This window comes from Rattus rattus, chromosome 5 (assembly GCF_011064425.1).
Source record: "Rattus rattus isolate New Zealand chromosome 5, Rrattus_CSIRO_v1, whole genome shotgun sequence".
Lineage (NCBI taxonomy): Eukaryota > Metazoa > Chordata > Mammalia > Rodentia > Muridae > Rattus > Rattus rattus.
This window is the reverse complement of record NC_046158.1, coordinates 36,212,814-36,356,992: the sequence shown is the minus strand read 5'-3', so window position 1 is coordinate 36,356,992 and position 144,179 is coordinate 36,212,814. Positions and strand designations below refer to the sequence as shown.

General features: G+C 44.1%; 1 protein-coding gene across 1 annotated transcript; it reads left to right on the top strand.

Annotated features, from left to right (window-relative positions):
- The first annotated feature begins 52,350 nt into the window (after nt 1-52,350).
- Nucleotides 52,351-121,918, top strand: Acvr1 (activin A receptor type 1). The gene is made up of 10 exons (XM_032903323.1): nt 52,351-52,699; nt 69,659-69,732; nt 89,574-89,837; nt 91,605-91,816; nt 95,149-95,248; nt 100,916-101,062; nt 105,896-106,171; nt 109,895-110,092; nt 119,805-119,935; nt 120,628-121,918. Exons 2-10 carry the CDS (start codon nt 69,666-69,668, stop codon nt 120,760-120,762), a joined length of 1,530 nt encoding a protein of 509 aa, XP_032759214.1. The 5' UTR covers nt 52,351-52,699; nt 69,659-69,665; the 3' UTR covers nt 120,763-121,918.
- Nucleotides 121,919-144,179: the final 22,261 nt, after the last annotated feature.

Here is a 144,179-nt window from a genome sequence, read left to right as displayed (position 1 = left end):
GGATGGAGGGGGAGATTAAGTCTTGCAGTGAGCCAGCCACAGTAAGAGCAGACCTATGACAGGGGCAGCCCAAAGCAGGTGGAGCTTCCTCCAGCCACCTAGCCACCTTTCTGGAAGTCTTTATTAAACATTCACACACACACACACACACACACACACACACACACACACACGACACTACACTGCTAGGCATGATGATATATGACAAACACAATCAAGCCTGACCTGACTTCACCATCATGCCTGACCTCATGGAAAATTGTAACATTTGGAGGATTAGAAGCACACAGCAGCATGAAGAGGTTGGTGGCTGCACTATGTTCAAAGTGTGCCCAAGGTCAAAACAGTGAGCAGCAAAGGCTGACACTTTAGCCAAGTGTCACCGAGGGATCTGCTGTATTGTTTCAACGAGTAGGGCTACATACAGATCAGTGATCTGGCCTTGATCTGACCTGAAGTTTCCTTGCCTGATCTCCACCAAACATAACCGCAAGGACCCTCTAAGGAATGATCCAAACACAAAAGAACCAACAACCTTCTCTGCCTCTTTTGCTTACACAACACCTGAAGGCTCTTTTCTAGCTGCTCCTTGTACATATATGCCTGTGTTGCTAGCTTGCTTGCAACTCTTGGAAAGGCCGATCTTCCACTTCCTTTGCAACCTTCTGCAGTGCTGCAGCCAGCGACCCAATAAATGCCCTCTACATGAAAGGACCTGTAAGGATAAAAAATACGTTATGGTTTTCACATTTATTGGTGTCAGATTTTATTCTGCTTTGTGATAGCACTGTGCAATATAATAAGCTTGTAGAGGGCAGAAAAAATGGCTTGGTGCTTCCAAACACTAAGCGGGCACCATGCAAAATTTGATCCTTGCACGCCTTTTTGATGCTCCAGATAATATTAGAACACTGGGGTGTTTTTGTGTTTCTAAGGACCAAAGTTGTCAGCCTCTCTGCGGCGGAGAATGTTCCTTCCTTCCTACTGTAAGCTCCCATGGCGCCTAGGACAGGGCGGGATTATTGCAGAAGCCCCCTCCCCCGCGACTTGCTTATTTTTATTACCAAGGAAGCCGGCTGCGAAAATGGCAAACGCTTGCATAACCCTAGACCCTGCGAGGAAATGAGCAGAGTGGAAGGGGATCAGAAGACAAGGCAGCGATGGCCTGGCTGAGGCGGAGCATTGAACATCCACCCCTGTGCCTGACACGCAGGGCTGGAGATGAGTGCAGGAGCCCCCGCAGTTCCCGGCTCGGTTGCTTGCCGCCCGCCTGCCCGCCCCGCGCCCCGGGAGCTGTCCAGACGGCCCCGCCCGCGCCTACCTGGCCGCTCCCCGCGCCGCGCCGCACACCTCCCCCGCGTCCCGCCAGACCGGCTTGCAGCAGCCCGCAGCCGGGGCGGTCGGAGGGGTTGGGGGTCGGGGCGGCAGGCGAGCAAACTAGGCGGGAGGGCTCCCTGGGGCCGGCGCCTGCAGGGGCGCGAGGAGCGCCCCTGCCCCGCCGCCGGCCCTCTCCTCCCGGCTCCCTGGATCCGCGCCGGGAGGAAATGATGTTTGCTGCCTGGTTAATCACAGCTCCAGACACTCATTGGCCGAGCGTTCCGCAGCCACTTCCTCCTCCTCCTCCTCCCGCTCCTCCCGCTCCAGCTCCCGGTCGCCGCCGCCGCCGCCGCCCCGCCCCCAAGCGCTGGGGGAACTTTGCTGCCGCCGGCTCCCCGCCGCCCCCAGCCGAGCCCCGCGCCGCCGCAAGTTTCCTCCGCCCTCCTCCCCGCCCTCCGCCTCCCGCCCCGCGTCAGCCGTCTCCCCGGCTCCAGCCCGGTGCCTGCTGCCAGCCTGCGCCCCGGCCCCGTGGCCGCCAGCCTCCCGCCCCGCGCCGCGCCGCGCGCTCCAGGCCGCCGCCGCCCAGGCCACCGGCCCGCGGCCCCGCGGAGTTCCGGCTCCACGCCGGCTGCAGCGCCCCGCCCTGCCCGCGCCTCCCGCGCGCCCTGCAGCTCCCGGCCGCCTCGCGCTCTCCGCCTCCCCAGGGTTCAGCACCCGGCCGCCGCTGGACCAGAGGTGAGGGCAGGTCGCCGACCGCTCCGGCGGAGCCGAGGACCGAGGGAGGAGGGAGCCTAGCTGGAGGCGAGGCCGGGATCGGAGGTGGAGGGTGGGCGTCTCGGTGCCTCCCCCTCGCTTTCATTCTTTCTCCGGCAAGCTGCATGCCCTCTCGACGTGGGGGGAAGCCACGGCGGAACGAAACCGTCTTGCTTAGGGCCTCTGCTGCCAGTGGGATCCGGGGAGGACAGAGGCTTGGAGTAGGGGGTTCGGGTGTGCGTAGGGTGAACTCCTGCAGGGTGTGCGCCTCGGACTTATAAATCGATCTGGCCTCACGGCCCCGGGCTCACCTTCCAAGCTGAGCTTGGCAGACTAAAGAGATTGGCCAGTCACCCCCACCCACAAAATATCCATCCCTTCCAAGAGGAATTTTCTGCTGGAGAGACAGCCAATAAACTCTGTTCAACTCCCTCCCTCCCTCTGTCCTTCCTAGCTGCAGTTTCAAAAAGCTTCAAAGCCAGGAATGTGGGATTCATCTTCCGATCCCCAGAAGGCAGATGTGGTTACAGATGTTGCACAGTACTTTGCCAAGTTTAAAACCCTTCCTTCAACACTAACCAAAACAGCGAGGCTAGAACCTTGGGCGCTCTGGGGGAGAATTGTGGGCCTGTGGGGCCACTGCGTGCATGGACTTCTGTCTGGTTCAGAGACTGGCTTGGCTCTGTCCAGTTTGTGCCAGATATGTCTCCCACCCTTCCCGACCTCCCTCTTCCCCTGGAGCTCTTGCCCCTTGCCCGGCAGAAGAGCTATGGAGGAAGCTACTTGGGAAAGAAAACACCCATTTTGTTGCAGAAGAAAAGTGTTGGTTAAAAAGTTGTCATTAATTTGGTGTTTGGAGAGAGGCGGACGGTAATGCATTGGATCTGCTCCCTTTATTGGCTTTTCTTCTTTGCGGTTTGTGTGATTGGTGTGAGATGATGGGAAACATCTCTGGTCCCATACATGTTTAATGTGATTGCATATATATGTTTTTATGTTTGCATAGATATATAATTTCTGGGAAAAAAAAATCCCTCAAATAGAAACATAACCCAGTGGTTTTAAAGACTCCTGTTCCTGAGAGGCAGACCGCTCTGACAGCCCAAGGGAAGGCGGTGGCAAAAAATAGACACCACCTCCCTTTTCCCCAAAAAATTCTTCCTGGAAAGGTGGTGTTAAGAAACTTCAGAGATGGGCTCATCCAAGTGGCAGGCCTTAAATGGAAACACTATAGTATGTCCTGGCACTAGTCTCGGAGGTGGGTTGCTGGCCAAGGGCCCAGGCTTGGGCAGGCGGCAGACACTAGACTTGTGCTGACCTCAGACACTGCCTTACCATGCAGTTCTACAGTTGGCACACTGCTTAAGTATGAAACCCAGGCCTCACCCATGTCTCTCGTGGGGACCGTGCGGTCACAAGGTTATTTTAAGTCTGCATGGGATCTGGATTACCATCCTAAGATCAAATCCCTCCTGTCGTGATTTGGTTACTTTTGTTTTCTGTCCTGGGGTTGATGGACGGAAATGTTCCCAAGCTGTGCCGCGTGCCTTGGGTTGCTGTCACTTTGTAATGGGACGCAGCATCTCTGCTGCCACTGTACATGGGACTCCTCAAAGGTGATGAGCGAGGCTGAGATAGACCTTAGCTAGACGGCAGAGAGCAAGGGCCGGCGTGGGCATGTGCTGGATTCGCGGTCCCTCTTCAACTGTGTGGCTGAGGTCTGCTTCAAGCAGAGAGTGGTTTTAGATCAAACTTGATTGAGATAATAGTCTTACAACTTTTGCACGTTGGACTGGAGCGATCACTTGAATCTGAATAAATTTCTTGTAATTGGTAAGTAATTACAGAGAATATTAAGGATGCAGAGTTAAAATGCCATATTCAGGAGTGTAATGCGTTTCGGGAGTGAGGAGGAACTTAATTTGATTAATAGCATTGTAATGAGTGCCCTCCCCTCCAGACTGATAATTTACCAAGTTTTCTTCCTGCATTCATGCAACGGGTGACAGTCACTGAGATTGAAATGGGCGGCATCTTACCCGAGCTTCGTGTCTTCTCAAGGTTGGACTGTGTTGATTACACTAGGCAGCGGGGTGTTTCTTAAGGTCGGATGGAGTAGTCTGCACAGCAGAGGGAGACACTGGACAGAAATGGATTTGAAAGATGATCTTGTTCTCCAAGGTCACAAGGTAATGAAGGAATCGATGCTGGGACCTGACCGCCCCTCTGTGGCTTGCTTGGCCATTTGGATCTTTCTATCGTGATTCATTTCGTCTGATCAAATCTCGTGTCCGGCTTATTGGGACCATTACGGAGAAATAAGGCCCTAGTGGGGGCCAAAGCCTTTGACTTGTTCAGGTAGAGTTAAGGGCAGGGTGGTTAGAGGCACCGAGTATGAGGCAAGCAGTGTGCCCAGCTCCGTGCAAGCATTTTGCACACCTTAGCACTCCTTCTCCAGGGGGAAACTGAGGCTCGGCAGATTTAGGTTGTGGAGTTAGGATCTGACTTAGGATTCGGTGCAGCTCAGAACACACGTCCCGGGCCGTTGTTGACAGCGACTGCCGAGGTTTTTGGCTGCAGCTAAGACTCACTGATCTTTAATTATCTAATACTGTGTCTCTTTTGTTTTAGATGTACTTATTTTTATTTTATGTTTATGGGTGTTTTTGCCTGAATGTGTGACTGTGTACCACATGCAGTGCCTGTGAAGGCCAGAAGAGGGTGTCGGGTCCCCTGGAACTGGAGTTACAGACCCTTGCTAGCTGCTGTGTAGATGCTGGGAATCGAACCCTGGGTTCTTTGGAAGAGCAGCCAGTGCTCTTACGTGCTCAGCCATTTCTCCAGCCCCCTTTAATATTTTTCTTTTTAAAAAAGCAGCAAATAGTTTTTTTTTAAATTAAAAGACTAGCAATAACTTACCAACACCATCTTTTAAGAAGCAATGTGTTGCTGCTGTATTGAGAAGCCAGCTCAACGGTTAGGAAACAGGGGAATCGTGAAGACAGACTCCTACTTACTTATTTTGAACCCTCAAGTGGAGGATAGTGATGACCTGGTATGTGTGTGCTGCGGGGATCTGGGGTAAGGACAAAGCAGGTCACACTATTGGTGACATCGTTGTTTTGATTAGGTGTTGAGTTCATGGGTGCTGATTTTAGTTTAGCTACATACATGACACAGTTTTTTTTTTTTCAGTGAAATGATGAAGGAAATTAGACATGATAATTAGCATAATGGCTACTTGGGGGGATATTTCACTGCACTTTGCTGACTGTAGCCCATAGCCTGCTGCCTTGCATGAAGGAGACACCTTTACTATTGGCTGATTGACAAAACTGCAGGTAATCATCACTTTAGAGCTGGTGGTTACACAGCGTAAGGTTGAGATAGTGCGTCTTCTCTGTTTTCTCTTCCTTACGTCCTCGTTTCCAATATCAGGGGTGTAGGGACAGCTTGGGCTTTTCCGGGATTTCTCCTGAGAGGCATGGGCTGGGCTACGGCTGACTCTTGAGTGTCTTTTTGTTTTGTCTATCTGGTCCCTGGGATGGGGCCCAGAATGCAGTCATACAGGGTTTTCAGTGCGTCTGTGTCTTTAACCCAGTGGTAAAGGGATGGTTCAGGACTGGGGATGCTGTTGTTAGGGCAGTGCCTGGGTAAAGTATTAACAACATGAAAGCTGGAGGCTGAGGTTTTAATTGGAACCCACTGTCCTGTGTTATTTTCCCAAGCAAGTTTTGGGCACTGTGGCTTTATTCCTGGAAATGAGGATTTGGAATTAGGTTTCCTGCTACAAAATGCCTTCTTTGATCTTTTGGAACGAAAACTTGGTCTTCCCCCAGCCCCACCCTGCTGTGGCTAGTTCTAGTTCAGAAGATCCAAAGGGGAGATTGACCTCTTTGAGAGAGAGAGAGAGAGAGAGAGAGAGAGAGAGAGAGAGAGAGAGAGAGAGAGAGATCAACTATGAGTGATAGAAAGTACTTGTTTGTCCTGTTGCTTTAAGAATTAGAAGCCCCAAGCCAGGATTTTTCTGTTGCAAAGGACAGTCTAATGAAAGACCCTGTTGGAAAGAGGCTTATGAAGTTGGTTGACTGGTGCATCCTGGCTTTTAGTTGAGGTGGAAGGTGGTTTTGCTACCTCAAATTAACTAATAAGAGACCCATAAGATGGGGGAGTCTGAGGATGTAGCTGAGTGGCTCACGTCCCAGCATAACTGCTACTAGAAAATGGGGGCAGGGAGAAGAAAATTCAGCTTCCTTGATTAAAAAGAAAGAGCGAGTCCACCCGCCTGATATTCAGAACCACTAGGCTTGGGAATCTAAACTTGTTTGTGAGTATCTTCCCAGATCCTGAGAGCTCTGTTTGCCAAAGTTTCCACTGTTTCATTGTTTGACTTTGGGGTTTCTCGGTCTCTGACCAGCATTCTGCTTTGCCCATTAGGGTTGCTTCACTGTTTACTCTGGCTGTTTGGCCTTTATTTCAGAGACAGGGAAAGGTATTTGAGATTGCAGTCTTTCTAAGTTCTCTGGAGATACATGTGGTAGCTGAAGGTTGTTTGGGAAGTGGGGGATAGGGTAAGTGGTCATAGCGAAGGTGTCCTGATGGATCTCAGAGGCTAGAACTTGACCCGAGCTAAGGCCTGATCTTGACTGCTCCAGTCCTCTCCGGACTTTTCTTTGGGGAAGGGCAGACCCCTTAGGGGTCAGAATAATCTTGTCACAAGGGAGAAAGCTTCTTGCTTTTCTCAGCATTATGATCTTGTAGCATTGTATCATCTACATTTCTCCTCTTGGGCCTGGATTCATCTCTTCACCATAAAGGACCAAGTGTTATTCATTTTTCCTAATTATGTTCCTTCCATGTGATTCATCCCCCTTCACTGACTTCAACTTGTCAGTTGTCTCACGGCCGCCTTGAGGGCAAGGACTTACTCACCTTTTGAATATCTTGTAGATCTAACCCAATGCCGAACCGTACAACCAGTACATTTTTTTGATAAATTTTAAAGAACATTCATCTTAACTTTATTTATGAATTTGTGCATTTGTGTCTGCCTGTGATTATGTGCACAAGAGTGAAGGTGCCTCTGAAGGCCAGCAGAGGGCGTCAGATCCTCCAGAGCTGAGGTCACAGGAGGTTGTGGGCTGGTGATGTGGATGCTGGGAACCAAACTTGGGTCCCGTGGAAGAGCACTGTTACCTGCTGAGCCGTCGCTCCAGCAGTAGTGAATATTTTTAATCCTGAGAGAATGAGCGGATGACTGTGTGTTATGGGTGTAAAGCTATCCTGTCATTTAAGAAAAGGGAACAGCACAAGAAAGATGACAAACTTTATACCCGGTCTCTAGGAATGGATGGCAAACTGGTGGAAGATACTTCAGGTGGGGAAACTCTTTAGTACACCTGTCTTCCATTTTTTTCTCCGGGCTGATAATCGAAGCCAGGGCCTCACTCCTGACAATGTGCTTGCCCATTGATTGTACTGTAGCTTGTATTTAGTAAATGCAGCAAATATTTATTGCATTCTTTCCAGCATACATTTCCTTTCTCTTTGGGAGAAGGTCAAGGAGACATGTCTATTCTGGGGAAGAATATTTCAATCCATTTTTTTTTTCTTTTTTGTTTCCGTCACAGCAAGGGATCCTGCGTTAACGTGAGACTCAGACACTTGGTCAATGGAGCCGATTACTCTGATTTTCTCTTGCTACAAGAGTGCCTTCTTAAGGAATTGAGGTTGAGAACAGAGTGGTGGCCAGGGCTTGTGGCAGAGGTGAAAGAGTATGTTCCATCTCTTTGAAAAAATGGATAAAAGTCAAAGCAAACTCCCCCCTTTACCGGGTTTTAAGGGCTGGATTGGAGTGGACATAACCACTGGGCAGTTTGGTGACCCGTGAAAGCCAATCTTGACCATTCAGTGCGGCATGGCTGCCATTGACAGACAAGATTGCTCTTGGCTCTGCCTCTGCTTTGGAAGGCAGACTTAGCTGATGGAACTGCTGAAAACACAATGTCGAGTCTTAGAAGAAATGCACCAACAGAATAAAGGACTGTGAGGGGCTTGATGCTGGGCAGGCTGGGATGCTATTTGGAGTGTGCATTCCGTGGGTGCCGTGTGGAGAAAAGAAGGTGAGGGGAAGCTTTTGGGGATGGAGGGATAGCTGAGATGATGTTGCAGGCGGGTTCTGCGTCGTGTTCACCAAGGCTCTTCTTGGTGAAGCTGTAATCGAGTCGACTAATGTCCTAGGTTAATGCTGCTTGTAAGTGGGCACCACTAACATTGCCATAGCCCTTGGATGTGTGTCTCTTTCCTGGATTTTAGGGACTTGGATGAGATGGCTATACCTAGGAATAGCGAGCAGGGAGAAAGGACAGGCGGCTCTCCAGAGTGACTCTTACCTTCTCTTCCTAAGAGAAAAGTGGCGAGGGACAAGTGGACCCAATGATGGTCTTCTTGTGGTTTTTGAAGGCAAAGATTCTGAGCCACTGTGGGCAAGGGGGGTGCTGGAGAGACGTGTGGTCCAGAGAGAAATGGAGTGGCTCATTCTGGAGATAGGACATCAGGTAAACATAAATGTTCAGTGTCAGTGTTTTCAAAAGACTCTTGTCTCCCAGAGACACATTTTCCACTATGGTCTTGTAACACACACACACACACACACACAGACACACACACACACACACACACACACACACACACACACACACACACACTTACACATATGCATATTAGAAGGGAAGTGGAATTACAGGTTTCGCTAGACTATATTGTAATGCTTTCTAATTTCTATCCATTTTTTATTAAAAAATTCTGATCTCTATCTACTAAATTGATTTCAAAACTTGCTAATGGGTCCTAATCAGCAGTTAGGGGGGAAAAAGTGTTCTATTCCAGGTATTGTGAAAATTAGCCACAATTTGTTTATTGAATAGTTGCTAATCTGAATGAGTGTTTTCTCAGGTTTTGGGGGGGTTGGAGGGCATGGGTTTTAGTCATGCTACAGAAAGCCTCAACCTTTCTCCTTCTCCCCCACCCAAAGCCTTTGCTTTTCCTCAAATCAGATTAAAAGGGCTAACGGGGACCTTGTTGAGCCCCCATAGGCATCCAAGGTGAGGCTGATTAATTTAAACTGTGCAGGAGACCTGGGCTCCCTGTTTACGGAGATCATATTCGAGCAAGACGGTTGCCATCAGTTGAAGAGGCAAGGAAGAGTACCTACCTGCCTACACCGGAAAGGTGGGGACGAAGTTTGGACGAGGACACCATGTGTTATTTGAAAGTGAATAGTGAGAGCCTGGTGGGGGATTGGTGCTGGTGTAAGCCATTCACTGCCGTCATTGTCCCTAGGAGTGAAATGCTCCCCCGTTCTTGCTCGTTTGCCTCTTGCTTTATTGATCGTTCATCAGGTCTTTCTGTACTTGGGCTGAACGTGAAAGTCAGAAGAACGTGAAAGTCAGAAGTCAGTAAAACCAGATGTGAAGCTATCCTCGAAGGGGATGACACCTCCACAAGAAGAAGCAGACAGAGCGCTAAGGATCTTGGTCATAAGGTCTAGAGAGATAAGATCAACCCAACACCTTTGAGGAGGTGGCTGTTTGGCTAGCCTAGGAGAGCGGTGCCATTTTGATGTTATCGTACGGCAGGTGCTTTTAGGTGCGTCTTTGTGAAAGGGGGAAGCATAGCAAATGGGGCTAGTAAATAGGTCATAGGTCTTCTGTAGGAACCAGGTTGTATACAGTGTCAACGGGACATAGTTTCAATCATTCGATCAGATTTTTGAGATGCTGTATCTCAGGAGAACATCCAAGACCTGGGAAAACAAGGAAGGTGCAGTCCCGGTAATGTACCTTGGCGGTATGGAGTAGATAAGGGGAAATAATCAGAAAAAGAAGACGGGGTGGTGTGGTACCTTGTCATGGCTTCCTGGGACACCTGTTGAAGGCTAAGATAATGCCTAGAAAGCAGACCATTGATGGGCTGTGGATATGGTAGCATCAATAGAGTTGTTGTCTAATGTGTAAAGCCTGGGCTTTATTTTTAGCATTGCTTAAGCCAGGTATGCTGGTCCACACTTGTAATTCCAGCACTTGAGAGATAGAGGGAGGGGGACCAGCAGTTCAGAGTTATCCTCAATTACACAGGGAGTTTGATGGCAGACCTAGGATACGTGAGACCCTGTCTCAAGAAGCTAGAAGGGAATCTTGCCTTGACTAAGCCATACCTGTGTCCCCTCATTTAATATTCATATCCACTTGAAGTACCTTCTCCTGTCAGCCCCGCTGTGCAGGAGAGACTGAAACGCATGGGATAGCATGGCAGGCTTGAGGTCACACATCTGGGCTTAAACCCAGGCCATCAAAATCACCATGTTCTTCTGTAAAGGTAGAAGTGAAGACGGGTTCCCAGGCTAGTGTGCCTCAGAGTTTTGCTCTGGCTTGATGATGTATTTAAAACATTTCGTAAAAGTTTGCCATTATTGAAAATGAGGCCCTTTCCCAGTAGAACAGCTGAAACTTCTATTCATTCTTGCGACTGGCAATACTAACAGCACCATGCATGGCCCTCTTCCTGGAAGAAGCTGTGTGGACCACTTGTGATTGTCTGAGGGAAGACGGGTGTTGAGTTCACCTCTGTCTCTCCCAGTCACCAACATCCGCTGATAGTTACTCATTATACCTTACTCTTGGGCTGGCTTTTAGGATCTCCCTAGCCTGCCTTGACCTCCTATACACTATTGCTCTGGTCCTTGGCAAGCTTGAGACCTGCACTCCTTAGGCCCCTGGGTTATTTGTTTAGTAGTGTGGGTTTGTTTTCCAGAAGGCAGGAGGAAACAATTCATACTAGGGTTTTGATTTGGGACTGGAGACAGAGTTTATTGACTAAATTCTCTTCCGATGAGGAGGGTGGGGTATGAGTAAATGTATCTGCCCTGTGGAACCTTGGTGGCTGGGGTAGTGGTGTTGATCTTAAACGACGATGTAAACTTGGCAAGAGGAGCATGCTGGGATGGGACGAGGAGCTGGCTGAGGAGCAAGGATGTGGTAGAGGTTTTCCTTCAGTCCTTTGAGAGGTTGGGGGCGGGGATAGCACAAGACTCCTGGTTCAGCGCGTTGGCTTTTATTCTGGTAGGATCCCTGCTTGGTGAGAGGATGAATGTGGAGGCGGTCCCTTTTGGGAATAGGAGAAGGGATCTGAGGTGCCCATGACATGATGAACCCGAGGCAAACAGTCCAGAGTCTCTTATTGACTTTTTGGGAGGTCAAGTGTCATGCCTCCCAGGTGAATTAAATGTTTATTCTAATGAAGGAGTAAACTCGACAGTTCCCTACGTTTCTACCTGGGAACTGATAAGCATCTCGTCACAGACTCAGAGGCAGGTGCAGACTCTGATGAATGGCACCTGTCACTTACACGTGTGCCCTCCTTGAGCGAGTCTGGTACTGTGACTTTCACGCTTTGATTCTTAAACATTTACTTATCCCAGGTCAGAGGAGAGAAGGCTATTGAGCCCCAGGATGGGGAGAAGTACCCAAAGGATAATGTCTCTCAGCTGAGGTTTTATTCCGGCTTCTACCTGGCTAAGAAGGGAATGCCCTTTGACAAATTCAGAGTAATCCTTATCTCCACCTCCACTCCGCTTGCGTCAGATTCCATCCAGCTTACAGTTTCTTCGTTATCTGGGTCCGCCTCAGCATCCCGGTCTTCTCCCACCTGCTTGCCTTTGGATCTTCGCTCGTCAGGACGTTCTATGGGCAGTTGGGGCGACTCGCTCAGAAGCGGAAAACTTCCAGGAATGGGTCTATTTTGTTTTCGTGACACTTGACCGTACGGCTCTGACTTGAAAATAATTAAAGTTAACCTTTTTATTTTTAATTTATTGTATATGTAAAATACATATTATAAATACATTCAATATAACGATATACAATATGTATAAGTATATATGTGTATCTGTAAATACGTAATACATATTATAATAAAATGTATCTTTATTTCCTGTGAGCACCTTGATAGGCGTGTCTGCACAGGTGTTAACTTGGGTTTGCGTGATCCTTACATTTTTGGTAGTTTATGTTGTGAAAGGAATACAGGTTCATGATTAAACATACAAAGGAAGAGAACACACAGTAAAAAAGCAGCTTTTACATTTCCACCTTCAGTTTCCCCCTTAGTAAAGGAAAGACATCAACAGTCAGAGGAATTGCTGCAGGCAACTGCACCTCAATGTGGGAGTGATCACCCAGCACAGAGAGGACCCCAGCTTCACTCCCCAGCATCAGAAAAAGAGAAAAAAAAATGTCCAAGTTCGAGGGGCCTAGCTCAAAAGCTGTTGCGTGTACATGCGATATGTTCTTCTTGCTGGACTGCCTTGTCTGGCCCCAGGAGGAGAGGAAGCACCTAGCTTCGCAGGCTTGAAGTGCGGGGGAGGGGGGGACGGGGAGAAGGGGGGTGTGGGGCGAGGGGGGATACCCAGTAGAGCTCTCACCCACTTGGAGGGGATGGTGGGGAACGATGGTGGGAGGGAGTGACCCAGAGTGGGGCAGTGGATGGGATGTAAAGTGAATATGTAAAAAGTAAATACAGAAAAGGAAAAAAAGAGGGAGAAATCCAACTTGTTTGTTCTCTTAGCGATAACATTTAATTACATTTACAGTCATATGGTGGCTTGTTTGTTGGAGATGGAGTCTTGCCATGGCTCCCAGGCTGGACTGGAGTTCTTTCTTTCGGCTTCAGTAGTCATTCTGCCTCAGCCTCCCAGGTAGTGGGAACTTCAGGCGTACACCCCAGTTCTGAGGGCGAATATGTGTTTGTTTCTAGGTGCGTTTGTTTCTTATACAGGTTTCAGTGCTGCACCTTTTTGTTTTTAAGCTTAACACGTCTTGGAAAATTCCCTCTGTCAGTGTGGACAGAGTAGCCTCTTAATTATTTCCGTAGCTTTTGGCTTTCAGTACTGAGGGTTGAACCCGGGCCTTTACACATCCTGAGTGTGCTAGGTGAGCGTGTCTCTGCACTCCCAACTCCTGCCCAGCCTCCTCCCTTAGATGGCCTTTCATTGTGTACTATAATTTATGTGATCATTATTTCAGATTTTGCTTTGGACAACATGCTGCATTGTTGTGCACCACTGCAGTGACTGAATAGAGCATGCAGAACTGCAGTGACTGTTTATATGTGCATGGTGGCCTTGGCTGTGTTTGTGTGTGCAGTAGTCCCCCATTATCCACGGTTCTGTCCCATGCTTTCAGTCGCAGGTGCCCGACTGTGGTCTGAAAACATTTCATGGGAAGTTCCAGAAATAGTTTCGAAATGTAAAATCACTTTTATTATCACTATATTGTCATCGTTATTCTCTTTTATTATTACTGCTAATCTTTTCTTCTGTCTAGTTTGTCTATTACATTTTTCACCGTAGGCGTGCATGCACATAGTAGGGACAAGGAAGTTTACGTAGGCTTCAATACTCTTCTTCATGGAGAGCATCCACGGGCTCTCGTGAGGGCGGGGACCACCACTGCACACCGAACATCTGCATCTGGCTGGCCTGACTTACTGATTCTCATCCTGCACATCTGGGAATAAATACCGAAGATTGCTATTTGCTTTGTAAATTTCATATAGGCTGCAGCCTGGATCGGCCTTTTCATTCCTGTCTGGGAAGCACAATGCACGGCGAGAAGGAAGGATCCAGAGACCCAGCCCTGTCTGCTTTTGCTGAAAACCAGTTTATGTGGTCACAGAAAGTAATTTTCTTTTCAGTGTTTCCCTGTCTGTCAAGCAGGGCAGAGGCTTGGTTCTTCCTAATGTTAAATAATTCTCTAGTCTGTCTCTCTGTCTCTCTCTCTCTCTGTCTGTCTCTCTCTGTCTCTCTCTCTCTCTCTCTCTCTCTCTCTCTCTCTCTGTCTCTGTGTCTCTCTCTCTCTCTCTCTCTCTCTCTCTCTCTCTCTGGTCTTTCCAGTAAGTGGAGTCTGGTGATTTTTTTCCCCCATGTACGATTGAGTCTGTATAACTGTGGGCTTTGGAGACCTTGCAAACCACAACTTTCCTTTGATTGGTCTAAAGTGCCGAGTCTGCCTAGGCTTTATGTTAAAAGCAGAGCTTATGTGGCTGCTGGTTGATTTTCTTCTCTTTCTTTCTTTTTTTCTTTTTTTTTTAAAATATTGTGAGTAAGTAAGCATTTAGTGACCGAGAAACTCAGATAGTCAGCTCTTTATTATTGATCACAAGTAGAGACAATAGATTTTTATACTTAGGGAAAATTTTTATTTTTAATAGCTTAAAAAAAAAGCAATTGGGCTGGTGACGGACAGCAACCTTTATTCGTGGTTATGGAGCAGATGAGAGGGGACTGCTCTTGCTTGCTTTGTAAGACGAACAAGATAAAATTAGGTTACTTCTGGAGTATTTAGTCAGAGTTCTTTTCCTTGGTGGTGCTGGGGAGAGAGCCCAGGGCCTGTGTGAGCCAGGAGGAACTCTACGGCTGAAGTACATCTCTAGGAATTCATCACTGGTTTTAATAACACCATTGTACTTCTTTGCACTTCCCAAACTAGATATATCTAAAAGTTAAACACAGCATAGTGTAAAATTCATGTTTGTTCTCCGTACGGCATTTTTCCTTTAGAATTTATCCTCCCCAGCCAAAGACTGAATTTGACTTTTTCATTTGATCCACTTGGAATCTCTGAATCGCAAATATAAATTTTTTTCTAGAGCGTTTTTGAGTCCTCGATTGACTTTTATTTTGCATTTACTAAACCTCTTCCCCTATGCAAATTTAGCTATGGAGTAGTTAAAGCAAAACAAAACAAAAGTAAAGAACAACTTAGTCTCTTGTTGAGAGATTGAGCTTCATTCATATTCATAAAGTGGAATTGTTTGTAGTCACCAAAGCTGTGACTTCAGGAGAATCTTCATGGATACAGCATACATTATTTTTGGGAACCAGGGTCCCCATATGCGGTGATCCTCCTGCCTCTGTATCCTGTGCTGGGATTATAGGTGTTTGCCATCATGGACAGCTCTAGATCGTAGTTTGAGTTTTCCTTAGTAGTTTTTAGATTTTTGGTCATGAAGTTGTGCTATAAGGGGGAAGAGAGCTACCTGGGAATACACTGCACAGAAGCACACCTTCTCAGTGCTTGTGGACATGACGATTGTCTTTAAACACAGCGAGCGGAGTAAGTACCAGAACTGTGTTACCCCCATAAGGTAGAATTAATGATTCCCAGTAATGATGTGCCACAGTACTGTAGCCTTTGCTCTCGCCACCTCTGCAGGGCGACAGCTTTTATACCGACTTTAGGGTTAAATTATGACCCAGGTGTCACACTTTTGAGAGGCTGGTTTTCATTTCGCAGGTTGCAAGTTTAGTAGATCTGGTGCAAGTGTCTAATTATAATTATTGACACTTTTCAAAGGCTGCATTAAGTGGGATATGCCACCCGTGATTCTGACAGCCGTGACTGCGTGGGGCCTGCTCCGGAACTCTCCACAGAGGTTTGTTGAAACTTCACGTTGTGGGAGGGATTCTCAGTGAAGAGGATGCAGGAGACTTGGAGGGGAATGTGCTTCATGTCCCACTACAGACTGTTGATTTTCAGTCGGTTAAATGTTAATCCGATGATTATCTAGCCTGACTTTTCGAGAAGCCCCAGAGTTTTATCTTACGTTTTATATAGTGGGAGAAAAAACAAAGGGGTGATGCTGTTCTGTGTCGATTTGACTCTTTGAAGGTGACAGAGACTCTCCTCCTGCTAATCACGTGTCTCTTCATCAGCAGACTTGTCCCCTTTCTTTGTTTGCTTTTTGTTTGTTTGTTATTGTTGTTTGAGAGAGTATCTCCCGTAGCCTAGGCTGGCCTGCAACTCTTTGTGGTCTAGGTCCTTGAACTCCCAATCCTCCCTGGTTGGCTTTGAACTCATCCTCCTCCTGTTTCAGCCTCCAATGCTGAGATTATTGGCATGAACCACCATAGCATACTGCCCTCTATTCTTCTCTCTTCCTCTTTCTTTTCTTCACCCACTCTGTCCCCTCATCTTTCCTCCTCAGTCTTTCTGCCCTCTAGTTCTATCCTTTGTACCAGAGGTAGAGCCCAGGGTCTTGTCCATTGTAAGTAGATGCCCTGCCACTGCCCCCTCCCCCCACCAGTCTCAGACCTGCTTGCCTGGGGGATGCTCTTTTCCTCATAGTATCTTCTTCCATGAAGCTAGCCGCTGAGCATGGCGACAAGAAGGGTATTGGGAAGCTCAGACTACAGAGAAGTCCTTGCATGCAGCTGTAAGTGAGATGCCATACTGGGGGGTGCAGACTGCTTAGTGCTTAAGAGAGCTTTAAGGGTTACCTTCCAGGGCAGGGATGTTTGTGGGCTGCTTGTGAAGGTTCAACAGCAAGTTCTCAGGTAGCCAAGAGCCATTCAGGCAGAGGCTTTGGGGGCAAGGGGTGATGGTGGGGTAGACAGCTCCCCATCAGCCTTAAAAGTAAACCTAAACAGAACCCCCTTTCTCAGTGAGTACTGGCTGGATCAGAGATGGTGGCAGTGGAACCATTAGAAACACAGAGGCCTGGGTCTGTCTACTGGGAATCCTGCTGAACTGGACCCAGCTCCTCATTGCTCTCAGCAGAACGGACAAACCACCTGCTAAGGAGTATTGATTGTTATTATTGTTATTTTTTAAGTACAGGCTTGATGATACAGAAATAATACCAGACTCACATTTTCTAGGGGTGTGTGTGTGCATGTGTGACTGTGTGTGTGTATGTGTGCATGTGATGCATGTGTGACTGTATGTGTGCATGTGATGCATGTGTGACTGTGTGTGTGTGTGTGTGTGTGTGTGTGTGAGACTCTGTGTGTGTGTGTGTGCAGGTATGTGTAAGCCAAAGATCGGTGTAGTGTATCTTTTTTCCATTGTTCTCCACGATTATTTTTTGAGATAGAGTCTCTCATTGGCCCTCCAGTGCCTTAATTTGGCTGCTCTGGTTGGCCAGTGAGCTTCAGGGATCTTCTAGTTCCTGGAGCCCCAAGGCTGGGTTTAGAGGCGGCTGTGACCACACCTGGTTCTTGGGATCTGAACACAGGCCTTGTGCTTGCATAGCACACATTTTACTGAATGAGCCCTTACCCCAGCTCCCACAAATGTTTCTTGTAACCTAAAACAGGCAGCAAGCTGGCTCAGTGAGTAAAAAGAAATCTCAGGGACCTGAATTCTGTCCCTGGACCACTTGTTGGGAAAGGGAACTGACAACATAGTTGTCCCCTGACCCCCACATATATACTGTGGGTATCTCTCTGTCTCTCTGTCTCTCTGTCTCTGTCTCTGTCTCTCTCTCTCTCTCCCTCCCTCTCTCCTTCCCTCCCTCCCTTTCTCCCTTTCCCTCCCTCGTCCCCCCCCACACACACACACACACACACACACACACACACACACACACACACACACACACACTAGTTGTACATTTAAAAAAAAGATTAAAATCAGGGACTTAAATGATACCCAGGGAGTTCCACTAAAAGGTCCTCAAATAAGTGTGAGAAACGCATTGTCTCAGACAGCGTAGAAGGTGCGCTGGAGTTCCGAAGTATCTGTGATGAGGAAAATCATTAACTTAATCACTTCTACTGGGACATCCCTGGGGGTCTTCCAAATTTATTCCGCAGAGGAACCCAGTGCAGCTGTTAACACTGCAGGCTTAGCGGACTGCCTTCTGCTGAGTACTGTCTGGGAAAGCCAACCAAACTTCTCAGGCTCAACACTGCCTTATCTGTGTTGGGAGGCCAGCTGTCTGGGCTTGCCTGGGAATCTAGGATGTCCTGGGATATAGGACTTTAAGAATTAAGGTCCCGAGCCAAGCCTGGTGCTCTGTTTGTTTACCATACATAGGAATTTTCCTTTCCCCTTAAATACCAGCCCGAGCCCCATTCTGATGGAGTGGTTCCTAGTCTCGTCTGCATCTCTGTGCCCCATCCCAGTGGCTGAGCTTGTGACTAAATTAGTCTGGGATACTATGGAATGTTTTGAGAGTCCCCGAGTCGTTCTGTCACATACGAAAGTTGTTCAAAGCAATTAAACGTGTGGAAATGCAGTCCTGATGTGCCACTTATGGATTTATTTTAATATGCAATAGAAAAGGAACATTATCCATTAAAACGAAAAGAGCTGAAATGCCACTCAGCAGTATGCTGGGGGGATCATCGTCCTCTCTGCTCTGCTCTGCTCTGCTCTGCTCTGTGGGAACACTCAAGGAGGGATGGCAGGCTGGACAGACAGTGAGGAGCACAGGAGTCTGCTTAGCACAGGGAGTGGCCCAGGAGCTGTTTTTAAGGACGGTTTGGAATGCTGAGCTGTTGAGATGCAGACAGGTAAGGTAAGGATCTGGGTCGGGGCGGGATCTGGAGTAATTAGCTGTTAGTAGATTCTGGAAGTTGACTTGGATTGATGGCCCTCAGGGCACTTGGGCCGTGATGCACATGTCCACGATGATGAACTAGGAGGATCAGCACTTGGATAGGGACGGATAATCACATACCCTAGTGCAAGCTACAGGGATATGTGAGTGGGGACCACATTTTTCAGGAAGAGAGGTCAAAGAGTAGATCTGCCCCGGGGTCTGGCATGAGTGTTTGGGGAAAACGGTGTGGGGACAGCTGGGAGGTGGCTGGTATGCTGGGGCGGGGGTGCTGATGAACTCATGCCTAAGAGCTCAAGGAGCTAGTATGTGTTGGTCATTTTGGAGGTCTTTGTGATCTTTCTATAGACTCAGTATGAAGCCAAGTTGTACTGGGCTGAGGAGGAGGAGGAGAAGGAAAAAAAGGAGAAGGAGGAAGAGGAGAAGGAGGAGGTAGTAGCTAGCTAGACGTAAGGACTTTTCTAGAAGATTTTTTTTTTTAACTAAAGCAAGGACCCAAGGTGATACTTAATTTCCAGAGATAAGTCTGGCCTGTTGAGTAGACCCCAGCTTATTCACAGAGGCTATTCCATAAGTAAATACACAAGGGGTGGTCAGATACTCACAGGGGACGTGGGAGCTCCAAGAGGTTGCCTATCTAGCCAGCTCACGATTCTTCCCTTTGTACCCCTGAAGCTTCTTTGGTCATTCCCTGGACACAACAATGGCAAGATCAGAATTTACGTGTTTATAAATTTCTTTAAGGATTCTTTTTATGGTGGTGATAAGATAGGGTGTGATAAGAGTCCAACCTTTGTTCGTGTCACTGACTTCTGAGAGCACTTTGAGTTTACACAGAACACCACATTGGTGAGTCTCTCAGGCACCTTGTACAGGAAGCAGGGCAGACAATGGATTAGTCCACTTTTCAGGGAAGGGATGCCTTGGAGTTTAAATATAGTAAGGACTTGATGATTAACGATTTTCAGGATGGGTCCAGGATAGTTTGTTTCCGTTATATAAATTTTCCATTATATTAATTAGTGGGGAATATGTTTGAAGTTTGAAGGTTTTTGTTTTCTGTTTCCAGCTAGCTTATAAAGCCCCAAGGTTGAGACAAGTGTTTTCAGTTGAGTTTTTAATTCGCTTACCCATTCACTGCTGCTCTGAGCAGTTGGGTATTAGTGAGAGAGATGGGTAGAGGGGGATGGCCCACTCCAAAGATGTTTCCCGTTACCTTTGAAAGATAAGAGTTCCAGGAATATGACAACAGGATGGACAGAGGCATCATGGATCCTGTCGCTTGAACCGCGTCGTGACTGGACCATGCAATTATTCTTCAGGTCAGTCCAGTGCTGTCGTCCATCTTGGGTGTTTTGTAAACATCTAAAATATACCTTGCCTTTATCACTCTATTCAGATGCTTTTGATGTATAAGGAAGCTGTATCCAATGAACCCAATATAAGTCGAAAATAAGCAAAATCAAAATGCATTTTAACTTGGTAACATCTTAGTTTAGCCACACAATGTGCTAGAGCATCAGCCTGAAGCTTGGGGCTGAGGAGGGTGGAAGCGTGTTTCCATCTATTTTTAGCCTGGGGAAGGATCAAAATTTACATTAAAAGAAAGAATACTGAGACCAAAAAAAATGTATTGTCGTGTGTGTGTGTGTGTGTGTGTGTGTGTGTGTGTGTGTACACTTGCCTGCCAAGGCACATCTGTAGAGGTCAGAGAACAACTTTTAGGAGTTGGGTTTCTCTTTCAAGCATTAGTTTCAGGGATTGAACTCAGGTCATCAGACTGCAGATTGTGCCCTTATCCACTGAGCCATCTCCCATTTTTTGCATTTTTCTTTTCTTTCTTTTTTTCATTCATCCTCTTCCTCATCTCCCTCCCTCCCTCCCTCCCTCCCTCCCTCTCTCTCTCTCTCTCTCTCTCTCTCTCTTTCTTTCTTTCTCTCTTTCTTTCTTTCTTTCTTTCTTTCTCTTTCTTTCTTTCTTTCTAGGTAGGGTCTCTTTCTTTCTGTGTAGTCTTGGCTGTCTTGGAGCTTGTAGACCAGGATGTCCTCAAATTCACCAAGACCAGCCTGCCTCTGTCTCCTGACTGCTAGGATTAAAGGCCTGTGCCAACCTGTCTGGTTTTTTTTTTTTCTTTCTTTCTTTTTTTTTTTTTTTGTTTTGTTACTTTTCTTTGAGATAGGGCCTCATTGTATAGCTCTTTGTTAACCAGGCTGGACTTGAACACAACAATTAGCCGGTCTCTGCCTTTCAAGTGCTGGATTAAAATTGTGCACCACATTTTAATGGTCTCATGTTAAAAGAAGGATTATTTTGTATGTGTTAGGTAGGAGTGGATGTGTGCATGCCATGGAAGGCATGTGGAGATCAGAAGGTAACTCTGTGGAGTCAGTTGTCTTCTCCCCCCGTCATGCGGATTTCATGGATGGAACCTAGATTACCAGCCTTATGAGGCAAGTGCTTTTACCACTGGCTCCCAGATTCCCCTTTCTAAGTGGGTGAGAGAGGATTTCTTCAATGCACATATGTTTCAAGCTATTGTAAGGTAAAACAAAAGTCCTTAAGTCAAGCCATCGTAAACCAGAGTGAGTGTCTTCCTTTGTGTAGAGGCTGCCCCCATATGTGAGTCTCACGAGAACTGTGAAGCAGGGACAAGCATAGAGATGAGTGAATGCCCCCCACCCCGACCCTGGGATCTGACCGATTAGCAAACCCCATCATGTTCAGCAAGCACTTCCTGACCAGGTCACGGACACCCGGGAGTGGGTGTTGAGGATGGAGGCAGGTTGTTACTGCGGTCCATTTTCTCCTTTTTAATCACAGGGAACCACCGTCAAGTTTTTATTTCTTGTTTGTGTTTTTCCAATGAGTCATTAAGTCTACAGTATTAAGATTTGGAGAAGAGAAGCGATGAGAGAATAAAGAAGTAGAATCCGTAAGTTAGAGCAAGAGACAGAGGTTTGGATTAGCGAGGAGGGGTTTGGACCGAGCAGTAAACAGTTGAAAGGAAGAGAACATCCCTCTGGGGAAGCTGGAAATGTGCAGGGGAATTTTCAGGAGAGTATACCAGAGGGGCCCGAGGATGAGGTAGTAGGGATTCAATGCAGCGTCTTAGAGGGGAATACTGTAGGCTGTTTTCCAATCTTAATTACAGCCGCAATATGACAAAAGCGTATAATATTTTTTTTTCTGCCCCCACTAATGGCTGGTAGAGTGTAGTCTCTCTTGTGTAATTCAGCTTGCATTGCAGTTTGTTTTTTTGTTTTTTTTTTTATTTCTTAGGATATCCTGGGTTGAGGAGAAGTCATAAAAATTAGACTCATTTTCTCGTGTTTATATTAAAGTTTTAGACGGTTTCATGATGAAGGAAGGAGACTTTTAGTCACCAAGGAGGTTGAGGGAGATGAGTTAATGATGTTTGGTCATCAAAAGATACACCATTAAGAGCTTATTTCTTTTGGGAGGAGCAAAGGGCAAACTATGAGTCAGATAGACTATAAAGTGACGTCCCTCTGCTTGATCCAGCCACCCTTCTGCAGCAAAGATCAGGGGCCCAGCAAGGACAAGTGAGAAGGGGATGCTTGCTGCCATGTGGAGTGGGAGAGCTTCCCCCAAAACTACCCACAGTCCTCCACCACAGCTCTGATTCTGCAGAAATCGGCATTTTATCTTACTGTTTTCACACTGTAGTTCAAACTGGCCTAGAACTCACGAAGTACCCCACATTGGCTTTGAACCTGAGCTAGTTCTGCCCCAGCCTTCCGAGTGTTGGCATTTCAGGTATGAGCCACCATGCCTGGCTCTAAGGTTGGCATGTCCGACGATTATGGTCACATGTGAGCTTACCTATGGAACAGGTTATAGTTGGTTTAAAACCTCAATGTCCCATTTTTTGATTCTGACTGGGACCGTGTTCCCCCTCATGATGAACCGTTAAAAGGGTTTCATCTGTAATGTGGGGAAAGCATGAGTTTGTTTTGGGGATAAAGACACTTTCAAGGCACTTGGTGTGCACTAGTCGTGGCAGGATCATTGCTCTCTCCGTGCCTGCTGTTGGTCCCTTGATAAATTCTACTTTTTATTTTTAACTTTATTTTTTTGGAGCTCATCCTCACTTGGAATGTACTGTGTACATCAGGCTGGCTTTGGTACGGCAGAGATCCTCCTGCCTCTGCCTGCCTGGTATTGGGATTCAAGTTGTGTTACCACACCTGGCAATAACGTTTCTTTTTGATGTAGATTAGGATAATTATTAAATGTTTGTATAGAATCAGGGGGCGATAACTAGAAATATATATGTCTGAAAGTAGAATTTTTTTTTTTTTTTTTGGAGACATGGTTTTTCTGTGTGCAACAGCCTATCCTGGAACTGGCTTTGTAGACCAAGCTGGCCTTGAACTCACAGACATCCACCTGCCTCTGTCTCCCACCTGCTTGGATTAAAGGTGTGAGCCACCGCCTGGTTAGAATGAAATGTTAATAAAACATACTTCACCTTCTCTTTATTTTTGGGTCTGTTTGGTTCAGGGGTTGGTACCTTTTAATGTTTCCTTTGTCTTTGAATAGTAACTATGTTTCCGGTTCTGCGATAGTGACCCAAGGCTCAGAAGTGCTGTTCCTGGCTCCCTGAGAATTCTCAGCTCAGTGAGGGAGCCACATGAACAGGTGGCTGGGTTCGGTTTGGCCAGTGCGGAAGGTGCGCTGTGTACAGCAGAGATGCAAGGGGGAAATGCCCGCCCACTTTTGGGAAAGTAGGGAAGGTCCTGACAGGGTGGGTGCTAAGGTATGGAGGCCTTGGGTGGTAAGTTTGCCTGGTGATGTAAGGAACGGTACTTTAGCATGGAGAACATTCCGCACAGCCGTGGAGGGCATAGGGAGAAAAGTTGGCGCACTCTGGGAACTTCAGATAGTTTAGTTAAGCAATAGCTTACAGTGGGTGTGCCCTAATGACTCTGAGCTGGAGAGGAGAGGAGGGGATTCCCTTACCAAGACTACTTACTGACTGCCAGTCATCAGTCGCAAACTTTGTACCTATTGGGGAATTGTAGGCAGGGAAGAGATTTGATTAGATTTGAATCTTGGAATGATCACTAACACCAGTTTTTAAGGGATGACCTTTTATAAAATTTTTATATAATTTTTGTCTATAGCAGGCACAGTGGGACACACCTGTAGTATGTTGAGGTTGAGGCAGGAGGATCGATACTTGTGGATGAGTCTGGTCTCCAGAGAGAGAGACCCTGCCTCTTTTCACTTCAAGAAGCAAGTACTTCATGGCTTCTCTCAGCCACCCAAATTGGAATAGTCCCTATTCCCGAGGTTTGAGGCCATTATTAAATAACAACGTAAGGGCTACCTGACCAGCGCTGTGGTAACTGCTGCATTGATGTTCAAATAACAGAGATGGCAGGACAGCCTAGGATGCCATCCATTAAGCCGCCCTGAGCTATATGCATTTGAAAGCTTATGAACTATTTCTGTACTGTCAACTTTTTTTTTTAACTTCCACATTTGTTTGGTGTAGCCCAGTCTGCTATATTAGGGAGGGTCACATTGTCCTACTCTCTGAGTCTGGCTACTAACAGAAATCGGAAATATCTTTCCAGGGTACTGTCCGTGTTCCCTTGTTCCACTTGCCACTTGCCTTTTAGGACCTTCGTTTTGTTTATTTTTAGTTTGGCTGTTCCTGTCCATATTAGTGGACTCTGTGTGTGTGTGTGTGTGTGTGTGTGTGTGTGTGTGTGTGTGTGTGTGTGTGTGTGAGATATCTATCATTTTAGGGAAGATTTGAGTTCTAAACATTACCTTTGATGCAGAAACTTAACAGGCATGTTTCCTCAACTTTCAGTCTATGTTACATGACAAATATTTTTTAAGAGACTTTGGTATGTGCTTGCTAAGGCGATGTGTATAGTCTCTTACCTGCTAGTGTGGGGATCTTACTGGAGAAGGAAACTGTCAATCTTGTATGGTTTTATTGTTACTTTAAAGCTCCTTGGGAACCACTTTCTAAGTGTTTAAGATCTGCTCCGAAATCTTGCTGGGGACTTTAGATTGCTGTCTAGAGACTCTGGTGGGATTCTCAGTTTAGTTTTTCTGAAGCCTCTAGTGTTTGATCACTTTGGATATTCCCTTGTTGACATATATTTCAAGCTTTGCAATTCTCTGAAATGGCCTTCCTCTTCTTTTTGAATTTCCATTTTCCAAGATCCTCTGAACGTTCGTTGCTCGATAAGGTAGGGGCTAACCCCAGGCTATATAGAGATGCCACCGTCTCTAGTGAACCCTACTGACTTCAAGTTGAAAGCCAATGCAGGAAACGCTGACCCTTGGAACAGAAGGTTAAGGTCAACTATTCTGGGAATTGAGAGCAGACCATGAAGGAGCGAAATGGCCACAATTCAAGCAGTTAGCCTTACGCGTCATTCTTGCTGGCTTATACGTGTATATTTGTGGCCTGTGTCTTCTGCTAACAATGAGTCATTTTTGAAAATGAAGTAAATGTGAATAAATTTATTTGTAGAATACTTTGTGTAATTGGGAGTGGCGTGCCAAGAATTACTGAGTTTTGAAAGAAAAAGAAGAAAAAAAAAAAAAACCCTTGAAGTTGGCAGCTTTGACTTATGACTCTAGTTCTGCCAACCTTGGTCAGTTATCTGAAGGCTGGGCAATGTTTGTAGGTTGATTCTGGTGCTCTAGTGTTTTGTATAAACTCTATCTGTGTGGATGCTACTAAGTTCGAAAAGATAACCAAAGAGTGAAGGGTATTAGAAATATTTCTAAGTAATTTATGATTTCCATGAGTTCCAGTATTTTTTTCCCCAGCAGTTGACTGTGTGGGATTTAGAGACAGTGTTCTCAGCACATCTTCCTTGAAAGAACTGTTTGTTTCTCACCTATAAAACAATAGGGATAGAAAACGAGATATAAGCTCTTTAGAGAACGTTATAGTAATTTGGCTTCTGAATATAACGGGATGTGTGGTTAGTGGATTGTGTCAAAGGACAAGACATTTCGCTAAAGCGTTGATCTACCATGGGTGGGAAGTTTAGTTGCATGAACTCTGATCAGGGTAAGAGTGAATGACTGCTCAAGCTAGGCTTGAACTGTGAGAAGAGACTCTGCAGGGAGCCTGGACACTCTTAGGTGGTAGAGCAGTGCAGACTGCTACAGGAATGGTATCCGATTATTCTAGATGATCTTTTCTCCTCCTGTGATTCATTTGTAAATTGGTTATGGTTAGGTTATTTGTTTCCCAGTTTCTGAAATGCTTCTTTTACACAGCCGTTCATATGATCTTTCCAATCCACTCATACTAATCCTTGACCGGCCCGTGAGGTAGACACTTTCCTATGTGGAAGAAACTTTTAAACTGCTCATGTTGACTTTTAAAATACCTGATGATTTCCTTCCAAACTTTTGTAGCATGTATTCTTATAATGCAGAAATGTCTCAACTAGACTGCTACCGTTTCAGTTAACCCCTCTTTGTATGGTCCCTGAACCTAACTGCCGCATTTGATGATCCTCACTGTTAGTGAGTCAGGGCTTGTGCTGTGCCCAGCAAGGACATCTTTTCTCTGTCTCAAGTCTAGGACCACAGCTGGGAGCATTTGGTAACCTGGTCCCTCCCACAGTTCATTCTTTCCATTCCCTCATGTCTGGCTGCCGATGCTGTCAGTTGAGAGCTCTTGGGACTGGCGACTGAAATACCTACCTACGGTGCCTCCACCCAGGCTCTTTGAGCTTCCCCAGAACATGGCAGCCAAGACCCCAGAGCAGCTATCTCAAGAGGCAGAAGATGGGAGCTACAAATTTCTTAAGATCTGATCCTAGAAACTGTTACTGTTACTTCCAGCACACTGTATCCATTGAGCTGTCATGGATACAATGTCCGGAGGAGTGGGTGTAATCCCGCCTTCGTGGGAGGCGAGCCATGCGAGCAGATGGTTTCAGTCAATCTTTGCGCACCTCTCAGTACCTACCTCAGTTTTCTCCCTGCACTCATGGTCTCCTCCCTAGTCCAACGCCATGTCTTTCTCCACGAAGCACCTGTACAAAATCCGTTTATGTATCCTAGGCCACTACTGTCTAGTTCTTTTGTAGTTATTTTTTAGTAGACTTCAGAGTTCTTTGAATGTAAGAACCAGGTCTGGTTTACCTTTGACTACTTTGTAGCAGATAAATTCCTTGAACAGAGCATTCAATGTCAAAGCAGGTCTCAAATTTGAGAGCCAGATGGGTTGGGAGTTCGCAGTGGTTGAGTAGGGAATTGTAATGAGCAAATCAAACGCTTCCCTTGGAATAGAGATTATTTCTGATGTTGCATTTTAAAGCTTAAAAAAAAACTTCTCTTTGTTATATGGCAAAAGTTATATGCCTCCCCTCCCCCACATTGCTATAAAATTAAAAGAGAGTTGAGTAGTTGAGAGAGGTGATTTTTGAGTAGTTTTTTTTTTTTGTCATTGTTTGTTTGTTTGCTTGTTTGTTATTTACCATCTTTTTTTTTTAAACCAGGTCAATCTTTGACCTTGACCTGTAGGTCATGGTATTTATTTTTTGAAAACTATGGTTTTAGTCCATTTACTGGGTCAATTTAAGGAGTAACATCCGAGCTTATAAATAAAAGGAAACAGAAGCTTTGGATAAAAATTCATGTCTTGCAAAGGATAAGAATTATTTCATGAAATTTTCAGTTTCAGTTTTATGTATGCATTGCCTGTAATGAGTTGAAATGTAAAATACATTCTCTTTATTTTAATTAGAGATAAAAAGAATTTATCAGAGGCCTTCTGTATAAATGCCTTGTTCGCCATTTACCTCTTTTTCTTTAATTCTTTCAAAGTCCTTCCCTAGGAGTTTATCTATCAACCCCGTCTGATGAGCTCAGATGCGGTTTTTTTCTCAATGTTTTGTTTTTAATTTCTGTGTTAGCCATTCTGCCCCCCACCCCCACCCCCCCATACCCTCCATCCTATTTCTTGCTAGATGTGGCAAGCACATGACTATAATTCCTGCATTTGTAGAGACAGAAGGATCAGGAGTTCGAGTGTCGTTTGGATTACATGACAGCAAAAATGACCTAATTTTTCAGTTTGGCATATGCTACTGATTTTCTTCCCTCTTGGAGACTTTAAACAGCCTCCTGCTCTGAAGAAAAAAGGAGTCAGCGTCTTCTCTTTTTGTATTCATTCTTTCGAGTGTGTTTGTGTGTGTATGAATGCAGGTGGTGTGTGCATGGGTGTACTTGCTTTTGCAGAGTTCAGAGGACGACCCCAGAGGTAGTTCCTCAGGTTAGAGCTTTTGAGACTGCTTCTCATTTGCCTTGCTAGGCTGGTTAGCCAGTGAGCCCCAGGAAACTGTCTCGACTTCCTTAGAGCTGGGAGTATAAACCCTAGGTCTTTAGCCAACCAACTAAACAAACAAACAAACAAACAACAACAAACACAAAACAAACAAGGGATCCCACTTGTCCTCAGGCAAGGCAGGCACTTCACTGACTAATACGTCCATCCAGACCCATCTGGTTTCTTACCAAGACAAAGCTCTCACAGTGCACAACATCTCGGCCTGCAACTCCATGAGTTTTCCTACCCGCGTTGGTCTGGGTGAGCACTGTCGGGGAAACAGATTATTCAGGAGACCGGTGTGTGACGAAATAGAGTTTTCTCTCATTGTTTTCCTCAAAATGTTCAGTAGTCCCCCAGCCCCCACAATTTGTAGTTTTTCTTTCTGTAATTCCAGTTATTGTGTGTTATCATCTTAAGGCCCCAAACAATACAATGAAAAGTCCTGGAAATAAACTGTTTCTGAGTTTAAAATTGCTCGTTATTCCGAACAGTGTGAGAGCACATGTTATACTGGTCCATCCTTTTTTTGAGACAAGCGTTGTTCCTTTGCGGAGTTTCAGTGCTACTTGCCTGTAGTCCTTTAGAAACCATCGCAGTTAATCAGATCGGTTATCTCAGAAACCCTTCCTATTTAATAATGTCCCCAAAGAACAAGAGTGATCATAATACACGTTTACTATAATATCAGCAAACTATTAGTGATCATTGTTAATTCATTACTGAGTCGAATTTACCAGTTAAGCTTTTTGTAGGTATGTAACGGGAGGTGAATGTGGGTTTGGGTGTTGTTCCTAGTTTCAGGTATCAGCTGGGGATCTGGAATGTGTCTCTCTTAGAGGAAGGAGGACCATTGCAATAATGTTTAGGGGTGCATGCGTGCGTGCGTGCGTGCGTGCTTGCGTGTGTGTGTGTGTGTGTGTGTGTGTGTGTGTGTGTGCGCGTGCTAGTGGCAGTTAGAGGACAATACTAGGTGTTGGTTCTTACCTTTCACATTGGTGGAAACAGTGTTTGTTGTTGGCTGCTATGTGTGCCAGGCTAGCTGGCTGGAGGGCTTCCTTCTTTCTCTGCCCCCTCCCCCCATGCAGTAGGAATGCTGGGGTTATGGGCCACAATGACTGGTTTATTTGGCTTCTGGGATCCAAACTGAGGTCCTAGCCATTGTCACAAGTTAAGCCGTGCATTGCTTAGCTTTTCGAGGTCTCTGACTGAGTTGGGAAGTGTTCATGAGGGATGCAAGGTGACTGGGAACTGGTGAAGAATGAACTGGGACCAGCTTAGCAGAGCTAAGAGGTGGAAGAAAGGTGGTGTCATTTCAGGAAGATTTCAGAGAAGAAAACTTTACTCGAATCTCAGAACAGAATGGAAACATAGAAATTAATTTGCTATCGCCTCTCTGCCAAGTTATGACATTTTAAATCTCAAAACACAAGGGCTTGTTCCCTTACAGTTTTGTGGATTCTCAGGGAGAATTTGCGTGTGGACATTTTTTTTTTCTTTCAATCTCTATGCCTGTGGTCTCACCACTTTCTCCCTGTCCCCCTCTTAAAGGGAAGCTTGTGGTTATATTTAGGGCCCACCAGGATAATCTAGGATAATCAGCTCACCTCCAAATCCTTATTTAATTGCATCTGCCGAGTCCCTTGTCGAGTAAGCGCCGCTCACAGGTTCTGGAGTTAAGGATGTGGACGCCCAGGTTTTGTTTTTCAAGGATTTTTCTTGACAAAGGGAAGGGCTATCAGATATTCAGAGCCAGCCCACTCTCCTTTTTAGTATGATGTTGATATTCCAGCCCAGCACATTGTGGATTTATTTTCTTGAAGGAGCATGTTTAGTGAGTCCCCATTAGCTAATAAAACTAGTTGAGCCAAGACTGACATTCAAGTTGCTGTTCAATGTAAGAGCACATTGAGCTTTTGGGTCTTCTTTTCGAGGCTGGTAGAGCAAGCCTCTCTCCACGGTTTCCTGGTTAGCTTGGTTTCTTCCCTTTGCCATGTCTTCCTCTAGCTTATACGGCCCCATCCTCCTCTTATTCCAAAGGCCACTTTCCTTGATATCCCTTGCAAACTTGATGACTTCTGGTGATAGGAATAAACTCTATCTCAGTCTGACATGTGACCGGATGGGTCAACCACCAACTGGGCTGTGCTCTTGGTGCTGAAGGGGAAGACTCCTTTCTTGTTCTTTCTAGCTCTATCCAGTTTTGTGTGGCTTGTGACAGGATAATTCCCATCTGGACCTCCAGCTTCACAAGATCTTTTTTCCCCTGCATCTTCTGTAAGGATTTAAGGCCCACACAGATAATCCAGGATCATCTCAGCCCCGGATCCTTAACCCAATTAGCGTAATTAATTTGTAAAGACCCTATTTCGAATAAGCCCTGTGTATGCCAGGCCTGTTGTGGCTGAGAATATTTGAGAGAAACAAGTTGAAGGGACAAGGTGGACTGTGGCTCGTGTCTGCAGAAGCCAGGGACCGTTACCTGTAGGCTTAGTTTCTACATTGCAGTCTAATGGCGTCAGATTGTGAATCTATCAATGGATTAATCCATTGAGGAAATCAGCACTTGTGGTCCTATGTCAACACTTTGAACGCCCATTTGGGGACCAAGCCTTGAGCACCCAAACCTTTAGGGGGCTTCTTCCACGAATAAGGACATACCACATGCTCTAGGAATAGGATATGGACATGACTTCTAGGTGACACTTAGGACACCACCCACATCACTTTAGTCTGAAGTCATGGATTTTTTTTTTTTTTTTTTTTGGACTGGGGTACCTACACAACCTTTTGTTTGTTTTATTAATGTCTTGTCTTCTTCCTTTTTGGTAGGAGCAAAGGAGCTGCCCTCTGTGTCTCCCTGCCCTTCAGCGAGAGTCTGGGAAGAGAACAAAGGTGATACTACAGTGGATGAGCAGAGTCTGGTAAGCCTGCTGGGACAGGGCGTTGGAGGTCTGCTGGGTGAAGGTTGAGGCCTATCGGCAGACGTGTCACTGTTACTTGAGAATTTGTCACATCTGCCTCTTGGAAGTCTTTAGTTCCACCGGAGTCGAATAATCCTTTGCAGTGGCGATTAGCTTCATCTTTCAGTGTAGGGATTGTGGGAATATACCATCCTGCCCGCCATTCCCAGAAGATGCTTGCAGGCACCTGAAGGTGATTTCCCTCCGTGCAGTGGAGGCTGGAGTCAGAGAGGACAGCCAGACACCCATTGGAGATGGTTGCCTTACTTTGCCTCTCTGAATGCATATGTGCTGTGGATCACTTTCCTAGGAGTGCTGGCCTTTAGCTGTTTTACTAATTATGATCTGCTTTAGTTGGTTTAATTTTTAAGGTTCTCGTGTTTTGTTTTTCCTTTTGTCCCAGTCTTACTTTGAACAGATGCAGCCATAGCGATCCTCTTTGAGTGATGCTATGACTTTTTTGAACAAAGCATTTGAAGTTGATTCATTTCAGCCTTTTTTTTTTTTTTTTTTTTTTTTTTTTTTTTTTTTTTTTTTTTTTTTTTTTTTTTTTTTTTGGTTTTTTTTTTTTTTTTTTTTTTTTTTTTTTTTTTTTTTTTTTTTTTTTTTTTTTTTTTGTTTTTTTTTAATAGACAAACCTAGTGCCTGGTAAAGTCCTTGTTGTAATGTAACCATTACTTAGAGTGACAGAGTTCCATCACAATAGACATGCCCATAAAGGGTTAATCTTGTGCTGAGGTATCCCAGTGGAGAGGGAATGCAGAAACTGCATACAGTAGACCAAATGGCCTGGAGTGTTAGGCAACAGTGGAGCCGGCCTGCTGGTCTACCTCACCTTAGCGGTGTGATATTAGAGGGGTTACATAACTACCCTGAACCTGAAGTGCTTTTATCTGTAAAAAGGAGATAACTCATTGTATCCTGGTGTATATTGGGAGGATTAAGGATAATAATTTGTAGATAAATCACTAGCACAGCAATCAATGTTTGGTACCTGAAAACATTCAGAATTTTGTGTCCACTAGTTATTTCTTATACAGGAGAAGCTGAGGCAGAGGCAATGTTTTCGGGATGTTACAAACTGCCTCCAGTAAGACTCTGACTTTGGTGGTGTTCTATGGGTTATGTCAGGAACGACAGCAGTGGCTGTGGATATACATTTTGTTACTTTACAGACGGGAATGGCATAACCAGTTGCCTCTCTGATCTGACCCACTTGATACACTGAGCTCTTTTGAGACTCCACTTGCCAATCCTGTGAGGTTTCTACCTCCAAACTCAATGGGGACTATCTGGTTTAGAAGTGTATTGATTAGCATTAAATTCCCTCTTCTTCCTTCCTCTCCCTCTCTCTCTCCCTCTCTCTCTGTAGTACTGGAGTTCACACCCATGACATTGTGCATACTAGGCAATCTTCAACCTAAAAGTACTTAAGGAATGACTGTTGAAGCCTGAGAGGTTTATTTTGTATTGTGGGGCTTCTATAACCATGGCGTGATTAAACACATTGTCCTTTGAACTAGGAAACCTGTAGTCTACACAGAGTCTCCAGTAACAGGGGAATGTCACAACAGACCCCTGCCCAGAGAGAACGTTTCATTAAAAGGTTTCTGTAGGTCCTATGCCATTTTTGCTTAGCCCCTGAGTACAATAATATTATTTCTGCTTCTTTACTGGAAGTGGGAGGATACCAATGGTAGTCACAGCATCTCCATGGGAAAATGCATGAACGTGGTGGGTAGGACAGGAAGTGAACTCAGAGGGCCAGGAATACCCTCTGCACTCTGTGAAGTTTGTGGCTAGCATGACCTTTGCTAGGAGCAGGAAGTTGGTTAAAGAGATCTACGCACACTGTGGAGCACCAGTGTATGTAGCACTTTGGTAGGTCAATGTAGGGAGCACTGCCCTTGGCTGTGGATTGTGGTGGTTCTATGTCATTTATTTATTTGTTTGTTTATTTATTTATAAAAATAATGTTCATAACCAGGAATATGTCTTTTAGAGTGGTTCCTCCAAAAAGCCAAATAAACCCTGGGGCTCTGTGATTGTCTTAAAGGAGGAGGGCCAGGTTAGCCTTTTTCCTTTTCTTTCCCTTCCAGTGACACCGTACATACTGATATTGTACAGTTTATTCTCAGTCTTAAACTGAGATTTAAAATTTTGGGGGAATCAGAAGCCAAGGGTGGAGAAGATGGGGGTTAGACATAAGGCCTGACAAGGTGCTGAGTAGGCTGTATGTGTGTCTCCTGTTTTTGCCATGCCTGGTTGCTTGTGCTGACTTTCTTGGGAGAAAGTCCTGGCTGCAGTTCTGTAGCCAACAGGGGAGAGAGAATTGTGGCTCTGCCAGGTCTGCAGCCACGAGGATATTTATAGTTTGCTGCGAGTGGCTGGGAGTCCACCCTGGTCTACATATGCCTTCTGTCTGAAAGTTCTGGATGTTCTTGACCTGGACCCTGCCCTCGTCTGCCAGACAGTAGTTAATGATAAAGTGGACGGCTGCAGGATACAGTGAGTGGTGACCTTGGCAGCTCATGGCATGCAGGTGCTTGTGCCGTGACCGACCTGAGTGTCCAGCAAAGTGGAGCTGTCCTCTCTGCTGCCCTACTCATGGCTGCCATGAGTTCTAGCCTCCCTGTAGCCAAACTCACTGACATGAACTGTGTGAGCTGAGGTTGTTTTTTTTTTTTTTTTTTTGTGGTGATTTTTTTTTATTTTATTTTATTTTATTTATTTATTTTTGAGACAGGCTTTTACTCTATAGCCTAGGCTGGCTTTATTCTTATGCTGTCTCTTCTGCCTTAGCTGTGTAAGAACCCGGATTGCAGAACCCAGCCAACACACTAGGTTCCAGTCGGTTTTCTGTATGCCACTTATTCCGTGCTAAGGCGTATAACACCAAAGGAATATGCAGATCCTGAGCCTCCCTGGCTTATCTCTCCATGAATTCAGGTCAGACACCTAGACTCACTTTACAGAAAGGCCTGAATCAGGCCATACTTCCCAATTCCGGCTTATAATAGATGGAAGAGCTTCAAGGAAACATTTGCCTTTGTCCTGGTTTTCAGGAGAAGGTAGAAGAAGGTGTGCATTTGGATGCTGTTAGAGAGGGTGAGCGTGTGCATGCTTGGTTTGCATTTGTAAGGCCTAGAAAGCTCAGGGAAGGTGACATTGAATGGCTGCTTCAGATCTGGGCTGACCAATGCTTGACGAGTAATATCCCTGGGACCTGTCCCCAGCCCCTATTGCCCCACACCTATTCCCCCCACTCCTGGCACTCAAATTCTTCCTCTGTCAGAGCCATTCTCAGACAAGATTTATTAACCCTTTACGATGGCAGGGGTTGTTGAGGCATAGTCTCCCACAGTCAAACATCCCCGAGAAAAACAAACTTCCTTTTCTGAGTTGTTCCAGTAAAGCAAGTCACTGTGGGTGGATCAGTCTACATCACCACATCCCACCCTAAGTCCACTTCAGGAGGCATGGCTGCTTCATGCAGTCTCTCAGCATGGACTCAGGAAAGGAGCTCTTGGGATCCCAGGTTGGATTCAGGGGTTGTTACTGGAAAAGCTGGCGTGGGGGTTGGACAGCTACGACGGAATGATCCTATAAAGCACACATAGAGGCCCTTCTTTATGATAAATGAGCACTATTTTAGGGTCTCTTCCGTCCCATTGACTTTTAAGAAGTAGTTACATCTTCTGGGTAAGTCTCTCCCCAGAAGCAGAGAGCTGGGGGGATGTGCCGCTGGGCTGGGATGACTATTTCCAGGTATCAAAGGATGCTGCGCTCCGGGGCTCTATGCTGTGACATAGCTTGGTGAGCACTCACACGTTACCCTTCCACCAAACACTGGCTGTTCCCCACGGGTTGTGTTTGTCTCTGAAAACACATGTTCCAGTTCCGTGTGGCCATTCAGATTCATTTTTGGTGACTGTCATGTCAGCTTGGGGCTGGGGACAGTGGAGGACAGGCTGTGTTTTGGCAGCACTTCAAGCCTGCAGCAGCATCCTGCAGCCAGCACTGTAAGCGTATAATTTGTCTACGGAGGCCTATGCATTATAGAGATGGAAATTCCTTTCCCTGACAGCATTCATTGCCTAGCGTGCTGCAATTTGGCTGTCGGAAACAGCTGGCCCTGTGGGGTGGGACAATAGAAAGTCGAGAGCAGAGAGAGGCCAGCGCTTACTCAAGTCTCCCACTGTGAGAGGATCACATTACCTTATGGAGACTGTCATTAGACACAGCTTCCAGGGAGCACCAGCCTGTAGCTCAGACGCTCAGTGACTTTCTTTTCCTCGTTTCTCCTGAATAGAAACAAGAACCCCCCCCAAAAAAAATTAAAAGTAAACGGTTAACTTTTGCTTAAGCCCAGAGGTTCAGTGCGGGGTAATGAGCATTTCTGAGAAAGTAAACACTTGTTTCCAGTGGCTGTTGGGAGAGCGCTGGAGACGCTGTGGAGTGGGGGAGGGGCGGGGGGACTGCCTGGCACCTGTGTGTTGGACCTCTTACGTTTTTATTTTAGTTCTGTTTACTTAAGATCAATGCCGAGAGGACCCTACAGTTGGGTCCCCGTAAGCCCTGTTTGAGCATGCAGCAGAGAGCAGGACGTGCATGTTTCTCCAGACAGCAGGACTGAGGAGAGGGACTGGGGCAGAGTGGCTGGGAGCTCTTCTTCCAACATGAACTGGAGTGTGGTTGACTTTGCGGGCTCTCCCTTAGGGACCTGATGTCTCAGAGCTCGGTCTAACAAAAAGGTCACTTCGGCTGCGAAGGAGGCAGTGGGCCATGACAAGCGGATGCATTATCTGAGTTTAATGACACTAGGTTTTTCCTGTTAGCTCCTACATTCGTGATGGACACACTGTGATGTTTTGTAGATAGTCCTTGTATTTACCCATTCTGAGGGAAAACATACTGTAAAGAAGAATCTTCTAAATATTATTTTTATTTAAAATTGGACTTCTTAGAGGGGAAATCTCCCACTATATCACTTTCCTCTCTATGTCAATCTTCTTGTTTTTTTTGTTTTGTTTTGTTTTGTTTTGTTTTGTTTGAAATGCTACATGTCAAAATGGCAATAGCCTTGCTACAGTTCAAGATGACACTGGCTGCCTGGCCCCTTCTCTTTGTGAGCCCTGCTCCTCAAGAGAAGTTTGCCTGTTGGGAATTTATTGGTTGTTCAGTGGTGTCTCGAGCTGTACTTTTTCACCTTTCCCTCTATATCTATTTCCTTGCTACATGATAGAGCAGGAGTTTCCCAGATGTTGTTTGGATTAAAGAGCGTGTGTCTGGGGGAGGGAGAGAAAGCTTTCTTAATGATAATAACAGAGTCAGACTGGCTGGTTCTGTACTGACAGGAAAAAGGGGAGATAAAAACTCCATTAATGGTGTGTGCACTGCCTAAGTAGCCAATAAAACAATGCTGTCCTCACTGGAAGCCAGTCCCAGATTGGCAGCGCTTCGTGCCAACTGCGGGAGACGACAGCTGCGAAGAGGGAGGAAGTATTCCCAGCCAGCAGCGGCAATCACTGATTGGCTGGGGGGCGGTTCTTTTGTTCCTGCCCCCTCCCCCTCTCAACTCCTCCTCCTCTCGCTCCCCTTCCTCCTCCTTCCTTTCCTCTTTATCCTTCCCAGTTCTTTCCCTCCATTCTCTTCCCTCCTTACCCCCCCGCCCTCGGACAATTTCCCTGATGAGTCCCTCTTAATGTTCACTGTTCCAGAAATTGAACCACATCTGATTAAAACTCAATGGTTACCCATAGAATGAAGTTAGTTGGCAGTTTTTAAACTCTATGTCTGGGTTAGCTCAAATCTGTAACCATAGAAATGGATATCACACACTACTTTACATTGTCTCGCCTTCCCAGTATTGTTGAATCCCCACGTTGAAAGCAAATAGTACACAAAAATATCGTCTCACTGATGAGATGGTTAATAGGTAAAGACGCTGACCCGCAAGCCTGATTACTTGAGTTGGATTCTGGGCATTCACCAAAGAACCAGCCAACAAACGTTGCCCTCTGACCTCTGCAAGTGTGTTGTGGTATCACACGGGTCCGTGTACATATGATGTGTATATGCATACACCCACAGATACACACATACCCACACCCACAAATTAAAAAAAAAAAACCCACCCTATTGTCTCATTCTAGAAGGTAATAGAATGATCCACCATTGGTCTCATAGGCACTCATTCTGTGTTCCTTAACCTTGACTCACACGAAACCTTCCGTAGGTGCCTTCCACACTGGGCTCCATTCAGAGGGGAACATACTTTCCCCAAAGCCCTTAGATTTCCAAAGTAGGGAAGAAAAATTGTACTGTACTGAAGAGATAGGACGGGCAGTTCCCAGCCTAGGTTAATTCGCCCTCTTTCTGTTTTGAAAATTCTGGGAAGTTGGCATCCTTAACTTCATTTTGTAGGTGAAAGACACGTAAAGTCCGAGGAACAAACTCACAGTCACAGATGTTCATGCCCACGGCAAGATCTGGAAGGAAAATATCATGACCCCAGTTGGATATTTTTGACACACAGTTACAGTGGCCATCAGTAGAGGTGGATGTCCCCCTACATTCTGTCTGGGGATAGGGACCTAGGACCCAAGAGTTTAAGCCTTTCTGTTGTCAGAGGACAGCAGTTGAGGAGAGCAGGGTGAATACCTAAGCACTCTGGGGGAGATGATTGTGTTCTGGTAAATATTTTTATTTGGCACGTGTGCACACACGTGTATGTGTGTGCTTGTGTGCACATCACGGCATACTTGTGGAAGGCAGAGGACCATTTATAAGAGTTGGTTCTCTCCTTCTACTATGTGGGTCTCAGGGACTGAACTCTGATCCTCCGGCTTGGCGATAAGCCCTCTTTACCACATGACCCCTCTGGCTAGCACTAGAGGAGGTTAATCTTGAGGAAAATACCTGGTGATAGGCTCACTCAGTAATGAGGCTTGTTTGTTTATGCCCAGGAAGTATCAGGTTGGAGGAGACTGAGATTAGATACAGAGGGAGGGACAGTTAAAGGTATGCTTTGAGACATAGCCCGCCTTTCTTTCATGAGAACTGCTTTCTGACTATGAGCTGTCCCAAAGTTTCTTGCTGTAAACCTCTCCCCCAAAGATCACTCCCAGGCTATACCAAGAGGCCTAGCATTGCCAAGCATGGTTTTGTTTATCTTTTGATTACAGATGGCAAAATAAGATCGTGAACAAGCTGCTCTTTTGGACAGAACCTCTATGTTCAGGTTCTTTGGAAAAGCCTGTTAACTTTTTTCCTCCTGTAGTTTTCATTTAGACGGCAAACCAAAGCAGGCGCTCCGAGGAAATGTGACCCATTGGCAATTAATATTAGATAGCCTCTGACACGTCACGATAGCCCTTCCGTGCAGATTGTCTAAATGTCAGAACGTCCCTGTCAGTTTTGTATGTTTCAAGAGCTTGGGTGGATTCCAGACGTGATTATCTGCCTTTCCTTCTACACTTCATAGTCCTTGAAGTGGGTCCGGAGTATTGCTGGTAGATGGGTGTGTGTCTGCATTGATGAAGAACGGTAATGTGTGTTGAAGACCTGGCCGGCTGGCTGGTGGGGCTCTGGTTTCAGTTTCCCCTTTGCTAGCTGATGCCAGGGGCATGAATAGGAACCAGGGATGTGAATAGGGATGCACACGTGGTGGTTATTAATCTGAAGGGTCGCCTTTATTCTGCTGGTAAACACTCCTGGTTGAGGGAACACTGCTGTTACCATTGTTTTCCGCCCGGCTGTGGGCAGACCTGCATTGCAGTCCATTGTGAGAACTGCCAGGTGATTTATTATTCAGAGTGGAAGTGAAGATGATCCACCGGGGCTGAGTCAGCGCCTGCTCTCCATGCCTTCTGCTGTGGCTCTCAGACTGGGAGAAGTCAGCAGATCCAGGTCCTCCGAGCTGCCGGGTTTTTTTTTTCCAAGTTGGTAAAAGTGAAATCTATTAAGGAAAGGAAGGAAATGAGTGTTATAAAGGTCAGGGTTACGGTCGCGGGAGTATCGGTAATAGTGATAACTCACCTTGAAATGGTGCTGCTTTCTACCAGGCTCTGCTCCGAGAGCTTTATGTGTATTAGCTCACATAATTCCTATAATAACCGTGCCGGGCAGGCATGAGTTTTAATCTAATTTTACAGACGAAGGAAATGAAGACCATGTAGTTAGTGCCTATGGCCTTGAAGGTAGCAATGGTGAGGCTGGAATTCTAACTCAGGCTGTCGGGCTCACGGTGGGTTTTAAGTGGTCTCAGGGAGGAGGGCGGATTGTGACTGAGGAGTGTGCAGCGTGCTGGCCATTTCCTTGGATAAAACCTGAGGAGCTTACTGTGTGCTCACATGGCGGGACTCGAAAGGCAGCTCCAGGGAGCCCCATTTATCCTGCATAGGCCCTGATCCTTTGGGGTCCCTCACTCTGGGTCTTCTTGCTGCTTCCAGGCCTACCTCCTAATATCTCCACGCTGGTGAGGAGATTTTAGCATGCAAATGTCCTGGAGGCCACAAACATTCAGACGAGGCCATTGACTGAAAAAACACTCCTAATTCAGTGTGAGTAAGTGTGTATATGTATATGTGTATGTGTATGTATGTGAGTAAATGTGTGTATATGTATATATGTAGGTATGTGAGTATATGTGTGTATGTGTGTATGTGTATATATGTATATGTATGTATGTGTATGTATACATGTATGTGTATATGTGGGTGTGTGTATATGTGTATATATGTGTGTATGCATGTATATATGTATATGTGTATGTATGTGTGTGGATGACTATATTTGTATCCATGAATTCCTGTTGTTTATGAAAAACAGTAGTGCAGTGACTGGTGTCTGAGATCCTAGGTTCCTTTACTGACAGGTGGGAAGCATTCGTATTCTTCTAGAGAATCTACTTGTGTATTTTCAGTGCAAACTGGACCCTACTTTGGTGGAGTACTTGCATTTATTTACCTTGTTTGTTAGACAGACAGACAGACACAGATAGATATGCATTAAAGATCGCATTTGTCTTGGCCAGGAGTGCCAGGAGTTGACCTTAATTTAGAAGTAGAATTAAGGTATATTTTATTGGTGTGTGTGTGTGTGTGTGTGTGTGTGTGTGTGTGTGTGTGTGTTTGTGTGTGTGATTGGGAAGTCCATCCAAAATTATATTGAGAATAAGAGAGTTTCCAGACATGTGTGTGGCCACATTCTTTGTGTGTCCAAAGAACATAACAACGGGGGAAGGTTCACGGTGTGTTAAGGCAGCTTAGGGCTGGTGCTAAGTTCTAAGAGACTCAGTAGAACCGGTGGTGTGACTTGTCCTGGCTGCAGGCCAGTGTAGGCACAAGAAAGGAAAGTGCTCCATCTCAAACTCCAGTGACTACCACAGGCCCCTGCTGCATTCCAGGTTAAAACTAAGAAGCTAGCCCTTTCCTTCCTGCCAATGTTAGAAGAAATCGAGCCATTCTAAAACCCCAGAGATTTACACACCACTTTGGGACCTAAAAAGTAGAAAGGCAAAGTTAGAGAGACAAATGCAACCGGACTAGGGCTTAGTCATCTGAAGCTGGGTTTTTCTAAGAATTGTCAACAGTAGTGAGCCATAAGGACTGCTAAGGTCATTTCCTTTCCGTATCCATTGTACTTTCCTGTCCTGTCTTTAAAGAGTTAATTATGCCTGTATGTATCACTGGGTATGGGTTTGCATTTACGTTTGTGCGTGAGTGGCCCATGGAAGCCACAGGTGAGATTAAACACTGGCAGCTGTGAGCTCCACAGCATGGGTGCTGGGAACCAGCTCAGGTCCTCTGCCTGCACTGTACAAATTCCAAACCACGGAGCTTGTGTCCAGCCCTTCACATCCTGTCTCGATGGAAACAGTTCTGAAAGTATGAGCTGTTTTTGTTTTTTTGCCATTTCTATCCCAATGAGATGCCACTTCGCATTTCCCGAAATCCGAAACTACCCACCATATTCCCATGTAGCCTCTGGGAAGGACCAGCAGGCTCCATGTCCAGTGACCCTGCTGTTTTGAATAATCCTTGCCTGACCCTTCCTCTGCCACCTGAACTCAGATAGTCTCCGGGCACCTGGGACTGGAGGCTGAGGGAAGGCAACCTCTGCAGATGGTGCTGGTTAGTCCTTACAGTCTTTCTGTTGGCACTTCATGGGGAAACACTGGGGCGACAGATTATTTCTGTTTTTTTCTTGAATTAAAATAATGCATTTTGTCTGATTTTCTTTTTTGGTTAAACTTAGGCCTTTGCGTATTCTGGGCAAGTGCTCTGACACTGAACTACATCCTACCTACCCCCTTTGCATTTCTTCTTAGATTCAGGTGTAGCATAAAGTTCACACACACACACACACACACACACACACACACACACACACACACACACACACACGTGTTTGTGGCTGAAGGTTACTGTTTCTATGATGAAACACCGTGATCAAAAGCAACTTAGGGAGTAAAGGAGTTTTTTGGCTTACATATCCGGAATCACGGTCCACTGAGGGAAACCAAGGCAGGGACTCAAACTGGACAGAAACCTAGAGGCACATGCTGATTCAGAGATCATGGAAGAGTGCAGCTTACTGGTTTATTCCCCATGGCTTGCTCAGCCTGATTTCTTATAGAACCCAGCACAACCAGCCCAGGGATGGCCCCACCCACAATAGGCTGGACCCTTCAATATCAGTCTCTGATTAAGAAAATGCCCTACAGGCTTGCCTTCGGCCAGATCCTATGGAGCCATTTTCTCAATTGAGGTCCTTTCCTCTCAGATGACACTAGCTTGTACCAAGTTGACATAAAAACTAACCAGTATATACAGATGCATATAAGTTCTTCTTTTTCTTTTCTTTTTAACCATTGGATAAAGAGAGATCGTTTTAATTAAGAATGATAAGAAAACCTTTGTGAAGTTGGTTGTGGTGATGCATACCTGTAATCTCGGTACTTGAGAGGTAGTAACAGGAGGATTGCGTGTTTGAGGCCAGCCATGGTCACCCAGCAAGTTCAAGGACAACGCAACCAAGATACATAATGAAACACTCTCAAACATCTGAGCAGTCGATCAAACCGAACCGCTCTGTGAATGAGGTCCTGAACTGGGGACATAGCCCTTGCCTGGCGTGCGTAAGGCCCTGGGCGAATTCCTAATTTACATTAGTTATTCTGTCACCTTTGGGAATTGGGTTATTGATGGTAAATATAGATCTTTCCTATCAATTGTCAGGGAAGATGCGTCTCCAGAGACGCGACATCGCAAATGACCAGAAAGCCAGTGCTTCAGCTCCTGCGGATGTAAATTAAGTGCAGGTGTGGAAGCCGGAGGCTTGTGATGAGGAGTGTGAATGCCACCAATAGCAGGCATGTTTCATTTTTGAAGACAAATCTATCAAAATGAGGCTGGGTGCAAAACTATCCTAATTAATAATAACTCCAAATCAAGAGCCCGTCATACTGTTAGTGGACTGAATGCTTAATGGCATGAAATTAAAGTGTGGAAAAAAAAACCCCAAACATCTGTGCTTTGTGGTTACTGGTATAAAATTGCTTGAGAGGTGGAAGCCGGGTACGCAAGTAGCAAAGATAACGTAGTCTTGGTAATAGCATGTATTCTGGAAAGAGGTCCATTGTTAGCCCTTCACCCATATTACCTCCTCTCTCAAGTATCATTGGAACTTAACAGAGCCTCCTGAGGGGTTTCTCCTAGGTCTGGTAGGTGAGCTACAGGCCCCCCAACCCTTCTTTTAGTTGTCTTCCAATACCTCATGAATCCTTAGATGCTGTCCCATGTTAATTATACCAGCCTTTAGCCGTCCCCTGATGTACAGATATACACGGCACAGCATACAAGGTCGGGGATAACTGTAGTGAGTACACCATTGTTATGCTGTGGTGTTAATCAGCTTTCCTTTGCTGTGACCCACTACCAGAGGTGGTTAGCCCCTAAAGAGCAAAGATTTATTTTGGCTCGAAGTTTTATTCTATGCTTATTTAGATGTAAAGTAGCACGGTCAGTTTTGATGGGAACACAGTGAACGGAAGAGATGTGTTTACTGCTGGTGTTGGAGTGAGGGTAGGGGATAAATAAAGGTGCCAATGTCACCTTTAAGGATACGAACCCCAATAACCTGATTTCCTTCCCCCCATAAAGATTTCACCAACCTCTAATAGGACCACAGACTGGCAGCCTTGTCCTTAATACACAGGGTGTTGTTCTTTACAATCCATGGTATAATAGAAAGAAGAACATAACTTCTCTCGCTGTAGACCCTTTACTTCCAATTTGGTAAGCACACTGGAAGGAGGCCAGTGAGAGACATCCGGGTGCTGGGATTGTATGGGGCATGGCTCCAAATGACCATCTCAAGAATAATTTTCTGGGAAAAAAAAAAGTGAGCAGTTTTCTTGTAAGATGAAGCAGCTCCTTTCTCGATTTTACTGACAGCATCTGAGCTTCCAGGAACAGTGCATCGTTAGCGTGATGTCTGAGGGTTGCTGTCAGTCCTGCCCTCTTCCATGATTTAGAAGGATTAGGTCCTGCTAGAATAGATGGTACTTCTTTGCTCCTCCGTGTGAGTAGGAAGCCATGGGTGAGTGTATATGTTTTGTGTTCATACCTTTTTGTATAAAGTAAGAACTATTTGTAGCTCACTTTTAATAAGTTAACACTGGAATGTATGTATGTATGTATGTATGTATGTATGTATGTATGTATGTGTTGAATGTGTGTATTGTATGTATGTATTGCTTTTGACATTAAAAGGATTCCAGAAGACCTACTTCCTGCCATTAGCATAACTCTTTCTCATCGTTTGTATTTTGGAGATTTCCTCATGCTTTGAATGCACTATCAGGACATACTGGCTACTTCATTGACATCTGTTAAGGGGCTGTCATTTAGAAGACGGTTCCTGCTGTTTCGCAGGTGAAAATACTACTTGTCTCTGATAGTCCACAAACACGCAAGGGAAATGGGTGACGACGTTGGAAGGGTGACGACCATTCTGAGTGCCGTGCTGCTGGGGTTTGAGAGTGCCTGGTGAGAGGGCATGGATCTTAGAGAGCGGGCAGACTTGGGGCTTCTGCAGGTGAGGCTGAAGCTGATCTGAACCGGCGGACTTTGCCAGATTTCCAGGAAAGAGTCATTCCAGGCAGCCGATCACACAGGTGGTTGCGATATCAATAGTGCCTAGCTTTGGGGTGGTGCGTGTGTTCTTATGGCTGTGCGGGGCTGAATCTGGCAGGCATCCAGCTTTCCTACATCTCTCTGGATTTTGTTGTTCACTTATCCCTCAATTGGTAAGCAAATTAAATTCCAAGCAAATCTTTGAGATAAGAACAGCGACATAACATGAAAAATGTTTTTACTTTTTCTTTTCTTTTTCTGGGTGGGCTGTTGCCATCCTCAGTACAAGGAGAAGATTGGAAAACCATCTTTAATTAAAGAGTATCCCTTTTTAGCGTGATTCTAGAAACCTGCTAGCAATAGTAAAAGAAGTATCTGAGGAGCTTTGAGCTAGCGGGGAGGTTACCGACTTGGGATACTGCACTTCGCTGTAAGAGGCAGTAGGTAAGGGACTTCCCGGAATCCCGTGGCGCAGGCTCAGAGGAACATGAGGTTACTGGCTCAGCGCTTGCTCTGCCTCACCTTGCTAAGACACGTGCAACCCCACAGAGAAGGGAAGCTCCTAGGGATGACTTGGTGCATACCTATGCGGTCAGTGGGAGAGGCAGAGTTGATTCTATTCCCCTCCCCGCCCCCCTGGGGGGGATCATTGATGGATTCTTAATTTTTATTTTGTGTAGACTCACTGTACAGAGGGCTGAGGAGCACTTGTTGATTTGTTTGGGAAAGGATCTGATCCAGTTATAAAAACCTACGATCAGTGAGTGAGCACGTGTATAATCCTAGCATTTGAGAGGCTGGAGGAGCCAGGGACGGGGGCCAGGCATAGCGGGACCCTGTCTCAAAACGACAGCAACCCAAACAAAATAATATGTAAGAACTTAGGTTTCTCCTTATTTCCTTTAGTTTTGAGAGAGTGTTTTCATTTTATAGCCCAACCTGGCCTAGAAGTGGGAGTAAGCCTTCTTCTTCAGCCACCTAGGTTTTGGGATCATGGGTGTACAGCAGCACCCCTAGCTCTGAGGCCGTGTCTCTCACCGTGAGATTTGCGGAGTAGTTGTTTAGATTGTTCATTACAGGACTGGCAGCTACTTACAAGGTCTACAGCTTGTCTGACACGATTACAAGGAGGTGAACACATACACGCAGAAGCAAGGTTGCATAAATCATTGTTCATGTTTTATTTTTAACTTTATTGGACTTCCGGCCCTCCCCCTCTTACTCTCGTGTTCTTGGCATAGGGTCAGTTGCCTCAGAAGCCGTGGGAATGTCTATATGTCTATACGCCCGTGGGCAGATAATAATTCTAACGAAAGCAAATAGGCTAGAACGTTGAAGTGTTCTCTAGTTGTTGTCGTTGGAGCTTAGTGTAGGGAAGTGACGTGATGAACGTTTAGGTTAGTAACTGGCATGCGTATAGTAAGGAGGTTTAGGAACCCTTGGCTCTTTATGTTCCTGCGTTGGGTCTGTAGCTCAGGGTAGGACATGCGGCAGTGGCTCTTAAGTATGAGTTTGCCATTGTGAGTGCATTTGTTTTTTCTGTAATTTAGACTCCGTCTAAACCATATAGATTTCAATCAAGGCGTTTGGCAATAGGAGCAAGATGTCGAATGCAGAGTCCCTGCTTTCTGGAGTCTTCCTTAGCACCCCAGAATAAAGCTGAGTAGATCCAAAGTGCCAGACACCCCATTAGCAAACCAGAAAATCTGGTCCTGGCCCAGTGGGTGGCATCCCCCGAGAACCCTGTGAAGGTGCTTTGAGATCAGGAGCTGATGAAAGCCTGGATGTTGTTATGTGTGAAGGTAATCATCAAGGACTACTGTGTTCCGGTGAGTCAACAGTTAAAACATGGGTACCTTATGGTGGGGGGAGGATAGCGCTGGGGCGGGATGTACTCGTGGAAGCTGAATCCAACAGTGTTTAAAGGAATCTGCTGAGCCTTCAAGTTTGATTCCATTCAGGGGTGATGGGTTGGGAGAGTGCACATGTACGTTCAAACACACATGCTAAAGAAGTAGACACCTTTGGGCACAGGTAAGAGGAGAGACCAAGGATGGGGAAGAATGGAAGAGTGAGCTGTGTGTGAGGCTGCCTGTGAGGGATGTCTTTCTGTCACGCTAGATTCTACTCCTCTCTGAAGTCACACCTCCTCCATAGTGAGGAGGTAAGTTTGGGGTGGGGGTGGGCTTCCATTTTAGTCTCTAACCTTTGTTATGATGACTACTTAGTTAACTTATTCTCTTGCCTGTGTATGAGTGTTTTGCCTGCATGCATGTCTGTGTGCCGTGCGTATGAATGGTGTCTGTGGAGGCCAGAAGGAGATGTTGGATTCCCTGGAACTGGAGGGGTGAATGGTTGTGAGCTGCCCTGTAGGTGCTGGGAACTGAACCAGGGTCCTTTGGAAGAGCAGAAAGTGCTTTTAACCACTGAGCCTTCCCTCCAGCCCTGGTCTGTAACCTTCTTATTTAGAGTGTTAATTCTTTTGAGCTTCTGCCTGTGGACATTGGACTCTCGGTCTTTGTTTCCTGTCCCCCTTTTCAGGTTTTTGTGTGGAACCTTTTACAGTACCTACTTCAATACAGCAACCATAGATTAAAGTGGTCAGGTCTCGGCCTTTTCACAATCCAACATCAGTGACTCTCATTGCTACCTGTTTTCACTCCTTAAGTTCTGATTTTATCATAAGCTGGTAGTAATGAACCACTGAGTGCCATACCCTTCCAATATGGCCGCTCTGCAGGGAAGTCACGATGCTGGCTTTGCCTGTAGGAGGCTGCTGCATGAACTGTTGGGTCAGACCACGTGGCAGACGGTTGGCAGGGCTGGGCTTCAACCCAGGGCTCTGGTGCAAGCCTGCAGCTCCACTATGGCCTGTTGCCTTTGTTCTCTCAAGTTTCATCCTTGAACCTCTTTATGTTTCTGGCACAAGTCAGTGGGTCTTTGGTTGGACAAATGAAAAGGGTTTTGATGGACCGCCAAACCACTTCAGTGGAGAGTTTAGAGGTTACAAAATATAAGCAGGTTATCTTCAGAAGTGTAGTCTGGGACTTAATTACACCGAGTAATTAAGTAATCCACCATGAGTCCCCCTCCTCAGCCAAATTATACTTTAAATTCTAGAGGAGAGCCTCTCTGATAGTTGGGCCTTAAGTCAAGTCCCTGGGAGTGTACAGTCATCCTTGTTTCTTTGGGTGATCTGTAGGCTGGGGGCAGACTTACATGTTTTTACCTTAAAACACCCTAAAGATTTAATTTTATTTTTCATATTGTGTCATCTTTCTCTAAGCTTTTCTTCTTCTCCTCTTAGAAATCTTATGTTTGTGTCCTACTCATCCATAGATGTATGCCTGGAGGGAGGGTGGCACTTTTGTGATAGAACTCCTCCCTAAGACTTCTTGGATAGGGTACTATATCTGTTTTTCCAGAACCTAAGAAAAGTCAGTTATCCAGGCAATGGGAAACGCATTATAATTCTTCTAGGAGAGTTAAAAGAGTCAACACAGAGGCGTTAGTAGATAAGAGGAGATTAAAAGGGCCCTGTGGGTTGAAGGATAGGATAGATTGACATTTTTTGGAGTCAGAGCAGGAGAGGCACGTAGGAGAGACTCGGTCACGATGGCTTGTAGCTGTTGCTATGTTATAAGCGTGTGTTTGTGGCCCAGTCTGCTAGTCTTGGTGAGTCATCCTTGCAAATAAAATCAGTTTATATGCATAGCATACTGTATACAAATCCTAAGTGTGGCATTCCAAGAAATAAGTCTCAGAAGCAAAATACATCTTTCACTTGGCAGCTTCAATATTCAGCTACACATACTACTGTTAACGTAGCTCGTGGATTTGAATGTAGGTTATTGTATAGGTCAACAAACTTTATCTCCGAAGGGCTAGATAGTAAATATTTTACGCTTTGCAAGCCATAAGGACTCTGTCACAACTATCAGCTCTGCCATTTCAGTGTGGAAGCAGCCAGCACACTATATGTAAAATGAACACATGTGTCTGTTCCAGTAAAACTCTTATTTGTAAAAGTGGGTTGTAGGCGTCATTTTGCTTGGTCTTAGACTGCTACTCAGTAATGTTTGCAAGTGTCTACCAGGCTTTAGTATTTCTTATAGGCCATAATCTTTCGCCAACATCACCAAGTACATTGCCTTATTAACACTGTCTCATGTCTATGAGAAAGAGAAGTTTGGGTTTTATCCCCATCATCGTTTCTCAAGCTGGCCTTCAATCCCTGGCTCAAGTTCCCTTATTTCTCAGCCTCTGGAGTAGCTGAGGGGACCCAGGCCTCTGCAACCATATTTGTTGTGTTTGGAAAGAATTTAAGAATTTTTTTTTATTATTTCTGGAGATTTTTAGAAATACCCGTATTTCCTCCCCAAATCCAAAGATTAAAATTTGTGAAGATTTTGAAAGAAAGGGAGCGTCCACCCTGCTCTGTACCCCTTCATTTGTCTAGCAGTGGTGGACAACTTTTGGTCGCTTGCTGTCTCCTTCTCAGAACCTTTGGGGCTGCTGATGTTCAGAGCATGTGAGCTATGATTTTTTTTTTTTCATTGAGTTGTTGGGAATTTTAGGAACTGGTTAATGTCCTTCTGTCCTCCTTGCCTCTATCCAGAATTAATTCTACTAGTAATGGTAGACCAGACCTCTCTTTCTCGCTTACCCCCAGAGCCAGGGTAGACTATTTCTGTAGGAGTCTTGAAGGCTGCACCGCTGAGCCATTTACCCAGCCCCACAGTAACTTAGTGTTGGAGTGAAAGGACATGATAGTGTCATGCAAATCATTGGTATCAGCAGGTTTTATAGTTTCCTTACTGTGATACTTTACCCAGATAGGAAAGGGAACCTAAGAAAATCATCTCTGGATGTTCAGTTCAGAATACAAAAACAAAAAACCAAAACAAAACAAAAAACAAAACAAAACAAAAAAAACAAGAGACAGTTTAAGTTGGTGGCAAGTAAGGGCATAAACTTTTGGAGTCAGAAAACTATGGTTTCTGGTCTTTACCACTTATGAGAAATATGACCGTGGTCACTTACTCAGAGTGACTGAGTGTAACTTTCTTATGTATGAAACAGGAATTGGACTCCCATTCATGTTTGCTGTAGTTGATAAGATTAAGTCGGACAACATAAATAATGTGGTTAACTAGGGTCAGAGCCGAGTGTCTAGCCGGGCTAGATTCCTAGCCGCTCTCCAAGGTGAGAGCTATTTATATTTACAGTTTCCTGGGGGGAAACTGACAAAGGTTAAACGATGTAGGAAGGTCACAGCTTGCCTGCTTTCAAGTCTACGTTCTTTCATGTTATCCCACTTCTTTAGGTAATTTCTTTAATAAGTGCTGTAGTTTATTTAGGTAATATGGCTAGCTAGGTAGAATGTACAGATAGGAGATTGTTTCAAGAAAGACAGAAACTCTCAATGTTTGGAAGCCACGGTTGCTAGAAGCCAAGGACACGGTGTTAACGGAAGAGTTGAGACTTGTCCTGGTTTTGTTTTTCTGTTGCTTATTTTCCTAAGTGTAAGCATTCTCTGCATTAGTTCGTTCTCAGGGGCAGATGTCTCTCGTGGGTTTCTAAATCCAATCATGCTCTTTTAAACCTCAGCACAACAAACATACAGCCGTGTTAAGTAGCCAGCATTGAAGTTAGAACATTGGATTGGATTTCTCTCTTTCCCCCCTCGAGGCTACCCTCCCTCCTTCACAGGAACATGTCAGGATTTATGGGTTCGGTTTTCATCCACATGGCTTGGTTAGCTGCCAGAGGCGAAAACTCATAGCCAAGCAAATACGTTGGCCAAACTTTTAAGGAAAAAGCTTCGGCCTCAATAAAAGTCTAGTTCAAGTTGTCGTCGTTTGTTACATAATTATCTTCTAGCACAGATTTTAATTAGTACATAAGTCTTTAGTTTGTATTGTATTTTAAGTGGCTCATGGTTTTGAATATAGCAATTTTCGTTTGCCTTTTATTTCTGCCCAGGTTGCTTACTGACATGAAGGTTATGTGTAGGCAGATAGGCTCTACATGGGACATTTGAAGACTTAGATATTCAGGATTTGTTCGACACTTGAACTTTTTATTTTACCATCCTTGCAAACTTTTAAAAAAAATCTATTTAGTTTTTTAGATGTGCATGAATGTTGGTCTGAATGCATATGTGTATGCACCATTTGTGTGAGTCACAGATGGTTATAAACCAACATGTGGGTGCTGAGAACTGAACCCTGGTCTTCTACAAGAGAAACAAGGGCTCTTAACTACTGAGCCATCTCTCCAACCCCCTTACCATATATCACAGTTTTGACTGCAATTTATAGGTAGCCTGGAACATTTGATAATAAACATTCAATTACATTTAAATTTTATTTTGACTTTTATCCTGTACCAAGTATACTAAGTATGGTGAAGAAGAATGGAGCAGTATAGTAATATGTGATCTGTACCTGACTTTAAACTGGTTTGGGGAAAAGTCTACTTTCCAGTACAGAATTGGAATCTGTACAGAATCGCACCATCTTGAGTGATATAAGATATAGAGACCCAAGAATTAGAACGAGAAAGACCTGGAAGTTGTAATAATAGTCAGAGAAGGCTGAATGGAGGAAGGGAACGGGAACACGATTGAAGTACAGTAAGGAATTCCATGTGTCAAAGATGACAGGCTGTAGGGGTAGTAGTTTAATTGGAGACCAGGGCAGGAATGGTGCTCAGTCCCCAACATTGTTTCAGGGGTCTTTGAACTGTATGATCTGCTACTGAGAATGTTTCTTAAAGGTGGACCAAATCCAGCAATTTCTCAGTTCTTATGCAAGAAATTAGTTTGTTGGTATACTGTTGTCTTTAGAAGGGACTGCCATTCCAGGGAGGAAGACTTCCTCTTAGCACTCAGTAACAGTAGTTTTTAAACAAAGAATTGCAAGGCTAAACAAAGAAACAAAGAAACAAGAAACAAAGAAACAAACAAGTATCAACAGTAATTTATTACTTACTAGTTTTAAAAATTACTACTACTACTACTACTACTACTACTACTACTACTACTACTACTACTACTACTACTATTAACTACTGCTACTACTACTACTAACTACTACTACTACCTTTTTGCTAATCTGAAACAACCACTGTGGCAGCTGCACGCTGTTCTTCGTAGCTGGCCAGTAGATGACACCTTAGTACCTTGACAGGCCAGGGAACAGCTTTGGCTAACCCACTTCGGCTAACCCACTCCTAAAACACACAGTGAGCACACAAAGCAACATTTTGCTGAACCCATCGTATTTCCTTAGCACTAGAATCTGCCCAGAGAAGTTCCAGCACTTCAACAGTTCATGGAAACTCAAGGGTTTGTGGGTGAAGAATGTTTTTAAGGTACCCACTGGAGGAATGATCACCACTCTGACTTTGTGACGTGATTGCTTGGAATGGCCAATTTCTGGTTGATGCCACTTCAGAGAGCTTTTTTTTTTTTTTTTTTTTTTTTTTTTTTACTGTGTCTTGTTTTGGGCGTACTAATTTCCTGTGTGTAAACTTTTCTTTCAAGTGGATTGGGATCCCCAGCTTAAGCTGAAGAGAGGCATAGTGTGATAGCATCTGCAAAACTTTTCTTTTGAATTCCAGGGTAGATGGGAGGTTTTCTTTTCCACACGGTTATTTAGGAATGCCGCATTGTAGGTTTGTTTTCTACAGGGATTTATTTACACAAGAGGTCTCTTGGCAAAGCTTTCCTGAGGCTAAAAACCAGGGAGCTCTTTTCTGAGGGGAGTGTGGGGTCTGGTGCTTTGGCTAACGGTCTGAATGGGAAAGTTTGATTCTAATAGAAATTTCCTCTTCCTCTGGCAAATGTTGGTGTTTTTCAGTTTTCAGCTCTTCCTAAAGGAAAAGGGAGTTTGGGTGGTTTTTGTTTTCCATTAGTTATCTGGAGCCCCTTCCCTTCCGTTTGTGCCTGGTCCCCACCATTGTTTTCAGGGTCTTTGAACTGTATGATCTGCTATGGAGAATGTTCCTTGATGGTGGACCAAATCCAGCAATTTCTCAGTACTTATTCAAGAAATCAGTTAGCTGCCAGACTGTTGTCTTTTGTAGGGACCACCATTCTAGGGAGGGAGACTTCTTCATCTTAGCCTTTATGCTGCTCAGACTTTTTCTTTTCCTTTTTTTTTTTTTAAAGTGTCTGAAATAATATTCATAACCATTTTCTGTTTGACTGTCTCAGGATGGTTTAGAGTAGGTGGCATATGGGCTTTAAAGCAATTTGACTTTGAATTACTAACCTCTTACTGGGTTTGTGTCATTTATAAAAATATTTAAAGAGCACTGCAGCTCTCTGACCTCAACACATGCATATTAGCATTTCAGATTTTCCGTCCTTGCTTCTCCTGCTAATGGGCTGTCACTTTAGGGTTCCGACGGAGAAGCTTGTCAGATATACTTCCTTTAGTGAACACAGAAGTGCAGCGATCTCCTCTGCTTAGCACATTTCTTTCTTCTCTCCTTCTGCAGCCTCCAGTGCTGGTGAGCTTGTCTGGCTATAGGGAGCCTGCTGGGGGAAACTTACAGCTTCAGAAGACTCCTGGAGAGCCTCTCCCTCCACGCTCTCCCTTTGAGCAGTCAGTGCCTCTCTGCTGGAGAACCTGTGCTGGGTGTGCCCCAGAGCTGGCTTTGACTGTAGCCTGTCAGGCTCTCCCTGGACCTCACAGAACAGCATTGCCAGCCACACCGCTTCCAACAAATCACCTCTTTTCATGCTGTTTGGCACAGATCGAATCTACAGGGTAAGTTTTCTTTCTTTCTGCCATGGTGTTGATTTAGATGGTTTACAGAATTCTAATACGAGAAAGTTTGGGGCAGCGGGCTGGTTCTTAGTTCTTTCACAGCCTGAACGGTAAGGTTTTTTACTGGGTCATAGCTTCACAGTCTTTAGCTTTGGGTAAGCAGTTAAAAGGCTACCAGCATATCCCTGTATAGAACATACCTCCTCCTCTTGTTGGTTTCCCACCAGGGCCACAATACTTTTCTTTTTTTCTTTCTTTCTCACCTTTTCCACATGTGGACCTATTGACTTAGAGAAAGTGTTTTACGTAGAAAACATTTATATCAACTGTTCTAAAACTGGTAAAACACGATAGATGTTGTGGCTTCTCCCTTGCACTTGATATTTTGTAGGATTTAATTTGAGTGTAAGTAATGCTTCCTCAGTGTCCTTTATGTGACAGTAACATAGTAATAACCAGCACTCCAGTGATGAGTGAGCCTATAATTTAAAGTGGGTGGGGAAAGCAGACTTCTCACCTCAGGGAACTAAAGGAGCTTGTGGCTGTTGACTCTGGGCTCTTCAGGTTGCGACTGCATTTTCTTTCTTTCTTTTTTTTTCGTATTTTTATTGGTTATTTTACTTATTTAAATTTCAAATGTTATTCCTCCTTCCCAGTTTCCCCTCATAAACCCCTATCCTCTTACCCCCTCCCCCTGCCTCTATGAGGGTGCTCCCCCACCCTCCTACCCACTCCCGCCTCAGAACCATAGCCTTCCCCTACACTGGAGCATCGAGCCTTCACTAGACCAAGGCTTTCCCCTCTTGATGCCTAACAAGGCCCATCCTCTGCTACATATGTGGCTGGAGCCATGGGTCCCCCCATGTATACTCTTTGACTGGTAGTTTAGTCCTTGGGAGCTAGTGGGGAGGGGGTTCTGGTTGGTTGATATTGTTGTTCTTCCTATGAGGTTACAAACTCCTTCAGCTCCTTCAGTCCTTTCTCTAAGTCCTCCATTGGGGTCCTTGTGCTCAGTCTGATGGTTGGCTGCAAGCAGCCACATCTGTGTTGGTCAGGCTCTGGCAGAGCCTCTCAGAGGACAGCCATACCTGGCTCCTGTCAGCAGGCTCTTCTTGGCATCAGCAACAGTGACTGCATTTTCAAGGCCAGGGGAAGCAGGCTTTGGGCTGTTCAGAAGGTATTACTTGTTTCTCTTCTTCATTTCCTGAGGGGCTAGTAGCTTAGAAACTCTGACTTCCATCCTTTGAGGGTCTTGAGGTATTCTTAGGCCTAGGCAAAGTAGTGTGAGTGTGAGTTAGTTTTAAGAGGAAGTAATGAATAACAGGGGTGCCATTGAGACCTTTATTTTGTTTATTTATTTATTTGCAGGGTGGAGGGGGTGGCGGCTGGAGTTAATCACTGACTCTGTCTGTCTCAGTTTTGAAACAGTGAGAAAATGACTGGGCTCAGTTGTTTCTCAGGGTGTCCAAGAGTGAGGCTCATTAGAGGAGTTTTCAGATACCTTTCTTTGGGAATGAATATTCGCATTTTTTATTATTGTATAAAAAATTGGGGTCTTTAAAAAAGTAGTGTACTCAACGCACACAGGTTTTAAAAGGCACAAAAGAAGTGTGGGCTGAAAAACAAGTCTTTTCTGGTTTGCAGAGACCGCAGCTGATCATCTAGCCACCCACTGTTAGTCTTCTTTAAAGTTTTCCTTCCGAGCATATGTAACACACACGTGTGCAAACTGTAGCTATGTCTCCCAGCGGTAATGACATGTGAGTTTTGCCTCATACAGTTCTTCCCTATGTATCAGTGATACGCTCCTTTACGATGGGTGTGTGGTATTCCAGTGGAGCAGGGCTGTTATGGACCTAGGCCGTCGTATACTGATGCATGCACATTTTACATACAGTTTTTATCTTCAGGAACAGGCAGCAGGGAATAGCCACGTGCATGCGCAGTCTCATACAAGAGTGGGCACAGCTGTAGGGCCTGTTCCTACCAGGGCTGCTGGGTCACTGGAGGGTCGGTTCCTAGCAGAGCTGCTGGGTCAAGGAGCATGCGCATTTTGATTTTAGAGGCAGTCTGTTGCCAGTTGTTCTGCCCATGTTTGGGAAGTTTTAGATTTCTCCACAGAGGTGAGAACACCGCTTCCTTACACCTTTGCCAGCCACAGTGTAACCGACAAGCTGATAGGTGCAAATGTCAATTTAGCATCTCTGTCATTTCATCCTTCTTCTTTTAATTAACACCACGCATCGGTCCCTGGGCTTAATAACCAGTTACGTTTCTGGCGCCGTTCCCTCTAATTTGAGTCTATCGTCCGCTATCCCACCATACTCTTGATGTTTACCCTCGGAATGCTGATTTCTTTTGGGAATACAGATTTTCGTAATCAGTTCATCCTCTCCCTCCCCCTGCTTCTTGCCGTTTGTATTGTTTGTAGATCTCTTTGGTCATATGTATAAAATTTTGCCTTGCTGATTATTAAACATTCCACGTAGTTAGATGTCTTCACTCGGCAAATATTTACCAAATGTCTTTTACATATTAGGATCTTGTTCTAAGTACCCAGCTGTACAGTAGAAGAGAAAATAGACTCCAATTTTGCTCACCGAGACTTGGATTCTAGTGGAGGAGGAAGTCGATAAAGCACAGATAGATTTGTAGAGATAAATATACAGTGTGTTATTTTGTGGTGTCAGACATTTGTGTCAGTGAAGACATTTCTCTCAGTGGCAGGTTAAGAGACCCTCGTCCAGCTTCTGGCTGGTGTGATGTGGTTCTTTTATTTAAGCGTTAACTCTTTTGTTCCAAGTGGAATGCTATGTGTAACCCAATTTAATTTCTGTCTAGGTGCTCTGTTAGTTACTGTGTGGCTGATCCCCTGTAACCAAGGGACTGAAATACACAGTGGCTCTCAGGACACAGACGTTTACTCTCTTTCCTCACTGAAGAGTCCCAGCGGGAAGTCCCAAGCTGGGCGGAACAGACTGGGTTCACCTATGTTGTGAAACCAGGGCTCCTTCTTTCTCATTGGCCAGGAGTGTCACTGTGGTTATTATCTGTAGGGTCTTATCAGGTCCTGTCAGTGGCAAGAACAAAGGTGAAAGTTCAGGGCAAGTGTTAGAGTTTGCAGAGTTCACTGCCGCCTGAGTGGTCAGTGACCAGTCAGTCCTGTAGGTACATTGGCTTTGTTATTTTAGTGCCTTCCTGCTGCTGACAGTCACTGCTTGGTCTTCTGGTAGAGCGGCAATATAGTCACTATACTTCCAATCTTTTTATTTGTTCATTGTTTATCTTCTCTGAAAATCCCCCCAACCCCTTTCTTTGATGTGGTCTAACAGTAGTTCCAGGCTGACCTTGAACTCAAGACCCTCGAGCCTCAGTCTTACTGCTAGGAATAGAGACCTATATTACCAGCCCTGGCTTTTGTTTAAATATGAATTTCCCTGTGTATTTTGGCCTATTTCTGAGATTACTTGTAGCTTCATTCATTTGTCTATCTGTGGGGATATGAGAACTTCAGATTAATGTACTTTCTTAGATATGGACTCTCCCTGCCTTGTTTTGTATTTTGTATAGGATTTTTGTATTTGTTGTTTTATTTGGGTTGTACTTTTAAAAATATAAACATTTAAGAGAGTCATTTTCCAATCACCATTTCCCCCATGCAAGGAAGAAAGCTGCCAACAGCACGGGGTTTGGCGTAAACTTTGTCAGTGAGGGTTCCTATGTTGGAGGTGTTAATGTTGGTGATCCTATTGCATGGTTACACTGATCTGGATGCCCGTCCTTCTGTGTCCTTGGACACTAGAACCTGACTTCATTGAAGCGGGTAGGAGGAACCAGTTTATATGATATGGTGTTCATTCCATATTAATAAGTGATTTTGCTTATAACAAGGAAACTGACACTTATTTTTCTATTCTATTGAAAATAAACTGGGATCTTGGAACCCCCCAAACAAAACAAAACAAAACAAAAACAAAAACAATCCTCCCCCCAAATATCCTAAGGTTAAAGTTATAGAAAATATGTTTCGGAAGCATTGACTTGACTGGAACACAGAAACCTGGACCGAATTTTGGGTACTGAATCTGATGCTAGCTTGTGTGTGTGTGTGAATGTGTGTATGTGGTGTGTGCATGTGTGTGTGTGTGTGTGTGTGGTGTGTGTGTGTGTGGTGTGTGTGTGTGTGTGTGTGTGTGTGGTATGTGTGTGTGTGTGTGTGTGTGTGTGTGTGTGGTGTGTGTGTGTGTGTGTGTGTGTGGTGTGGTGTGTGTGTGTGGACATGTGTGTGTGGTGTGTGTGTGGTGTGTGTGTGTGTGTGTGTGGTGTGTGTGTGTGTGTGTGTGTGTGTGGTGTGTGTGTGTGGTGTGTGGTGTGTGTGTGTGTGTGTGTGTGTGGTGTGTGTGTGTGTGTGTGTGTGTGTGTGGTGTGTGTGTGTGTGTGTGTGGTGTGTGGTGTGTGTGTATGTGTGTGGGTGTGTGTGTGTGTGGCTCTGTGTGGTGTGGTGTGTGGTGTGCTGTGTGTGTGATGTGCGCTGTGTGTGTGGTGTGCTCGATTTGTGTGTGTGTGTGTGGTGTATGTGTGTGTGTGTGTGGGGGTGTGTGGTGTGTGGGGTGTGTGGTGTGTGTGTGGTGTGTGTGTGTGTGTGTGTGTGGTGTGTGTGGTGTGGTGTGTGGTGGTGTGTGTGTGTGGTGGTGTTTGGTGTGGTGTGTGTGTGGTGTGTGTGTATGTGGTGTGTGTGTGGGGGGGTGTGTGGTGTATGTGTGGTATATGTGTGTGAGTGTGTGTGTGTAATACAGCACAAATTCAGCTTTGATCTTTGACTTTTTTTTTTTTAATCTGTAAACCTGATTTACTCTTGAAGCTTTGTTGCCTGACAGAACTTTCCCTGGGAAGATGAAGCACACATATCTACCCAGATAGGGATCCCACAATAGACCAAAGTAAGGATACCATCAAAGTTCAGCTTGGTGAACTAATGGCTTTTATTGGTGTTACCTTCAGGAGTATGGGTGAGAGGTTACTAAATGACTCACAACGGCTGTGTTATCAAGGCTCACCCCAGCATGGAAGCACATTGCACAGCATGCAGGCACCTCAACAGGTTGGAAACTGTCCTTTCCAAGTGACTCTCGCCTGAATTTCTTCTAGGCAGCTTAGCTGGAGTTTGTTTTCCAGGCAGCTGGTCTGGTCTCAGAGTCTTCCTTGTAGCCCAGCTTCCTTCCGCCTGAGGGGCACTCTCAGCTTTTATTGCTTATTCTGTCAGAGAGGTGTCTAGTGAGTCTGGTCAGTTTCAGGGACTTCCTGGAGCTATTTTGAGTTCTTTACTTTCCTGCTTAAGGGGTGTACCTACATACTAGAATGTTTCAATCCTAGAGCAAATTGTTACACAACAAGCAAACAAGTATATCTAGCTTAGTTAATTCTGATAAAGTGAGATTTTTGTTACCTTCATAGAGGTCAAGCACAACGGTAGTCTACAGGGTGCGATAATTGTTTCCTTGTTCTCTATGGTTTTATCATGGAGAGGTCTGCACGCAGCAGTATGGTTTAGTATGGCCCCTCCTTCTCCTGTCTGGTAAGGCTCTCAAACTTCAGATTTCCCCCCACAAGTCCTTCTTTACTTATTTGTTAATGAACTCAGCCATTGGACTTCTCAGTTTTTTCTAGATAGACTTTGGTGACTATCTTCTTGCTTTGGCTCTCTTTTAGTGGGAAATGGCATCTTAATACTGCACCCTGAGCTGCAGCTGGGTCACTGTTACTGGATGGCCATTGTTTAGAAGCTATTTGATGTGGGCAGGACCTGGAATCACGAGTAGACTATTTCTCACAAATATTTCCAGTTTAAATTTTCTTTCAGAGGTTTTTTGCTTAAGTGTTGCTGTTACCCCTCTATATCTTCTTCATTTTACACAAAGGACTCCGGTCCATAGGGACACTGAGGAGTGACAATATTGGCCATAGTTACTTACTTGGTCAGTACTAGGCACACTGCATTGCCAGAATGTCACAATGCTAACACCACACCAGTACTAACCATTCTGAAAGAACCCATAACCTCTTTTTTTAAAGTACACCGTTCCTAGTCTTCCTCATTTCTTCAGGCCCAGATTGTCTATAGTCAATAATTTATCTACCGGGATTAAAGACTGATTTGACTTTAGATGATATTGGAATAGTATCAACTTTGTTAGGTGAGATGTTGGACTTGTGGACACACACACACACACACACACACACACACACACACACACACACGGTCTTAACTATTAGGGACCTAATGGAAGAACAGAGGAAGTCAGTTTCTATAGCTTCGGAGATGGAGAATAGGTTGTTGCTTATTTTGTTTTTACATTATATTGTTTGTGTTGGGGGTTGGGGGTGGAAAGGTATCCATTGTTTTTCATAAGACAGAATGAATTGTTTCTACCCTGCAGGCTTTCTATCGCTATGTACTTGGGACATCATCTATTTAAAAAATAATTCTCCTCATTGAGTAGAGCGCGCTTAATTTTATTTTGAACATTGCTCCTTTCAGTGAGTGGTTTGGGTTGGGTGGATAGTCATTGGGTTAGAGCTGTTTTCTGATCCCTTTCTATGTGGTATGCATCTAGAAGTTTGCAGTCTGCCCCCTTGCTCCCAGCACACCCCTCCCCCAAGGCTTCCCCCATTTCCCAGTGCCTCCTTGGTTTCTGTTGTGGTTACTTGAATGCTAACCGGTTCAACTTGTGCTCTGACCATGGTCCATGGCTCCTCTTTGCTTTCTCATGATTGTATTTATACTTTGGACGGATATATTTAAATGAACAGCTGTGCGGTTTGTTGAGTCATACCACAATTATCTGATTCTGTTGTAGCTGTTTGACTGGCAAAAGCATATTCCGAGCTAAATTGTGAGAAAATTCCATTAATCACACTCTCCTGGGGGAGGGGAGTGGAGAAAGACCACTGTGAAAAGTCCTTTTAGAGATTAATTAGTGATTCCATCATTTAGAGTACGTTGATCTGGTTGAAACTTAGTGTGTCACTTACAGAAACTGAACGAAGGTGTAAATAGCTATAAAAGGCTTAGTGACGCTCAGCCTTGGAGGCAAACGTCTCTGAAATAGCCGTGGTGCAGGCAGCTCTTCAGCGATGTGATCTCTTTAAGGCGATCAGACCTGGAGGATTCCCTTTTCTTGAGACTTCAGTGTACTCCACTTGGTGCTTGAGTTCATTGGCTAAGTGTTTTGTTTTAAGCTTCCGGGTTACACTGAACACAGGAGATGTTATGTCTTTCTTTTTCTCTCTTCTCAAATGTACTAATTGCAACTGTAAACTCTGACTGAGTCTTCGGCTTCCACCAGCCAGCTCCGTTTTTATCTTGACACCTCCTCGAGGTTCTCTCTGAGGTTATTAATAGGCACAGAAGCATGACTTTCTGAATAGCGTCAATAACTGTTAGAAGACGTGGGGGAGATAATATGTCAATTTCTGACTTGTAGGAGCCATGTTTTCAAGCTACCAAGTTGTCCCAGAGTCACTAGGGATGGCTCTGGGCATATCAGCTGGTGTCTGCAGTGAGAGATCCAAGCAGGCCTTTCCAAATGGGCTATTGTCCACCAGGAGCTGTCTGGTGCACCCAGAGGCTGCCAGCGCCTTTCTGTCTGCCCGCTTCTCTTGGATGCTACTCCGGAAAGCTGGAACCCAAGTTAGAAGTGATCTCTTTTAATTTGTCTCAAATACTCAGTTGCTTCTACACTAAATCGAGGTCACAGAAGCCCCTCCCACCCCCAAGTCACTCCCTTGCCAAGCACTATCAAACTCACACCTTGACTTTCCTACCCCACCTCAAGCAAATACAATGTAGACGAATGATTAAAACTAAGGATTCAGTTCATCTAGAGTGCCTGGCCACTGCAAAGGGATGCCACCAAGGAGACTTGCATTCGAACAGCGTACTGATGTTCATTTGGGGGATCCAGAGAAGAGTAATGAGTACATGGCAGAGTTTGCCTCAGATTAAGTGCTTTGAGGCAGGTATTGCCAGGACATGTAACACAGAGGGCTGAGCAGCAAGGTTCAACACAGGGCTGGGTTTGGAGTGTGAGGGACCCAGGCGTGAGAGGGAAGGTGGAGCAGAAAGAATCCACAAGGTGTTTTTTCTCACCTCTACAGATACATAGTGTAATGAGAGCAGAGGGTGGGAGGGGGGACAGCAAAGGGTAGACTCAAAGGGGATGGAGGAGGAAGAAGGAAGGGAGAGAGGGAGAGAGCATGGTTTTGAATTGTGCCTGCTGGGTTGGGGATTTAGCTCAGTGGTAGCTCCTAGCAAACCTAATTGATCCCAGCTCAAAAAAAAAAAAAAAAAAAAGGAATTGTGCCTGCTCCCAAACCTAATACACATTTCACTACCAGTTATTACCAGTTGACCCTATTAGTCTTAAAGTTTCTCTAGACTCATGGCTCATGCTTGTACTATAAGCACTGAGAAAGCCGAATCAGGAGGACCGAAGGTTCAAGGACAGCCTCAGATACGTGGTAAAGTACCAGGGTAGCTTGGGTTATTAGATCATGTCTCACAAGACCAAGCAAGACAGCAAGCCATAGAATAAGGGCAGCCATGTGGGGCAGCAGGTGTATAGAATACCATTTGTTGTAGAGACAAAGGCTGCATCTAGTTTAGGACTAGGGGTGGAGAAGAGATTTTAAATGGACCCAGAGGATAATGGACTCTTCCTACCCTTAGAGAAAAGAAGAAACACACTTTTCAGACTAAAGGGAGAGGGGGTGGGGACCTTGAAAGCATCGAGGGTGTCATAGAACAGGTAGGAGGCGATAGTAAGCTGGAGAACTGGGGCTGCATTGACACCTTAGGAAGGAAAAGGAGGATAAGAAGCCATCTCCACTGTGAAAGAAACAGGATTTTGAGGGACTGAAGGGATGGCTCAGTGTTTAGGCTTAAAATTCAGGTATCACAGAGAAAGCCAGAAGCAGTACCCATCTGTGACCCCAGTCCTGAGGTCTTGCTGGCCGGCCAGCCTAACCTGAGCTTCCGGTTCAAAGAACTTGTCTCAGAAAATAAAGTGGGGCTTTCCCAAGGAAGACAACTGATGCTGGCACCCAGCTTCCGCATGCGTGTGCATGTACACGTTCATGTGCTCCCACACGCATGCCTTCACACAGCCACATGAACATGTACACACGTCTTACATACAAGTAAAATTGGAAAGGAAAAAAAAATAACACTAAGGCCTGAGGTATCAGGAAGGCATGCAGCAGGAAATCAAAACCCTTGAGTCCCTGGGATGCCAGAGTCTTCATTTGTGTCAGGAAGAGCAAAGTCAGTTTTGTTCTGTGTACAATTAAAGCAACTTTAAAAGTAAAGTTAATTCTCTGTTTGTTCCATGGCAGCCTAAGCTAAACCCTTTACTTATTTTCCTTTAATTGCTATCCCTCCCCCATCTGCAGATTATATTTTATCTCTTTTTCCTTTCTGGAGTGCATCTGCCACAGCTGGAATGTTCACAGGGTAACTCCTTCAAAATCCTTTCCTGAAACGGTCTGTAATTATTTCCTCTTATCACAGAATGAATGGATCCAGGGTCTGGTTTTTAGTTCTGTGGTGCTTGTCCAAGGAGCCATTTGTATTCATCTAACTCGAAAGATCAAGTTACACACTAATATTCTGAAAGTAACACCCCACCAGAAACCCTCCGGCAGCACCGGAGTCTAGATCAACCCAAGCTCTGGCCACATGCACATTGCCAGTTCAGAGGGTGGCGTTACAAATGGTTAAGAGGTCATTTGTGAACTGAGGAAAAGACCCTGACTTGACTTATCTCGTATGCTATCTTCAGTTTTGCTCATCTTCGAAGCTACTATGACAGCTCATGTCTCTTTTGCCCCTCCCAAAGGACCAAGGGTTTTGGAGTCAGCTGCGATTGGCTAACTCCTTCTCTATCTGGCCATAGTACCTATTTTTGTACCATCCAATCCGTCAGAATGACTGGATGTTGTCCTAGATGGAGGATGTTGTTATAAGGATGCCTTCCTTCGGAGTTTTATTTTCAAATATGTGTTACTGTATTTACTTTGTCCTCGAATGAACCTTATACTCATTTCCATATTTATTTTGAGGTGTGAATTATGAGACAATTGATGAATGAATTAAGGGTGGACAGGAGCATGAACACACTTGCAAAGAAGTCTTGTTCCCCTCCCCCTCCCTGACATTGAGATTTTTCTCTTCTGAGAGGCAGGAGGGTGAGGGGAGATGATTGGAGGTTGCAGTGTATGTGAAACTAATTTTGAGTGTAGAGAAATAGAAAGATGGCATAGTGGAAAGGTGACCCGAATCACCGTGAGTAAAATATGTTCTCCAAGAAAAGGATCAAGTTGGATGGAGCACAGAATGGTTAAAGTTTGGATTAAGTGTTGATGGTAAAACTGGATTGATGGTTACTCTCTGATAGATTGGCCATTTCACTAAACATTGGTCACATGGTCTTGGGTTTAAGCACATGTGCTTGGGATAGTCGTTTGTATCTGTCTATTTTCTTGTTTGTAAAGTAAGATTTCTAGGAGTATTTATTGTGAGTGACTTAGGAAGAAATGCATACATATTTATCCCTAAACACAATGGCAGGCACATTCCCTGAATGCATTCTTACTGGAGAGACAATGACATGGTGTTGACTCATCAGTAGCTTTCTTTGCTCTGCCCATGCCTTCCCTGCTAAGTTGATTTGATTTTAATTAATTAATTTTTATATTGTGGAAGGCATATGTAATGGTGGAAAAAAACATCATGTCATTAGTAGTCAAAGAACCCATAAGACTGGGAAAGATGTGGGGTAAAGATGACCTCACTTGGATGATTAAAAAAAAAAAAGCCAATCTAAGCAGGGATGAGTGATTGTTGACCGTGTTTCAAGACTTCTTTTAACTTGAAGATTGTTAAAAATCAAACAGTGTCAGGAGATTCCCGTTTCAGTGAGACTCTGTGAGTCATGAATGGGTCAACCAAGAGAATTTGGGCAGACAGGCCAGACAAAAGAGTTCTTTGTTGAATTTTATGATTATTTTCCTCTTATGGAAAGCAAATTGCATACTCTGCAGGAGTCCAGATTGTAGGAACATCCTTTATTGCCAACCATAGTTTTAAATTACACTGCCTAATATGAGTTCTGAACGTTGAATACAGAGGTCCATTATTCATTGATTAGTCTGTGGCTAGCATCAAGATGATAATTTTAGTAGTAGACTTCAGAGGATCCGTGGTTCTTTTCTTTTTTTTCCCTACCCCTTCCCCCACTCCCAGATATAACATTTTGATGAACAGAAGAACTACTGCACTTGAGCTGAACCCACGAAACACTAACTCCATAGCCGGTGTCACCCAGATCTAGAGTGTGAAAAGTGCCATGGTGTTTGGAAAGTGCTTCTGTTCTGCCCTGTGACTGTCTGCTTTTAAAGTGGAAAATATGGGAAGTCCCCCCAGAAGACAGGCCTAAGACATTGCAAGAGATGGCAGTGATAGAAAGAGGGTCTCTTCCCATGTGTCGGAAACATTATGAGTAATTACTAGGGATTGCAGAGCTGTTCAACTATAGTAGGGGGAAATAGATACATTAGAGGGAAACATTTATACTCTGAGCCCTGTAGTATTCATAATCCCAAGCCACCTGAATTTTTGAGGTGAGCAGTGTGAGCATGTTTATATCAGTATAATGTTTGGCACTCCCTGATAGACCTTCAGTTGTCTATAAGAAACATTATTGATATATTAAAAGATATCCAAGGGCTGGGGATTTAGCTCAGTGGTAGAGCGCTTACCTAGGAAGGGCAAGGCCCTGGGTTCGGTCCCCAGCTCCGAAAAAAAGAACATAAAAAAAAAAAAAGATATCCAATGCATTACTCTTAGACTGTCAGAGTTCTTTGATATTGGAATGGCCTCCAGGATTTTTGACACCTCATGGCATCTTTGACAGGGTTTGGGCCAGTGCTCAGTCAGAATACTTGGAGCCATTGCTGCTGCAGTGACAAAGGATGGAGCTTCTGTGAATTTTGAAGCGATGCTGCAGAATCCCTGGGGAGCCGAGACATTTTCTGGGCTCTGCAAGCTTCTCAGGATCCAGTGGTGGGTTCAAGGCTGGGTGGTTTTCTGCGTGTATGTTAGCCAGCAACATGTTGTAACAGATGGGCTGTTGAATCATGTAGGATCCAGGTGTCTTCCAGGCCAAACATGAGACTTGTTCAGTGTAAAACAATGCCACTTTCCTCCTGTATACTGTTCTGCAAAAATAAAGTAATCTCCTTTTAAAATTTGTTTCTTTAGATCTGGTAGGGTGGTTATTTTAATGTGAATACAATGTTGTACCAATTGCGTTTTACTTCCTAGCAGAGTACATATCAGTGGGTAAAGCCCACACAGACAAGTTACTGGGTAGTTTTCAAGGAGCACAAAGAGACCCGAGATCAGTAAACTTTGCCAAGCAATTGAGGAATCCCTGAGCTCAGGGCTGTTGAATTATTACCACTTCCATTTTCTGTGACCAAGAGGGGAGGAATCAAATGTTTACTTGAAAAAAAATATTAATACTTTCAGATTTTAAAAGTAGAAATAGATACTTTCTGATGGAGGCCAGCACTCCAGTGAATTGAGTTTTTAATTTATTTTGGCACAGGCTTCTGCTGTGTAGACCTAGGAGTTTGCTGAGTGGCCCAGGCTGGTCTTGAACTTAGGATCCTTCTGTCTTAGCCTGTCACAGATGGGGAGTGCCACGATTATATATGTGTACTGCCATTGCAGGCTTGATGATTAAGTCTTGGGGAGATTCCCACACATTTCTCTTTCTTCATGCTTCCCTCTTCTTGGGAGTGTAACTTTTAGAAGGCAACTAGTGGGCAGGCAGAACATTCTAGACCGAAGAAAGTGGAGCTGACAAGTGTTGCTGCTACTTTCCTCCCATGGATTTTTTTGTTTGTTTGTTTGTTTTTGTTTTTGGATGTGATTTGAGTTACTCTTAATTTGTGGATTAGCTCCAGGGATCAAGTTTATAAGTTACTTTTCTGTCTTTCATAAGCTTAAGTCAGTGTACGGTGATGATGATAATCTGTAAATGGGTATATTGGAGGCATAGGCCTGTGTTGGCTTGTGACAGGAAAACATGGCAGAGCCGATGGGTCTGGTTTTGCGTGCTTAAAACTATGAAAGCGTTGTTTATGTTGAAGTGTCCCTTTTGACATTTATTATTAATTAAACAGAACCAAACTCTTACTGAGATGATAAGGGAAAGGTTCCTTTCCCTTGTAGGTGTGCGTGATGGTGGTGCTCATGCTTGATAATGTGAAGCTAAGTTGAGCGTGTTAAGTCAGAGGAGATTCTAAGTATTAAATGAGCACCTATTTGGCTCAGCTGTAATGGACAAGATGGGGCTGTAGATTCTGCCCCTGGAGTTTGATAACAGAGACATGGTTGAAAGGTAAAATAGGTAGGAAAATATCATTCATCGTACTTCACAGGGATGGAACTTAACAGCACAAGACAAAAGCAGTAGAGGATCTAACTCAGGAAGTGACGTTTCCATTGAGACTTGAAGGATGAGCAGGAATTTAGCCAGGTTGGGCCTTGAAAGGAGAGTGATCATATACCAAGCTCTAGAGACAGGCAGGGAACCTCGGAAGCATAGGATGGGAGTGTTGTGAGGTGGGGGAATGGGAGTGGGGGACCCAAGGAGAAATGATGGCAGAGGACAGAAGGTTTGGTGACAGTGTGGGTGAAGACTTACTTGGGAGATAGGGTGCCTTGGCTTGGTTTCCATTCTTGCTCTCCAGATTTCCCAGGGGTTCTCAAGATACACCACGCTTGTACCCCTAAAGCGTGTTGATATAAACCATAGAATATATGGTATAGAATATGCACATGGTTAAATTTTCTGTTATGGGAACAAACTTCCTGAGATAAGAGATATAGATTTCACTTGTCAGATAGATAGGTTTATTTGGGGGGAATAAATATTGCTTTTATGCACCTAATGTGGGTGCTAGGGGGGCAGTGGCAGAGAGGTTCTAAAGGAAACAGTTCCCCTCACGGCCAGAAAGCAAAAGAGGAAAGAGAAAGGTCGTAACGAGGGCAGGCCTGCAGTGCTCTTGGGGCACCGCCTCGACCCTACCTCTTGAAGGGTCCACCGTCTGCCGGCAGTGCCAACTGGAGGACCGTGTCTACACTGTAGCAGTTCATAAAATGAACACTAAAGCTTTGCTAGCAGCAGAATCATATTATTAACGAAAATCTTGAGATACAAAGTCTGATTATCGCATAAGACAATGAATACTAAGTCCATTTTTCAAAAACCTGTAAAAAAAAAAAATCTGATTTTGAGGAGACTACTTCATGTCAGGTTGACCTGAGTTTTGTTGCTGTTCTCCAGTAAGCCGTGAGAGAGAAGCAATAGGAATATGTGATGCCAGGGCCTCGATTGTCAGACTCTTCTCTGGTACTTGTATCACTAACGCAATTACTTTCTAGTTTCTTTACTGGTGTTAGAGTACTTGCCATTTGGGGAGGGTTCATCTCATGATAGTGAAGCCAGTGTAGCCTGTGAGTTCCCTTGAAGAGCTGCCGTGAGCTTTGTAAGCCGGTCATGACTACGCTTTTGTTACACAGTATCTCTGAAAGGTACCTCTTTGACTCCCGGCACTGCCTAGGGAACTGAGATTAATGCCAAATAAAGCTGTCAGTTATTTACCATTTTATAATAGGAACATAACATTATGAGAGCGAGCTCTGAGTGTTTTCATTCTACAACTCAAGGAGTTCCTTTGTGCGCCTCTTAGATATGTGTAACCATGTTGGAGTTGAGTGGGTTATTGCTGGAGACTGCCAGAAACACAATTTTAGGTATTAGATGAGGGATGCGGAGTTGAAGTCACTTAAGGTGCAGAGGACTTTCTAATCATCAGTTTCTTTCCTGTTATTATGGTATAATCTTAGATATAAGAATATATACCTTAGATGTAATCTGATATATCTTAGGTCATGCAATTTACAAAAAAATCTCTCTCTCTCTCTCTCTCTCTCTCTCTCTCTCTCTCATCCATCCATCTACCCATCTATCTTCTTGTTCTATAACCCAGGCTAACTTTGAACTTGCAATTTTCCTGTCTCTGCCTTCCAAGTATTCCCTCCTGTGTATAACATACCTAAGAAATTTGGTTTTTGTCTGGTCATACTGGTACTTGCCTCTGAGCTCAGTTTCAGGAGGCAGAAGAATGCACATGCATGCATGCACACATACACAATCCCCCCTCCAGTCTTTTGCGTTCAATGGCATGGTTCTAGCATGTGCTTAGCATCTAAAGGTCTTTCCACTGCAGCACAATGCAGCAGAGAACATTCCAGAGAGGCAGTAGAAGAGTGTTCACTTAGGTTCCTCTTCCTTCTAAGAAAGCTAATGATGCTGTTCTTAGGATCCAACCACTACCACCTCCTCATTTAATCTTGTTGTTGTTGTTGTTGTTGTTAGTTTTTTGAGACAGGGTTTCTTGTGTAGCCTTGAGTGTCCTGGAATTTGTTTTGTAGACCAAGCCGGCCTCGAACTCAAAGATTCACCTGCCTGGGCCTCCCAAGTGCTGGGACTAAAGGTGTGTGCCACCATGCCCAATCACTCATTTAATCTTAACTGCCTACCCAAATCCTTTCTCTGAATTCAGTTAACGGGGAGTGTGGTGACTAAACACATCACTAAGGAAAAATGATGATTTAGGATGAGCTGATGGACTCAGTCAGTAAAGTGCCTGCCGTACCAGCATGTGGACCCAAGTTTGATTCCTGACACCATAAAAATGGTGGCTTATGCTTGTAAATCACAGTGCTGGAGGGTCAGAGATGGTTGTATGCCTGGACTCAGGGATCACATAGTGTATATTCATGGGTGAGCCCAGGTCTCAGTCAGAGACTCAATGTCACAAAACAAGGTGCATGGCTCCTGAAGAATGACACCCAGGGTTGGCCTCTAGTCATTGCAACTGCCTGCACACAATTGCACACACACAAACACTTGAATACACACCTGAGCATATACACACATGCACACATAGGCACACTCTCCACAGGTGTAAGCATGTTGGCACATTGGCACAACCATGGAGGAGCTGTACCATGTTCTTAACTTTGCTCTTCAGGAAATTGCTCCCAGTCAGACTCTCATTAGATTCCTGATACCTGCAGGAATTACTTCAAGTAGCAAGACTCAAACTCAGAGACCTGAGCTTCTGCCAACATAGTTCTAGGTCAACACCAACTTGAAATTTCTCTCATTCATCTTACTTTGTCTCCATGACCATTTGCTATCCTGTAAGTTGGCCTAATTTCTTCTTCTGGAAATATCTCCATCTTAATTGTGTCTAGCCTCTTGAAATTCTAGCCATTTTAAATTCAAAGTTAATGTAGAAATGCTGTGTTTTGCAGGAGATGCGGTGTAAGAGATTGTTTTCCTCTTGGACTGTAGGATGGTCCAGGCTCTACCTCTAAACCTTTAAAAGAGAAGTGAGGGCTCAGACACTGTGGCCTTGAACTATTCAATTTCTTATCTTTAACATCCTATTAGAATAGTGATCTTGGGCCTCTCAGTCTTTGGTCCTGCTCAGTAGGGTAGAATAGAATTCAAACCCATAGTTTTTCGGAGTGCTTTGTATTCAACTTTATTCTCTTTATTCTCCTATTGAGTTCTCCATTAGGAGGGTGGACTCCGAGACACAGGCAGTAGAGGTCATTGGCCAGAGGGAAATCTTAAGACCTATGAAGGTTTGTTTAGATCCACAGCAAGGGAGTATTCAAGCGTGCTAAAAAACCAAGGTGTTACAAGTCGGGCTTCCTTGCAGGGTCCCAGGTGGCATTTGAAGATGGTTTGTCTGACTTCCTGTCCCCCTGTGTTAATTTTGTGTCTGACTTACATTTCCATTTTCCTCCCACAGTTATACAATGGTCGATGGAGCAATGATCCTTTCTGTGCTAATGATGATGGCTCTCCCTTCCCCGAGTATGGAAGGTACGTGCCACACAGCTGTTTGGTTAGGATAATGAACTGTGTATTGTTTGGCTTACTGTAAAACATTTGGTCCTTAATCCTGTCAGACTTAACACACCCTTCGTATAATAAATGTCTGGCAGTGTCCCTCGGCTGCTTTAATGTGCGGTTCTGATACATACTGCACCTTGATTTATGTGTGTGCGCGTGCCTGCAGTTTTTAAAGATGCCATTTAATACCCTACCAGAAATAAAGATGGCGGTGAAATAGACAGTGGTGCACTTAATAATAAAGTAGTATGTGCAAGCAAATGCACTCTAGGCCGCCAGCCTCGCCCCAGCACATTAGATATTATGAAGTATGGTTCTCTCTGTTATCTGTGTATTTTCTTTCCACTCTTGTGGATGCGCATGGTCAATGCGATCAAAATGTTAATGGGAAGTTGCAGGATAAAGAGTTCCCAAGTCTTCAGTAACTATCAGAATATATTTATACAACCTAGCATTGTGTTTAATCTGTCGTATCATTTCCTATTCCTGATTTTATAGAATTTATTTCTTTATGGTATGTGTGTGCGTACACATGCGTGTGAGCCTGAAGTGGCAGGTGTGGAAGGCATAGGACAGCTTTGGAGTCAGTTCTCTCTGTCCACCCAGAGGTTCTGTGGACTGGGCTCAGGCTTTTCAGTGAGCGCCTTCAGCCACTGAGCTTTGCTAGTCCTTACTGTGACTGTTGTAAACGAAACATCATAGAGTGTAGGGGGGACAAGTAGTATGCTTAGATTTTGATGCTATCCACACTTCTGGGTGTGGTGTCAGGGAAAGGAGGGTACTCTAGCATTTCATGCACTTGTGTGCATTCAGTTGCCTACCCCAAAACCAGGCTGTGTATTGTTATATTGAATATATATATGTATGTATATACATACACACACACACACACACACACACACATATATATATATATGATGTGTTCTATCTTCAATGACAACATTTTCTGAATAATGAAGAATTTTGTTAGAATGTCAACAAATCAGGGACGTGTGGCCCTTTGGCACTTTAGTCTATCTGCAGCAAAACCACAGTGTGTTCAAGGCCCAGTGCTGTGGCAGGGCCGGTTCTAGCCAGAGGTCTTCTGATTCTTGAGGGCTTGCCTTCCAAGAAGTTTGTTGGAGCCCTGTCCTTTCTTTCACACCCAGTCGGGAGGTAAATGGTCTTCCTCTGCTTCCTGGTCCTAATATAATGTCCTGTGTATTGTGTTCATGTTTAGCAAAACTCCAGTGGCATTTGTCCATGGGCTATAACCTCCACAACTGTCGCCCCTAACAGCGCTTTTCTGTTATTAATTTGATTACTTCAGGTATTGTTATAGTCATAGAAAGTTGGCCAGCCCACCTCCTGTTTATACAGTAATTTTATCTGGGGGAAGTTCAATATACATCAGGACATAGATGCCATACTTCGTGTTTTTATGTATAACAGATTTAATTTTGCAAGTTGTTTAGGTAAATGAATGAGTTGAGCCACAATCAGAGCTTAGCAGAGGAAAACAGCTATGGAGGCACCAGCATATGACCTCAGCGGTTAGGTGCAGAGAGGAGGATGGGAAGCTGGAGTTAACATTGAGCACATAGTAAATTTGAGAAGAAGCTAGGCTATAGAAAACTGTCTCACAACAACATGCTTGCTATGACGAGGGCTGTGCATTTATCTTTGCCTGTTTGGGCTGCTGTCACCAAATGCCTCAGACTGGATGTCCTATAAGTAGTCTACATTTATTTCTTATAGTTCTCAGTCTGGGAAGGGCAAGTTCAAGGTGCTGGGTGGGAGATTCACTGTCTGTTTAGGACTTGTCACTCAGAGGTGGCACTTTTTCACTGTGTCCAATGGTAGGAAGACTAGCTATCTCTTTTATGAGGCCACTGTCCTAGTTTCATTTCTGTTGCTGTGATAAAATACCTTGACAAAAGCAGCCTTAAAGTAGGAAAGGGTTTATATCCATGTGCAATTCTAGGTTAAAGTTCACCACAATAGGGGGAGGTGAAGACAGCTGGTTACGTCACCTTCAACGTCAAGAGCATTGAGAAATGAGTGTATGCATGCTCCCTTGCTTTCTTGCCATATTCTGATTTATTTTTCTTTTACATAGTTCAGTTTTCCCTGTCTAGGGAATGGAGCTGCCCACAGTGGCCTGGGTCTTCCCACATCAGCTGACCTATTAAAACAGTTCCCCGACTGTCAGCCACATTCAGAGGTTAACCCAATGTAGACAATTCTTCATTGAGATTTTCTTCCTGGGTGACCAGATAGCCATCACAGATATACAATCATACAATGAGGGTCTTTGCTCACATTCTGTTGCTTGTCCTACCTTCTCCTTCTCTCACCACAGATTTTGAGGTGATATAAACATCTGTACACAACAGGAACCATTTTAGCTCATGGTATAACCAGGCATTTGTAAGTCATGAGCTTCTTTTATTGATTCCTTCTTTCCCTACCTTGTTCTAGAAAAGCTGATGACTCTCTAGACCTTTATGAAAGCCATGAAACAGCTGCAGAAAGGAAAAGAAAGAGTTAATGCTAATTCTGTGCAATTATATATCCTGCCTTTTCCTGTTGCTGTGTAAATATATTCCAACTACAAATCCTAAACTCTGCCCCAGAGTGCATTGGAAGATGTCTGTTTTATACAAGTGCTTAGAGCGATTCTCAGTCTTGTTACGATCAGGTGAGACATAAGGCTCATGCCCTTGTTGTAAGTTCTTTGGAGATAAAGGAATCTACCTTATGTAATTGATTAGCTTCCAAGAAGGCAAATAATTAATCTGGTCAGTGTGGCCTGGTCTGCAGAGAAGTCAGTGTTCAATGTCCTAGGAGTTACTTTGTTGCACTTTACACTTATGACTTTGTTGGATCCCTTCCTGTCCTATGCCTCCATCTGTCTGTCTGTCTGTCTGCTGTTTATTGATCTAGCTATCTCTATCATCTCTCCACCCCCCACCTCGTGTGCGTACGTGTGTGTGTCTCCATCCTCCCTCCTTCCCTTTCTCCCTGCGTTGTCCTCTTGGGAATCACAGATCCACTCCGTGCAGCTCTGGAATGTAGCCAAGAGTCCGGGAGATCTCTGAGTGTCCGATACAAGCTGGGTTTGCGGATAGTAAAAGCATGCATCTTACTTGATTCTTCTTGCTGTGAGAACATTTAGATTAGAAATGACTCAGGTGTCTCTCATTTCGTGTCTGTTGAACAGTGCTGCCCAGTCTGGCGATCTAGAGTCTGTCTAGACAGCTCTCAGCAATAAGTGTTATTAAAGACATTGCAATGCTCTGCTGGGCGTGCCAGGAGGTGCCCTAGAGGATCCTGTCCTGCTAGTGCTGAAGGCATTCATAGGAGGAAGTGGCCTCTTGTTAAATAAAGCTGGAAGAATTGGTTGCGTTACCGTTGCTTTTCAGCTGCTCGTTTCTGGGGACCCCTTTTCTTGGTCCCCCTTTAAAATTTCTTACTTAATGCTTTAATGCTTATTACTAAAAAAAAGTCTTAAGAATATTGGAGACTTAAGTCGTCTCCAAATTCTTCCTCCCCATATGCTACTAAGCAGTGCTTTTTGGTTCCAGTTGAAATCAGGGATTGACCAGCGAGAGAGGCAAGATGGCAGAGAAAGGGGAAGCAGAAGAGGGGTAGAATTGGAGCGAGCCAGGAGGGGGAAGAAGAATGGGGAAAGAGGGAGGGAAGGAAGGGAGAGAGGGGGAAGGTAGCAGGGAGGGAAGAAGGGCACTCGTGCAGAGTAGCCTCTCTTGATTCTGTCTTCTTTTCCCCTGCTTCTAGCACTTAGGCTGTGCAGAGTCCAGCAAATGACCTCTTTATTTTTAATATTTGTGAAATGTGTACAACTTAGATCATACTACTTAGGGTTTTCTGTAAGTTCTATTTTAACTCTCATGGTTTCTGAACTCCGTGCACATACATTCCCATTTCCCCACATTTCTTTCTGTTTTACTGGCATTGCATACATAGTGATAGGTTTTACGCCAACCCCTCCATGTAAGGATAGTGTGTACTCTGACCATGTTTTCCTCCTGTCTCCCTTTTCTTCCCCGTCCCATTCCTCCCCCAGACAGGCAAATGCTTGAGCACTGGAAACAGGTAATAAAAGCTGTTGTTCTGAGCTGACAGGGAAATGGGATTGCCATTGAGATTTTCCTATTTAAACACTACCACTGCTACAGTGCTTAGAGATACTGACCGGAGTGTGGGATACTACTCTTCCCCCACCACATTCTAACCCTAACGTGGACTGTTCTTGTCACAGTCATGGCTGGCTTGGGTGTTGGTCACTTCTTTTCTCCTTGTGACTTAACTTTGTTACCTGCCAGTGGCATATTCTATAAAAGGCACATTTCACACACACACACACACACACACACACACACACACTCGGAGTTTAAAAACAAGAGAAAACGGCTTGGAATACATCCAACATTTGTAAAGTTAAATTTAGTTATAAAATACTTAAGAAAAGAAATAAAATATTAGGAAAGATAATAAAAAAAATCTGTCGTCGAGCTTTGTAGATTACAAATTGAAAAGAAAATAGACTCCCCTCTAATAATATATACTGAGCAGTAGAAGCCAGCAATAACTATGTCTGTCGTATGTGAGTCCTCACAACATTCTTATGGCACACATAAAAGTCACAGGCATTTGTTGTAGCAGATTTTCATGTATAGACCCAGGCTGTGACACAAACAAAGGCCACGTGGTGGCATGCCCCTGCGCTCCTCCTCAAGAGACTGAGGTGCGAAGACAGCTTGAGCCCAAGAGTTCAAGGTCAGCCAGGACAATACAGGGAGACATGGCTACAGTCAAGCCAGCAAACGAAGATGGAAGAGGACGGGTCAGTCGGCTTGGGAGGAATTTGAGTCAGAACAGCTGAGCTGATCAGCCAGCCAGAGCTAGGAAGGGGCGAGCTTATTCAGCAGTAAGTCCCGGGGCTGAAAATGTTCTAGTCCTAGATAAGATTGGACAGAGGTTAGAAGCCTCCAGGACCAGGCCTTGGTTAGCAGACAGGTGATAAGCTTTGGAGACGGCGGTTAGTACAGGAAAATAAAAGTTACCGTTACAGTTCAAATACACGAACACAGCATCCAGTACTAGTAAGTAGGTACAATTGTCACGAGCCAACTTTTCTCTTTCTGTTTTTAAAAATGGTTTTATATTTCCTATCTCACCCCTTCCACCATGATGCTGGAGACCAAGTGCTTATGTTTCTTAGACGTTGATTAAAGATTGTGTTAACGTTTTGCTAATAGGTTGAAAGCAGTGGCTGAGGTTGCATTTGAATGCATGTTAAAGTGTTCTCCAAGTTCGGTCAGGAGGGTGCAGAATGAAAAGATTCCTTTTCCCATCCAAATATGGAGGGTAAGAGAATGCTGTTTCTTACAGCTACCTTTTGACAGTTAGAGGTGACATGGATTGGGTAATTAGTATGTTCCAGTTATTGAGTTCATCGCTTTATATTATTATTTATATAATATTACATATATTGTTTATATATATTATTATTATTATTTATTTTTCATAACCCTACCCCACTAAGAGGATTTTTTTTCTTTTTTAGGCTGTGCCTTTAGATTAGTTAAAGCTCCTGATGTTACACAGCCAACACAGGTGTAATATGAGAAATGGTGTCCGTGAGCTTCCACTATTAATCTCCTTCAAAATTTTGCTATTATTTATCCGTTTGTTTGTTTTGCTGAAAGTTAGTGGCACCCGTGCACATCCATTTCCTTCTATGGTGCATGCTGGGATTCAGCCCAGTGCAGTTTGTTGGAGAGGGTAAGAAGAGGGCCTGAGACGGCCAATGATGAGGCCCTTTCACCTGTGCTTGTGATTTCCAGGTCTCTTGTCCTACGGGGAATCATCTCTCATTTTCATTATCCCTACAACTCTAGCTGCAGGGAGAGTTTTGTTTGCTCTCACAGAGAAGAGCACTCGAGTTCTAATTACCTGTATATTCTTGCCTTTCCTTTCCACTAATAAGACTAATCACGCTCAAACGTTGCTATTATACCACCAGGGAGAAGGCGGAGTCTCCGACCAAAGTCCCTCCTCTGTCCCCGTGTGCGTTTGCAGGTGGAAACCATGATACAAAGACTGAACTGGTGCACTGCTTTTTTTTTTTTTTTTTTTTGGAAGTATTTCAAAGCGGAGACAACCCCCAGTTTATTGACTTGATGAACCACAGTGAGATTTGAAGACAGCAAGGAAGTCCGGACTTAGGCCCGGTTTTGTTACAGATTTTGGCCCTAAATTATTTTCTGTGTTGACTGGATTGTGGACTTTCCAGACCATCACCACTCAGACTTTCCAGCCCAATTACCCAATGGAGGAGGGAAGGGATAAGTTCAATAGACTTTTTGTTAGGGTCCACAAAGGTGCCCCTCTTTGCCCGTGGGGGGAAGAATAGAATGAACCTTTCTTTGAGTTTCTCGTTACTGAGGCTTCAGGAAGTTCTTGAAGGGGTGAATGAGTGTAAAAGAAACGTCTCAGTATTGAGTCTGTTGCTCCCATTTCTTGTTACTGTCGATTTATCCCTTTTGTTCAGACCAAAGTCTTTCGATTTACCATATTATCAAGTTAGTTTATTAAAGGAAAGACGGGAGATGCACTGTGCCCTTTGGCATGAGCGGGACCTAAACAGGACCTTGGATGAAGCTGAACACCCTCCCAAAGTTGCTTCCGTTTTTTTGTTTGTTTGTTTTGTTTCGCTTTATCAAGTTTTCTTTTGTAACAAAGTGTCTATGAACTGCTGCCAGGGCGAGCAGCTTCACAAAGGTTTCTTTCAGGCGCTCTTCTTTTTTTGGGAAATGTTTGCCTCTACCATGAACTACAGCCACGTCCACTAATTTAAATGGACTCTTTAAGAGCAAAGTGGGTAGGACTCACCAAAAGGAAAGATCGAGTAAATTCACAAATGGAACAGTGTGCAGGCAGATGAGGCGATTTTGCTTGTGGTCAACCGAGGTATATAGGGCAAGGGCCTCCAACACTTCTCTCTTCTGTGAAGGTGGCCTCTAACGTGTGAGAGGCCATTTTCTCTATAGAAAAACCCATGACACAGGACACAGGAGGCCTGTTGGGTGTCATGTCTGCAACTTTCACTTTTGAGGGAGGAAAATGTACTGTGAAAAAAAATTTAGAAATTAATTTGCAACTCTCAAAGCGCTGCTAACTGCCCTCCGGAAGTCCCCCTGTAGCCTGGGCTGACCCCCAGGCAAGCCTGCACAGATAATGATTATTCCTAATAGTGGTAATTATCCACAACTCAAGCCATTCCAAGATCGTGTGAGACACAAGGCCTTGTGCTTTTCCTAATTCTCACTATGACTCATGACAAGAAACACTTGGGGTAGGACCCAGGGCAAGCACAAAGACCCACATATCTGAAAAGACGGCATCCTAAAACAGCAATTGCTTTTATTCCTCTCCCTTCTTAATTCAACACATTATTTTTTTCACAGAAAAACAAAACAAAAAACAAAAGAAGTCTAGCTTGTCTTTGCTACTGATTAAAACATTAGCTTTATAGGGAAAAGCCCAATGGGCTCCCTAAAAGTTCTCTGTCAGGAAGTTCTGCTGAACTTTGGGAGGAAGCTTTGACTCCCAATCTTAGCACTGAAGCTGTTCTAGAATCATCTTGTCTGCCTGTCTTTCTTTTCTTCCTTCTTCCTTCTTTCTTTCTTTCTTTTCTTTCTTCTTCTTCTTCTTCTTCTTCTTCTTCTTCTTCTTCTTCTTCTTCTTCTCTCCTCCTTCTTCCTCCTCCTCCTCCTCCTCCTCCTCCTCCTCCTCCTCCTCCTCCTTCTTCTTCTTCTTCTTCTTCTTCTTCTTCTTCTTCTTCTTCTTCTTCTTCTTCTTCACTGTCTTTCTATCTCTCTATTTCTACAATTTCCTCCTCTTGCTCCAAGCCAGTTGACTTGACAGAAGAGGGAAGTTTATATTTACACCTTTTCAGTCTGGGTCACAACCCTGGGACAGCTGTGGCCTGATTCTAATCAGCTGAGTCTAAGCCCAGGAGGAGAATCTAACGTTGCAGATAAGGCTCCTGTGGGTTGGTGTAGAACATGAACTTGCCAGGATATGTGTATTTGGGGGGGTGTGAGAGGGAGAAAAGGAACAGGACTAAGACAGGGAGATGGTTCTCTTGGGAATGTGGTGATGAAATTCACCTTAAACAACGGCTGCTCTCCTGTAGCTTTTATTCGAATGGTAGTTTTGGTGGGAGAGGCAGTAGAAATGGCCTCTTTCCTCTTCTCTTGTTTTGTCTTCTGAGTTCTGGTTCCTACTCTAGGACAAATTGCAAACCATGGAAACCCACCGATCTAATCAGACAAGTTATGAAGAACAGAAATTGACAACAATCCACAGTTGGGTTTTGGCTTTGCCTTATGAAATGTAAGGGTCTGAGAATACCCCTGTATCATTTCTAGTCATGGCTCCCTTTCCCTTGACTTCATAAACGCACAGGTTCAGTTTTGCAAGTTAGGACAGTGCTTGATGGTCTGATGGCGTCAGTTAAAATGGATCTGAAGGGAAGGCTCTTGGCCGGGTATAGGAATCAGCAAAGAGACACAGCCAGTCGTCATCGCTGGGCCATCTTTCTTTGTGTTGTGCAACTGTGTGAGTATCTCACTTTTCTGTGTTCTCTATCATACTGCACAACAGAGGCAGACCCCACTTGCATCTTGTTAGTGCAAGGAAATACATGAAGCAAGTTGTTCACAGAGTAAGCTTTAGACCGAGGGGCTGAGAGTTGGTCGTGCTCACTGTGTTATCTCTAGTGCCTAAGACATTGGCTCATCCAATGTGGTGGTTTGAATAGGAATGTCCCCCATAGGCTCATATACTTGAATGCTTAGTCACCAGGGAGTGGCAGTTATTTGAGAAGGATTAGGAGGTGTGGCCTTGTTGGAGGAAGTGTGTCACTGGGAGATTTTAAGATTCCAAAAGCCCAGGTCAGGTCTAATCTCTCTCTTTTCCTACATCTCTAGATAAGGATGTAACTCTCAGCTACTGTTCCTGCACAGTGAGTGCCACCATGCTCCTGCCATGCCCTTGACATAGTGATGCTGGGACTATGTAAACAAGCCCCCAATTAAACTCTTTCTTTTATAAGAGATGCCTTGGTCATGGCAGACCAGAAATAGAACAGTGACCAAGACATCTAGCATTAGTGATCAGAAAATATTTAACAAGCAAATGAAAAATGTTGTCTGTCTCTCTGTCTCTCTATCTCTGTCTGTCTGTCTGTCTGTCTCTCTCTCTCTCTCTCTCTCTCTCTCTCTCTCTCACACACACACACACACACACACACACACACACACACACATTATTTATTTTGAATTTAGAACAAGAGTTGTTTAAGAGCCGTCAGTCAGTGAGTTACCGGTGAACATCAGCTGTGAACACAGCCGCACCTGTTATGCCCATGTAAGAAGTGGATTCTGGTGTCCAGAAGTCACAACCCAGCTGTGTAAACCTTAGGTTAGAGCACAATCCTGGCACTCTCCTTACAGGAGGCTCTCACCTCAGAGGTTGGGGTCGGCAATTCAGGGAGGAAGTGCTGTTAGGACTAACAGGCATTGAGCCAGCAAGGAAGGCATTCAAGAATTTCTTAAGGCAGTAGATGAGTGGAGTCCGGAGAAGTGGGAGCACTGGGTAAGGGGTGGTAAGAATTGTGGGGAATGAGAGTCAGGAGAGGAATTTCCTCAGGATTGAGACTTTTAGATCCTCAAGAGTGCAGAACTCTGGGCCTAAGGTGATTGCCACTGAAGGCAGTGGTGAGTGACAGACTAGGTTGATGGGGCCATGGCAAGATGAGGAGAAGGAATAAGAAAAATAAATCCTTTTCTGGTTAATAAAAGTATTGATTTATTATTGTTTTGCATGTATGCGTGCATGTGTGTGCATGTGCCCTCACATGTCGTGGTGTGTGAATAGTGATCAGAGGACAGCTTTGTGCAGTAAGTTCCCTACTTCTGTGCCCAAGTAGCTTCCAGGGACTGTACTCCGGCCATCAGGTTTGCACGCTTGCCCACTGGTCTTGTGTCCCTTGCCGACTGCTGCAGTTTTGAAGCAAGCTGATCCACATGTGCTTTCAAAGGCATCCCAAGTAACACAACCAAGAAGGGGCAAGTGGAAAAACAAACAAACAAACAAACAAACAACAGACTTAAATTCACAAAGGAAAGCCCCATCACAGGTTGCTCATCAGTAATCAAACTACAATAGCTTAGCAATAATAATCTAATCATTCCACATCCAGTTTTCTTATGGAAACAAGTCTGGGTTGCTGACTTCCCTAGCAACTTTTACAGGACATTTAAACCCTTCTTAGCTGGCCCTTTGTTCCCAGGTTGCCATGGAGTATCAACAAGAGCGGCTCAGAATAACCCAGACAGTGAACTGAGAGGTACAGCTTGCTCAGTGGCATGCTGGCTGGCCAGGTTCCACTGTTTTCCTTGCTCTCATCTTGGGAGGAGCCACTGGGCAGCTGGTTCGCTTGGCAGCTGGGCAAGGTGCATGTCTGTTGGCTGCCTGGAGTTTGAAATACAACCAAGACTTGCCTCCCTTCCGAGCACGGCAGCTGATAGCATCTGAAAATGGTTCCCCAAGCACCTGTCCCTTTGTATGCTAGCACCTGGCCGGCTGCCATTTAGGACAATGTGGACTCACTTGGTAGACAGGTGAGGTGCCGAGCGGATTTTAATGGTTCGTAGGAAGATCTGGGGATTTTGGTCCTACGTAAAGAATGAGAAGAACAAAAACAAGCAAATAAAACAAAGAGGGAGAAATAAAAAGCGAGGGAACAAGCCAAACATTTTGAACAGGTTCCTGTTATACTTGGTGGGGTCTCAGTGAGCATCTATGTCAAGCATGATTCCGAAGCCTGCCTATCTGTCTGTGCTCAGCTAAATAGTGGTCTAATAGACTACAGTGTAAGTTTCTCTTAGAAGGAAAAACAGGCATAATTTCTGCTTTAGAAAGTGAAGCATTGAGTCAACTTGTTTATTTTATCTCATAACTGCCTTCATTTCCCAGTGATTGTCCGTGGATGGCTCCTGTGAGGCGTCTCCTTGTTAAGCCACTGTTTCTCAGGATTGCGGGCTTGTGCATTTACAGAGGGGAAGCACAGCGTGCTGAGCACTGTCTCTCCCTCTCAAACTCTTTCCGGTTCCTTCTGGGTTTTCATTTCTTTAGTGGGCTTAGCATGCCGTGGGGATGGAAGTGGGCTCCGCGAGGAAATACTTCTGAAGTGACGGGTGCAGTTAGAGCTACTATTTAAAAGTGACCCTTCATAGATACTTGGGTTATCTTTAGGCCGTCAGTGATCCTGTGGCTTCAAGAGCCAAAGGGAGCCTGCGGAAACTCTTGCCTCTTGTGTTTAGATATTCTTGCATCCCAGCCAGAGGCCTCGTGACACAGCTCAGATTTAGTGGTGTTCCTCTGCCGAGGTCCAAGATGATTGTAGAAGCTAGGAATGGCTCAGCAGGCTGCAGGGATGGACGTGGGAGGAATGAAGGAGCAGTCCATGCAAGCCATGTGAGAAAGGACTTCTTCCACATTGAGTGTAGGCACTTGGAACATACCTTTGCGTTAGGGCTAAAAGGGAGGCTCAAAATGGCCGGAACCCAACCTTCTCATGGCGTATAGTGTCTTTAGTCTATGAGTAATGAGCCAGTTTTCTCCAACATGTTGACTTTTTGTTTGTTTGTTTGTTTGTTTGTTTTGATCATTTACATTAGACTGACAGGGAGGGAGTTTCTGAGGTTGCAAATGTCGGCACGAATATGCACGAGGCACATACGTATGCAAACAGGAGCATGGGCTTCCGCTGCCGTGAGCTGTCAACGGGACTCTGAACTGTATCAGGACTTAGGAGTGAAGTGGGAAAATGGGCGGGCTGTAGAAGTAACAGTCATAGAAGTTTGGACTGTGCTCAAGTCCTTTCTCAATTTCTTAACTGTTAATTACTTTATCCCCATCTAGGGTAGATGAACGAAGTCTTGACTTCACTGTTTCCTTTGCTTCTCAGGGACAGCATAGGGTAGCGAGCAAGAGAAGAGCATTTACCAGTTTAAGACATTTTACCTTCACCGTTGGGCATTAGAGCAGCTCTCTCTAGGACTGTTGATAAGCAAACGGGAGCCCTGCACAATGCTGGAAGAGTTTATCTCTGGCTAAAATGTCCGTGAAGGGTAGAAGGATGGGGTAGAAATTTTCTGCGGTTTCTAGATCCCACATTGATGGTCCTGGAGGGGACCTGGCTCCTGAGTCCCCACCAAAGGCTAGAACAGGACACAGGAAAAGAGCTGCAAAGGTAGGCACTAGGACTTTCAGCCGCTTCTTCATTGGCTAGCCTGAGTGGAGAGGTTCTTGTTTAAAGGTTATCGTCAAACTGAAAATTTCAGTTTAGAACCAGGTGGGAAACCTCAGAGGCAAGCACAGAGAAAGGGGAGAAGCAGCAGGATTGGCTGGCCAAGCCGGCACCCCTCCCTGTACCACCACAGTGTCCAGGCTGCAATGGAGGAGTCCCCAGACTCCTGATCCCATCTCTTTCCAAAGCCAAAGAGAACAACTTCTCTGAACCATTCATAATTCACTGGGACCTGGGCCTTCTTCCTCCAGGCTCTGTCATGCTCCCTAAAGTGTAGTTTTGCTCAGACACTGGCACTGGCATGAGAACAACGGTGATATATTTGGCCCGTGAAGATAACTCTTCTAAATGCAATTCCCTTCAGGCCTGTGACCCTTTGTTCTGTGAAGCATTGCTTCAAGAGGCTTGAGGACAAAGTGAAGAGGTATCTTGTGTGTTTTTTTCCCCCAGGTTGGGGAGTTGCCTGGGTTGAATAAAGCCAAGCCTGTGCTGCTTTAAGAGGGTTGTAAGAAACACGGAAAAGCCTGACCAATATCGTGTATGGCCACTACCCATAATAATCCCTCCGACACTTGGACACAGGCTGAACTTCTGAAGGTGTAGCTGCTGCAATAGGCTTAGTGTGTGTGGATTATTTCAGGGACAAGGCGTCAGCCCAGGCACAAATTAAACAGATGGCACCTCCCTGCTACCCAACTTGGCTTCGGCAGTTCAATGTAGGATGACTTAGGGATTCCTCGTCCCCTGCAGCAAGGCACAGAGGGGAAAGTGGGAACTCACTCTTTCCTATTCCCTCCTAACTTACCACTGGAAAAAAGACCAGAGGCGAGTGTTCTCTGTGGGGGCAGCCAGGTGCCGTGTGGATCTCTTTAAACTGATTGGCCTTGAAGGCACTTACTGTGTGTTAATGACCTTGATCACAGGAGCATCCTAGCAGCCCAAGGTCCACAAAGCAGCCAGCCAAGTGAAGACCACCCGCGAAGCCCAGCTGTTTTATGAGAGCATTAAAGAGTTCCTTATTTAAGGAAACTCTTACCTTTTATTTCTGGCCTCTGGTAAACAAACAAGCTCACACACACACACACACACACACACACACACACACACACACACTCTTACGTTCTCATAGAAAGTACTGATTTTCCACACATCAGGAGCCCAAGCAGTGAACAGATGCGGTGATGTGATGGGCCCCCGCTAGGAAGAAATGATTTGCACGGACATGCCGGTAGGTGACTAAACTGTGCCTGAAGATCCGTGTTGACATTTGAAGACTTTATGGGCCCAGTCTGCTCTGAAAACACTTTCAGGTCTCTTCCTACCCCTGAACGTCTTCTGTGAATGGGAAATTCATGCTGAAAGCAAATGTCCACCGGCTTGGTGCTGCCAACTACGGAGGCTGCTGCTGGTAGCGGTGGGTTCCGTCCTCATGTTGTTGAGCATCAGAGCAAAGGGTTGTAGGAGCCATCGGTCCTGGAAAATTCAAGGGCTGGGCTCAAGCAGGCAAAGTGCGATCCTCTGAGTAGATTCAGCTGTCTGTGAGGGAGTAGCCATCCATATGGAAGAGGTCCATAAAGCAAGCGCCTGAGATTCTGTACCAGAAAGAAGCCTCCTGAGGACTCCCAGGTTCTGAAGAGGGCAGGGTAGAGAGCTGGATGAGTCAGACTATGTAGTCTGTCTTGCAAATAATGGAAGCCAGAGACCATCAGGCCTAAGCGGCTGCATGAATGGGCATGCCACTCACAGAGTTAGAGAACGCTCGGAGGAGGACATTTCCAGTAGCTGCATCCTGAGTTCACAGGTCTTGCTCGAACTTTCCTGTTGTTCTAGTCCATAGTCTTTTTTGACTATCTCTCTTCTCTCATAATTCTTGAAATGTATTTGTTTTTGTTTCTTGGCTTTACCACTTTACTAAGTATCAAAGTATCAGTATTTCTGGTTTTTTTTGTTGTTGTTGTTGGGTTTTTTTTTTGTTGTTGTTGAAGATGTTGTTGTCCTAAAGGACTATTTGGAGCATTTGGGCCCCCGGTGTATTTTGTCCCTGAATGTATGTAGCTTGCATTCTTGCCAGAGGATCAAGTGCCCTTCAGTAGGCATTCCGGATAGACCTTTGTGTTTCTGTCTGAGGAGCAGGCTTGCTGGCAATGAAACCTGGCATTGCAAAATCCTTCCTTAAGCCTTTGTTTAATGCCAGAGATCTCAAATGCTTGCAGATTCTGGAGAGGTGCCAAGCAGTGCTCCCAGATTAGGAGACGGGTGGAAGGACTCCCATAATCTATAAACCTAATATAAACTGCCATTTCAAATGAATGAATCGTTTGGACTGCTGGAAGGAAGCCAAGGATGTTTGGAGTTCCCTTTTTTAGCTTCTACAACTTCTGCACTATTGGGCTTTTGCAACCACCTTCTAATTACCGCGTTATTATTTGGGCCACTTCGAAGTAAACTCGTTAAGAACTCAGCCTGTCCCCTTTTGCTGACCCTTAGCATGGGGTCCTGCCTCATCTGTCTTGTATCAAAGGTCTTAATGGGAGATGTGGGCTTTCACGCACCCTATAGAATGAGAAATCTGTTTGTCGCACACCACCAGGTCCACAGAGACAGAGGCGCCTGCAGTACGGTGCCTCAGCTGCTGAAGTCCCAGGTCAGCACAAATGGGAATGATTTTACTACGGAGCACAAGATGGTCCTATTGCTCTGCCTCTTGCTTTACCAGTCTGGAGTCATCTCCTAGTAGGTGTGTCCAGATGGTGAGCCGAGCCTTGCCCAGAACAAGAAAAATCCTTTTATAAAGAGTTGGCTGCTGTGAACTCCTAGGGACTCCCAGCTTGTGCTACTGGCTTTGCAGAATGGCCTCCATCTTCCACCACCCTGGTGGTTCCTCCCTGGAAGAGGGGAAGCAACCAATCTCTGTGGTCAGAATTCTCCAGTCGGTTCCCAGCCAGCTCCAGCTGTGAGCATTTTCACACGGCCCTAGTTCTGGTGATACAAAGAGCAAAGAGCGAACTGAGCCAGCCATAACACTGAGTAATGCCGGGAGGTGCCTTCTAGAACAAACAATGTGGGTGAGCTGTGCAGAGGGAATACCTCTGGCATGACATTTAAATTACTGAATTATTTAAATGAATGTCAATTAGGCAGAGGAGGCTCGATGCCTTCTGCCAGGGCACTTCCTGGTTATTCACACAGGCAGGTGTGAAACTTTATTCACTTCTGATATCACACTTCCTGCTGGACCCTGGAGGAATGGCACAGGACACAGTTATCTACTTCTTGACGTCACCTGTATTGATATCAGGGTCTGAGAGGTTCAGAACTCACACATTCTTATGGGTAGCCTTTAAAGGTATCCCCTAGCCCAACACCCAACCCAAATAAAATATTACAGGCCCACACATGTTATAGTGAATGTTGAGTTTGACCAGACTGAAAAAGTGAGTCATGGGCACTTTGAGGCTTGCTGTATCTCTAAGAGTAGTAGATATTGAAACCTAAGCACGTTCTACCTTCTGCCTTCCTTTAAGCCTTTGCTGAGTTAGTAATTCTAATTCAGAAAATCACTTTGGCATCTCTTCAAACTAACCCAAGCTACCAGAAATTGTCATAGTGTGTGTGTATGTGTGTGTGTGTGTGTGTGTGTGTGTGTGTGTGTGTCTGTGTGTGTGTGTATCTCTGTGTGTGTGTGTGTGTATCTGTGTGTGTGTCTGTGTCTGTGTGTGTGAGTGTGTGTATGTGTGTGTGTCTGTGTGTGTGTGTGTGTGTGTCTGTGTGTGTCTGTATGTGTGTGTGTCTGTGTGTGTGTGTATGAGGGAACATCATTCTTAAATTATGAATTTAAGGTTTTCATTTATGTTTGTGTTTGTATAAAATAGGCACATAAAGGATTTGCTAATTCGTTTTATGGGAATGTACCAGTTAAGGAAATGAACTGTTGGGAGGACAGCATAAGGGAACCAGATTTGGGGAAGGTTTTGTATTCAATGCTGACTGGGCCTGGTTCCATATCAAAGATGGAGTTAATCGCTGTATCCCATTAATGACTATTCTCCCTTTGCCACTTTTCTATGTTCTGAGTGCAGAGAGCAAGGGGATGTAAACCACGGGTTTTGACATTCGAGTGACAAGAGTCACCAACAGAAAGGCAGTCCAGTCTGTAACTCTTATCTCTGCACAACTGTAAGAAGTATGTAGGTGGTCGAGGGAGACTTAATGAGGCTCTGCAGGAGTAAATACTGATTAGGGTTAATGCTGCTTCACGCCTGTGTACACTGCACAAGTGGGTTTAGAGAGTTGAATTTCACAACATGTTAGAGTCACTTGAGCCTTCTTGCTTCTGGTGAAATTCTTTAGGTCATAGTCCAAACATCTGTCAGACCCTCTATCTATTATCCTGTGGAAAGCAAGAGCCCTTGGGAAAGTGATGGTTTTTTTTCCTATGTCTATGGATATAGAGTTTAAGTGAGGCTGCAACTCTGAAACTCGCTCACACTAAAAACATACTGTAAGAACCACAAAGTGCGACTCTTCGGCGCCCTGGACCATACATTTGTGTGCGTTGGTTCACTTCTTTGTTTATTGGGATGCTGTAGATCAGTGGTTCTTACTCTGCGTTGTGGCCCCGTTGGGGGTTGAATGACCCCTTCATAAGGGTTGCTCGAGATCATTGGAAAACACAAATATTTACATTACAGTTTGTAACTGTAGCAAAATTATAGTTATGAAGTAGCAATGTCCCAGTTAGTGTTTCTGTCCTGTGAACTCTTATAAAGGAAAACATTTGATGGGGCTGGCTTACGGGTTCAGAGGTTTAGGGAGGAGAAAGTCAATGAGACACTAGACCTTTCTTAAGCTTCAAAGCCAAACCCCTAGGTGACACTTCTCCAACAAAGCCACATCTACTTCAGTAAGGCCACACCTCTTAATAGTGCCACTCCCTATGGGCCTATGGGGGCCATTTTTATTCAGATCACCACAAGCAACAAAAATAATGTTACGGTTTGGGGTGGGGCGTGTCACCACAACATGAGAAACTATATTAAAGGGCTGCAGTCTTCAGACGGTTGATAAGTATCGCTGTAGGTAAATCGGGGGTACTTCTCTCATGCATCGTGTGCTCCTCTGTGAGCTGTACCCCCATTCTCTGACCGTCCATTCTATAGGCTGGGCAATGAATGAGATCTTTACAGTTTGTTGTTATTTATGGTAGTTCGTATATGCAATACAGTGACTAGATGTATTTGGTTAGCCATTATCACGCTGTGAAATTGCCACTCTTTTATCTTATTTTCATTTACCTCTTCCTTACAGCACTAACTCTTCATTCCCCAACCCAGTATCAGCCAGATGTACTTCCCAGTACCCTAGGTATGTTATTGGATACATATGATTACAAATTATTTACAATGAACGTGTGTTTTGAATTTGCACCAGTTGCCTTATTTAAAATAAATAGTCATTTAACTCTCTTTCAGGCCACACACAAATCGAGGTGACGATATTAACTTCCTCCATAACTCCCCTCCCCCGTTCAGTTCCTTCCAAAGAGTGGTGACATGTTGGGCACGTGGCTGGCAGGTCTTAGCCCAGCTTGACTCTACTTAAGAGTGGCAAGCATGTCTAGACTCCCTAGAAATATTACCTCTCTTTTGATAAGTATAAACTTCTTGCTAGATTGTGTCAAACAAAGACTATCTCTTTGCTCATTAAAGTTTTTCACTCATTAAACATGTCAGAAGGCTCCTGAGTCTTGGGGTTAGACTGGTGACGTACTTAGCACCAGCAGTGGCTATTTTGGATATTTTGCTTTCCGGCACGTCTTCACTTTGGGATGAGCCCCTTGTGGTTTTCAAAAGAACTTGATTATAAACAGAAGGCTGTGTCTGTGTGTCTGCATGTACTTCCATTGTGGGATGTAGCACCCACATGGCAGCGGGCAGTGAACTATATTTCTACTTCTTTGAAGAGGGAAGAAAAAGATTAGCAACACTTTTCTTTCTTTTTGAGATAACCCACATCTCTATACACACCCACACAAATCTGTGTAAGTGAACTTGACATTTTTACTTTAAGGTCTTTTCTTAAAAGCACTGCCACCCAATTCTCTCTCTCATATTCTCCCTCTCATATTCTCTCTCTCATATTCTCTCTCTCTCTCTCTCTCTCTCTCTCTCTCTCTCTCTCTCTCTCTTTCCCTCTTTCTGTCTTAAAAGGCAGTTATCTCACAGACATGCTGATCAGAGAGGTGAGCCCCTCTGTGTCATGGACATTGGGAGAGAGCTCTGGAGGCTGGGTTTCCTTGAGAAGAGCTTTGGTGACTGTGGCCTTGGCTAAGGAATAGCCTTTAGGGCTGGACTGTGTACGAGTTGTCTTCCCTTTCCCTCCCTGCTGACTGAAAGTGTTGGAAGGAGCAAGTCTGAACTCATCATCCCAGTGAGGGAGGAGGGAAGCGAGACGTGAAAACGGAACTGCAAATAAGTGTTTTTCAGACGACAGTAGGGAGGGCGAGGGCTGATGGTGTGGCCTCCCCTGTGACTGCTCTGCATCTTGGCATCACTGGGGACGACCTGGTCTCTGGTGCTACCTGATATGTAATTGTTAAATATAGCTTCCTTCCCTTTGTTTAGGTCCTTGGCCTGAGTATTTATTTATTTTTTCCCTTCTCATTGTTCCTTACCAGTTGACAATTCCTTTTTGGTTTTTCAAGACAGAGTTTTTCTGTGTAGCCCTTGGCTCTCCTGGAACTTACTCTGTAGACCGGGCTGGCCTCAAACTCATAGAGATCTGCCTGCCTCTGTCTCCTGAGTTCTGGGATTGGAGACATACATCACCACTCCTGGCTATCAGTAGACAATCCTTAAGAACTATTCATTAGAATTTTAACCAGTGTGTAAACACCAGTGTTATCAACACAAGTGGCCTAGTGTCTTGCTGAAAATGTCAGTAACTCTGTTTTGTAGCTGTAGACTCTTTTATAAGTGTGTTCTGAAGCAGTTAAGTTCTGAAGCATCATTTGCTGACAAGTGCAGAGCTAACAGGAGCTGGTGCTAAGTATCGCCAAGTATTTATTTAGGAGCCATTTTTTTTTTAATAAAATAAAGGTGCCAGACATTATATTCCCATCAAGTATTTAGTTTAGAAACTAGAAGTAGGGATATGGGGAAGGGGTTCTATGTCAGGAGTCTGGGCATCTCAATACTCGTCTCCATGCTAACATAATCCTGAAGGGGATGGATGCACAACATAGATACATTCATAGACTGAGATGAAATTATTTGTTTGAGTGACAACCTGGAGTGTAGACACTGGTCAGTGTTGATGGTTCTGTGATTGGGTTTGGGGTGATCTTAGGGAAACCTGTTTTTTACACCCCTTGGAAAGGGATGAAGCTCATAGAACTGAATTGTCTCTCCTTACCTCTCCTTTGCAGATGAGAAGCCCAAGGTCAACCCGAAACTTTACATGTGTGTGTGTGAGGGCCTCTCCTGCGGGAACGAGGACCACTGTGAAGGCCAGCAGTGTTTTTCCTCTCTGAGCATCAATGACGGCTTCCACGTCTACCAGAAGGGCTGCTTTCAGGTTTATGAGCAGGGGAAGATGACGTGTAAGACCCCGCCGTCACCTGGCCAGGCTGTGGAGTGCTGCCAAGGGGACTGGTGTAACAGGAACATCACGGCCCAGCTGCCCACTAAAGGTTCCCATGGCTCCTTCTTTTTCTAGATCAAGGGGTTTTGTGAGTGTTGGCCCAAGTCTGTGTGGGTTAAGGATCTGCGTAGCCAGAAGCATTCTTCCTACTCTCTGAACCAGAGCTGATGGGCCATGGAAGGTCACTCTGGGTGAGGTAAACAAAGGCATAGCCTTTGGAATCTAAAAGGAGAATGACATTTTGGGAAAGCGAATGATGGGACATGCATCCAGAAGATGGGTGTATAGGGGATGGATCTGCTTAGCACACGTAACCATGAACAGGTGTATAGGTCATGTGTGTTGCAAGAGAAGTAGGAACACTAGCTTGGTGCTTGTGCGAAGTGCCTTTCCCTTGTTAAGAAGGTGATGAAGGGAAGCTTGCTCAGCCTTCCAAATCAGATCCCTAGCCTTCTGCAACAGAGGGCAGATGTGGTTGTGCATGAGCCCTGAAGTGATGCGATTTCCTCTCATGCATTTCTTATGGATTCTGAGTCCTTCGGAAGTCGGTCTCTCTCTGCAACTCTTTCCTCATATGGTGAAATCTCATTGGCTATCTCACATGGCTGTCAACATCAATATAGGCCTGCCTCAAGCCAAATTTATTCTTGTAATATATACACTACCTCTTACTAGGTTTAATTATATGATTTTTGTACTCATGGAAGAAGGAAAGCACAAACGGGGTAAGAGAGGACACTCAGAGCCTTCACTGCAAGGACTGTCACAAGGCAGGAAACCGAAGAGCCAATAGGTCACGTGGCAGTTTTGATCACTTTAGGGCAGATAGAACAGGCTACATCGGGATATAAAAACTAAGTTGAACACAAGGGTTTGAAAAAGAAGGATTGAATCTTTAAGTAACTAACTCAAGGGTTATTTCCTTAAGCTCAGTGTTTTAATTCTTTACTAACATAATGGACAGTCAGGAAGATATGTCTGTAGTCACACAAAGTCCTCGTCAGCATGAAGATCTGCACGAACACATTATGCTACGCATTAAGCTTCACAGTTTACTTATGTATTTACTTATTTATGTTTTCGTGTGTGTGCAAGCCCTGCATTTGCCCATGTGCGCTGAGCATGTCAGAGGACAACTTGTGGGAATTGGTTCTCTTATTGTGTGGGTTCCAGGGATCAAACTCAGGCTGTCAGGCTTTGCCGCACTCCTCTGACCCCTGAGCCGTTTCACTCTCCCCACACCCTGTGCTTTCACAGAAGGCATTCCCTGGAAGGAATGTCCCACTTGAGAGGCCACGATATCTGTCATATAATAAATTGCTTTTATACATATTCATGCATGTGACATACACTATAGATTCTCAGGACTTGGGAGGAAACAATATAAAGGAACCCTTAAGTAGAGAGCGGATCGCCGCAGGGAACACTGAGGCGGGCAAAGCTTAGGGAAGACATCAGCACTTTCTCACTGGGATATTACGGTGTCGTGGCGTCTGTCAGGGCTTGTTGTATTTGCAATCCACGTTACTAAGAGTTAACATCAAGGATTATATATTTAAGAAGCTCTTAAGCAGTCACGCATCAATACAGTGGATTCTTGGTGGAATCCTTCCTAAACCCCAGTTCTGGTTAATTGATTGATCACTTAAATGAGCGTCTGGGCCATTGGCTAAATATTAGGAAGTGTTTTAGCTGTAAGTTGTTCTGATACGTGAGACTCTTTGGTCAGGATCAGGAGCCGTTTCTTAGGATATTGGTAAATTACAGGAAAACTGTGGTTCCCGTGGCCACTTACCCTTTTCTTCCCATTCCCCAGGGAAATCCTTCCCTGGATCGCAGAACTTTCACCTGGAAGTTGGCCTTATCATCCTCTCCGTGGTGTTCGCGGTATGCCTTTTCGCTTGCATCCTTGGCGTTGCTCTCAGGAAGTTTAAAAGGCGCAATCAAGAGCGCCTGAACCCCAGAGACGTGGAGTACGGTACTATCGAAGGGCTCATCACCACCAACGTCGGAGATAGCACTCTAGCGGTGAGTCTGTGGCCCCAGAGGGAGGCCTAGGTACAGCGGCATGGAGGTGGACACTTCCTTATTTCGAGTGTGCTAAGCCAGCAGTGACTACTGCGAAGACATGTGACTAGTCACTGGGCTGACAGCCAAGCAGATGGGAGCACCTGGTATAAGACTATGACTGCTGTCAATAAGAGAATCCAGTTCTGACAGACCCTGAAGGAACAGGGCTCAGAGAGTGTACACTAGTAGATTCTCGGCGGTGACTTTTCTTTGGACAATGTGGGGAAACAGGACAAAGAATGGTTGGCGGACTGGAGATTCAGAGGACTTGAGGTGGCGTCACTTGGCTACTCTGTTTGTAACAACAGGCATTTGTTAAGGTAGCATCTTTTCATTATGATTAAGAAATCCCTTTCCCTTTAGATTATGAGTAGGCGCCATAGTTTAGAGACTTGACATCTCTAGAAGTAGCCATTAAGTTTTTGATGCTCCAGTACTGCCCCCTTGTGGAGCGCAGTCAGCTGGTTGAACCAGGGCCCTCCGGTACAACTATGTGTACGTAGCACATACAGAATTTAAAATGCTTTAATAGCTTAACAAAAAAATAGGGAGGAAAGCAAACCATTTATATCTTTTATCATTTCAGCAAACAATAAAATGATTGATATTTTCCATAAGTTTCCAAAGTCATTTACACGATGCATACATCTAGACACCTCCCCCCCCCCTTTAGTTTACTTTGTCAGCATAGACGATGCTTTTATTTATAGATTTGAAAATTTCTTCCTGGCCAGTGAGGTGGCTCCGAGGGTCAAGATGCTCACTGCTGAGCCTATTGACCTAAATTTAATCCCCAGGCCTCACGTGGTAAGAAACCAACTCCCACAAGCTGTCCTCTGACTTCCAAATATGTACGGTTGCAAGGCTGTCCCCGGCCCCCAATAAATAAGCCAACAAGTACGTGCAGCAGAAGTTTCATATCACGCGTGTATTTTAAAGCTCTAGCTCAACACTGCGAGTGTTCCTTTAGTTACTCTTCTGAACCTTTAGTTAAGTCAGGGAAGTAGGTCACTCCCCATAACCAGCCTACTATAGAGCGTGCAAAAGAAGAAGGTAAAGACATTCTCCATGGATACTACATGGTCTCTCTGAAGAAAGACAAAGCTCTGTGGGTGTTAGGTGCGAACAACACAACCAAATCCGCTCTCTCCTTGTCACAACCCAGCGGGCCGCAAGTCAATCAAGCTATCTTTGTAACGAGATTCAGAGCTGTTTAATGCTATGCTCCCACCTCATGCCTGAAGGCTGGCCCCACTACTTGACAAGTCTGTGAGTGCCTGGGGGTACCGGGCTTGCTCTCCCAACTGTCTTTTGTTGTTTTCCTGGAAAAGGTGTACCCTGAACAGTGGCCATCGTTAGCTCACCTGCAGCCATTCCTGTAGTCAGGTGTCAGCCGCTGATGCCGGATACAGGCTGGGAAACATCTCACCCTGAATCCTGTCCCATCTGGGTTCTGACCGAATGAGAAAGGAACAAGTTAGCCTGGGTACACCCTTCTGCCTACCCATTTGAGTTGTGGCGTGGTGGAGCTTGGAGAAAGGGTGTACCCTGTTTTCATGAAACGTTTGCTCAGAAGTCCGTTTTAAGGTTTAGGGGAGAGGGGGTGGGTCTATGGGGTTTTGTAGCAGGAAAACGTGAGTATGGTTCCCCGACAAAGCTTCAGCAAAGCAAGATCCTAACGTAGATTAGTCAGAACCGTGTTCCTCAGAGCTGCTAACATGTCTAATTACCAGGGGCAGTAATTGGAATATCTAGTGTAAATTACTGTTTAAATAGCTTTTAGGATTTTGAAATCGGAATGAAAGCCTGCGCCAAAACAGTCTTCTCAACACAACCCAGCCACGCAGCTGACAGAATGTCACCATATAATGACATAGTAAGGAATAACGAGATGTCCTTATTTGCTTATTTAAACAATATGTTCATTTACGTAACCTTGCTGAAGCTCGCCCACGGCTGGGGGCTTCAGGAGTTGAGGTAGGTAGGTCTTTATGAGTCTCTGGTTGATTTCGTGACCTCCACCCCCCGAATCTGTGAACTTAATTAAAACCAAAACTATGCATCATGGAAAAGCAACAGCTTAATATGCAGAGTTGGTTTTTTATTTTTTTTTCTCAAAAATAATTGAATGAATAGAGACACCAAGCAGGGCAAGAGGAAATCGTCGGGGAGACATGAGGCCTGTTTCATCTATATTCATTTTCTTCTTGATTATCCTTTTGTGGCTTTTAAGGGTTCTGAATTTCTCGTGTTGAGTGTTTAGCCATTGGTAATTTTACTGATCAACAGTATCGCACAGTGGCACTTTGCAGAAAGGAGAGAAGACAAAATTCACAGAAATCTATGTGTTGCATCAACGGGCCAGCTTATGTGTTGGGAAAAGAAGAACTTTGGGCAGGGTCAGCCTTCCCACCATCACTGTGGCTGTACGGCTGTGCATTAGAGACGGTCCAGGCCAGGTCTTGCTGCTGGGCCTTTGCTGAGAGTGTGAAGGAAAACTTTATGAATGAACAAACTGGCAATCTTTCACCAGCATGCTCATTTGGAGAAACCAATGTGCGACTCCTGTGTTATGTTTGAAGTGAAAAAAAAATTTTTTTTTTTACCTTTTTCCTTTCTAATTTGCAGTTCCTATTAAAAAATGATAAGTAGGTGTTAATTTAGTGACCCGCTTGTTCATATGTTACCTGAAAATAAAAGAACCTCCATCCACAGAAACAGCACCCCCCCCACACACCTACAAGTACCAATTTAATGATTCATGTTTTAGAACCTTTCCATTACAGATATTACACTTGGCTGTTCAGAGTCCTAATTTGCTTGCTTCCAATTAGACACCTTTAGTTTGTACGGCAACTGAAGTAGATCACTCGACAGACATTCGGTGAGCATAGCAGGATAGATAATGGCAGATAATGCTCAGCTCTTGGTGCTCAAGCATCCCCCACCCCCATCCTTCCCACCCACTCCGCATGCGCGCAGTCCCCCAGCCTTTCTAATGCGCCCATTAGCTTAGCTCTGTTTCCTTCCTTGTGTATTTGATTAGAAAACTCAAGGGCTTAAGAAAGAATGACTTATCCATCAGGAAAACCTGCTTTAGGTTTTGCTTCTGAGTCTCCCAAGACATACAACCAGTCCGTTCAAAGGAGATCCCCCCCCACCCCGCATTTTAATGGGTCACGTGACCAGAGTTGCTAGAAAGCACATGGGGTTACCACAGCGTGTATCATAGACTCTCAAGCATGGAGTGTTGCTCAGTAATTTCTTTTTCTCCTTGTTTTACATTACAGGAATTACTAGATCACTCGTGTACATCAGGAAGTGGCTCCGGTCTTCCTTTTCTGGTACAGAGAACTGTGGCTCGACAGATAACCCTGTTGGAGTGTGTCGGTAATTCTTTGTTTCTCTTCCTTTTGGGCAATAGGCAGTGTTACTTGGGAATCTAGACGTAGGCTGGAGCTTGGAAGTCTGCTTCTTGTTGCTTCTTATTGCTTCCCCATTAAACGCTGGAGGTGCCAAGCAACCCTGTGGTTATTCCACTTCAGGGAGTGTGAGATAGCCATGGGGTCTCTGTTCTCTGTGACTCATACTTGAGAACTTGCTGAGCTTCTGATAAGGGAGTCATACACTGACTAGAACAGCCAATGCCTAGCGTGAATCCACGAGGCTCTGTTGAACAGGGACTGACCGATCTGAAGTAAATAGGCTTCTGGATTGCAAGGTCGCTAGCTGAGGTTTTCCCGTGGTTCCTACTGTCTCCTTCCTCTAAAAGGAAGAATGGGTGTGTCTAGTTACTCTGTGTCAGTTGGACACAAAAGCTTATGAAAATATACATTTAAAAACTAGAGTGGGGGTTGGGGATTTAGCTCAATGGTAGAGCGCTTGCCTAGGAAGCGCAATGCCCTGGGTTCGGTCCCCAGCTCCGGAAAAAAAAAAAAAAACTAGAGTGAATTTTACTGTTTTTTTTTTTTTAATTAAGTGCTTACTACAAAGAGCTGTATGCATTTTGATAGCCTTTCATTTTTCTCCCTTTGACATATTTTAGGTTGGCATATTAATTATGAAAAATTTGTGCTCCTTTATCTACTAAAATTTAAAAAAATCTGTTGTTGTTACATATGTGTATATGACATATGTGTGTGGGTGTGTGCGTGCCACAACACGTGGAAGTCAGAGGACAGTGCTGTTGACTTGGTTCTCACACCATACCTTTATGTGGGCTCTGGGGATTGAACTCAGATATCATCATGTGGCAAACGCTTCACCCGTTGAACCAACTCAATGGCCCACCTTCCTTCATTTTAGGAGTGTACGCGCCTTTTCCGGTGCTGGGAATCGTTAGAAGTACTTTAAAAGGCTGTGCAGCAGTTAGTTTGGCTGTCGGGTTAGCAAACAAACATGTTTAAAAAGGATTTGGCACACTTTTTTTTTTTTTTTTTTGTCTCCTGAATTGGCAGAATGAACTCCCCAGGGATTGTGTATTTCTGGGTCAATTCAGGGGATTGTGATTTAATAATAATAAAAAATGATGATGGTGGTGGTGGTGGTGGTGGTGGTGGTGGTGGTGGTGGTGGTGATGATGGTGGTGGTGGTGATGGTGATGGTGATGATGATGGTAGCTTCATGAATTCTGTGAGGTTGATGCAGAATGCTTTGCTTGTTTTCGAGACAGGGTCTCTTCTGGCCCAGGCAGACCCAAAACTCAGTATGTAGCCAAGGATCCTCTCTTGATCCTCTCCCCTCTATCTCTTGAGTACTGGGGATTATTATAAGTACATCTCTGTGGCCCAGTCCAGCCTTAAAGTCCCGATTTTCAGGGCTGAGGGGATGGCTCAGACCAAAAGTGCTTGAGGACTTGATTTTGATCCCCAGTGCCTACGTAGAAAGGCTTGTGCAGTGGCAAGCTTATAGTTCCAGTACTGGGGATGCAGAAACAGGAAGATCTGTGGAGTTTGCTGGCCAAGCAGTCTAGTTTTATCTGTCAGCCTTAGGTTTAGTCAGAAACCCTGTCTCAAAAAGGTGACTGAGACAAACATCCAGTGTTAATGTCATGTATACATATGTATTCCCCCGTCTCCCCAACTACATTCACGTAAGCACACTTCAAATACAGTCCTCAGTTTCACTATTTTCATGTGGAGAGTAGGTATTTGCAGGTAGCATGATAGGTTTGGTCAGCTTCAAGATGGTTGGCGGTATGGTCTGGACACTTCAGGAGCAGGGCAGGGTGGGTAGCAGCTCCGGCCTTCTGACTGACTGTTTTGCAGAAGCTGTTGCAGGATATTCGATCCCATTGTGAACCAGCAAAACCCTGTGGTGGTGTGGTTCATCCCTTGCACACATCTTTAATCAGAGCTTTCTGTAAATACGATTATAAAGTCAATGACAGGTCAAGAGGCAACCAGGGCAACCAGTTGACAGGGAATGAACCTAGGAAAACCAAAGAAAGAGAAAGGAGGGTCTTTGAGCTGAGGGTATTTAACCATATCACAGAGGAGAAAGAGCTTAGCTTCTGGGACATGGCGAAGTAGGTAGGTCAGCCAAGTGCTTTCTCTGCCTCTCTGAGCTAGCAGGCTTTCACCCTAGCATCTGGCTTCAGGGTCTTCATTTGGGAAATCAAATGTTTGGGGTTTTGTTTGTCTGCCCATTGTGAGCTGACCCCACCACTTGCTGCTGTATGAGGGAGGAACAGTGTCAAATCCAGTAGTAAGCTCTGCAGGGGGCAGCACTGCCTGCCAATGACACCCAGGGGCCAGTTAAGGGGCTGTGGGACCTTTGCCCCAGGTCTGCACCTTCTGTACCGATTTCCCACTCCCTGTATACAGTTCCACCACAGCTGACTGAGACTAGAAAGAGGTGGAAAAACAAAACGAATCAAACAAAAACAACAAACAAAACAAACATCAGCAACACCACAACAGATGGACCCATCACCAACCAGAATGGTCTTCTTTTTGACATTTAAGTAGCATCCTGTTTATGTGTGAGCAAGGATGCCTGGGTAGAGGTGGGAGGCAACAAAGGGGCCATGCACCTGCCTCTCCTGTCTTCTTCTTGCCCCAGTAACTCCTCACTCACAGATAGTCCCAAATACCAAGCTTCATCCTCAGAGACTGGCTCCAGAGTCTTGCTTCTCTGACCTGTCTACAGTATCTGACTCAGTAAGTGTTCTTCAACATTTAGAACCAGTGTAAGTCCAACTATTGCATTTTGGGGGGTTGACATTGGAGCCTGTTGGGTGCAGTGCCTGTACAGGAATTTTTGTGTTTGTGTGGTGTAGCTTTGAGGGAAAAGGTGGATAGATGATCACTGCAGTTCAAGAAAGTGGGGAGCTGACCATGTCAACCCTTGTCCAGCCCTAGGCATCCTCTTTGTGACACTCTCTGGCCCCGGACGTTTAGAGAACTATACTACTCTTTTAGTGGCTTTGGCATAAGGTTACATTAGCAAAAAGCATTCAATAACCGTTAAAATAAATTTCTGTTTTTAATTCACCTACCATGCCATGTATTTTATCTTTTTAATAAAAAAAAAAACAAACAAAGACTTATAACAACAAACAACTTTGTATCCACAATTCTTTGGGATATTGTTTTTTCCTTCTCATGAAACAGTGACTCCAAAGAGAGAATAAAGTTGCAAAAATGGAACAAAGGCAGGAAAAGCTTAGCATTCTTTTCCCACTTCTGTAGCTTCTGGTTTTGTAGCATCTTAACACTAGTCCCCATCTTGAACAGAAAGGTTGAGCCATCCCTACTACCTGATTAAAATGACCGGTAAATCAATTAGACTGTGTGATCATTGACAGTGGCCCGCAACAGACTCTGGGCACTCTCAGCATCTCTCTATATTAGCCCTTGCTATTGGATAGTGTTAGTTCTTGTCACAGAAGCTCAGTTCGGTGGATATCTGTGAGCTGGATGGTACCCAGTGTGTCACATCCGTGAGGTAGGCATTCTATTGCGAAGCCACATCCCCAGCCCTTGGTGGTTTTGTGACTGTTTCGGGTGCATCACTTGGACACACCTGCTTTCTTTCTATGTTTAGGGTCTTATTGGCTTAGTTTTCTAGCAGAAGACTGTACTTGTGTGCAGGCAGGTGACACTGCCCTGCCTATTACAGCCCTGTGATGGTGCAGTCACCACACGCCTGGGCAGAGAGCCTCATTCCAGTGTAGTTTCAGCTCCCACTGCACGCCTGCCATCCGGGCTTACTACACCCCATGTTGACCCCCCTGGTTTTGAGATAATGACCTCCTCTTCACTATCTCTTTGATCATCTCTACCTATAATTAAAGAGATGACTAGAAGGGGGAACATGCCCTTGATAAACACGCGGCTACTGCATAGAGGTAGGGGCCATGAATCAGACAGGTCAGATCCCAGCTGAAGTCACGCCATTTTGTAAACTATACTCTTCAAGTGACTAAAAAAAACCCACTATATTGTTTTAAATGTATGGGACTTTTGCCTGAATGTGTGTTTAGATATCACAAGTATGCCTCGTGCCTGAGGAGGTAAGAAGAGAGCATTGGATTCTCTGGTACTAAACTAATAGAAGGCTGTGTGCCGCTGTGACTTCTGGGAATCAAATCTGGGTCCTGAGGAAGAACATCCAGGGCTCCTAATCCCTGAGCCATTTCTCCAGCTCTCAGGCGACTTAAAAGTGTTTTATTAGTTTTGCGTGTGTACGTTTATGATGCACATGTGTGCCTATGGATGCCGGAGGACACTTTGTGGAGTCAGTTCTCTATTTCCACTTTTATAGACTCTAGGGACCAAACTAGGATCAGCCTTAGCAAGCACCTTCACTTGCTTCACCATCTCTCTGGCTACCAAATGCTCGTTTTAGTGTAGCCCACTTCTGACATCATCGGGACCCATCTACACAAACACCATGGCCAGCATCGGAAGTCAGAGCTATTCTGGAATGATATGTTTATAGTTTGAAAATCTGCGTTTGAAATATATCTTTCTCCAAGAAAGGACAGGTCGTTCACAGCCTTCTGCCAGCTCCGTGGATTGTCGTTAATCTCTAGGACCTCAAAATGCCCCTCTGCGGGGCCAGAGGAGCTTAAGTACATCCAGGCATTTGTGCTGAGAAACACTTCTAAGCATCCAGTGGGAAGGAGGGGAAACCAGAGAAACCATTTAGTTATTCAGGTACATACCCTTACCCCTTTGGCTTTTGAAGCTACATGGAAATTTAATAATCAGTATTATTTTCAAAATTGTACTACCTTTCATGTGTTTTGGAAAACTGGATGCCAAAGGTTTTTAGCCTGTTGACATTGCGACTTTCCATTGTCGTCTACATATAGGTTGGGCTGCCTGCACAGCTAGCCTGGGACACAAGTCAGACACCCTCAGGAGAGCAACTTAAATATAAATGTGAAATTAGCTAGTTATCAGGTAATTATGCCATAGTTTCCTGTCACTATAAGGCAGATAAGGAAAGACAGGTTTTTACCTTCTTTTTGTATATCTTTGCATTCCTAAACCAAGTTTGTCTAGTGAATAATGAGGAGGTAAGAGTTTCGGACATCAGGCTGGAGTTGCTTGGTCAGGCTGTGTGTCCTGTTTTTACCCTTCTATACATTAAAAACAAAGAATAAATTCAGTGTCCCACAAAGAAACACATGACCAATGTAAAAATTATGGGCATAGCAATCCTTTTTTGCAAAAAGGATCTACTGGAACCCAAATCTAGCTAGTGCATACATGTGTCGAAATGGCTTCCATGTTTTTTTTTTTTTTTTTGTTGTTGTTTTTTTTGGAGCCAAGGACCAAACCCAGGGCCTTGTGCTTGCTAGGCAAGCACTCTACCACTGAGCTAAATCCCCAACCCCGGCTTCCATGTTTTATTTTTGATGCAGGTGGAGACTTTGTTCTATCCCATGGGTGGGAGCTTGGCCTCACAGCCTGACATAATTGGTTACTCATCGAAGAGGCTAGCCAGAGGCTTAACGCTAAGGACACTGTCGGGACTCTGTACGTTCAATAGGAAAACCGAATCCCAACCGTTTCTCCCATTTATCCTCTGTTTTGCTCTCCATAGGGAAGGGCCGGTATGGAGAAGTGTGGAGGGGCAGCTGGCAAGGCGAAAATGTTGCTGTGAAGATCTTCTCCTCCCGTGACGAGAAGTCGTGGTTCAGGGAGACAGAATTGTACAACACGGTGATGCTGAGGCATGAGAATATCTTAGGTGAGTAAGGGGTGAGCTTTCACTAACTGGACTCCATGGAGATAAGGGCTGGCGCTTTCTCTCTCCCATTTGTCACATCTGAGGTGTAGAGTTCCATCTGGAAAACAACATGGCGGCCCTCAGCATGGATAGACTACTTAATTTTTTTGACAGATTTTTTTTTTTTTTTTTTTTGTTTAAGTCCGCACATAGGTTATGAGTTGCCCGCACGAGGGAAAGGAAATCTGTTGCAGGACCTTTTCCCTCTCGTATCAGCAGATGTGGTGCAGCGACAAAGCCCTGCTCTGCGCTCTGCATTGTTCACTTCAAGGCTCCTTGGGTGGTTCTGCTTGCCCCACCCTTCCTGAATATTTATTACTGGAATCAAACTAAGAAAGGTCTTTGGATTCTTTCCTAGAGATTCACAGCTCCCGGGGACGCGTAATTAGATGCACATTCCCTCAAACTAGGCATCATTTTTAAAGACCAGATTTACAGAGGGATTCAGCATACATTTTAATTTGAAAGCTCCTCGCATACTTCTGGGACTCACGAAGTATAGATGAATTTTCATCATCTCATCACGAAAGCTTAGCAGTGCTTAAGAAATATGCGAGGTGCCCACTACAGTCCTCCTATGGCAGTGGAGAAGGCCCATTGGCTTCCATGGTTTCAAAAGGCTTTGAGTGCGTTTCCATTGATACACGCATATGGTGAAGGCTGCCTAGAGTGGGTCTTGAGAAATAGAAGTGAAATCAGTGCAGAATTTCACTGTACGCTAAGCGTTGCTATAGCGTTGGCCACCTTGTGACTATTGGTTTACATCTGGGCATGGTACAATTCACTTCTATCCCATTCTATCAGTGTAGTATTTAAATGTGACCCAGGTTGTTGGTGGCGGATGATTGGATGGTTGTCCAAAGCTTTGGTGTAACAATATGGTGGTAATGTTCAATCTCAGGTACATTTAAAAGTGTCTTACTGGTTAAGGGCGCTGGTTGTGCTTACAGAGCTCCTGAGTTCTATTCCCAGCACTCGACATGGTATTAGTTTGTAATGCTAGTTCTTGGGGATCTGGTGACCACTTCTGGCTTCATAGGCATTGTGTGCGCGCACACACACACACACACACACACACACACACACACACACACACACACACACACAGGCATGCATATCAAATAAATCAATACCACATGCACTTCTCTATCCTCCGTCTCTGCCAGTTTCTCAGAATAGACTCTGTTAGTCCACCACACACCGCCTGTGCTGCACTGGGGGGTCTGTGTGTAATAGCTATGATGGCAGCCATTAACAACACTGGCAGGGAATGAATGTGCTGGATGGTTACTGTGCTGTGAGTTCTGCCGTTGTAGGTGCTTTATGTATGGACTCTCGGGTAATCCCCATTGCAGCCTTGGAGAGCAGGTATTCTTGTTTCCCCCTTTTCACTAACCAGATTACCAACGAGAGGCAAATACTAGAGCCTCATCTCATGGCACACAGCCTAACCCTTCACCATGGTTCCCTGCATGCTGTCTACAGGACAGCCATATCACTTTGCACTGGAGTTGTGTCTTAGATTACAGTCAGGGTAGGAGTTGGACATTCATCCACAGTCAAATTTGCCTTGAGCCTCCCAGTGTCCCTTCTGCCTCGGGAACAGACTGAGACCGAGTCAGAGATGACTGTTAGAAGCTATAATGCACAACAAGGGCTTGTCTTTAAACAGTGGAGTCACTACTAATGGGTAGACGCATGTACTCCTGAGAGGCATGTGGGGTCTTGAAAGTGTTTAAAGGAAGAGCCTTCTGCACCTGACAATCACAGTGGCATCTTTCTGAGCATTCACTGCCTTATCACTATAACCAAGGAGGCTGACTATCGTGGAGATCTCCCCCAGGGTCTTTTATTGCACTCCTTTAAAAAGATTTATGATACCATTTTATGCATTGTTTTTGAGACAGGGTCCACTGTATCTCAAGCCAGCCTCAAATTCACTGTGTAGCCAAGGGGGATCTTGAATTTCTGATCCCCCTCCTTTGGCCTCTCAAGTGTAAGAAGTACAGCTAGACGTGCCTCCATGCCTGCTTTATGTGGAACTGAGATCAAACCCAGGATGTCTTGTGTGCTAGTCAAGCCCTGTTCCTACTGTATCCCCAGTCCCAGTTTACGTGCTCGAAACATAACGTAGAACAGCGTTAAAGTTGGCATGGCCGTGCACTAATCACCACCATCCAACTTTAGAAGTGTCTTGTGCTCTTTTGTCTTACGTGATGGACTGGTAAGATGGCCTTGGGCTTGCTGTCCTTCAATTCCTGGGATCGCTGTGGTAGGGGAGACCTGACATCCACATGTTATTCTTTGACTTCCACCATGTGCCTTGGTGTACACACACACACACACACACACACACACACACACACACACACACTAACATTAAATGCAGTGATAAATGTAAATAAAATTCAAAATTGAAAGCACTACTATTGGGCGGCTGGGTGCTGTCTCAGTAGGTAGTGTCTGTTTATTTTGCAGGACTGACAGCCTGAGTTTGAATCCCCAGAACCCATATAAAAGCTATTCGAGAGTGCAGGCCCCTACTTGGAGATTGGAGATGGAAACAGGAGAATTGCTAGATGCCCATGGGCCAGCTAGCATTGTATACCCAGCAGTGAACAGCAAGAGCAACCATGCCTCAGATGAGGTGAAAAGTTAGGACAGACCCCCCAAGATTATTCTGTGACCGACACACATGCATCTGCTCACCTGTATACCCTTACATCCTGTACACACACACACACACACACACACACACACATACACACACACACACACACACACATGTGCATGCACAAGTATACACACAAGAGTACCGTAGACTATTTAATGTCACTGTTTCTTGAGACTACTAGGGAGGGAAGCAAACAGTGGTTGAAAATATAGAATTAAAATGTTCATTCTGTGTGCACTGTTCCCCTCCGTATACCTTTAGGATAACTGTCGTTGCCCTCATCTCATAAACAAGGAAAGCAAGATGGAGGTTTCAGTGCCTTGATCCAGGCTGGCGGAGCTAGTATGCAAACAGTGGTACGGCTTTAGGGTCCAACCACCTCCACACCTCACATCCTGGTGCCTCTGCTGGTCTCTGAGAGCATTACCACTGGAAACTTCCGGTTTCAGATCGGCTTTTAGTTCTTGAAGAGTTTGGGAGATGGCTGTGACAGAAATATTTGGTCCAATCAGCCTTCCCTTCCCTCGTACATTCCGTGGGTGTGTCCGAGTCCACACCTCCAGGCCCCTGCTCAGCTTTCATTAACCATGGACTGCTTCAGGCTCCAAACACAAGCATCCCAGAACAGTGCTTTTGGCACTGGGAAGCAAATGTACTTACCTGAATTTGAGGGGTAAAAAGTTGGAAAAAAAAATCCTGTTCATTTAAAAGTCCTGGTATATGTACAAGCACACACACAGGAGTCCTTCTTCCTGGCTTAGAAAATAAATTATTGGGATGAACAAAATCCATCTTTAAAGTCTGAGGGTCTAGTGGGATAGTAGAGGAGGGGGAGGACCTGGGAGGGGAGGAGGGAGGGGAAGTTCCGATGGGGATATAACTAACTAACTAAACTAAATGAATAAATTTATTAATCAAAATTAAACAAAATAATTAAGAGTATGTTTAAATGTCAAATATAACATTATTCACAGTGAAAGTGAAGTTCATCAAAGATTCATTTTCTACTTATTCATATAAAATAATAAGATCAAATAGAGTGAGACCAGGAGAGAGAGAGAGAAAGAGAGAGAGAGAGAGAGAAAGAGAGAGAGAGAGAGATCTAAGAGTCATAGGGAAGATGAGAACAAACAGAGCCTGTTTATTATCTATGATTATTGTTTTCTCAGAGGAAGAAATCGGTACTAGCGACTGCACAGTTCAGTTATATGTTAGCAGTTTGGTTTTGAGGGAAGTTAATACAGACCAAGAGCCCCATGACTACACTGTATATAAAAGCACCTTCCTGTCTTCCCGCATCTCTTAGTGTCTCAACCCACTTCGGGTCAAATTTACCTGTGACCTATGGATGGTAGCCTATTCCAATGTCTAATTTGAATTATTAAAATCATTTATTTTAGAGAAAATATTTAGACAGTACAGACGGTACAGCAGGCATGGCAGTAATGCCTCCCTGCTCTGAGGCATTTGGATTCTGGGTATTAGGCCCATGGTGCCTCTCTCATACGCACGCACGCTGTATGTAGTACTCACTTCCTGGTGAGATTTTCCCTCTTAGGGTTGACCGTTTCCAGCCTACAAGCATGATCCTTATACTTTTTACTATGTGGCCGATAAAGAACATCGCAAATGCGAATAACACGTGACTGGTTTAGTTTATTTCTTTACTTAATAAATCGATCATTTCATATAAGTTCACCTCTGTTTTATGCTGGAACAAATGTAAGCCGAGTAGATCATGGGGATTACCCGTAGCGCGTAAAAATCCACAGCCAAAGGCAAGAAGACAAGCATCTAGGTTTCAGGTTTGGTAGGGTTTGAGGGTGCGTAGCAAAGGCTTTGAAATTTTTATTACGGGTGAGCACAAAAGTATAAATGCTGTGGCTGTTCACGCTGCGTTAGGTGTTAAAAGGGTTACTTGTAGTGGAGATTGGAAGGGCAAGCGCATTGCGCATGTGCGGTTCGTTGGCCCCGCCCCTTTCAGGAGTATATGCTATTCTTTGTTGGCTTTGTAACTTAAATATTTCCTGTTCCACGTTAGGTCTGCTCCGAGACGATTTAGGGTCCTCAGAGTTACACGGTGGAGTTGTCACTGAAAATCCTGTCCTCCTCCTTTCCAGGTTTCATTGCTTCAGACATGACCTCCAGACACTCCAGTACCCAGCTGTGGCTCATCACGCACTACCACGAAATGGGGTCGTTGTATGACTACCTTCAGCTCACCACTCTGGACACGGTTAGCTGCCTTCGGATCGTGTTGTCCATAGCCAGCGGCCTTGCACACTTGCACATAGAGATATTTGGGACCCAGGGGAAGTCCGCCATCGCCCACCGAGATCTAAAGAGCAAAAACATCCTCGTGAAGAAGAACGGACAGTGCTGCATAGCAGATTTGGGTAAACTTAAAAAAAAAAAAAGTCTCAACTACCGCACTTACTAATGCCTCCCTCCAGTGTTTTAGTCAGTGGTACCTATTTCTCCTGCAAACATGTTGCACTGGGAAATTTCAAACATCCAGGAAGGCTGACTGTCATTCTAACCAGCAACTGTGTGTGTACCAGTTGTGTCTCCCCACAAATGTTTTAAGGTTCTTTCGGTCTTTACCACACGGTTCGTCTAACCCACCTATCAGTTCCTCTTCATATGTGTGAGCATTTCAAAGCCAGTTGCAGACAGAATTCTTCTCTCTGACAACATCAACATTCAAGACAATATAGCCTTAAGTAATGTCCCTGGTGTGTTCCTTCATTTTTCCCCCTTTCATTCTTTTTTTTTTTTTTTTTTTTTTTTACAATTTAAACATCATGAAACCCCCAAACCTCTTATTTTCTGAATTTTGACAAAAGCTGTAAATCCCAGTCCCTGTAGACGCCCCTATTACTCTTCAGAGTAAGCTCATCTGCTTGGCCCTGCCCAACCCTTACCAGCAATGAATACTGTTGCTTCCAGGATTCACGAACTTTTACGTGAAAGTGAGTGTGCGACTAAATATTTCAGGGAATGGTTTGCCTTAAAAATAAATTGGTCCTGAGGTCATCCTTCTTCTGTAGCCAATGTGGAGTTATCAGCTGGAAACAGTAGTCGGTGGGATAACTCACCCTTTGAGTGGGAGCCCCGCCACCCTCCAGGGTGTTGGGTCTGCTGATGGAGCTTCAGTGGTGCCACAGATGAGAATGTCCTCGTGAACAGTAGCAATTCTGCAAAATAAAATCTGCCCCCAAGCCCTAGAAATTTGGCTGCATAATTGTGCTAATAAGAACTGCACGATGCTGTTTACTCGTTTTAATTGACCGGTGAGACCCCCTGATGAAGGTTTAGAGAGAACGAGGTTTAATCGTATAATGAGATTAATTTACTGTTGTTCGGTTTTAAAGACAGAGAATTTGACATGTTAGGAAGGTGCATTTCCTTTGAGGCCCTTTCAAATCTTTGCTCGAATGTTGAAGAATTATTTTATAGTGTTTTGCAAGGGTGAGAGTCTGGTCCGGAAGCTTTGCGAGGCTGTTCGAGCTGTGGGGAAGCAAATTTGTAAAACTTCTGTCATGCCTCCTAGAGTTAGGGCGATCCGTGTGTGAATCCTGCTGTTTACCGTGCGTTTCTGCATGTTTATTTACTTATGTGTTTACCTGGCTCAAGGGCTGACTACTACATTGTACACTCTCTCCAGGGGTCAAAAGATCTTAGCCAAGGAGGGCTCTAGTACTTAATGCCGTGCTTTAAACTTTTACCTTACCACTACCTTCATCATGATATAGTTACATTATAGTTACTCGCATAAGTCAACGACAACCATGCCCCACCCCACAGGGTTATGATAGGATTTGGGCAGTGCTAGAATGTTCTCCGATGACAGGACTCAGGTGTGGGCTGCTGTCATGGTCTAATATGACAGCTCTAGGCTGTGGTTTATGAGCCTGGATGAGGAGGGAGATGAGGGATTTTGCTGGTAAGTCCAGCTAGTTAATGATTCAGCCACATTTCTTAGGCATGGGTCCTTCCAGCTAGGTTCATTAGTTGCTGTACAAACCGGTGCTACCTAGTCATTGGGGGAGACTGGTAATGTTGGGTAGGAAACAGCCCCTTTCCAGCTTTAAGTTGCATATAGTTTTTCATGGCTTACCCAGAAATTAAGTACCACCCCCATTAGCAACAGTGTTCTGTTTGGTGCTGCTAAAAGAACTATATCTGGTTGATTTTGCTAACAGTTTGTTATAAAATATTTAAGCATACACATTTTAATTAGGTTTTTTCTTTTTAAAAATAAAAATATGAAAAATTTAAAAATAAAAATTTGCTAGCATATAAGAGAAAACATCATCACATAAGAGGTTTGAAGAAATATTATAATGGCTCCTAGACTGAAATTTGAGAGTTTTGTCACATTCTCCTTCAGTGGTTGTATATTTTTACTGGTTTTTGGAATGTGTGAGAGACATTATAATACTTTGCTTTCCCAAATAATAGTTCAGCCAGTTTGTAAATTGCATTTTTTTCTTTATTGTGATAACTACCTTATACTAGGTAAGAGATTCTCTGTAAAACGTGATGCCTAGCATCTTAAGGTGGTTCTGTTTGTTTGTTTTGAGATATTGTCTCACTATTTAGGCCTAGCTGACCTGGAACTCAGTGGTCTTAAAACTTGTAGAAATTTTCCTGCTTCGCCTCCCGAGTGCTGGGATTGCGGTGCGGTGCGCGCTGATAAACTGTTGGTCATAATCATTTGCAGCCTGGGCTGTAGCCAAAGCAGCCAGTTCCAGTGCAGTGGATCACATGGTCCTTGGCTGCAAGCTTCAATGCCCCACATACTGGCCTCTCCAAGGGGCTATTTCCTGGCATCTTAGTATAATGAGCGAGCCAAAGAAAACAGTCAGGAAAACTTTGATTCTTCCTTTTGTGTCTTTGTTTTAAATATGCACTTGCTCAGACTTTATTAGTCCAGCCCAAAATTTAGGCAGCTGCCATGACTGTGTCTGTTTCAATGGCATCTGTACAGCGTTCTAATATTTTTAGTGTAGTTCTAGGAATGGCAGAGGATCGTGTGTGTGTGTGTGTGTGTGTGTGTGTGTGTGTGTGTGTGTGTGTGTGTGAATGATTTGGAAAATGTGCACAAATGGTCAAATCAGAGAAAGAGGAACCAGCCTGCTTTAGATGAAGGCAGTTGCTAAAATCTTTGCTCAGTCTGAAGGTTGGGTTGGCGTGTGCTCTCTGGCCTGGTAAGGAGTCGCGTGTTCAAAACTCCCGCCCGAAGAGTTCATTCACTGCAGATAAACTGGCAGGATTTCCAAGGCGCCTTTGGATCACACGGTTTGCAGGGGCATGGTCCTGCCTGGCACTGTATTGAGTGTTATAGCAATCATTTTAAGACGGTCTATTTATGCATCGAATAAATAATTCCATCCTTAAGTAAGCCATATACAAATCTGTCTTTCCCCCCGTGGCTAGTGGGGAACGCGCAGGTCTCTTTAATTGACTGAGAAATTCAGAAATAAGCCATGGTTTAAGTGCTTTGGAACCATTTAACGAGAGAGATGCACTCTGAATCAGGGTTCAGCCAATTGCTGTCTGTTCCCATGATTCCAAGGGAAGGCCCATGGGTTCAGCCTGCCTGATTGCTCTGGCTGTCTCTTTGGGGATACAGCAGAACCTATCCTAGCTTGCCCTTTTTGGAACAATAAATTACCTCAGGTGTTTGGTCTCATGCTCTCAAAAATTTGTGCTAGGAGGCAAGAGGGAGAAGTGGTGGACTTCGAGAGTTTAATTTGCTGAGTTTTAAGCCACAAAAGTTCACATGTAATGTGTGGGAGCCTGTTTTTCCATGCACTTCAAACATGGACTCATATTGCTTTAGTATTTTGGTCTGCCATTTAGAAAAGCCTTTATCGTGTAGAGCTTCATATATTAACTTCATAGCCTCATAATCTGCCTTAAATTAGTCCTTGTTCCTGTTCTAGTTCCCAAAGTCCCAAGTAATCCTGGGGATATTCAGGACAGTCTAGGTGTACCGGCAGTGACGCACGTACCACCAGAGGGCGCTTTTGGTTGGGGTTGTTTTAAATTCTGTCAGGTGCCCTGTAGGAGAAAGGCAGTAGCTAAACACCCTGTTGTCTTTTTCCCTTTAGGCTTGGCAGTCATGCATTCCCAGAGCACGAATCAGCTTGATGTGGGAAACAACCCCCGTGTGGGGACCAAGCGCTACATGGCCCCTGAAGTGCTTGATGAAACCATCCAAGTGGATTGCTTCGATTCTTATAAGAGGGTCGATATTTGGGCCTTTGGCCTCGTTCTGTGGGAAGTGGCCAGGAGGATGGTGAGCAATGGTAAGTGCCTGATGCTACCTTTGTCCACAGTCTCTTGATGCTGCATGGTCAAAAGGCACAGGGGAATACGGAAGCCGCGTCGTTCCTTGTATCAGATCATACTTGTGGGACTTACGGTGGGCTAAGTGTGTAATGGCATTCTGTTCAAAATGTGTGAGAGGAAATGACAACTGAAGAACTATTTTTTTCTCTTGGTTTTTGTTTGGGTCTCTTGCTCCTTATTTCCTTCCCTGCTCTAGCTTTCTTCTTGCTGTCCTTCTGTCTTTGTTCCTCATGAGCTGGATTTAACTTAAGAGGAATGCTGGGCTCTTAAGGAAGCACCCTGCTGTTCAGAAGAACTCTTTTCTTCTTCTTACTGGATTACTGAGAAAAGTCTGTTTCGCTTCTACATTTGGAAGGCATTCAGTACTCTTTGAAGGAGTCAAATTTAAGTTCAAGGGTAGCTGTTCTTGATCTGTTTGAGTGATTTTAAGGAATGGTGTTGTCTTAGCCAATAGGAAAGCATTTGTCAACCACCCACCCACCCACCCACCCGCCTTTCTTCCCTCCCTCCCTCCTTCTCTCCCTCCTCCTTTCCTTCCTTCTTCTTTGGAGGCAGGGACTCATTTTGTAGGTCACACTAGCCTGGAACTCACTGAGATCTGACTCTCTCTACCCGCAGGCAGGTACTAGGATTGGAGGCGTATTGTTTGTCATGGTTTTTAGCCCATGCCTCTCGAAGCTAGCTCTCCCTCATGTCTGTCCCTGAGGGACTTGAGTGAACCTCACATAAGGAACACCAGTTCTTACTCTGTCAGCTTAGGGAGACCCTAAGAACCCAGAATGATTTCTATAGCAGAATCCCTTGAGTTAACTCGATGAACTTCGCATATCTAGAAACTATAGCTGCAAAACTATCCCGTGAAAAGAGAAGAAAACGATGCCTAAACTTTTGTTCATTTTTCAAGAGCCATTTTGAAAACCACTGGGATTCCCAGATCTGAAATCTTCTAGAAATAAGATGTGAAATCTTAACATCTGTGCCACACTTACCATCCACCGATTGCTTTTTCCCGAGGACTGAGATTTGTAGAGTAATTATAACCTTTGTGACTAACACAAGAGGTTATGGGGCGGCTAGAGGGATGGTTCAGAGGTGAAGGCATTGGCTGCTCTTCCCAAGGAGCCAATTCCCAGCAACCATATGGTGGCTCACAACATCTACAATAAGATCTGGTGCCCTCTTCTGACCTGCAGACCTACAAGGAGGCAGATGTCTATACATGATAAATAGATAAATCTTTAAAAAAAAAATAGAGGTTCTGGGGAGGAAATGGAGTTAGTAATCTGATACAGTTTAAGTAGCTGAAGTTGGTATGTCTTCATGAAAGGGCTTCCCATGACTTCCGTGTGTCTGCTTTGAACACACCCCCTATGGACATTTTGGCAAGTGTTTCAGATTAGACAGCCACGAACCATAACTTGACAGATCTCTTTCATGGAGCCACGCACATTTTCTGGTAATCGTTTCTCAATCCACCGCCTCTCAGTTGGTGCCATCGAGGCACTTGAGACCCGGTTTGCGACAGAGGGATTGCCTGGCTGGTTTATAAAGTTCTGAACTTTGCCTGAGATTGCACGTGGGGCTTCATTGCTTCACCCCAGTCATCTGTGTCCGCCTGAGAACTGAGGGGGAAAATCTGACTCTGCTTGGATTATCCTAACGAGGGCATTTACCGGATCGGTGCCAACAGAAGCCATGCAATGGAGTCTTCCCCCTATGAAGAGGAAGCTGGCGTCCGTAGACCTGAGAGACCTGAGCAGGAGGTGGTTTCCAGGTTTGGGGGTGCAGCTGAGAGCCAAGCGGGCTGCTAGGCTGGAACATGTGCTGTGGACTTTGTGAGAGTGTGTCACAGATGTGCCCCGTTTCAGTGTCGCAGGCGTCAACCCAAATGGCTTGAAAGATCAGCCGTGATTAATGGTAGTCAGTTTGAAGTTAGAGTCATCTGCTTAAAACTCAGCCAAACAAATGTTAGTTTGCTTGCTTAGATCCTGTGATTAAGGTTATTTTGGGGAAAAGAAGAAAAAAAAACCAACCGTGGATGGGAAACTGTTTTGGTTGTTTTTGTGATTTATTGGTCTCTTCTTTGCATCATGGTTTGGGCGGCTAGCTATTTCCTAAGACGCCGTGGGCTGAGCTTCGGTTCTATGACATGCTTTGGATTTTTTTTTTAAGGGGAGATAAGGGTATCTTGTCTCTCATTTTAAAGTAAGCCTTACTTTCTGACAGTGACTAAATCGATCTTTCTCTACTCCCTCTTCTCCCACGAGTATTCACATGCACATCACACACACACACACACACACACACACACACACACACACACACACACACACACACACTGGCTTGTCTAAACTCAGACTTGAAACCAACCAGGGCTTCTTGAAAACCTGTTTTATTTGAACTACTACTAGTCCCAGACAGGAAAAGGCGGGAAGAAAGAAGAGTCGGAGAAATGGCGTCTCCCTACCCTGCTCCTAGCGTTTCCTGCTCCACGCTCTTGAAACTTGATTACCGTCTTCCTTGTATTTGACCCTTAACGTTACTCTCTGCTCCTCCTATTTTAAGTGATCGCACGGTAGTTTATTGATGTAACCATCCCCAGATTGTTAGACATCCCGTGTCTCCCATTTTGAGGCCCGTGGTAGACACTTTTGTGCATGAAACTTTCCACTTGGGGAGTTTAATTACTCATCTTAAGAGAAGTAGACTTAATAGGTCAGAATATGGATGTTTTTACGGCTTGGCACACAGTGCTAAATTGCTTTCCATAAGGGTTGCCCTAATTTACAGTTTTTCCTTCACCCCAGGGTGCGATGTACCTATTTCCCTTTCTTATCACCTTTAGGAACTGTCATTAAAATAATATATATTTTTTGAAATTATTGTGTATAAAATGTACTTCCATTTAAATATATGAACATCTCACATTAAGAAGGTTATTATAATTATATATCCTTTGAGTTTCTGAGTCTATTATAAAAATTGATGACCAGATAAGTTCTCTTGGAAGCAGCGTATCCTCAGGTGAACTATGAGCATAAAAATATGTCATATTTTGTACTTTTATTAGAATTTTACGTTTATTTCCTTCTAGTAATAAACCTCATGCTGTTTCTGTACAGGAAATGAGACTCCAGTTCATTTTCATGGTCAAGAATTTCTCAGTAGTATCTTTTTGGAATTCACTGATGCTGGTACTTTGACATCGAGAGTTTGGAGTTTTTAGGAAAGAGTGGGGTGTTCCCACCTTTGCCGTGTGAGTTTCTGTATGAACTAAAGGCCACAGGGGCTTGCTTAGGTTAACAGTTTGTTAATTCAACCCCGGAGTTCTGAGGCAGGAGAATTTGATGTCCGGGTTTTGAGTGTGCACATTTGACTAGAGACATCCTGAGCAGGCAGATGCCAGCAAGCATCTGTGGTCTGTCTGTCTAGAGCATCTGTAGAGGGCAAAGCTGCGTGTCTCTGTGGCATTTGTTGGTTTCACAGCTTCCTGCTGTGTGTATCTGTTTTCTGATGTCAGGAACCAGGGTTCTCAGGCATGGTGCACAGAAGCCAACGTAGGTGGATCCCTCAGAGTTCTGCATCTCTGATTCTAGGCCTGCTGGGGCAGGAGAATAAAAACAAACAAACAAACAACAACAAAACCAGGCTCTCATATTATATGATGACACTATTTTCTAGATTTGTTTCACCGTTGAGAAAATACCGATAGTAGTACCAAAAGGTCATGGTGGTTTGATGAGATGATGTCAGTAAAGCAACTATTATTTGCCTGCTGTGAAAGGAATACGCTGACTAACATTTTTTGGTTCCTTTCTTTTTTTTTTGGTTCTTTTTTTCGGAGCTGGGGACCAAACCTAGGGCCTTGCGCTTCCTAGGCAAGCGCTCTACCACTGAGCTAAATCCCCAACCCCTTTTGGTTCCTTTCTATTGGAAATAGGTTTCTAAGAGCTTCTAGATCTTCGACCCTTCCCACCTCTCGCTGTCTACCTCTTCCCCCATGCCCCGTGTGACTTGTGTTTGTGCATTTCCCTGCCTACGGGAAGGCTCTGGAGGACCACTCTTCTTTCCCCCACTTTAACTATTTTGTGATAAAATCCATGTTCCAATGTGCCAAAACCCCTATTGTATCACAGGAAGAAAAAAAAAAAAAAAACACCCTTGCTGGCCAAGCTGCATTTCTCATGAGGTGGGGAGTAGGAAACACTTGTTAGAGTAAACGTATGTTTGGCACCCGCAGTTTGGGAAGCTTCTCCTAATGAATCCTTGAGTTTGCCAGGGAGCCGCACGTGTTTCTGTTCCTAAGCACAATGGCTTGTGTACGGGAGCCATGACAATGCGAGTTGTCCCATGCTTCAGGATGTGGATTCGATACCTCAGCCTGTGCTAGGGTCTGAACAGATGAACTGGCAGAGGAAAAAGGTTCAGCGTCATTAATTTGAAAGTTTTTATTCAGTTGTTTATTTTAACCTTTAGGGAAGTGGCTGGGGATAGGAATGTGGAGGCGAGGTTGGAGGAAGGATTATTTCTGTTCCTGCGATCTCCTGGAATTTCATGTCCCTAATTTGGGGATACCAAGCAGAGGAGGACTGTCAGTTGTCCTCAAGCCGCAATAACATGAAGTCATCAGAACTTTATGAGGAGCGGTTTTGTTTGGTGTCCTTCTGACTTTCCTCTAAGACAAATATCTGTGTCTTTAACCTTGTAACAGTCCCAGGCTTCAGTGCATGGCCCCTCTTGAGAGGCTACCACGGTTCTAGAACACTCCGGCTGTCTGGTGCTTTGGTCTCTCCGTTTGAGGTAGGGTATGCAACTCTCAACTGAGGAACAGCCATGAAGCTATCGTAGACTGCCTTCTCTCCCTCTGACAATATAAGATAATATTTTAGCTATGCCTAGCTACACGGTACCTTATTATAAGCTTTTGGCTTTTGCGTCTTACCTCTATGAGACTGGGGTTGGACTTTGATGCCTATGGCTCTGTAAGCCCATGAGTGGCAGTAAAGGTAGGTGGTGGGGTCATGACACAGCCTTCCCTTCCCTCGCATGGCACAGAGCTGTGCTTCCTCTACCTGCCTTCAGGACTGTTGGCTGTGGCTTCCTGATCCTGTCTCCATGGCTCAGGACCATAGTCCCTTAACCACAACTGAGAGATCCCCAGAGCTTTGGAATCCAAAACTTCTTCCTTGCTTGTTTGGCAACGAGGCTGGGTGACATACTGACCAGTCCTATCCATTTATGTCTTGGCCGTCTTTTATGTGTGCCGTGATAGTAAAGTATTTTGACATTGCGCTATGAGGCATGGTAGATTAAGTAACAGAAATACTACTGAATGTCCTGCTGTGAACCCCATCACGCCAAGATTCATCCATAGAGACACTCCTTCATGGTTTGTCTGCATATCAAAATGCAACTTCTACTGGTGTCATTTTTTTCTTTCATATTCTTGGATCCTCTCCTCTCCCCTCCCCTCCTCTCCCCTCCTCTCCCCTCCCCTCCCCTCCCCTCTGCTCTCCTCTCTTCTCTCTTTCCTTTTCTTCTCCATTCCGCTTTTCTTACTCCTCATTTTCCTTCCTTCCTTCCTTCCTTCCTTCCTTCCCTCCCCCCCTCCCTTCCCTCTTCTCCCTCCATCCTCTGTCCCTCCGTCCTTCCTTCCTTCCCTTCCTCTCTCTGTCCCTCTCTGTCTCTCTCTCTCTCTCTCTCTCTCCTTTCTTTCTTTCTTTTTCTCTTTCTTTCTTCTCACGTTGGTATCCCTAACTGACCTGGATTGGCTATGCAAACCAGATGAACTCTGTGTACTAACCTCTGTGTGGGTGTGGTCTAAGGCCTCTGTGATAGAATCTCCAGGGAGCTCTTGTTTCTGGACACAATGGTACTTAGAACTTTCTAGAGTGTGTATTGTGGGCATTGTTGGGTGATTTGCGCATGAGCTTTGTGATATACATTTTAAAGATTTAAGAAATCTATGGCACGATAGCTGAGGGCCTTGCTTCGAGAGAGCCATGTAGCCTATTAGAGTTAAGGTTATTGGGAAAGATAGATTCACCCCGAAGAAATGAAACTTCCCATTAGACATATGTACTCCTGGGGGCGGGGTAATGGCACACAAACACCAATCATATAAATTAATTACACATGCCCAAAGCTGTGGGGGAAGAAGTTATGAAGAATCACTCTCATCTCTTTCCCGTGTCCCTTTGAGTCAGCAGCATCCTCGACTGAAAGACAAAGGTTGTGTATTCTTTCCCTGAGCACTGTCTGAGGTCACCTCTTCTCTGAATTCCTCTTATCATTTGCTCCAATCACTATCTTTGCTGTTATCATTGTCCTTGTCCCACTCACATGGCACTTGAGGTATTTTGTATCTGTTCTCATCATCCGTCTGCTTGTTTTGAGACAGCATCTCACTATGTGGCCCTGACTAGCTGTGCAAACCCAATTGGCCTCAAAGTCTCAGGTTGGCCGCCTATGCCTCCAGGGTGCTGGGATTCAAAGACAGCACCCTTAGTTGCCTCCCTCAAGTCTTGGTAGCCTCTTTGCTGACTCATGCCAACGATCATCCAGTTCTAATCCGTAGGGCTTACAATTCACTTTTTTTTTCTTTTTTGGCTTGGCCAACCAGAGTGTCACATATAGTCAGAAGTTGAGGAACAGTTGTAAGCCAATCACTCTCAGGGTGTACAGCATTTCCATCACATGGCCCATCCACAACCATGGCCTTTCCTCATCCATTCTACCACACACACCAGTTCCCTTCACAAGGGGCTTCTCTCTTTATTCCAGCATGGGAAGCTCTTCGTAATTCTTCTCCTTGCTTCATCAACTCCTTCGACCTGGAAAACACCCTCTTCTGGGTAGTTTTTCTTTTCCTAGCCTCTGCTCTGCCTCACAAATTACTCATCTGCCTAGCCGCCATGCTCTGAGTTCTGAAACTCTTTGCCTGCACGACACCCAGTTTCTAGAAACCACTTAGGGAACTGTGCTATCTGTTTTTCTGAGCTCTGTTCCATTGCCCCTATCTCTACTGTTAGTTGCTAATTCTCCTTTCATCCATCTTTCTCTTTATTTTGTTGTTCATCGCCAACACCACATCTTTTTTTCTTTTTTTCATTTCTGTATCCCTCCTGCCAGACTTCATATACAGGTTAGGGCATCAAATGACGGTTGAATCGACTTAGGAGCTAACAGGTAAATGTAAGAGAATTTCCCCCTTCCGAGTAAAAGTAAATGGAGGGGCGAAAAAGTGTTGAGGGAGCTGGGAAGACAGTTCAGTGCTTGCACGAACGTGTGACATCGATCCCAGGACACTGTAGAGAAGCTGGGCATGATGGGATCCCAATGCTGGGAAGCAGTGACAGGAAGGGCTGTGGAGCTTGCTAGTCAGCCAGCCTCCTCTACGGTCAAGCTTCAAGTCAGCGAGAAACCCTGTCCCAAACAAAACAAAACAAAAAAAGAGGTAGATGGCTCCCAAATAATGTTACCTGGGTTGACTTGTAGTCCAAGACAAATGCCCGCCCCCATACACATATGTATGCACAGAGACACACCAACAGACAAACGAACGTCAGTTTTGAAGTACTTTTGTGCGAGATTTATATTATCTAAGGCAAAAAGAGAGATGCTGTCCTCTACGAGGTAGTGGTCTTCCTCAGCATTTAGCAAGGCATTCCACTCATAATAGATACAAAGCACTTTGGGCCAATAAAAAAAATGGCTTTTCTTTACCAACGTTGAGTTTTCACCAAAAGAACGTTGCAGTTTAATCTCAGAATATTTTTTAATTAGTTTTGTTTTGTTTTGGTTTTTTTTGAGGGTCAGATGGAAACAGTGAGGGGGAGCCTATGGTTGAAGAAAGAGAGGCATGGCCTAGTTTTCCATGCACAATGAATTAAATGCTGTTTTGTTTGAAAACCTAGATTCCTTTTGCCAACACATGGCATTATTAAATAAAAGAACTAGAACCACAAGGGGACCGGGTTTTGTGAGGCAGTGCTCATTGTTGCGCTTGGTATCTCTTGTGCTTTTAAATATCCACCTATCTTTGATGTGTGTGTGTGTGTGTGTGTGTGTGTGTGTGTGTGGGGTGTGTGTGTGTGTGTAGGGGGTTAGAGAAAAATCTAACTTTCTATTACTCATATGCACATAAACCTTTTTGGTGCTATGGTCACGTTCCCTCCAAATAGCTGGCGATTATAGCTACATTTTAAAAGCATTAAGCCAGGCTCTGGAGTACATCCCCATGGTCTTGCTTTCTGTTTCCTGTGACTGTAAGCAGCCCAACAAAGGATGGAAATTCTTTTTTAACCTTGATGCACAGTTGTGTTTGGGATGGTTTATTTCCGAGTATTGCAGAGTGAAGACATTTTTGTTTGAATGTGTCCAGGGATCCTTACAAGAGACTAGGTGAGATTCCGCGGCAGAGTAGCAGCGACCTTTTGAGAACAGTGGTTTGTGCCACTTAAGAGCTCTTGGTATTTGCCCAGAAAAGGTTTTAGTCAGGATCCACATCTCAGTTGCGATTATACAAGGTGGCTATATTGTTCAGAGTTAACAAAGTGTCAACTTGAATTTTTAAGATACAATTTAGACTAACTTTCCATTTTAAAAATAAATGGAGTTTGTAAGGTTTCGAAACTCTGTAGTATTTCTAGAACAGATGCTCCTCATCTCTGAGCTTCTGCATAAGTGGTTTGTATTTATGTGAAATTGGTGAGAATGGATTCTCGCTAATCTCTGTGACAAATGAAAAGGGGATTGAGGCTTTTTTAGGGGGCTTGCAAGAATGGAAAAGCTTAATTATACCTTTAACTCACAGCCTCCTTCTGGCCTCTACAACAGCCCGCTGTTTGTCTAGGAATAGAAGTAAGCTGCGTGCAAGAGAGAAAAGGGCTGGCAGTGGAGTTAGTCACTGACCACATTGTTGATGAGGGAAATCAAGTGATAATTTCCCTGGTTTCCTGTACGTAAGAGGACCGGGTCACTTTGCTAATCCCATATGGCTAAGTTTTACTTGGATCTGTGAATTTTGCTGTTAATAGACAGGTACTGATAATACCTGCAGAAGCCACCAGACAGACAGTTGGGCCTGGTAGTTGAGGACATGCCTGTGTGAAGAGAGAGTGACTGGGGAAATGAGGACCTCAGATTACATTATTATAACAGGGGTTTTGCTTTTGTTTTTTTTAACAAAATAATTTCCTAACAAAAAAAGGTAATTTGGGTGATGGTCTTGATTTCTTTATTTGCCTCTAGGTGTTTGCAGGTATTTCTTTAAATATTTCTTTATTTTATTTTATGTGTATGAGTATTTTGCCTATATGTATGTCCCTGATGCCTTTGGAGGTCAGAAGAGGGTATGGGATTCCCTGGTACTGAACATAGAGGCAGTTGTGAGCTCTTTATAGACACCGTCGGAGTGGTTCGTTAGTACTTGTAATCCAAGAGGATTGTACATCTTCGGATGTAGGGTCTATTTCCTGCAGGATATTTATTTGTTGCCTAGTTCTCAACTTATTTTAGGACATGCCTGGAGTTTCCAAAGCTGCCTTGACTTAGGAGCAAGGAGATTGTGCTTTCTCCCCCACATTCTAACCCCTGACAAACAGCAGGGACCCCTGGGGGGATGCGGACTCTCCTACTAACCCTAACTGCTTCTTGTCTTGAACACAGGTATAGTGGAAGATTACAAGCCACCATTCTATGATGTTGTTCCCAATGACCCAAGTTTTGAAGATATGAGGAAAGTTGTCTGTGTGGATCAACAGAGGCCAAACATACCTAACAGATGGTTCTCAGACCCGGTAAGCATACCAGGTTGCTAGCTTTAGAGTTCCTCCCAGCATTTGTGAGCTTACTCTCTAGTTCTTCCCAGCTTCTAGCACCTGTATGATCCGGACTATACATCGATTTTTCTCCTTCACAGTTTTAAGTAGGGCCCTAGAGCCCAAGCAGGCTTAATTCTTGACAAAGCACAATCTGGTAGGTGTTGCTAATGAGTGACAGTATTCCCGTGAGTGTCCATGTGTGACCGGTGTCAAGCATGGGGTGACTCATTGCCCTAAAGCTTCAACTGCATGTGTGAGTCAGGAGACTTGAGGTGGCTGTGACTAACTCTTGACTCTCACTGCTTCCCTGAGATTCTAAAAGCTGCTCAATGCTGAGAAGCCTGAACCATTGCTCGTAAGCAGTGGCACACTTAAGACCCCTAGAAGTGATACGGTTTGCAAATGTACTCACATCTCTGTGAATAACACTCTTGACCCTGGTCTCACACGGACACTTCACATGAGTACAGTCACTCATTAGCAACACCTACCAGATTGCGCTTCTTCAACAATCACGCCACTTTCCAAACCTATTCGCTTGGGGCTCTAGGACCCTCCATAAAACTGTGAAGGAGGAAAAATAGTTAGTAAAATTACTTTTAGCAGCCAGGAGACCCAAAGGTGGTCCGACGTGGCCAGTTGGTGTGACCTCTGTTTTCTCTCCACAGACATTAACTTCTCTGGCGAAGCTGATGAAAGAATGCTGGTACCAGAACCCATCCGCCAGACTCACAGCTCTACGTATCAAAAAGACTTTGACCAAAATTGATAACTCCCTAGACAAATTAAAAACTGACTGTTGACATTGTCACCGATATCAAGAAGGAGAGTCAATGCTGTCATTGTCCAGCTGGGACCTAATGCTGGCCTGACTGCTTGTCAGAACAGAATCCATCTGTCCCCCTCCACCCCCACTCCCGAAGTGGCTGCTTTGACAAAAGCAGATGTCTCTTCCCAGCCATGTTCCGGGGGAGACACCAAAACCACCCTAACCTCGCTCAGAAACTGTGACTCGAGCACTTGATGAACTGTTCACACCGCAAAGACTAACGGTGGGCAGGTATGGTTGCAAGGGGGAGGGAAGTGGAGGAGCACAGAGAGATCCTGCAGGAGATCTGGGCATTAGGACAGTGGCTCTTTGCGTATCTTCCACGGGTCTCCTAGACGCGCCCCACGGGAAACTCAAGGAGGCGGTGAATTCGTAATCAGCAATATTGGCTGCGCCTACTCTTCTCTGTTGCACTAGGAATTCTCTGCATTCCTTACTTGCACTGTCGCCCTTAATCTTAAAAGACCCGACTTGCCAAAACATTGGCTGCCTACTCCACTGGCCTGTCTCTGGACAATAGGAATTCAATCTGGCGAAACAAAAATGTAATGTTGGACTTTGCTGCATTTTACACACGTGCCGATGTTTACAATGATGCAAACATTAGGAATTGTTTAGACACAACTTTGCAAATTATTTATTACTGGTGCACTTAGCAGTTTTTGTTTTTTTGTTTTTTGGTTTTTTTTGTTTTGTTTTGTTTTTATATATAAAACTGCCTCGTGCGTATGTTAAAGCTTATTTTTATGTGGTCTTATGATTTTATTACCGAAATGTTTTTAACACCCGATTCTGAAATGGATGTGTTCTTTTATTATCAGTTAAATTCACATTTTAAATGCTTCACATTTTTTTTTATGTGTGTAGACTGTAACTTTCTTTTCAGTTAGTATACAGAACGTATTTAGCCATTACCCATGCAACACCACCCAATATATTACTGATTTAGACGCAAAGATTTCAGTAGAATTTTAGTCCCAAACGCTGTGGGGGGGAAATGCATCTTCTTCGGAACTATCCATTACGTGCATTTAAACTCTGCCAGAAAAAAAAATAACTATTTTGTTTTAATCTACTTTTTGTATTTAGTAGTTATTTGTATAAATTAAATAAACTGTTTTCAAGTCAAATGGTGATTTTTTTTTTTAAATGTATGAAAAAGATCTTTCCAATCTAATGTGCCTTCATTTGGGAATAGTAGAGACACAAGACAAATTTGAAAATTGAGTTTGCTTTCCAAAGGCAGGGTGAAGAGCCTGGGGATCTATGGGGCCTGCTCACAGCTTGAATCCAACATCAGTCCCCGTGGCCCCATTCTTTTATGCTGGAGTTCCTTTCCTCGGGCTCTCTCACTTTCAAGTGTATGTTTAGACATCTCTGCTTGTTTTTCCCACCAGAGACTGGGAAAAGAGGAAGGCTATAGTTTAGTGCAGAGAGTCAGAGAGTACAGAGCCTTCCACACCACCATACTTGGGAGCCTGCCCCCTGCCCTCCACTTCCTTCTTTCTGTCTATAGCAACACTAAGAAGGTAGGATTTAGAGTAAGCAATGAAAGAGGGAGGGGGGATCTAGAAGGTTCCTCTGTAGGGGGTCAGTAACTTCGTTAGCATACATTTACTTGACATGTAGTGGAATCACATTCAACTTTAGTTGAAGAGGGGACATGTTAATTTAAATTACACACTGCATAAAATTTACTTAGTAAACATAAGCATATGCAGCTCAGGAGGCCTTAAGCACATCTACACTTACACAATCATTTCCGAAGTCCTTCTGTAGAACCTGTTCCCCCGCCCCCCATAAACCTAATTCTGTATGGATTAAATGCCAACTTCCTCCTTCTCCCCTACACGTTATCCCTGATCATCCTTTGGCTTTCTCTATGAGTCTGACCACTTCAAGTTCCTCATGGTAGTGCGATTGTATAGTATTTATGTTTTAGTGAAAACTGACTCACTTGGCCCAGTGAATTCAAGTTCCTCCCATGTCGTAGCCTACGTTAGAACTTCCTGTCTTCGGGCTGAAGGCTATTCCATGTGTGTATATACACCTTGCTTATCTGCAAGTCTGTTGGTGGACCCTCCCAGTTTTTGGCTGTTGAATGGCTAAAAGAATGCTGCCGTGAATTATCAGGAGACATGTATCTCTTTCACTTTTTGCTTTCAATTCTTTTGCCCGGATACTCGGACGTTAAGCAGAATCGCTTCATGGTTTTGTTAAGATTTTGACGACTTTAAGAAGAACGAATGCAGTTTGGTGAATTTTAATAAATGTTTACTGAGTGCTGGCATCCATGGAAACAGAACCCCACTGAGCAGCAGAACATTGTTAGCACCGGGAAGGCTCCCCCCTGCTCACATCTTGCTCCTCAACCACAGAGATGCTCTCCTGACCGTGAATGCCACGTCTATATTCAGCTGTTAAAGATGCATCACAAGTAGAACCATACTGTACATGTGTGGGAGGAAGTGGGGCCACTGAGTGAGGGGTCTGGGAATCGATGGCTACCGACCTATCAACAGGGCTGTCTGCAGTGTTCTCCTATGTCTTCCCAGTTCTTGGGATTTTCTTTTTCATGTTGGTCATTCTGGTGGGCATTGTGCACGTATTTCAGGAGAATAAAGAAATGAAGGAGGGGACGAGTGACTGATGGTTGAAATGGCTCTCGCCATTCTCCCGGTGCAGAAAAGGTCTGTTTGCACCTGCCAAGTGAGAGCCATGGGTGTACGTCACTTACATTTCAGCCTTGCCTTGGACGATCCACAGTGCTCTCATCTGGTACCCACCCACAGAGCCTGGCTGCTTCTGATCTAGTTTGGTAGACCAGTATGTTATATGTGAGTCTTAGAATGCCTTTACTTGGAAGCAATTTTGACCCCCATCCAATTAATATCTTAGTGATTTTGAATTTTCTTTTAAAAACATGTTTTTAAAATTACATCTATCAATCATCTATTTGTCATCCATCTATCTATCTATCTATCTATCTATCTATCTATCTATTTTCTATCTTTCTATTTATCAATCAATCATCTGTTTCCTATTTGTGTTGGGGTGTGCATGTGCCATAGTGCTTGCATGGAGGTCAAAGGACAGTTTGTGGGAATCACTTCTTTCCTTCTACCATGTGGATCCCAGAGCTGAAACAACAACCATCGGTCTTAGGCAAGTATCTTTACTTTCCGAGGTATGTCACTGAACCCCCTGATTTTGAATTTTAATCTCAAGACTTTTTAAAAAATTTTTTTTTCAGATTTGTGTATAGGTGTTATGTCTGCATGTATGTATACACCACATGTGTACAGTGATCGTGGAGACAAGAAGAGGGTATCAGAGTCCTCAGGATTGGAGTTTCAAAGAGTTGTAAGTCACCATGTGGGGACAGGGATTCAAACCCAGGCCATCTGGAGGAGCAGCCAGTTCTCTTAGCCACCTCTCCAGCCTGTGATTTTTACTTGGGTACTGGATGGATACATGAGGTGAGGAGAAACCCAGCAGCCCTCTGGGAAAGCAGGTCAGTGTGAATTCACCTCAGCAAGAAGCTGAGGTCTTAAGAGGCCCGTTGCAGAACCAGGACTGAACGCTTAATTCTAAACTCAGAGAGAACCCTATGGTCATAAATCACGCCCCTTGCTGGCACTGGGCCACATTCCCTAGCTGCAGATCTCTGGGATGAGGATACATTTGTTTTCTTCAGTGCTTGAATACAGGCCCCCCTTCTTGTTATATCAAGAAGATGTGTTTAAAAAAATGTGCATTGTATTATAAGGGTGGTCATGTGTCACCATGTGAGTCTGAGGGCAACCTGCATGTCTTACCATGTGAATCCTGGGTTTCGACTCAGACTCAGATTGTTAGACTTGGTAGGCAAACACCTCGACCTGCCGAGAGCCATCTCACCAGCCCTGGGGAGATGTTTTGTTTCACCAGGTCTGTAAGAATGCACAGGTGGCTTGTGGCATGTTATCTCCCATGGGCATCGCACCTGATCAGAAGATACTGTGGCGTCCCTTTTCTATGCCACTGGGTGAGGTTTGGACTATGTGTCTCCCTGCTTAGATATGGCAGGAGAGCCAATTAGAGGAAGTTTGTAGGGCAGGAGAGAGCCAGGACTTCTACTCGTCTGTGTCCCATTCAGTTAGCAGCTCCCCACATCACTTTGTAGTGGCAGTCCTTTCCAAAAAGGCAGTTTCCGGGTCCGGTCTGGTCTGTAGTTTAGTAACTGAAGAAGTACCCTTCTCGTATCCCTTACTTTATAGATAAACTTACCAGGAAGCCAGGGCTTCTCCTCAGAAGGGCTAACCCCGGCAGGGGCTTCAGATTGGTCCCTTCTTTGATGCTCGTCTCTAAGCTGTGACACCTGTTAGCACCACCACTCTCCCATCTTTGTTCCTCTGCCTCCTCAGGGTGTTTCCTCCATGAGAACTTCAATGCAATTTTGACCTTTTCTCCATAGCTCCCTGAGCCAGCTTAGCCATCCTTTGAATACACTGAAATAGAAAGAAGAACCTGTCTGTAGTCCTGGCTCTCCATTGGACTGATAGCCCCTTGGCCTCGCCACTTTAGGAGGCCACAGCCCAGGTTTTATGGCCCTGATTTACAGGTTACTCTGATTATTCAATGAATTAGAACTAGAATTAAGATTAGACTCATAAGCTCTTAAATCAGAGCAGTCTCAGTTACCCATAACTCCATCTCTTCTCCTACCCTCAGCTCCCAGTTCATGTTCCTCCTCTAGGGGAAGGACTAAGAAAGATTCACCTGCGTGGTTTGATCTCTGTGTTTCTATTCCACAGGGAGATCAAATGAGCATGTTGGGGTGTATTTTTTTATTTCTAGAAAGCTAGCAGAACGTTAGCAACTCTACTCTGGGGCTGGTCTTACCTCTTTGTCTGCACTAGTAATATACATTTTTTTTCTACATAAATTGGAGACCCCCAAAGGATGCCTAGTCACTATGAGTTTGTGTCACACTGATGACCCCTTTGGCCTTAATCCCTCCCCCCTCCCCACTACTGAAAGCTTCCCACCTCATAGTCTACCCTGTTAAGGATTTGGAACACGGTATTGCAAAACCTAAGTAATTCATGATTGAGGAACTGAATTCATATTCTCTTTTTTCAGGTTTTTGGAGCAGGGTCTCTCACAGCCGGAGTTCATTAAATTAGGCGGCCTGGCTGGCTGTAAGTTCTAGGCACCTGTGTGTCTATGCCCCTGCACCAGCTCTGGGGTTATAGACACATGCCAGCCTCGATGTCAGTGCCAGGGATCTAATCCGGGTCCTTCTGCTTACATGGCAAGCACTCTGTCCACCAAGCCATCTCCCTAGATACCTTTATGTAATGAGAAACGACTTTGGAATGTTAGAGACAAGGCAGTTTTGTTTTGTTCTGGCTTGGGAGGCCAGGTCAGTCTGTTAATTACCAACCAACTTGGTGGGTGGCTGATAATTACTTTTCCCAATTTACAATTTTAATACTCTCTAGGTTATTGTGTAAGAGGGGAAAAAAAAAAAAACCAACCTGGCAACAACCTCTACAGTTAAAATAAAAAGTCGCAGTCCCCTGGGATTTCTCCATTGCACTTCTTCCTCTTTAATGGTAACCCCTTTACTTCTTAAAGGTCATGGCCTTTGTTTTGGAATAGCATAATGATCTTTCTACTTCCTGTTTTTATTTCTGGTTTCAGCCATTATTGTTCACCTCTGCCGAAGAAGAGAGTGTAGCATTTCCCAGGTCCTTTTCACCCTCACTTGCCTGTGTTTATATCTATTTCTTCCCTGGATCCATTCATTGACTTGAGAGCCCAGTACATGTCCAGTGGGTTTGCCATGCAAGGGTATGTATGTGAGAAACATGTGAACTAGCAGACAGAAACTTCTTTTCATTCATAATTCTGGGTTAAGTCATAGCCTGTTGCTTAATTTTATTATAATAATGTTGCCTACCCATGATTCCATTTCTCTCACTTTACAATATTTGTTTTCCATAAAGTAAATGGGGGGTATGTGTGTGTGTGTACATGTGCATGTGTGTGCACACTTGCATGCATACACAGAGTGTGCACCTGAACCCCCAGGGTTTGAACCTAACACCCCATACATGTTAGTCAAGCACTCTACTGCTAAGCCACATTCCTCAGTCTGGATGGATTTCTTCTCTCTCCTCGTTTGTGAAGTTCTGGTGTACTGTCATTCACTGTTTTAAATTCATCCACTCAAGTCAACCTTCTGCTTCTCCTGAAGGCATTTTCCTGCAGCCGGCTGTTGAGCTCCAGGCTGCCCTGGTTGCTGTGTTACACCCGTTACTCTTCTGCTCTAGACGTCTCCCTTCTTAATTCCCCTGGTTCTTTCTTCTATAAGAAACTTGGTTGCCAGTATCTTCCCTATCTATCTATCTATCTATCTATCTATCTATCTATCTATCTATCTATCTATCTATCTATCATCTATCTACCCACCTATGTATGTATGTATGTATGTATGTATCTATCTATCTATCTATCTATCTATCTAGCTAAGATGTATCTTTCTGTGATTTCCTGAGAAAGAATATGTGGGGAGTGAAGTCTTTAAACCTTTTATATCTGGAAATCTCTTCGTTTTATATTCATATCTGATTAAGAGTTCAGGACTGTAGCACTCCAGGTTGGACCTTTAGAATTTGGGGGTGGGGATGTGCAGTGTCATCCGACCTTCTTTGTGGATGCTGAGAAGTTTCCTGTCATCAGTGTAAATCCTTCATATAGCTTTTATCAGTAGAATTTTAAAAGATTTATCTCCTTGTCTCTATGTCTCTTTCTGTTTTGGGTTCTTATTATTTAGGTGTTGGACCTTCTTAGCAGATCTTTTGACTTACAAAAAAGTTTTCTCCCTCTTTTCCAGATCTGTGCCTGCAATATGATGTTAAGAACAGTGAGTCCATGAACAGATGCCCCGGTGATGAGCCCAGGCCTGCAACTTTGCAGCTGTTTAATTTAGGACGTCACTTCCTCCTGCTCTAGTTTCTTCCTGTAAGTGGGCACGATTTGCTATGATGATTAAATGAGCCAGTACTTACGGTTTCCTCCGCTGGCCCTTCCATTGTTCATATTGCACTTCTCTATTTCTTGGCGATATATTGTACGTTCAGAACATGGCAGCACCTTAAAAGGCAATTCAGGCTTAAAAACTATGTAGTATACCTCATCAAGTAGCCCCGGTTGGGCTAGTCAGGGTAATTCTAAAGTTGTTTACTTTGCATTACCCACAGGTCTTCCCAGGCCCCTAGTTTTTTTCCTTTCTTCTGCTCTGGTGTGATTCTTGGAGGAAAGAGGCTCATCTGGGAAATTCCCAGTTATCCAGAGGAACTTGGGTGGTGGGCTGTGAACTTCTGGGAGCAGTTTTCTAAGGGAGCAGGGGCGCTCTTTGCACTGCAGTCCTCCGCGTTTTTACCTGGCACCCTTCTTGTTTTGCCTTCCTCATTTGTTGTGGTGTGGATCCTTTGGTAACAAGTTTCTTAGCTTTTGCAGAACTGGAGAAGTCTTTGCTTCTCTGAGCGTAGACTTCTCAGTTGGCAGCTTCAAGAACGGGTAAGAGGTCACTGTGCTCTCTTCTTGTTTGCATCCCCCACCCCAACCCCAGAGGGATCGCTGTTCTCTGTCCCTTCTTGTACTGCAAGTGATGCGTCTTCTCGGTCCGTTGTTTCTTTCCTCTGGGCTCTCCAGTTGCGCATGCGTTACTTAGGCTTTCGAAGTCCCACAGATCACTGATGGATACCATGTTGCTTTCCTTCTGTGTTTTATTTTGGGTGGGTTCTATTCCGGGGTCCTCAAATTCATCAGTCTTTCCCACACACCCCCCCAAACCATTTTTCATCTCTTATCTCTTAATCTGTATGAGCTCAACGTAAGCATTTTAAAAATATTGTGTCTTTAATTTGGTGGTTGCCAATTTTGGATATAGTTAGGATACAGTAAGGGTAATTGCTTTAATGTCATTTTTGTCGCTAATCTTTCTATCTATGTCAGTTATAGATTCATTTAGGTTGATTTTCTTAAGTAGGTTATACTTTCTTGATTCCCTATAAACCTGGTAGGTAGGTAGGTAGGTAGGTTGGTTGGTTTTCAGATTTTAGACATTGTGAAATTTACATTACTGGCTGTCAGATATTTTGGTGTCCCTGTAAATATCCTTAAATATTGTTCCAGGATATAGTCACTTGGAAACAGCTTATTTCTTGTAGTTCTTGATCTTCATAGTGTTTAGGTGGGGCTGGAGCAGGTCCAGTCTAGACCTATCTTTTCCTCACCACTGGGTAAGGACTCAGAATACTTTACCCAACAACCATGATTTATACATTTTGCCAACTTCTTTGGGGACAACAAGCATTGTTCTTGGCCTCGTGTAAAGACCAAAACAGTGGTCTTTCTCCTTCCTTCCTTCCTTCCTTCCTTCCTTCCTTCCTTCCTTCCTTCCTTCCTTCCTTCCTTCCTTCGATTCCTTCTTCCTTCCTTTGTTCCATTCCTTCCTCCCTATTTCTTCCTTCCTTTCTTTTTTCTTTCTTTCTTTTTTCTTTCTTTCTTTCTTTCTTTCTTTCTTTCTTTCTTTCTTTCTTTCTTTCTCTCTCTGTCTCTCTGTCTGTCTGTCTTTCTTTCAAAACAGTGGTTCTCAAATTGTGCTCCTTCCATCAGTGACACAAATGTGAACCATGGCCTTGCTACATACAGTTCACTAGGATAGACCTTAGACTTATAGAATTAGATAGCCTGGGCAGGGAAATACAATAAAGAGTCAATACGCTGTATTTTTAACAAGCTCCCAAAGTAAATTTGGTAAGTGTTAATTTTTGAAAACCCAATCCTTTAAAACTCACAGATGGAGAACATGGGAGGAGAAGCCAAAGGAAACATTTCAAGTGTCTTCGAACCCTCCTAAGCAGGCCCCTGCTAAGCTCACTGGTGTAGCTTAACCTAATTCAACCAAGAGGAGCGCCTCAAGATGAAGGCTACGCTTTGTGGTTAGGAAAACTCACTACAAATCTTCACTTCCCTTACAGCAGTGAGAGTTTGGGAGTTGAGACCAAGCTGAAAGCTGGCTGTAACTAATCTTAATGTGTACAAGATCGTGTTCCCAGCCTTTGGGATTTTTTTGGTCCCTGATGCTGTGTCTGGTAAACAAGCTTTTGGCTCCAGTGGGGGAACTTGGCAATATCCAAAAAGGGGAAAGGGGTTTCGTGTTGTAGGGCAGCGCACTTCAGAGGGGAATTGCGACAGCACTGAGGAAAAAGCATTTATTTGGAGAAAAAAATTCCCTTTCTACAGCAGTGGGTCAGGCTCTTAAAGGGCAGATTTGTCCAAAAGGAGTCAATCTGACTGTCCTGTTTCCCTTGACAACACGATAGGTTCACCGACCTCTCTGCCCCACAGCTATAGAACAGAAACAAGGAAACAAAAGTTGTGCTTGCTCTGTTTCTCTAAGTAGCTTTGCTTTGCACAGCCCAATTACTTAAATTTAAGTAATTGGTCTTTTCCTGAATACACTCCAATTTGAAAAGCATATAGATCTATCTATAGCCTGAGAAAAAATTGAGTAGTACAAAGTTGTAATGTAATCTGGTGCCTCTTTCTCTCTCCATATATATAAAATGTCTTTTTGTTGATGATCTGAGACAAGCAGATGCTGGCAAAACATACGTATTTGACTTTTCTTTTAAAAAGATGTTTTTGTGCTGGCAAGACAATAAATAGTCAGAATTGGTACTCGATTGAATCTTATTAAGACAACTGAATGCTGGCATGTCGATATAGTTTCTCTGAGAAATGGTTTAAATAAGTGACATACTGTCTTCGCCTATATGTCTCTGCTGTGTTGCAGCTGAAACTGGTCCATCTCAGTATAGTGGGCTCAGGGATGGTCCCTATAACCACCTGCCTTGGGCTTCTGTTTCGAAATTTTACTACCACTATAACTAAGTTCCTTGAACTTAGAGTGAATCCTGTCTAACAAGCCATTTGCTCTATGCTACATTTAAGAGTTTCGCACTAACTCATTTAGTTCTTAAAATGGTTGATTCTCAGAATGGCCTCATGAGAGGCATTGTTGATCCCAGCTGCTGATGGGGAAATTGAAATGTTGAGACCTGGATCCTCCGAATCCTTCCCTCCATGGCTGTGTCCTCTAGCTTCAGGGTTTTGTCCTGTGCATGCATTCCCATGCCGTGGCTTTGTCTCATGCTCTGACTTTGTCCTGCATTTGTATTCCCATGCCATGGCTGGGTTTATGGCTCCCGGGCCGGAAGTGCTTTCACTGCCTGTCTAGCAGAGAAACTGTCCTTATCTGTCTGTAGCTTTTCACCCCTGGGCTGCTGTTTTCTCCACCACTTTTTCTTCTAGAATGCTTCTCCTTAGTGGGTATCATTTCACACATACTTGGTAGTTCATAAATAGTGGTTTTTGTTTTTTTTTTGTTTTTTGTTTTTTGTTTTTTTTTTTTTTTTGCCTTCCTTTCATAGGGCACGCAGAATAGTAATGCCATAAATGTTGCTAGACCTTGCCTTGGAACTTCTTCCCAAGGGCCTCTTTCATTCAGACATGTTTCTGTTTTCATTTTCAGTGCTGGACATTGAACCCAGAGTCTTGCACAAAGCTGACGAGGGTTTTAATCATTCCCATCCCAAAACACCAGGGCTTTTCCATCAACCAGAGAGGCAGAGATGAAGCTGAGGCCTTGGGTCAGGGAAACACTGGTTTGTACATGTGATGGCAAGACAATAGCATGTATTTACATTCTAGCTTATTGAAGAATGATGACCATGTCTTGGAAATTTTCCTGTTTTTTTTTTTTTTTTAAACAGATGAGAACTCTGGGTTGTTGTGTAAAAACTGATCAAAATTTAAAGGACCATGTGGACACCAGGAAATCTGAAGTTCAGAATTTCTACATGATTTTGCTTTATAAGGGAATGGAGTAAATTTTTCGTTATGCGTGGTTTGTTTTACATCCATAGGCACACAAATTGCATATGAATACTCAAATGACAGTGGGTAGCATGGTATACAGAAGGAGGCCCAATCAAGTGAAGTTTAAGCAAAGATTTCAAATGGAGGTGACACAGGTGACAAAAGACATAGACCACGAAAGCCAACAACTCCAGGATAAAAAGGGAAGGTGTTCATCGAAATTATTGGTACAGACTGAACGCACAGCTTATTGAAGTTGTTCTCCTGTGAAAATGGCACCTCCCAAGATCGATCTATGGACCTGGGTGGCTCTGTCATCATGGCATCGAAATGACAGGGTAGTAAGATCATCAGTGGGGAGTGTGATAAATGACCGGAGAGCTTCTTTGGAGAATCTGTTGGTTCATGGAAGTCATAGAGACTTTCTGTTGCAGTCACACCCATAATTTCTGTTAACATTTTCCATGAGCCATATGATCACACACAGTCTGAAAGGACTTTTCTCATAAAAGGACTATTGCAGAAATGTATTTTCTGGAGTATGAACCGTTTCAGGAACATGAGTAGCATTTGTTGACTTGGTGACTATTTCTTCAATTCATAAGTATTTGTAAACATATTTATTTATTTATTTTTGCTGAGGGATAGTGGATACAAGGGAATACAATCTTTGAGGTCTACCTTTTCCAAAATGTTTGACTGGCTTGGGAAGAAAGTACCCAGCTACAAGGGAACACGGTGAAGATGTTGCAGAATGAGAAGGGGAGATGAACGAGAGAGAAGTGAGCTGGCATTCTGACATTAAACTGAGAGTCTTTGCCAACATCTCCCCACACAAGATGACTTACGATTCACTTGAAGTGTTTCACAGTGCAACATGGAAAGGAAGACTTCTCCCTTCATATTTTAGTATTCAACAGGTAAGTAGCTTTGTTCGCTTCTACCCATAATGCCTTGAGATGACCATACAGCATTAGTCTCAGGCTGCATGTCTGTGGTGATAACACTTAAGGGCAGGATACTTAATGTGGACACACAGTGAAAAATGAATAGTATAACCAAATAAAAACCAAATACTCCATGCCTCGGAGAAAGGGGTGTGCATTCCTCTGGGCAATAGCTTCAGAATGAAGCCTTCTGTTACCATGTGTGAGATGAACTGTAGTAATTCTTTCTGTATCTGTAGCTATTTCTATAGTTATAACTTGTGACTACATAAAAACATATGTGAATTTTTAATTTTTCTTCCCATCTATATTCTAGCTCACAAAAATATAAGTGGAAGCTAATTTTTATGTTTTGACAGCGTCTTGCCAATGTTATCCTTAATGTTTTCAACCGCAGGGATTTAAAGTTGCCTAAGGAGTTATTTCAGATTCAGATTTGAAGTCAAGTCCAGTATGAAAACTCAAGGATGCGGTGGTGAATTGTTTATTTGTCCCACGTGACTGGCGCACAGCTCTTCAATGTGCCATTTCCAAGAACTGTGGATAAGGTTGGGTTCTATGACCAAGAGACCTTACTGGTGCAGGGGGAATTATAGCAGCTCTTCAGCTGAAGTTAAAATTGGGAGCTATTCATGCCTTGTATGATCACCGAACCCTTCACAAAATGGAAGAGAGACGGAGCAGAGCAGAGGCAGATGTGTTGATGGAAAAAGAGACAGAGGGGAGCCAGTGTGACTGGTGTTGAAGCTGAGAGGCGGGGGGTGCTGGACGTGGTTACAGGCAAAGAGATAGCTTCTCTTATGGTAGAGTCTCCAGGGCAGAACGCTGCTCTGTTAGTGGGATTTGGGCTTCTGATCTGTACAATTCCTATTTAGGGGCGTGTGAGAATGTGTGTGTGTGTGTGTGTGTGTGTGTGTGTGTGTGTGTGTGCGTGTGTGTGTGTGCAGGTGCCCTGAAGACCAGAAGAGCATGGAAAACCCTCAGTAGCTGCAGTGAAAGACAGACAGTTGCCAGCTGCTGTGTTGAAGGATTCTAGAGAACTTTGATTCTCTCATAAAGCAGCATCCATTCTTAACCCCTGCTGCTGCCTCTCAGCCTCCTCTACCACAAGCTTTAGTTACAATTTTGTTTATTTAAGAGAGAGCTGAACCACAGTTCATATAGGGAGAGGAGTCCATTCTCTCCTGCCATATGGGTGACAGAGATTAAACCCACGTTGTTGGGTTTGGTGGCAGGTGCTTTTGTATATCAAGCCATCTCCTTGGCCCCATCTTTGGAACCATTAGCATATTTATGTTGTGTAAACCCTTAAGGTTGTTGTAGCTTGTTATGACAATGAATAGGGAACCAATTCACTTTTAAATTAGTCCATTTTGTCAAATTAATCTTCTTTCCATTTGATAATATATTCATTTAGGAATTTTAAGGCTTCTGCTTTGGACTATGAGAATTACTCTACAATTAGTCACCCTACAGCAGTAGACATTAGAAAAAGAGTTGGAAAATTACTACCAGTTTACTACTTTCACACTCAAAGTAATACCTAGGAGGACTACCTAGGAGAAGAAAAGCTCTAGACACACCATGCTCTAGACACACCATGCTCTAAACACAGCAGCCTTCTGGGAGAGAGCAAGTCAAGTGAGTAAGCCCACAGATGAAGCAAGCCGCATATGCTAGACCTATGTACTGCACAGATGGAAACTCCACCTGCCCCCAGTTCTCCATCTGTGCAGTACATATATTCTCCATATATCGCTTAGTTAAGGAGACCGGAGAAAACGGCAGTGGGGCTTTATGAAGCTGTGTTGGAATAATTTCCTGGTGCACTGTGGAAGGGTTGTCTTTGTATTATTAAAATGTTGATTTCTGTATTGGCAGAGAGCTGGGTACTGTCTGGACTATTGTATTGTTATTATAATTGTTCAGTACCTGCATTCATATTTTGTAAATAGTCTTCTCCACTACCTATGGGTTGGTTTAGTAAAGAACCGATGGCCCTAACCCTAATCCTAACCCTAAACCCTAATCCTAATCCTAAACCTAATTCTAACCCTGAGTTATTGTTATATGAGCTAATTGAAAATGCCTAAATTATAAGGCCTAAGCTTTCATAAATCATATAAATCTATGTCATTATCAAGAAGCCGATGGATCAGAGATGGTCCCGTGGTAGAACTGGATATCAGAGAGAATGAAACTATAGAGAAAGGCCATTGAAGATGTATATGTATACAGAGATATATTTGAGTCTTTTGGTTTGCAAATGCATAGGATAAAATTCTATGGGGCCAGACAGTAAGAATATTTCAGGAATAAGTAAGTTAAAGGATGCAAAGGTTGAGGTCACCCTCAGTATTTCCTGTGTTAGAGACTTGTTCCTTGGGTGATGAGACCTTGATACAAGGCTTAATGGGAAGTCTTCAGATCTCTAGAGGTGTGGCTTCAGGTGGGTCTTTAGCTGTTCTTTGTTTTCCTGACTTGTGGCATGATTGTGGTGGCATCCTCAATGAGGCCCTTCCTAGAGCTGAACTGATGATGTCTTTGATGAACTGATGCCTTTCATGCCTTTGAGCCTGGAAAAGAATGAACAAGATATATACTTGTCCTTTGTCACATTATCTAGTCTATATGTTTTGTTACAATACAATTAGATGGGTCAAGTCCAATAAGTTCTTAAGTTTACACAGGGATAGAAATTGTTACAAGAAACCAAGTGATGGCACCTCATTGCAACATTTCAGACTAACTTAAAAGAAGCTATACCATAGTAATGTGGCTGTAACAACCTTAGAACAATGGCTCTCATAGCCATAACATAACAAAGTGATTCACACACACACAAAAATTAAATGTAGATCATGGTCCAAAGTTGTTTAAACTAATATAATGATATCACATGTTCAACAATGTAACATCTAATATTCAGTATGTAATAAAATAGTAATTTTTATCCACTTGAAGAAAGAGAAAATATACAGAGATACAGCCTCAGAGGGGACATAAGGAGGAAACTGATTTAAGAATACTCATACATCTACTTCAAATATGTTCATGGATTTATGGAAAAATGTACATTAATGTAAATATGGAGATAAAATATGATAAGAACCAAATAAAACTTTTGGAATTGGAAGTTGCAATACCCAATGGGAAACCTCACTGCCTAAAATGTCAGCAATGGAGTTCAAAAGGCCAATGGTCCTGAAGACCTGACAATTAAACTTACTCAAGATAAATTCCCGAAGGGGAGAAACCAGAATCAGTGAGAAGATCACAGTAACTCAGGGACAGCATTCACAGAGAAGACCCAGGAAAACCAGAGTCTCAGTGCAAAGGAGTGATAGAAATGTATTGAAGGACTAAGTGCAAATGTATTCCAAACAAAGGAATGTTGTCTGCACACACATTTCGGGGGCCCAATAAGAACCATGAGCAATTCTCTATAAACAGTAACAATATGACACCAAGACTATCATTATCAAGCTACCAAAGTCCGGTAAGAAGGAGAATAAGATATATACCATGTGTAGAGGAACAAAGATATGAAAGTATTCTTCTCATTAGAAATGATGAAAGCCAGAAGTCATTGGAACAGCGTTTTTTAAGTACTGGAAATAAAAGTGTCAACCTAAAATTTTATGCATTCTGAAAATATCCTTTAAAAATGAGGTTAAAGTAAAACTGTTTCAAATAAACCAAAACTGAAAGAATTCACCTTAAATAATTTCTACTGTGATAGTTATGATGATGATGATGATGATGATGATGATGATGATGATGATAACACAACAACAACAAAAATAATAATAAAAAGTAAAAATGTTAAAGGAATCTCAGGTCAATGGAAATCACCCTGGATGCAAACCTGGACATATTCAGGGATGAGAAATGGAAAAGTAAGAATGTTCATAAATGTTGATGACTTCTTTCTCATTTTCCATTATAGTTTTGTGACTATTAGAAAAGGTGAATTTCAGGATGAGGATTTTATCCAGAGCTAATGAGAAACTCTTTTATAGAGTTAATTCATCAGGAAGACAAATTCTGCAAATGTTTATGCATGGACCTAATAACAGAGGCTGAAATAATTAAAAGGAGATATAAAATCACTTACATTCATAGTTGTGAATTTCTGTATATCTTTTGTGGTGGGGTTAGAAGCTGGGACTTTAGACATGTAAGGCTCTTTATCAGTTGAGCTCTGCCCCCTCTGTAGTTTCAAGGATAAATAGAGGTAAACATTATTTAATCATTATTTATTTTTATAAATATATAAATATAATTGTATAAAATAAATTTATACGAGTTTATTTTTTAAAAAACCCCAGAAAAATTATTTAAAAAAATCAACTGAAAACAAAACAAAACAAAACAAAACCATTTGACATAGGGCTTTTGGTGGGAGCTTATTGGTACAGTACTTGCCTTGCATGTGCAAGGCCCTGTGTTCAACTCAGGCACTATAATCAAGCAACAACAACAACAACAACAACAACAACAACAACAACAACAAAAACCACCTTTATTTATGAAGATAGATAATATGTTCACCATTGCCTGTAATTCTACCTCTAGGGAATTTAATACCTTCTGTGAATACTTGCATATATGTGACATACATTCAAACTAACATACATATACATGTGCATGTGAACACAAAACAAATCTTTAAATGTTACTTTAAAATTGGACAATGCATAAGCAAATATATTCATTTTCCCCTTTGCTGTAAAAGAGGCTAAAATAATTACAAAAGAGCTAAAGAGATCCAAATGAAGGTAGGAAAAGCAAGAAACAAAACAAATAGGAAAATAGTACAATACATTAAATGTAAATGGCCTAAACATTCCAAGTTAAAAGTAAAAGTGAACTATATTGATTGTAAGAAACCTATTTCGAATAGCATAGACAAAAGTACAGAAAAAGGTAAATCATCCAAATCCTGGTTAGAAGAATCGGGTTGGTGAGATGAGTAAGGGAATAAAACACCTGCTGCCAAGCCTGAGAACCTGAGCTGGATCTCTGGGAACTATTGTAGATAGAGAGACTGATTCAGGTATGTTGTCCTCTGAAGTCCATGAATTCACTGTGGTAACACATGTTGTGTATGTGCGCATGCACACACACATACACATACACATACACACACACACACACACACACACACACACTCTCTTACACTCTCACACTAAACATTTAAAAAATGAGACAAAACACCTAGTTAGAGGATCCTGGTATGGCCAATCTATACATCTATCTACAGCATTCATTAAAAGTCACTTTAAAATTATGGAGCTAGAGAGATTGCTCAGCCATTAAGAATTCTTGCTACTCTTCCAGAGGACCTGAGTGTTGTTGTTGTTGTTTTTTGTTTTTTTTTTTTAACACCAAGGCCAGGTAGTTCACCATTGCCTGTAACTAGCTCCAGGGAATCCAATACCTTATGTGAGCACTTGCCCACATGTGACATACATTCAAACACATATATACATACAGGCAACCACACACACACACACACACATCTTTAAATATTATTTTAAAATTGGATAATCAAAAATCAAGTAAATTAATTTTTCTCTTTGCTGTTCACCTTAGAGACAGATTTCCCTTTTAGTTGTTTAAGGGATGCAAGAGGCTACACATCAACTCCTTCAAGCTCAAGATCAGATCTTAGAATACTATTATTTGCAGCAGATCTTCAAATATTTGGAAACATCTGAGGACTTACTTTATTAAATGATGAAGTTGATCCAAGTGGAACCTCTGGTAGCTTCCATCTTTTAGATTTTAATTTTATCTTTATGTTTTCTCTCGCAGCATGTTTTTTTAATGTACTGATTTTCAGTCCAGTGCATTTTCCCTTTTATACATTAAATTCTTCAAAAATTAGACTTACTTTTCTATATGTAATCATGCTAATATTTGTGACACCGAATCCAAAAAGTGTGTCTAGAAGAACAATATTTTTAGCTGAATGGGAAAGATAAAAACAAAGTAGAAATGACTTTGATATTAAGGAGCTATGACTCAGCTTGTGGTCATTGTCTATCTCCCTACAAAGTGAGCAATACATCTATGGGACAAGTAAAAAAAATTCCTTTCCGCCTGATCAAGATGAGAAAGTCTCTTAAAATGTAGGCAAAGATATTTAAGTATTTTTATTATAGGACTTAGACCTTTTGGGCATATACTCATACTTGTTAGATTATAATAGTTAATGATACAAATACAAGAGATGTAATTAAAAGGCAATAAGTCTTTGGCACCATGAGCTCTCCTGTTTCCCTGGCGGCCTCATAGTCTAGAAGACATCATGCCTGGAAACAGTTCAAGAAATCCTTAACAGCGAGAGGGAGGAGAAGCACTCAGGCATAGTGGGGTTTGACCAGAGAAACACAAGCTCTCTGGAAGGATGGAGTGGTCACTTTTTCTGTCCTGTCATCATGTAATTAAGTTTGAATTGAAGCACCCACATATGTCCTTCCTGGCATATGTCAGAAGGCATCCGGTGCCAGGCTCTGTACCATTTAATCAGCCTCGAGGTGGAGAACGGTGTGTAAGTTGATGCTCTCTCTGAAGAGCCTCGATTGTACCATTTGCTCATTGCCACGGTATGGATACTCCCAAGTTTCAAAATACTAGCGAAAGAATGGACAGCAGACTCGGGAGGAAGTGCAGACAGACGGTTCTAGTGCAGCGCTGGCTCTAGGCAAGAGCTGTGGATGCAAATGTTGGCCCCCAAGCCCTCAATGGCAGTGGTTGTTCAACAGCTCTCACTAATGTCAGACACAAACAGAAGACTCAAACTGAGGCTAGAGAAAACTCTAGAACTGTACTCCGCAAAGTCCAGCTATCCTTAAATTTGCATTTCTCATTCATAGAGAATTATGAATTAGAAGTTCTAAACTCACTAACACATTTTATTTTGCACCTGTAATGAGTACTTTCGATTTAACAGATATTTTTTTTCTCCATAATTACTCTAGCTTAGGGCCCAGAAATTATGACTGAAAGACACAGTAGACAAGATCCCCCTGATCTTGCACAGTTTAGAATATAGTGGGAAAACCCTTTTATGTTTCTGGTTGAAAACTCATACGACAAAAGGGAGAAACACAATTTATTAGGCGAAGGACTTGGCTCTCTGATGAAGGACTGACCTGCAGATGTGACCCTCCTCTTTCTTCCAACCCAATTTGGTTTTCCACGCTGTCCGTGGTCCTTGCTTGGTAAATACAATTCTATACCCACTGCTCATTTGGAAGTCACTTCACACAGCACTCCCTTGGCTCAATTTTCTCCTGGTTTGCAAGAGCCTAGTTGCTATTTGGGGCTATAAGTGAGTTTCTTGGAAGTAATCTAATATACTCTAAAAGGAATGGCGCACTCGAACCTTTAGGCTTCTCTACTGAGATTGGCCCAAGGACATATTGGGATAAGCCATTTGTCTGCAAATGACTCCTTTTAGAGACAAAATTGGGTCAGCGATGGTATTTATTCTGCTGTTAGTGAGATTATCTGAAGGAGGGCAGTGGAGAGGTAGCTTGCAAATCAAGCCTACCAGGGGGATGAATGAACAAAGGGCCTCAGAACACAGCAAGATCCAGGAGGAGTAAAGTCCCGGGGATGTGCCATTTATCTGTGACTCTTCTGTGCTGTGTTGTGCCGTGCGTGCTATGCTGCATGTTTACATACAGGTGTGAGCACATATGCCAAGGAGGGTTCCAGAGTAGGAACTGAGTGGGAAGATATTTGAATACAGGAATAGAAGGAAGAAAAACAATGATGCCTCTTTGGTAGGAGGCCAGTATTTCCTGCTGGAACCCCAGCTCTTGGTGTTAATCATTACACAGTTATATACCACTTGGCGGCTCACAACACGCTGGCCAGCAAGTTACATGTTCTCATCCTCGGCGTGGACTTAGCAGCCTTGTAGGTTAGCTAAAGTGGTGATCGTACACTCTCCTTGACTGAGGAAGAAAGGGAGGCTCAGGGTCTCTGGTTGTCTTTTTCTCGGAAACAGGGAGCTGTTCTGATACCGAGGTTAGACCAGGAGTAGACAGAGTATAGACTGTGGGCCCAGTGTGACTGATTTCCCAAAGGTAGCTTTACTGGGATACATGGAGAGCAGGCTATAAACTATTGTCTCTGTTTTTGTTGAATAAAAGCTGAATTGATAGATCAAGACAGGCATCTCGACAAAGTGCGTGCTCTCTAAATGTAAACTAAACCAAACCAAACCACCCTATCTGCACCTTCACAGAACTGAAAGGTACATTAATAACCACAGATACCGCTGTAGTACCCTAGTCAGTCTGATGGGACCCTGACCCCAAACCCACCAGGGCATTAACAGTGTTGTGTGCCCTTGGTGGGAACACACTATCAAAATGGAACACGTGCTTCTCTCATTTGTGAGCCACGCCCAAGGTTTATTGCTCCTAACAGAAAAGAGAGTGATGTCCCGTCTTAATGTCCACCGCCTTCTCAGTCCTAGCTTAGAGCCACATGGACAGTGGATGTTGCCGTTGATCATGGAGCTAAATTTACCGCCCAGAACATCATGACTGCCACCCACACCTGTGACCACGGAAGTTCTCCTCGGGTGCTCTAGGCTTTTTGGATGTATCTCCTTCTATCAGTCAGGGAAAGATCCGAGGCTAGTGCTCCCCGGGTATGCCATTTGGTAGTCGTAGCTTTAAAAATGTATCTGCAGCTAACTTTAAAAACTGTAAATATGTTCCACGAAGACATAAACATCCGCCTTAGCTTGAAGAGCTGGAAAAATCTGGTTTGTTGAAACATCACATGGTTTTGCATGGTTGAAAAAGTAGCGACTGTCCTGCATGAAGGTATGGTTACGTTCTCTGGCTCCCTGAGGCGTCACACAGGTGCAGCAATGATTTAACTGGATAAAGTAGAACCTGTTTGGTGGGCTGAAGGGAGAGCGTCTACTTCAATCCCATCGGGCTATGTTCCATGTGGCCAAGAAATGGCCTTTGAGACCCTAGGTCTGGAGGTTTAGTAGGCACTGTTTCCAATGAGAAGTTTCAAATCTAAGTTTTATATTTAAAATTTCACATTAAAAACATGGTGATTAAGAGAATAAACGAAATAAGTACTGGGTATCAAAAAAATGTTTTTGATCAATTCTCTGTGGGTAAAGTAAAGCACCTGTAAGTGCTAGTTCTACCTTGTGTCCTACACAAGGCTACAGAGCTGGAGGCTGCATCCAGGGTTAAATAGGAAAGGCACGGCTGGATACAGCCATCTTGGAATGCAGCATCACTGATGTTATCCCCTGCCTATTTGGTAATTCAGAAAAGAAACATCAGCAATGAGACCTTTTGGTTTTCGTTTCCTTTTATTTATTTATTGTTTTTTTTTTCATTTACACTTTCAGCAATGAGGCTTTTTGGTTTTCATTTCCTTTTATTTTTTTATTTTTCAAATTTACTTCATTGTGTGTGTGTGTGTGTCACTTTTGGTTTGCATGTATGTATGTGCACCACATGCATGCCTGGTGCTCACAGATCCAGAGGAAGGAGTTGGAGTCCCTGAGACTGGAATTACAGATGGTTGTGAGCTGTGGGTTCTGGGAACCAAACCCGGGTCCTCTGGAACATTATCCGAATGCTTTTAATTTCTGAGCCATTGCTCTCCAGCCTTAACATCTTAACATCAAAAGTCGCCAAGCAAGGCATTCGTTGCAAAGGTGGGTATCAACTACCCCCAAGTCCCAGAGCATCCCAGAGCCACGTTATCATGGGTGCTCTATCTCTTCTGTTTTTTTTTTTTCATCCCAACCCCCGAATCCCACTCAGATAATAGATTTCTTTGCAAACTCAATTTATGTAAATAAGCACATCTTACTTTTACAAGACTGGCATTTCCCAAGCAGGTTATTTAATAAAGTGGAAAGAAAGATTAAGCTTCCGCAAGACATGTTGAATTCTGTCAATCAAATACCATGGCTCCCCATTTGTCTGTCATTTCCATTTTTTTTCACCTCAGCAAACAAGCAAAACAAAGCTAGCTTTACATGTATTAGAGAAATACAACACAACCTGTGGAGGTTTTGCAGTCTCCGGTGAGGCCTGTCATGATTCTGTCAGCCATGGCCTCCCTTCCCTTCTAGGATCTGTTGGGGGAAAGAGAAGACGTTGTTGTGATTGAGGGAACTGGATGAGGGTGGGGTTGATGTGGAGAAGGGTAATTACATAATTAGTTTTAGTGTATGCAATGGTGTGTGCGGTGTACATGTGTGCTGTACGTGTATGTGCTAGTGTGAGTACATGTAGAGATCAGAGGTATGTGCGACTTCCTCTACTGCTCTCACCTTGTCTTCTGGTGTAAGGTCTCTCACTGAACCCACAGCACACTGGTCTAGTTGGCTGATAAGCTCTGAGGATCCGCTTATCCTTGACCCCAGCACTAGGGTTACCACTCCTGGATTTTATGGGGCTATTGGGGTCAAAAGGCTGTCCTTGTGCCTATGTAGCACACATTTTTATCAACTGAGCCATCTCCCCAGCCCACTTAAATTTTTTTTTCATCTTTATTAACTTGGGTATTTCTTATTTACATTTTGATTGTTATTCCCTTTCCTGATTTCCAGGCCAACATCCCCCTAACCTCTCCCCCTCCCCTTTAAAATTTTTTAAGCAAAAATTTTTTGCGATTACATTAAATCAATTCTCATCTGGGAATAGACTTCACATGATAAACTTCCCATGCCGTCATGCAATCCGGGAATTCAAGCGATGAACGTGAAGAATTCTGATTTCTCAATTGGGAAACCTCGTGACTGGTTGTCTTAGATACTTTTCTGTTGCTGTGATAAAGCGCCATGACCGAAGCAACGTGTAAAGGAGTTTAATGTGGGGCTTGCTGCTTCAGAGGCTGAGAGTCCATGATGCCAGAGGAAAGGCATGGGACCAGAAGTGGAGCTTGCGTCTCAAACTTGATGTGGAGGCCAGAGGTTTTCCACTACTGCCCTTTTTTGAACGGGGTGTGTATGCGTGCGTGCATGCGTGTGTGTGTGTGTGTGTGTGTGTGTGTGTGTGTGTGTGTGTGTGTGTGTGTGTGTGAGAGAGAGAGAGAGAGAGAGAGAGAGAGAGAGATTGGTAGGTAGGTAGAGGAAATGACGTGGACTTTTGAAACTTCAAGTCCTACTTCCCACAACACAGCTTCTCCCAAGTGGAATTATTACTTTGATTTTTTTCCTATTTCTTCTCTTGAGTGATGGTGGCAGACTCATTCATTAGCTTCATTCTCCTTCGCAATAGTCTAGAGCATCCTGAATCCCTGGGGCCCAAACACTGTAACCTAGAACTTTCTTTGGTTGGAAAAAAAAATGAATGCAGATTTGGAACAAAAGATATCTGTATGTGAGCATGGAGAAAAATAAAGCACCTAGGTGCAGAAATCACTATTAGGTATGACCCTTTAGCACAAGGTAAGCCAACTTAAACAAGTTAAATTAAATATTCAATGGTAAATT

What these genes read in the sequence shown, in the direction of transcription:
- Acvr1 (XM_032903323.1), top strand. Translation starts at nt 69,666, where the DNA reads ATGGTCGATGGAGCAATGATCCTTTCTGTGCTAATGATGATGGCTCTC. An exon ending in TCGGAGATAGCACTCTAGCG is followed by an intron (nt 91,817 to 95,148) that starts GTGAGTCTGTGG and finishes TTTACATTACAG; the next exon opens with GAATTACTAGATCACTCGTG. An exon ending in AACCCTGTTGGAGTGTGTCG is followed by an intron (nt 95,249 to 100,915) that starts GTAATTCTTTGT and finishes TGCTCTCCATAG; the next exon opens with GGAAGGGCCGGTATGGAGAA.